The sequence below is a fragment of the Anas acuta genome, chromosome 24, assembly GCF_963932015.1.
Source record: "Anas acuta chromosome 24, bAnaAcu1.1, whole genome shotgun sequence".
Taxonomy (NCBI): Eukaryota; Metazoa; Chordata; class Aves; order Anseriformes; family Anatidae; genus Anas; species Anas acuta.
This window is the reverse complement of record NC_089002.1, coordinates 2,034,041-2,170,646: the sequence shown is the minus strand read 5'-3', so window position 1 is coordinate 2,170,646 and position 136,606 is coordinate 2,034,041. Positions and strand designations below refer to the sequence as shown.

The 136,606-nt window shown below is 53.7% G+C and overlaps 6 protein-coding genes and 1 long non-coding RNA gene across 12 annotated transcripts; 5 read left to right on the top strand and 2 right to left on the bottom strand.

The window, feature by feature from the left end:
• Positions 1-1,483: 1,483 nt before the first annotated feature.
• LOC137844080 (uncharacterized) lies at positions 1,484-14,440 on the top strand. 2 transcript variants are annotated; one of them, XR_011089801.1, is made up of 3 exons: positions 1,484-1,777; positions 1,989-2,083; positions 2,671-3,807. It is a non-coding gene; the product is annotated as an uncharacterized lncRNA (long non-coding RNA). The 2 variants fall into 2 exon arrangements; XR_011089800.1 differs by lacking the exons at positions 1,989-2,083; positions 2,671-3,807 and adding an exon at positions 12,546-14,440.
• Positions 11,258-16,791, bottom strand: LOC137844079 (green-sensitive opsin). Its single transcript, XM_068660044.1, has 5 exons — positions 16,431-16,791; positions 14,521-14,689; positions 13,229-13,394; positions 12,860-13,099; positions 11,258-12,669 (listed from the first exon to the last, which is right to left on the bottom strand). Exons 1-5 carry the CDS (start codon positions 16,789-16,791, stop codon positions 12,538-12,540), a joined length of 1,068 nt encoding a protein of 355 aa, XP_068516145.1. The 3' UTR covers positions 11,258-12,537.
• Positions 16,792-20,665: 3,874 nt separating this feature from the next.
• Positions 20,666-34,890, top strand: MLN (motilin). Of its 3 annotated transcripts, none has more exons than XM_068660067.1 (7): positions 20,666-20,818; positions 22,260-22,349; positions 26,926-26,996; positions 30,752-30,877; positions 32,368-32,472; positions 33,846-33,954; positions 34,663-34,890. In XM_068660067.1, the coding sequence occupies exons 3-7, from the start codon at positions 26,964-26,966 to the stop codon at positions 34,686-34,688; spliced, it is 399 nt and encodes a 132-aa protein (XP_068516168.1). In that variant the 5' UTR covers positions 20,666-20,818; positions 22,260-22,349; positions 26,926-26,963; the 3' UTR covers positions 34,689-34,890. The 3 variants fall into 3 exon arrangements, with proteins under 3 accessions (XP_068516168.1, XP_068516169.1, XP_068516170.1); XM_068660068.1 differs by having other exon boundaries at positions 20,669-20,818; positions 34,759-34,890; XM_068660069.1 differs by lacking the exons at positions 20,666-20,818; positions 22,260-22,349; positions 26,926-26,996 and adding an exon at positions 28,583-28,677.
• Positions 34,891-40,005: 5,115 nt separating this feature from the next.
• On the top strand, positions 40,006-52,920 carry LEMD2 (LEM domain nuclear envelope protein 2). The gene is made up of 9 exons (XM_068659779.1): positions 40,006-41,468; positions 42,753-42,793; positions 43,501-43,576; positions 44,846-44,922; positions 45,573-45,652; positions 48,032-48,177; positions 49,212-49,313; positions 49,405-49,507; positions 50,643-52,920. The coding sequence occupies exons 1-9, from the start codon at positions 40,055-40,057 to the stop codon at positions 50,791-50,793; spliced, it is 2,190 nt and encodes a 729-aa protein (XP_068515880.1). The 5' UTR covers positions 40,006-40,054; the 3' UTR covers positions 50,794-52,920.
• A 5,437-nt stretch (positions 52,921-58,357) lies between these two features.
• Positions 58,358-73,241, top strand: IP6K3 (inositol hexakisphosphate kinase 3). 2 transcript variants are annotated; one of them, XM_068659742.1, is made up of 6 exons: positions 58,358-58,502; positions 63,528-63,829; positions 68,480-68,702; positions 69,710-69,882; positions 70,549-70,724; positions 71,925-73,241. In XM_068659742.1, exons 2-6 carry the CDS (start codon positions 63,646-63,648, stop codon positions 72,399-72,401), a joined length of 1,233 nt encoding a protein of 410 aa, XP_068515843.1. In that variant the 5' UTR covers positions 58,358-58,502; positions 63,528-63,645; the 3' UTR covers positions 72,402-73,241. The 2 variants fall into 2 exon arrangements, with proteins under 2 accessions (XP_068515843.1, XP_068515844.1); XM_068659743.1 differs by lacking the exons at positions 58,358-58,502; positions 63,528-63,829 and adding an exon at positions 66,575-68,371.
• A 1,285-nt stretch (positions 73,242-74,526) lies between these two features.
• Positions 74,527-78,184, top strand: UQCC2 (ubiquinol-cytochrome c reductase complex assembly factor 2). Its single transcript, XM_068659744.1, has 4 exons — positions 74,527-74,701; positions 76,787-76,861; positions 77,224-77,293; positions 78,007-78,184. Exons 1-4 carry the CDS (start codon positions 74,564-74,566, stop codon positions 78,099-78,101), a joined length of 378 nt encoding a protein of 125 aa, XP_068515845.1. The 5' UTR covers positions 74,527-74,563; the 3' UTR covers positions 78,102-78,184.
• A 1,072-nt stretch (positions 78,185-79,256) lies between these two features.
• On the bottom strand, positions 79,257-119,787 carry ITPR3 (inositol 1,4,5-trisphosphate receptor type 3). Of its 2 annotated transcripts, none has more exons than XM_068659740.1 (58): positions 119,223-119,787; positions 111,710-111,780; positions 107,757-107,878; positions 105,413-105,499; positions 105,059-105,217; positions 104,835-104,933; positions 104,649-104,732; positions 103,678-103,824; positions 103,211-103,306; positions 102,157-102,207; positions 101,411-101,553; positions 101,146-101,245; positions 100,710-100,870; positions 99,832-99,973; positions 99,560-99,721; positions 99,242-99,414; positions 98,985-99,104; positions 98,655-98,837; positions 98,303-98,554; positions 97,970-98,114; positions 97,669-97,816; positions 97,175-97,371; positions 96,906-97,035; positions 96,577-96,634; positions 96,199-96,364; positions 95,885-96,049; positions 95,630-95,698; positions 95,281-95,406; positions 94,985-95,107; positions 94,599-94,799; positions 93,993-94,244; positions 93,773-93,898; positions 93,341-93,466; positions 93,100-93,220; positions 92,160-92,344; positions 91,864-92,012; positions 91,603-91,711; positions 91,355-91,445; positions 90,950-91,119; positions 90,116-90,290; positions 89,849-90,036; positions 89,285-89,485; positions 88,764-88,874; positions 88,454-88,549; positions 88,084-88,185; positions 87,718-87,804; positions 86,933-87,043; positions 86,274-86,466; positions 85,163-85,288; positions 84,467-84,639; positions 84,186-84,350; positions 83,514-83,706; positions 82,975-83,070; positions 82,429-82,553; positions 81,991-82,156; positions 81,100-81,260; positions 80,486-80,647; positions 79,257-80,142 (listed from the first exon to the last, which is right to left on the bottom strand). In XM_068659740.1, the coding sequence occupies exons 1-58, from the start codon at positions 119,309-119,311 to the stop codon at positions 80,074-80,076; spliced, it is 7,998 nt and encodes a 2,665-aa protein (XP_068515841.1). In that variant the 5' UTR covers positions 119,312-119,787; the 3' UTR covers positions 79,257-80,073. The 2 variants fall into 2 exon arrangements, with proteins under 2 accessions (XP_068515841.1, XP_068515842.1); XM_068659741.1 differs by having other exon boundaries at positions 89,849-90,033.
• Between the last annotated feature and the right edge of the window lie 16,819 nt (positions 119,788-136,606).

Here is a 136,606-nt window from a genome sequence, read left to right as displayed (position 1 = left end):
GCCCTGTGCCAGGTTTCAGGATGGGATGGATGAAAAAACACCACAATCTTCAATTCCAGCTCGTGGTGATACCCTTAGGGATATGGACCTGAATTTGGCGATGTACTGGAGGCAAAACTCAGGCTTCGAGGAAAGTCAGTCCTTAATCTTGTGGGAGCTCTGCTGCCGTGCCCAGTGGTGGTGATGGGCAACAGCTGGGGCCACAAAACTGTCCCTGCTCCAAGCCTGCTCCCCTCTCACCCCACAGCATTGTCCTTCATGGGATGTGGGTGATGAGGGCAGACAAACAGCAAAAACTAGTAAGCCAAAGAAACAGGGAGGGGGGACACCAAACCCAAGCCCCCCTCTTTCTCAGATTCAAATTAAAGTCCTAATGCTGTTAGGAACATGATTCAGAGCTTATGAACATGTTGTTTATATTGATTTATCCCCACAGCCTTCAAGACTTCTTGCAAATAATTAGGGTTGATGTTGCCAACGCTGGAGCTAAATGTTGAAACCACAAAATGAAAATTGCATGCTTTGGCCCTGCCTCATGAACACAGTGCGCTCAAGCAAATGCCAACCTCAGCAGCGTGCGCCCTGCACGGTGCCTCGATGAGATGCTGATTGTGGCAGCCAGGAGGATGTTGGCCATGGCACGGGGTGTCTGGAAACCCCAACCCGGGTCCCTATTGCCCCGCAGAGCTGAGCCACCCAGCCCTGCAAACCGCGGCTGCGCTGCCTCAATGGCCATCCCCACCGAGCACCGCTGCCTTTTCTTTCCAATACAGTAGGTTTTATTAAATTTTTTTTCCTTGTCCTTAACACGGTTTATAACAAGACAGAACACATGTACCGGGTCTAGGAAGGTATATTATGGCCTCGCCTGGGGCCAGGTTACACGGCTCCGGCTGGCGAGCGCGTGCTCTCCCTATTAGCAGCCGGGGTTGATGTGGAAGCGGCTCCCCGGGGACAGCCCGGCTGCTGCAGTGATGGAGAGGGTTCGAGCTGCTTTTCCCGGTGCAGAGGATGCCCTCCATTGAGCTGCTTGGTTACTTTTTTATAAAACCCCATCCATCAGCAGGGCAGACGGCATTTTTCCAGCTCAGGGGGATGGGTTTCTTTCACCACCACTCTTAGCAATGGGGCTTGCGCTGTTCTTCAGTGCCTGTGGAGGTGACACCAGCACGTGCCTTGTCCCTGTGTTTGGGAGCCCGGCAGACCACCCAGCAATGATGCCAGGTGCAAAAGCCAGCCTGGATACCACCTGGATGAGGCTGGGCCCCATGGAAGAATTGCATCACGAATTGCCCAGGCTTCACAGGGAGAAGTCAGCGGGATCTGGGGAGGAACTCAGCCAGGTGTCCAACAAAGCAAGCAAAAATGAGACGGGCTGGGGCTCCCCAATGGATGTGCAGAGAGGCAGAGATGCTTGTGATGGATCTGGCACAGCCCAGACCCTGGGGAGAGGCATCGGCAGTGGGGATGGCAAGCCCAGCAGCCCCACCTGCCCCTAAACATGCAAGGAAAAGCCAGCACGAAGTGGAGGAGGAAGGGAAATGAGCCCCAGCTGGGGACACCCGGGGGTGGGCAGCAGGCAGCTCATGCCCTGCACCCTCCCTCTGATACACAGCTGCTTGGGCCAGGGGGAGGCTTTGCAGGGAGAGGAGCTGGTGAAGCTGTGCAGAGGCCCCTGGGGCTGGCTGGATGCTCACTGTGCAGACCTTTGAGCCGGGCTTTGGCACCCGTCCCCTCTGATGAGCCCTGGGAGCACTGCAGCAGCAATGGGAACATGGTGAGTGCTCTCAGCTTAAAAAGCACCTTCAAAATTTGCCAGGTCAGCACCAGGACAGGCCGTGGGGCTGAGAGTTTTGGTGCAAGGTTTTGGGATGTTTTCCGGAGCAGAGCTTTGCTCCAGAAATCAGCTTTAATTACATGCTGTGCTCAGTGCCCCCCCCCCCCCAGCGCGCCGGGCTGTCGGCAGAGCCATCGCTCATCTCGCCCAGGTTTGCTGCGTCCCACTCGCGCCAGCTCTTATCTCCCTGTTTATTGCTGTGAAGTATTGAAGTCAGAAAGGCTGACTCAGCAACGGAGGCTGGAGGTAATTTTTGCACATCTATCACGGCGACGAGTCCCACTCCTGTCTGCGTTTATTGGCGGCTGTGTCACCTTGCGGCGGGCTCGATCCGGGGCTGGGACCAGTGGTGGCACGGGTGTCCCACGCCTGTCCCAGCCGCTCCAAGCAGGGCAGAGCTCAAAGCACAGCACAGGGCTTGCAGCAGACGTCAGAGCTTTCCATGCCTTGCTGGATGCGGGATGGGATGGAGCTGGAGCGGTGACAGCCTGCTGGTGTGCCACGGTCCCCCAGCGTTGATGGATGGAGCGATCAGCCAGCAGTGTTGTAGCAGGGAGGGGAGAGAGGGGTAAAACTTTGTGTTATCTGAATGAGAGAGCGTGAGAAAGAGTGGCTGAGCCTCTCGGAGAGGGAAAAGCTTTGTTTGTGTGTTTATTCCCCGTTAATTTATTTAAGTGGCACGGAGACCCGCTAATGAAGTGTTGAAGATGGATTGTGGCTGGGTTGTGTTACATGGGGCTCGTAGGATAGTTAATTACCCTGAGAAGCTTGAATGCAATGAATACTTCATAAAGCCAAAGCCAACGGTGAATTATTCATTATCCATTTACCAGGGGTGGCTATGATAAACCCTCCAGGGCCAGGGACTGCGCGTGGGCTCTCCTTCCTGGCTCTCAGCAGACACAGACACCTCACCAGGGAGAAATTACCATCCATCCCGAGCCCTGAATCATGCTCAAGGAGAGAACCCGAGGGGAAAAGAGCCACGAGATGGGAAAACTCAGCAGACCGTGGGCAGAGCGAAGGACCCGACCAGCTTTAAGTCCTGGTGCGGTGCCACGGCTGGATGGTGCCTGGGTGGGGGTTGTAGCAGGGCTGTTGCATCCTGGCTGCTGCTGCTGCAAAAAAAAATAGTCTTTGCTGCCATCTACCTCTCCTGGGCTTCCCTGCAGCTGGCCCGGCTCCGTGGGGAGGCTCTGCCGTGGGCTGTGGGCTCTGGGGGGCTGCCCTGGGAGCCCCAGCACCTCTGGGCCTTGGACTGAGATCCAGATGGAGCCTCGTGATGGCAGCGCTTGGGCTTCTTGGTGCTCCCCTCCGTCCTCACCTTCCTCCTCTGATTCAGTTCCTTCCTTGGTGGCTCTTGGTCCAGCACGGCCTTGGATGCTACTCGCTCCCCTCCAGCATGGGGGGTGCTGCCTTCCCGATCTCTGTGCCTGGGGGAAATAAAGACCAGGAGGGGAGAAAGCCAGCTGCCAGACATCCCGCTTCACCCAGCATCTGCCACCAAAATGTCCTGCTCCAGCTCCAAGGGCAGCTGTTCCCTCCATGCTCCCCATTTCATCATTTTTCTGGCACAGGCAGCACACCCCACACCTGGCTGGGATTTTTTCCTACACCCCCTGGCTGAGCCTGCCCCCCCCCACGCTGATCCCTGCTGGAAGCAGCAGCACTGGGAAGTCCTGGTCCTCTCCTTCCCGCAGCCTTGGCCCTGCTGTCCTGCTGCCCGTGCTGTATTTGCTCCTTTGGTGCCCAATTCAGGCTATCTCCCCCCACCTCTTCCACTCAATTTGTAGTTCGGTGTTATCCCCTGAAATCTCTGCTCCTGCCGATGTTCTCTGCACCTTAAAGAATATTTAACCACCTGTTAAATTATTTATCCCTCCGAGGTTTTGTGCACTCGGGGCAGCTTGCAGGCCTCCTGGAGAATTAACTAGAGCCATAAATCAAAGAGACATTTGAGAAATTTCCCATTGCTTGTGCTGATGGCGGCCTGGCCCCTGAAATGCCACTCGCAGTTTGGGAGCTGGGTGCTGCCACTTGCTGCTATTACTTGTTTAGGAGCTTGTTAAATGTAGGAGTTAAATAGACTCCAGGAAATAGATACGACATGCCAAGTGCTGGCTACGGGGGAAATTGGGTGGCTGCCACCCCTAATGCTCCTTTTCAGGGTGGGTTTTTTCAGGCTTTGCAAAGCACCAACATTGATCACGTCTGAGGGTGACGGCAGCCCAGGGCTGCTCGTGGGCGGCTGTGGGGCAAGGGAACAGCGATGCTCCTGGGGGCCGTGTGCTGGGGTCTGGAGGGATTTGGGGTTGGGAAAGGGGCTCAGAAGTGAAGCTGTGCTAGGGCAGGTGTGGTGCTTGCTGCTGGGGGTACCCTGATCCCAAACCACAGCTGGGGCTGGAGGTGGCGGTGAGCTCTCCTGCTCCTTTTTCAGGACGTGGGTGATGGAGACACTGGCAGGGAAGAGCAGAGTGGGTGCTGATGCTCTGCAGTGCCGGTAAGGAGGGTGCACATTGATCTCCAGGGTTGCAGCCTGCCCCTAGGATGCCCTGCTAAAAACCCCTATAGTCCCAAGCTTTCTGCTCCGACCACTTTGCCCGTTTCCTTGCAGACCACCAGGGCCAGGGATGGAGCAAGGTGTCTGTCCCACTGCGGTGCTCAAGCTGCATGTCCATGGGGTTTGGTGGCCAGCGTGCAGTGGCATTTCCTTGGTCTGACAAACTGAACCTTGTCCTGGGTGTCCCCAGCAGCTGCAGGAAAAAGTTGGGAGCAAAAGGAGGTACAGAGGAGAAACCCAGCAAGGCGGCAGCTGGTGGCTGGGTCAGTCTGCCAGCTCTGTGATTTCTTTTCACTTGTGCATCTCAGCTGAGGATGGAAACTTGGGTGATCTCAGCAGGACAATGAATGTAATTTTTGCACGGGGTGTTTTTGGATGCCTGCCACAGCAGCGGCGTGGCCAGGCTGGAGCAAGGCAGCAGCCCTGCTCAGGCATGCATGCAGGAGCTGCTCAGCAAGGCAAAGCAGGGGACAAATCCTGGCCCTGGGACGTCTCTTTGCAGCACCACGTGGCATGAAATGTGTTTAGGAGTTGCCTCTGGGCAGGGACTGTGGGTAAACAAGCTGTCACACATGCTGCCACGTCCTGGGCAGGGAGCTCTCCGTAGCAGAGATGCAAAAGCGCCCGCGGAGCCGTGCTGATGCCAAGTGACACCCGGGGGGGTCCCTGCTGCAAGGACATTCCTGTCTGGATGATACTCGTACAGATTGCCCTGTGCCCCGAGGTCTGCAGCTCGCTTCTTCACGCCGCTTCTGCGTTTGGGGCTTTTTGTTTGCTTTATGTTGCCTGAGCACAGCAAATCACACTGTGGTGGGAGGCGGGAGCTGCTCTCCTGTCCTGCTCTGTGCCCCCAGCAGAAGGGAGCTGCGTGGGCTGGGAGCTCGGCGCACCCTGGTTTTGGAGGAGGAGGCTGTGTGGGTGCAGTGTGACAAAGCCCTGTCCCCTGCCACCAGCCTCTGCATGACCTGGAGGCCCTGAGCTGGATGTGGCTGCTCCAGCGTAGTGTGGGCTCTCTGCTTATAGCCCCCGCTCAGTGAAGCCTTTCCCTTTGTGCTCCCCGGTTTCTCCCCATGCTCGAAGCTTTCTGCAGGGTGGCAGAGGTGTTTCATCTTTCCCGACACAAGGTGATTTTCTGCCATCAGCGCTTTTCCAGCAGCAGCCACCTGCAGCACAGCTGCTCCCGAGCAGAAAGGAGGCTGCACCCGGAGCCTGCTCTCGCTGCTGACCGAGGAGCAAATCACTCCCGTGATGGGCTTCCCACCGCGACCAAACCTTTCTGCTCTGCCTGCAACATCTTAATGAGATGTTAAGCACAGTTTATCCTTAGTGCCTTCCTGCATTAACTCTCATGCCCACTCTTAGATGCACAGGGGGACCTGGGACAAGCCCCACTGCACCCTGCAGCGCCAGGGTCCCCTCAGGACCGGGGCAGAGCAGCTGGAGAGGGGACAAGCCCCAATCCCACCAAGCCCCAATCCCACCTTCCCTGATGAATTAAATCATGGGGTTCCCTGTGCAAAGCTGCAGACACCCAAGGGAAAGGTTTTTTCCTGTCCTGAGCACTGTTGCAGCAAGGCTTTGGTGCTGCCCTGTGCCCTTTGCATCCCACCCGGTGCAGTCCCGCTGCTTATTCCCCATAGAAATGAGGATTTCAGTCCATCACGTCTGCCCGGTGGGCAGTGAGCTGCCAAGCAAGGGAGAGGGAGCCTGCAGCAGCCAGCCGGAGAGCTGGGAGAAAGTGCTAGGTAATAGAGGTATTTATTATAGGAGGGAGGAAATTTATATGCTATTCCTGCTTCTTCAGCTCTCAGTCATTGCCAAGGGGAGAGGAGGAGTGGGCAGCTTGTGCAGGAAATAGCCAGAAGTCTGTTTTCTGCCCATTTGTCAGTCTGATGAACAAGAAAAATATAGGTGGCCTTGATAAAGGAGAAAGAGAGAGTCTGGAGGAGGCTGGCGTGTGCCTCGGTGGCCGTTCAAAGCCACGAGCAGCCCTGGGTTCACGGGGCAGCTGCTCTGCACTGGGGCCAGACCCCAAGGCTGGAACCATCCCGGTGGGGTCCTCCCCCCATGCTGGGGGCAGAAAGCTGTGAGCATGGGGAGAGGGCAGGGGCAAAGAGGGCTGCAGGAGGTGGGAGATGGGCAGAAAGGGCTTCTGGAGGGAGCTCATGGGCTGCAGAGGGGACAGGCTGGAGGAGAGCTCTGGATAAGGATGGTGTTGGTGCCTGGAGCTGTCACCACAAGGCTGCACATCTCCCCTCGGCGAGGCTCTGCCTGTTAGTTTATCTGAAGTGCTTGGCATCTACCAGAGAAAAGCACTAGGGAGTGAAAAACCCACCAAGTATTAAGTGCTAATAATTCCCCGCTTTTATTTGCGGTTATCCACCTACATGAAAGAGGCTGGGTTTTTGCTGACACTTTCTTGCTGGGAATTGAATGCTGCCTGAATCATCCATCCAGGGCCATTTGCTCATAAAAGTAAGGAATTGCTGTTTGAATCTTTTTATTCCTGCTAACGTGACACATGCAGCAGTGACGGATCTGGAGGGCCTTTATGCAGGCTGGGATGCCCGTGCAGGCACGGAGCAGGAACGTGGGTGCTGGTGCACCCTCCTGGGGGTGCAGATGCTGCCCAGGTCTATTTGGGTTCAGCCTCGTGGAGGAGAAGCTTCTGGGGCTATTTCTGGGGAAATCTGGGCCCCACCAGGCTGTACCTGCAGCTTTTCCAAGAAGCTCCTTGAAGCAGCCTGAGGGGCATCTTCTCCCCCTGGGTACCGGGATCTGTGCATCTCCGAGCAGGGCTGGGGTGGGATTTGGACCCCCCCCAGCCCTGTGAATGTGACAGCACACAGGGGAGGATGGATTTTTATTATTATTTTTTTAAATCTTGATGCTTCCAGAGCTGCTGGCTTGGCTGGACAACGAGATGCTTTTCCTTTGGCAGAGATAAATAGGTAAAGCCATACCCTCCGGCATCCTGGCTGCTGCTTCTGTGCTCAGATGTGATAAATTCATCCCGGGAGAGACCTGAGACAGCCCGGCCCGAGGGGGCTCAGCCCGGGGCAGGATGAGTGCTGTGCGCTGTGGCATCGGGCCAGGTCCTGCTCTCCAGCCCTGCAGCCTCGTGCCTGTCCCTGCCAGAGCCGAAACCTCCCTCAGCCATGAGGATGTCTCCAAATTAGGGACGTTATTAACTACAAGCTGCTTTTCCCCCGACTGCTGCTTGCACAAACGATAACTGATTTAAAATGAATTGAGCCAATTACTGCAGTTTTTCCTAAAACAGATGATGGCAATCCTCTGGTAAGGAGGAGCAATCCCAGCTGCAGCGTGGATAAGAGTTAGACACTGAAATGCCCTTTGGGCCTGAATTTCCAGCTGTCTCGGTTTTCTGGTCTACGTCTAGCTGCTTTTCCTCAATCGCATGTGAATTTAGGCAGCAGCAGCCAGGGGCTGCTGACTGGGCTAAGCCACCGCAGGCTGCAGAAGGTGACAGTGTCTGCTCTCTGTGCAATTATTTGCTAGGAATGAGCGATGCTGCAATGATCCTTGCTGTTCGCATGCGAGCAGTGCCTGAAAATATTGATGTAGTTATGGAAAAGCAGAAAGAAATAACACCTGAATTATTTTTATTCAGCCTTGAGGATGGGTTGGGGGATTTGGCATGGCAGTTCCTTGGTGCTTGTGCATGGGGAAGTTCCTGTGTGGGAAAGGTGGGGTGTCCGTGGGCTCCAGAAGGGTACCTCCTGCCCCAGGTTGTTTAACCAAGTGCTTATTTCCTAGCTACAACCGCCTGGTGTGCTGGTTTCATATCCTATCTGCACACAAAGTTCATCAAACTTTAAAGAACAAAAACCTGCCACTGGATGTCTTGTCCTTGCCACGCAAGGTGCTTCGGTAAAAAGGAAACCTAATGAAGATGAATTCGAGCTTAACGGTGTGCAAATGAGTTAAGGAATCTTGAAATCAGCTTCCCATTTGTCTGCCTTTCCAAAGCCTGGGAAATACTGATTTGTGCCAGTGCATCGTGTTCCCAGCAGAAAGAGCAAGGAGGGACACGGCTGCCTCCAGGACAGGGACAGGTCGGATCCTGCATTGCCTCTGCACCAGCTGAGTTTGCCACAAGCTCCGAGCCGCTGGCAGTTTGGGCTGGGGCATGCAAACACAGCAGGTCCCCAGCTTGTTGCTGTAGCTGTTGTGCTCCCCGGTTTGGCTGCAGCCCCCCACCCCAGGATTCCCTCTCCTGGGGGCACCTCCTGGGTCCCAGCCCCCAGCATAGCCCCGTTCTTGCAGCCCACCTGGAAAGCTTTTGGCATAGAGGCTGGATGAGCTGCTGCAAAATCAGTGAGTGATTAAAACCCCTTTGGGCAATGCACACAACTGTACTGTTTTATTATATTGCCATCTGAGCAGTAAAAATACACAGATAAACACATCTAAACCAATCTGAAACATGGGGTCAGGAATCTGGGCTCCTGCTGCTCCTCCTTTTAATCTCCTCTTAAGTGATATATCTTCTGATTGCTTTTGTCAGCTCTTTAAATTTAATAACTGAAATAACCATCTTTTCCTATTGTTCACTTATTTATAAGTGTGGGATCAATAAAGAATATCTTTAAAAGCCCCTGGATTTGAAAAATGAGGGGTGCATGGCCTGGAAGGCAGCTGTGAGGAAATTATGACTTTGCACTTCCAACAGTGCTCAAAATAAGGTGGAAGAAGAAAAAAAGGAAAGCTCCCTTCAGTGAGATGCTTTCAGTAACCAAAAAACCAGAATCGATGAGGCTTTAATTTGTAGTCACAGATTGCCTGGTTGCTGCACTTCTGCCCTGTCCCTGCATGGGCCAAATTGTGTGGTTTTGGGGAAAGTGGGGCTGCTGCTTGGCTGCCTGGAGTTCTTGCAGGGGGGTGCTAAAGGGGAGGTGAGCATCATTAACCACTGCTGCGGGGCTGCTCTCCTGGGGTGGGTTTATCCATTTATTCCCATCTTCAGCCTCTTCCCTGAGGGAAGCAGCTCCTCCTTTGCCTCGTGGATGATCGCAGGCTGCCTGCACCTCTGAGCACGTCGCCAGCTCTGCTCGTGCAACCCGTGCAGGCGGCACCCACCTCGAGAAGGCTCCTTGCACTGGGATGGATGCAGCAAGGAGGTAAAACTGTTCTAAAACAGGAATTCCCTCTGAGAAGCATCCTTGAGACTGCAGGGGCAGGCCAGGTGCTTGTGACCTCTGCTGGCTTTACAGATTTTAAAAAAACAAAAAACAAAAAACAAAACTTTTTGCAAAGGTTTTGCACATCTGGCGAGGCAGCTGGCTGGGGGTGGCCAGAAGGGATTGCTGCAAGCATCTCCTGCTGCCTGGCCAGCTGCAGCATCACGAGCAGAGACAGCGCAGGGCTGGGGCACTCTGCTCATTCCCTCTCCTGAAAAGCCCCCAGCCCACCTCCGAGGGGGTCCCTGGCCCCGTGGGCTGCTGCTCTCCCCCTCCAGGGTCTGCTGCAATGCTGTTGGTTCTGCTGGCATCGCTGCATCGCAGCAAAAGCCAAGCAGCCTTTGTAACTGCAATATTGTACAAGAAGAAAAAAAGAGAGAGGGGTCTGCAGCTTAGCACAGTGCTGTGTTTCGGGGGAGAAAGGGGGGAGGAGGGTTATGGAGGGCTGCGTTCTCACAATATATTGCACTTAAAAGTCCATGGGGTGGGATAAGTGATGCCAATGGGGCTTCTTTGCTTCCTTTGTACACCGTGTGTTCAGTCACCTGCTGTAAAACAGCCCCGGTGCTTCCACTCCTCCGCTTCAAAGAACAGAAGGAAAAGGGCTCGGTGCTCCGGCAGTGCAGGGAAGGAGGCTCCTGAGACCCGGGGAGAGGGGAGGACGAGCCATGAATTATTCAGCGTGGCTGTCGGTGTGAGAGCGGAGCTGAGACCAGCTCCGGCAGTGACCCCAGCATCGGGCTCTGGCCAGGAGCCCTGAATTTGGGCGATGCAGGCTCAGTCCTGCTGGGAGCAGAGGCACAAGGGAGCCCGGAGAGCTGGGGCTGGGGGCTTCTGTCCCTGCATCCCTGCCCTGGGGGCAAGCCTGGGGGCAAAGCTTCCCATCGGCTTTGGTTGCTTTGGCCCAAAAGAGGAGGAAAAATGGCTGAGAAGGGGCACGTGTGTGCTGAAAGGAGGGGGGTGGCTGCAGGTGAGAGCCCCAGAAGTGAACGTGGCTGGGATCGCCCTCCAGCCGGCTCGGTAACAAATTCCCTGACACAGGGAACAATTTTTCCCTGACTCTGCCAGTTCCTTAACACTGCCGACTCTAAGGGCCCCGTGGGGAGGGGAACTTTCTGCAAAAAGCTCTCTGCTGCAGCTTTATTTAAGGCTGTGTGGTGGACGCCGAGATATTAAAGGCCAAAAAAAAGCCACTGTAATGGATGGTGCTAGGCTGGGCAGCGAGCACCTCTGCCCCTGTGGCCACGATACAACAGCCACAGCAGCTGCCCTGTGCCTTTTCCCTGTCTCTTTTTGCTCCTAACCCCTTTTGGTGCTTCAGCTCACTGGGGACAGTCACTGGTCTCACCTCTGTGATCTGTGCTTGATAATTCCCAGGTCCCCTTTTCCTGGCTTTTGAGGCAGCCCTGGGCTGGTCCCTACCAGCAGCGTGGTGTTTTCTCAGCTGGACATCAGCATCTTGTCGACACGGCCCAAGAGAAAGGAAAAGCACTGAGCATCTTTATTTTTCTCTGTGCTGCTTCTGTTTATTTCTTACTTTTTAATCCCTACTTCTCATCTGTAGAAGTCCTTGTGCTGACACGATGTTATTTATTTATAAAATATGTACAGGAAAGTGCTTGGGTACCGGTCCCACCCTCCAAGGCTGGCCGTGCTCGTCCAGCCAGCAGGAGCGAAGGTGAAAGACGATTTCTGTGCCTTGGAGCTGGGAGAAGGAGGAGAAGGAAAGGGCTGAGAAAGATAGAGACTTCAAAGTATGTGAGCAAATATTTACAGGTTCCAAGACACACACACAAAAAAAATATATCTACAGTGTTGTCTTGGGGATACAGGGAGTCAGGCTTGAAGTAGAGCCTGCTCACAGCTCCATTTGTTATATTGATTTATAAAGACTACGGGTATTGATTTCTGCTGGCTGTGCTGTCAGCAGGGTGCGCAGCCCCAGCGAGACCCAGGCTCGGGTGCTGGCAAGGGGCAGCCGAGACCGCTCCAGCCACGGATTCGTGCTGCTGGGGATTTTGCGGCGGTGCTGTCTTTGTTTATGCTTAGTTTTTTTTTGCAAATGAGGGCTGAATGCTTCTGAGGCACTCCCTTGAGCACCAGGGAGAGGAGGATGCTAGCAGGGAGCGTGTTTCTGAGCGGATGGGAGGCAAATATTCTACTTCAGGGTTTCCCACTGGCTGCTGCTGTTTTAACGTGATGTGAACCAAGCTGAGGTCTTTGCTGGCACTTGGGGCAAGTAGGGAGCATCCCCAAAACCTGACCAGCTCCCGGGAGCTGGGGATGGGATGTGGATTTTGGTGCCTGCAGAGGTGCTACAGAGGCTGCAGAGCATGGGATGGAAATGGTGCTGTGGATCTGCTTGTGAAGCCACAGCGAGAGAAGCATCCACCCTCCTTGCTGCCACCCTGCAGCTCTGCACGAGCACGTGGAGGCCACGAGGAAAGGTTTTGCATGCAAATCCTGGGGCAAGAGATGCTTTAAAGCAGATTTCCCTCCTGGACCAGTAGGTGCCATGAAAGGACACCCCCCTACCCCAAACAGCCTGGAGCTTGCTCTTTCCCCCGTGCTGTTGCACCCCAGCTCTGGTTGCAGACTGGCTGCCCAGTATGGGATTAGCACAGCATCGATGTGCAGGGAGCGAGGTGCCCCAGGGCTGGTGTTTGCAGGGGGCAGGATGCTGCTTGCACCTGGGGGTGCCCTGGTGCTGGACTGCAGCAGCGTGGAAGGGCTCAGAGTGCCAGGTTGGTACCCATGGGGACAAGGGGAAGCCGTGGCAGTGTGCACGAGGCTGCTTTGCCAGGCAGGAGCGCAGGATGGCAGGAGGGGGCTGCGGGTGTGCAAGGGAGTGACTGCATGGGGTCAGGTTGTGGGTGTGAGGGTGTCTGTCTTGGTCCCCGAGCTCGGTGGTCACCCCAGTTCAAACTGTCCATGGTCTATGCAGGTGAAACTTGGCTGGAGGAGACGGAGGAGACCTCGGTCTTGCTCTGCGATACAGCGGAGGACACATCTTCGTCCCCAAAGGGGTTCTTGCCGCAGCAGATCGTGGTGATCATGCAGTTACGGAACTGAAGGGGGGAGACAAAAGGAGAACAATGGCACCCGAGGGCAGCAGAGGTGAGCTCTGAGACCGAGAGCCCTGAGCTTGCTGCTCCCCTGGGCTGAGATGGAACAGGGGAGGACCAAGGTGCCCACGGTGACACTGGGTGTACTGGGAAGCCCCACGCAGGGGAGAAGCTGTGCCCTGGGACGTCTCACCTGCTTGTTCATGAGGACGTAGATGATGGGGTTGTAGAGGGAGGAGCTCTTGGAGAAGAAGGCAGGCACTGACATGAGCGTGGCGGTGAAGTCTGCTCCCTTGTTGGTGAAGATCCAGAATGCCACCACGGCGTAGGGCGTCCAGGCCAGCATGAAGCCCAGCACCATCAGGATCACCATCCGCGTCACCTCCTTCTCTGCCTTCTGCGTGGTGGCCGACTCCTGCTGCTGCGCGGCTGCCTGCGGGTGGGGGGCAGTGAGGGGCAGCCCTCAACCTTCCCCCTCCTCAGCATCACCTCCCTTCTCCTGCCCGTGCTGCCCCCCCCAGTGCCCATTCACCCCTCCGTGTGCCCCCACCCCGGCTGTTACCTCTCGGACTTTGCAAATGAGGCGCCCGTAGGAGAAGAAAATGACCACGACCGGGATGATGAAGTGGATGATGAACATGTAGAGGACGTAGGACTCGTTGTGGTAGTCGGGGTTGTGGGTGTAGTAGTCTGGGCCGCAGGAGCACTGCATCCCCTCGGGCATGTATCTGCCAGCGAGAAAGGTTAGGACCATCACCAGGACCCTCCCTGGGACAACAGGAGGGGTTCAACCTGGGGACTGGATTCCCCAAGGAAGGGGGGATGCTCCCAGAGTGGCACGTGTCTGAGGGGAGCTGCTCCCCAGCTTCTTCTCTGCACCCTGTGCCCCTGGCCTGGCTGGCTGTGCAGCACAGCTCCCGTGGGACCTGCAGCCTGCAGCACCGCTCACACCGTGCCGACACGTTGCGCTCGGGTGCAGAGCATCGTTTTGTTGTGACACTGCTTCCTCCCACGGGCAGCGGGCTATTTATCTCCTTCCTACGTGGCTGAGCACTTGCCTGCCAGGAGCCACCTGCTCTCTCCCTCTGCAGATGGAGGGAAGCTGAGCAGGAACGAGAGCTGCTGGCTCTGTGGGTCTGAGCTCTGGAGGGCTTGGTCCCTGCAGCTGTGTTGGGCAATGGGATGCACAGCTCACATCCTGGGTGCAAGACAGGTCAGGCTGGGTGGGAAGCCAAGGACCTGCCTGGCCCTGAATCTTTATCCAAAGCCAGAGAGGAGCTGTGTGCCCATGTTGTGTTTTAGGGGGATGATGGAGGGACTTTGTTGCTCCAAAGCCACCTCCTGCCTGTGCCCAAAGAGGTGATAGGGGCTTGTTATGACCCAAGGGTGGGCTTGTTATGACCTAGGGGTGGCAGCTAGGGTTGGAGCTGCAGCTCTAGGGAAATCACTTGTCTCACTCCTCCTTTTCACTCCTCGATGTTCTGGGTGGGCTTCGGCTGATGCATCAGCTCCTGGCAGGGGCTGTGGGTGCGTGCAAGAGCCAGGACTGAAATTCACTGCAGTGCTGGGAGCAGAACAGATGGGTTTGCAGGAGAGCATGGCAGGGATGCTGGTAAAGGTGCTGCAGGGCTCCCAGCAGCCACACTACAGCAGCAGCACATGAGCAAGGCCACGCTTGCTCCCCAGAGCAACCTTGTCTGGGGCGCTGGTTGCTCAAACACCCTTTATGATCTGTAGAGAGAAATGGGACCTTCACGGCACAGGTGGGACGAGCCATGCCTAGCAAAGCCATTCTTTCCCTGCAGGGTGTAAAGGGCAATTGCAGCTGGAGATGCCGAGCATCCCCCGACTCACCTGGACCAGCCGAAGAGGGGAGGTGCAGCACAGGAGAAGGCCATTATCCAGGTGAAAGCGATGCCCATCATGGCATGGGTCGCGGAGAAGCGGAAATTTCCCATGGGCTTGCAGACGACGATGTAGCGTTCGATGGCCAGGACCACCAGGGACCACAGGGCAACCTGGCCTGCGGGAGGGAGGGAGGAAGGGAAGGAGGGCGTGCGGTGGTGGTGAGAGCTCCTCTGGGCTAGTGCTTCCCTTCGTGGGCACAGCGAAGAGCAGCGGGGATGGAGGGGTGGGGGATCAGCAAGGGATAACCCGCATCCCATGCAGCAGCTGAGAAGCTCTCTCAGACATATAAAAGGTCTGGGAGCTGAGGAAGCATCTGCATTGTGCTGGGATGCTGGTGATGGAGGAGGGGATTGTTGTGTTTTTCATCATTTAAAAAACAAAACAAAACAAAACAAACAACAAACAGGGAGTAAGGGTGCAAGGAAGCATAGTTTCCGGCAACAATGCCAGATGCATTCAGACCTGTTTGATGCCTTTAAATGTGTGTTTCAGGAGTCTTCTGCCAGTGCTGGATCAGGGGGAGGCATGCGGGGGAGGCTGTGTGGGTGAGTGTGCATGCACATGTATTTATAAGGGATAATTAAACTTCAGGGGATTGGGAGCGTTTAGTCGGTGCTGTAAGCCTGCTAATGCCCCCAGCTGTGATAATCTGCTGATAACTACACCCTGTGCTAGGATTCACTGGAGACCTGCTGCTCAGTGACTGCTTCCCATCAAACTTTCTTCCCTGTGCTCAGGAGCCACCGCTTGCTTTAGCAGATAGGAAACCTGGAAGGGCGAATAATGTTGCTGGAAAACCCCTAGGCTCACTCAATTGGAAACGGTGCAGACCCACAGGGTCTTCCAATCCTAAGCCATTCCCTGGCCTGTGGCTTGGATCAGGATGCTTAGCTTTGTTTTTGCCTAGCAGAAGATCCTTCTTTTGTTGAGATCCACATCGTTGCAGGAAATACCCTGCTTAGGGGGAAAAAATTAAAGTCTTTGCAGTGGTTGTGAGTGTCTGCAGCAAGGATTAGCGGCTGCCAGATAAATCGCAAAATGTAGTGTGGGCCTGGCTGGCTGCGGGGGTTTGGGTGTAAAATGGATTTTCCCTGTTCTGCAGGGGGGCTTTCTGCAGGGTGAAGCATTAGCAGTGCTTGCATCCCTGAGAAATGGAATAAGGAAGCTCCCAAAGGCACCCAAACTGGGTGCAACTGGGGCAGAGCTGAGCAGTTGCTGCAAAGTCTGGAATCCTCCTTCCCCTCCGTGTTGCTGCTCTTCTCTTCTGGTTAAGGGCTGCCACATCTCCCTTTTGCTCCAGGATGAGCTGTGCCCCTCTCCTTATCTTGCTCTCCTCCTCTCCATGCCCATGCCCCTTCTGCAGGTTCCCTCTCCTTTCCTGGGATGTCTCTTCCATCTCTGAACCCTCCCAAATGCTTCACCTTGTTCCAAAAAGGGAAGCCTTTTGGTAAAGATGTTTGGCACTGACTCAAGGACACCACATCTACATCCCCAGCAGGTCTTTGCTAGTTGCATGACCTTGATGTGAGACCCCTGAATGAACCCTGGGCAGCTTGGCCAAATGACCCCAGGCCTGATCCTGCAAACCAGGATCCCTTCCCAGGCCTGCTCGTTTCCTTGCCCTGCGAGTGGTGAGGTGGCTGCATCTTGGCATCAAGATCAAACTTGCCTAAATCTCTTCATCCCCATCTTCAAGCCGCAGGGAAGAAGCATCTTGCATGAGGAGCCCCATGCCGGTGGGACCATCCCAACAGCACCACAAAGGCATGGAGCTGGGCTCCTAAAGCCCTGAAGAAGCAAAATCACCCGCTGCCAAGCCTGGCCTCAGACCCAGTCTCCCACCCCCCAGCCCTTACCTCCCAGCGTGGCGAAGAAGCCCTCCACGGCACAGCCAACGGGGCCGAAGACGAAGTATCCGTTCCAGGCCGTGTAGAAGGTGACCGTGAAGCCAAAACAGGCCATGAAGAGGTCAGCCACCGCCAGGTTGACCAGGATGTAGTTGAGCGGCTGCCGGAGCTTCTTGTGTTTGAAGGTGACCAGGAGGGTGAGGAGGTTGATGGGCAGGCCGGTGGAGATGAGGAAGAAGATGTAGCAGCACACAAGGCGGTATTTCCAGGGCTCGGCTAGGTAATACTGGGGGTACTCGAAGGGGCTCCGCACCACCCCTGTCTTGTTGGACATAGGCACGTAAAAATTGATACCTTCCGTCCCGTTCATCCTGCCAGTATTATGGCAGCTGCTGTGCTTTTAAGGGTACTTTTAAAGCAAATGTTCTTTTTTTTTCTTTTTTTAATTAATTTTGTTTCAACCCTGATTACAAAAAAAAAAAAAAAAAGGGGGGGGGGGTGTGGGGGGAGCCCCAACCCAGTGTTTAAAAAATAAAAAATAAATAAAATACCCCTCCCCTCACTCCAAAACTGAATTAAGTGCTAAGAACAACAGTAAATCCCAAGGGAAGGAGAGGTGGTGCGCTGGCCCCGCACCACATCGAGGGCTGGCGGTGCCGAGGGAGGTTTTATACCCTTGGTCTTCCTTGAGGGAGTGCGGGGGGAGGCCGGATTAGGGGCTAGGCTAAGTTTGTATGACAAGGGCAACGGGATTGAGAGGGGCTGATGGTTTAAGAACCCTCTAAGCAGCCAGTTGGCCCCAAAACCTGCATTAAAGCGTATTAATTTCCATTAAGTGTTTAATATTGTTTAAGGAGTTGGGGGGAGGAAGGGAAGGGCTTGGGGAGCCCTTTGGAAGAGGGGTGAAGGCAGGAGAAGAGATGGTGAGTTGGGGAGCAGTTTCTTTGGGTGACCAATGGGGGAAATGGGTCCGTGTTTGAGTCTATGGTGGACCATAGCCTTTGGGGGGGTCCCTGGGTGGTTGAAGGACTCCATCAGAGCCTTGGGGTCCATCAGAGCCAAGGGGTGCCCAGCCCTGCTCTGCCATCCTCAGGCAGGTCACTGGGAGAGCAGCAGACAGAGTTTGGCCGTGCTGTGCTTCCCGTGCCTGGTTCAACGTGGGCACTGCATGTTTTGGGCCCGTGTCCCTGTCACAGGGCAAAAAACAGGTTCTGCTGATGTGGGTCAGGGCCACCTGCACGGCATGGCACTGAGCAAAGGCAGGAGGGGAAGCTGCTTCCATCCCAAAGGCTGCAAGTTTGGTAAAAAGAGCATTTGGGGGGCAGGTTGGCTGTGTTGCATCCTGGCTGTGCTAGAGAGAAAAGAGCTAAATTTCCTCCTCTGTCTTGCCTCCTCTCCTGGATGGAGGATATATTTTGTTCGGCTGACCCTACAAGGACCTCCGGTAGGAGTACACCATCCAGTGTCTCCCATCCGTGCCTCCTCCCAGTCCCAGGAAGCTGGACACCACTCTGGGTTGGGGCTTTGCAAGGATTGGCAGGGCTTAGGGAGGATCCCTGGCCACAGCTCTGAAACCAGCCTGACGGTGCTGCTGTTTGCTGGAGAAGCAGAACCTCAGCTCCCTGGGGAGGGGGAAGGGAAACTTTGGTGATGCTGTCATCCCCAGTTCCCTCCAGAGATGGTGCAGAGAGACCAGCACCAGCCTGTAGCCACACTGGGATGGAAGTTCCTGGTCTCTTGGTGCTCATCTTAAGGTGTGGGACCTCTATCCCAGTGCACGCAAGATTGTGAAACCCTTCTCAGCAGCATCGGTGCTACCTTGGAGCACCAGAGCTCCATCCTGGCCAAGCTCTTCCTTCTGGGTCAGGGGTACTCCTTCTCCAAGAGACCTGCCTAAGGCGCCTTAGCGAAGCTCTTCCATTAATCTCTGACATCTGGTGGCGTTAATGGCCCTGATCTGTTAATGCCGTAAGCTGCTAGCCTCTTTCCCACAGCTGCCCTCCACCAAGGCAAGGTGGATGGAAAAACTCAATGCTGTCCTGCTGGAGGAATGAGGTCTCCTGCTATTCTGCAGCCTCTCGGAGCTAGAGGGCAGGAGCGGAAGGCTAAGGGGTGTGGGTGGGATGAATGATGTCCTAATCGCTGGCCCACTGATCCATCTGCACAGGTCTGAAAGGAGCAGAAGTAGGACATGGCAAGAGTAAGTGGGTCACAGCAGCCTCAGGTGCCCTGGGATGAGCAATCCCCATGGGACGTCCGTGCCTCTCAGAGCGATCTCCCTGCATGTCCTGCGGAACCACCAGCCGTGGAGTTCCCAGCCCGGATCTTTTCAAGACTTTCCACAAGGTTTTCCTTGAGGAGAAGACTTCTGTGGGCAGAACTCCCTTGGCCCTACATCTCAAAACTTTCCCCAGCGCTGTTTCATGCCTTTCCTGTCCATAGTCAGGCTTCTGGATGTACAAAAGCTAAGCGTGTTTTTGCAGAATTAGTTGAGTACTAAAAGAGAAAGTTAATACACAGAAAGAGGCATGTGCAGATGTGCTTCTCAATTCCATTGTGGAATCTTTCATGGTGCAAGACAACTCCTTTCACCTAAAAGATATCACTATGCCTGTCCACCTTCATAAGACTTGGACCTTGCTGCCAGTGCCAGCAGCATCTGAAAGCTCTGGTGTTTCTCCAGGGCTTTGCACAGAAACGTGGTTATCTCCATGGACTGCGACTTTTCACTTCCTGATATTTCTTTCCATGAGACTTTGTGGTGTCTCATCTTCTCCTAAAGAGTAAAAAAAGTTGTACAAATGAAGCATATTTGAGGGGGGAGGAGGCAAAATGGAAGCCTGTTTTGGATGGTGCACCAAGTTTGGGGGAAAAGGTCCAGAGGTGTTGGTTGTTTTTTTTTGGATCAGTGCAGATCCTCTCCTCTCCCTGTTCCAGCTAACACACGGCACAACTTGGGCTTCATGCTTGGCACCCAGCAGCCTTTCATACACAGGATTACCAACAGCTGGGCCAAGAGGACTCTCACATCATCTTGGACTAGGTCTGGACCTGCCCCTTTCCCATTTTGGGGACCTGAACACGGAGCAGGTAAGCCCGAGTCCCCTGTGTTACACTAATGGGGCTGAACACGGTGCTGTCCCTTCCCAGCTGTCCTCGTGGACTCAGCTTCCCCCCCTGGCAGGCTGAGGGCAGTGTTTTGGTCGATATCCCAAGGCTGCTGTTGGCATGGATTTAGAGCTCTCCGCAGGTCAGCCGCAGCCGGAGCAATGCCGAAGGCCTCGAATCAACTCTGCAGAAGAAAACGACACCAGGGAGGTTAGCTGGTTCCTCCAGGACGTGCCCTGAATGCAACCTCTCTTCCCTCTGTGTCCCTGTCACAGAAATGGAAAGTGATGGCTTTAATTTGGCGTCTCTTAGCGGGGAAACTTTATGGACTGTCTCCCAGAGAGCTCTCAATTGCTTTCTGTGCTGACTCCATGGCAAAGAAAGCAATAGCAAAATTCAGGCCCTGTTTAATGCAAGAAGAGAAGCTTGCTTCCTTTGTGTTTGTCCTTAGGAGAAGGAAGGTTTTTCTTCCCTCATACAGGCTTTTCTGCTTTGCTAAGCTCTTTGAGATGAGATTGTCTCTTATTCATTGTTTGTCAGCACATTGCGTGAAGGAGCCCTGAGCTTCTCCAGGCTTTCATGTCCTGTGTAAAGCAAGAAACGATAATTATAATCAAATAACCAAGCTGATACGGTTGGTTTCTGGGATTTCAGTGGCAAGCAGAGCGAGCCACGCAGCCGTGTTGGGGGTGGCTTTTCCGTGGGGGTGGCAGCCGGGAGCCCTTTGCTGTCCCCGTCCCTGTCCCCGTGCAAGGAGCACGGCCGCTTGGACAAATACGAAGGAGCGACTTGCCCAAGGGCACACAGGAAATAAGCTGCAGAGAAATGCAAAAGTAATAGAAATCACTCCTGAGGCAAATGTCTGAGCTTAAATTCTGGTGATGGCCTCATGTACAGGACCTTAAACCTCAGCCACGAGCACCAGGCACCAACACTGAATGCAAAGTGATGCTGAGCTTGCTTTTGTGCTCTTGGCAGGTTCTGCAACACGCTGCTTTGAATATACCTGCTGGAGGGGCTCATTCCTCCCACCTGGGCAGGAGGAGAGGGAAGCACAAATATCACGGTGCCTCCCGGTCCTCCAGCTGCCCTGGGAAGACCTCGCCTCCCCGTATCAGATAGCAGCCACGCGCGGCCACTGCGCTGAGCCGCTTATGCTGGGCTTGTGAGCTCCCTCGCCAGGAAAGGGGTTAAAGCAAGATAAAGCTGGAGCGTTATGGAGACCATATGGAGGGGAAGAAAACCCTTTATCCTGTAATTGGATTCGTTCCCAGCGGCTCCCGGCGGAGGTGAGGCTGAGTGGAGCTGACAGGACGTGATGGGTGAGGCGCTGCCAGCCGCCCCGTCCAAAGCAGGATGTGTGTGCACAAACTTGTGGATCAATCCGTTAGAGTGGATCAAATAGATTTAAATGCGTGGCAGGGAGAAGGAGGACACAGATGTATTTGCAGTTTGGTTTGGTTGGCTGCTCCTTGCTCAACGTGGATTAACTCAGCTGTGGCTGGTGGGGCTGGCTGCTCACGGCTCTGCCGGGCTCGCACGGCTGCGTCCACCCAGGACAAGGAGCTGGTGGTGCAGACAGGCTCTTTACGCCATGCCCCTGCTTCTTTCCCCAAAAATTAGAGTTCACACAAGTCTATCTCCTGCTTTGCTTACTGCATGCATGAACTTTGGGCAGGAGGACCCCCAGGTCCTGCTTTCCCTGCAGGTTCCCCTTCACTCCCTCCTGGGGCTCTCCCCACCAGTGCAGCTTTGCAGGGGGTGGATGCACCAGAGCCAGAAGGCAGCTGGGAAGTGGGAGAGCTTCACTGCTGCCAACCACATCTCATGTGCAAGCAAACAGGCCCCTGCCACCTCCCTGGCTTTTCCTCCTGCCACTGATCTAGGTAACATCTCTGCAAGCACCCTAGGATTTCCTTGGAGGGACGGAAAGTCCCTGGGACCTGTCATTTTCCTGCCGGCGAGCTGAGCAATCCCGGTTCAGCTGCAGACCTGCACCACTCAGCGTGGTGCTGTCAGCACCTTTAACTAAGTGATAAACCAGAGCTTTGCAGCGGTTTGCAAGACAGTCTCACCAGCCACGTAGCACCGGGACCAGCAGGCAGCACAGCCCAGCAAACCAAAGCATCACGACCACTTCTCCCTGTATGTTAGCAGCTGCGTAATGGCGCAAACCAACCTCTGACGAGGGAAAGCAGGAAGATGCTGCCTGCTCCTGTGAGTTCTTTGTCTTGCAAACTGGAAAAAAAAATAAAAATTAAAAAGATAATAATAAATTAATCCTGGTTGGATTTTGTTCTGTTTTAGCGGCTCTTTGAGGCAGGTGGGAGATAAGGGGTGTTTACAAGGAGAGCTGGGAGCTCGGGATCTCTGTCCAGCTCTTCTCTCCCAGCTCTGCTTTGCCCATCCAGGAGCAGACACGTAACTGCGATGCCTGAGAGGCAAAAGGAAAGATTTTTCATTGAATGCTGAAGGGATGCAAAAGAGCAGCCTTTGTTCTGCAGTGCTCGGTATCACTTGCCGTGGCCTGGCTTTGAGAATGGCTGAGCAGTCAGATAACGGGGTTTAGGCAAACAGAAATAATCTTTTATTTTTAATTTGTAAATCTCATTTGAAGTTGAACTGTTATTCCTCGGGGCCTTATTGTGGATGTTTGTAGCCCTCTGTAGTGATGCTTCATACATGCTGTTTCATTTTGTCATAACTGGGTCAGTTTTTTTTCATTTCCAGTGCATAGCCCTTGGTTTTCTCTGTGGAGACTGCTGCGAGTTGGCCAGCCGGGATGTAATCTTTTGGGAAAATCGTGGAGGAAATCTGGAGGTGGGTTGCTTGTTTTCTGCTTTCAGAGGAGCTGCTTCTGGTACCTGTAGGGAACGCCTCTGTGCTCCAGCATCCCTATGGGACTATGGACAGCCAAAACTGGTGCATCAGCTCCCAGCAGAGACGCTTTGGGTCTCCCACCAGAACAACCATATTCTGTACCTTATTGCCCTATTTTGAGGCTGCTGTTCCTCTTGACTGGAGTCGAGGCTGCGCATCCTTCACTGGAATTCATTTTGTCTTTTTCTTGTTGTCCCTGTTTTAAAGCCTTGCAGGGATTTGCTCCAGACCAAATGTGTCCCTTCTCTCCCTTTGCCCTTCATCCCATAATTGGATTCATTTACTCCGTCCAGCCCACCCTGGCGTTCCCCATCCCTTTACGTAACGGCACCTCTCTGGGCTGTGCCTGGCCGACCTAAGCCTGGCGCTTTGCTTGACCTCCAGCCACTGAAACCAGCAGAGGGTTTGCACCAATTCCTGTTGCAGGCTGAATCCCGTGTTGGTACAGCGACCCTTTTCTTTTGCACTTCCTTTTCCCTTCCCATTTACTTCATCTTTTTCCTTTCCATGTGCATTTTGTGGTCTCGTGCCACTGTTGCATCTCCGTGCTCTCACCAGGGCTGGGCTCTGCATGAACCCTGGGCACGTGCTCCTGCCCCACACGGCGTGAGCAAAGAGGGAAATGCAGCAGCCCAAGTAATGGCAGGATCACCTGGAAAAAATGATTAATTTCTCACTCCTTGCATTAATATTTATTCTCCTTAATTCTTGGTCTTTACTGCTTTAGCTCTCTAAAGCTTTTGTGGTTGAGAGGCTTTCACTGAGGTTGCTATTCATCACCTAAGCAAAACATCCCTGGATTAAGCAGGCATTTTATCAAATTTGTGTCCTGTGCTGGAACCAGATTTGCCTGGATGGACGCGCCTGTCTCTGCAGATCTTTCTGCTGTTGTCTGACACCTGCAGCTGGTGTTCCCATGTCCCGGCTGGGATATTTCCCTGATCACCCATTTGGTTGTTGGAGTCTCACCACCCATGCTCGGCATGCTCATTAATTTGCCACGTGCATGGTCTCTTTTTCACCCTGAAGACATCTGACCCCGTTTCCTTGCTGCCTCGCAGACTGAATTGGTGTCTTGAAAGTCTGAAAGGAGATAAAGCGGCAGCAAACTCTTCTCCCCTGCTGCAGATAAACTGCTATTAAATGCTGAGGGTTTCTGGAATGAAAAGGGTGACTCTCCATTGAAAGCGCTGATAAATCCTGGGCATCCAGCATAATCCGGCCCGCTGTATCAGGAGATCTCGTGGGAGCTGGCAGCATTGAGAACAGCGATGTCTTTTTGTGCTGCAGTTCTCCCATGGACAGATAATCCCCGTGGCCAACAGCAGCAAAGGCTGGGGGCTGGATCTCGAATACTCTCACTTCAGTTTTTATTCCCCTTCCCTTCTCAGGAAAACCGCTGCTGCCTTCTGCAGGAAGGCAGGCTGTACCTGCAAACCTCGCCTGCAAAGGGGACTGTGGGGCTGCATTTTGCATCCCGCCTGTGAGCAAGAATATCATACATCACCTTCCTGCTGATTTGGCAGCGCAAGCAGCCCTGCAAAGCAGCGATTTAATGCACTTCTTGGTGCCTTAGTGTTTCGTCTTGCTATGCTTAACCTGATATATTGTTGTTTGATGCAGGAACAGTAGGGGGTGTAAAGAGAGGTAATACGAAAATAAAAGGTCAATGGGTGCCTGGTGTGTGTAAAGGCTAAATTGCTCTTTCATCAAATCTAATAAATATTCCCTGTGAGGTGGGTAGGGAGCTCCTTTCCTGAAGGATTCCTAAGTGATTGCCCTGCCTCCAGTGCCTCAGCCCAGGGCTGGGGGTGCTGGAGGCACGCAGGGGCTCCCAGATCTTGCTGAGCCCTGGGGCAAAAGGGACAGCCCTGGTGCAAAGGGACAGCAGTGACTGATGAGGGACAAGGCAACCTCAGCCCCTCACAGCGCGTGAGACTGCATTTTTCACTATTCCTAAAAATATTCCTGAGCCTTCTAGTGCAAAACTAGTGGTTTGGATTTGAACACCAAAATGGAAACAGATGAGCTGTATCCCACCTTGTTTTCTCACCTCCTCTCTTTTCTCTCTTCACTTGTTCCAGACTGGGTGGAGAATGGCAAAGGAATGACCAAAAATGAAGAAAAACAAAGGAAGGAATCGATTATCTTTTTTTTTTTTTTTTTTTTTTAATTCAGTTGAGAAACCGTAACATTTTTATAAGCATAGAAACCAGTTTTTTTTGTTTGGTTGTTTTTTTTGTTTGTTTTTTTTTGAGGAAATGTAATGATTAGGAGATGGGGTCCTTTGACTAGTGACTGTCTCTTCTGCCTCTGGTAGAGAACCTAAATCTTTCTAGGCTGTAGCCAGGTGGATTGTGCTGTCCTCTTTCTTTCATTTGTATGTCCTTTGCAGACCTGAAGAAACTGAGGCAGCAGGCAGAATTTCCAGGTGTCCTCGCTTCTGGGGTATCTGCTCTAGGTGACCTTAAGCTTGGTTTCTAGAAAGACTTTGGAGTTACAAGGTGGAGCACTGACACATCAGCTTTTAATGTCTGCTGGAGGCTCTCAAAGGTGTGCTGAGTGCCCAGAGGAGCTCAGTGAGGTGCTGGGATGTAAATCGAGGCCATCCTGATGGAGATGGCTCTGCTGTGAAGGCATCTGGGCGTGTTGGTTTAGAGGAGCTACAGAGCTGTGTGCTTGCAGGTACAAATGAGTTTGTCACCTCTGGAAGGTGGTGGTGGGATGTTCCTTGTGCTCTGCTGCACATCCAGAGCCTCCTCCTCCTTCTCCATGTCCTGTACCTCATCCACAGCTCCCAGCTCCTCAGCACCAGGAACCAGGCAGTGGAGTGGGTGGAGAGAGGAACAACACAAGGCAAATTCCCCATTAATCCAAAAGATCATTATCAGCTGCCAGAACCAGGAGGGCGAGCTGTTTTGGGGAGTCAGCAGGAGTTAAATCCTTGCTATTGATTCTTTCCCGGCCTGGCTGCACGGCTGAGCATTACCATGAATTACACTGCCGAGCAGCGGGGAGAAATGGAAGTGGGTGCAAAGCAAGCGCGGGGATAGGAGGGGGATGCCTGCGTGATTAAAATATTTATGATGCAAATTAACATGTGTTTTAAGCCCGTGATTCTTCAAATATTTATCTAGCATTAATATTTTGAAAACTGCATTAAAATTTGCCACCGGTGCTTTATTCATTAGGAGAGTTCAGCAGCCACAGACAGCAGTGCCTGCTAAATCTGTAACGCGTCCATGCAGAGACAGCAGCTGGAGGATGGTGCCTGGGCTGTGAGAAAGAGCTTTCTGCTCCCACTTCCAGAGCAGGAGCCTAAAATGAATTCCTTACCCACGTTGACTTCAGCTGTGACTGCAGACATTAAATTCAGCAGTTCACGCGCCGGGCTTCTTGACCCATCTGACTCCAAGTAAAAACACTGTAATGTGAGGGAGGTGAGATTGATACTCCTGTAGGAATCAGGAAGGGGAATTAGGGGCTGAGGGTTGTGAACTTGCCTAAACCTGATGGCTACTGTGGGTCTGATGGAGCTGTGAGAGCAAACTGAACTCCTCCAAGCACAAAGGCAAGGTTTTCCATCTTGTATGTGCTGGCCCCATTCAAGGAGATTTTTGGACAAGGGGGAAAAAGAGGGTGACCTGCTGTGCTATGGCTCTGACAGCCCCAAATTACAGCCTTTGGGGCACACAAATTCCCAACCATGCACCAGGCAGAGCGGCAGCAGGGCTCCAGCCATTTGTTCTTTCCCCTTTGCTCTCTATGTGCTGCCTTAGCCTGGGGCCGAAGCTCAGCTTCAGACCAGCGCTGGCTTCTAGCTCCTGTTTTTGATGCCAGCCACTTGCCAAAATACCCCAGGCACGGAGTGACTTGGAGGGAAAAGTACAGGACATGGAGACAAATGCTTGGTGGTGCTGGCACAGGGAACTCATTTTCCCTCGATTCTTTGACACTGCGATTGATGCATGGCTTAACGGACTGCACTACCACTGCCAGTTGCCTGTTAAAATTACTCCCAATTATGGCAAACGTTTAACTTTAGGTACAAGCAGGACTGCGAGTGGCTTCATTTTGCACATCATTTTTTTTTGGTTAAGCTTCTAACCTCTGCTGTAATTTTGCTTCATAAAACCTGGAGGGTTTAAGGGAGCCTGCAGACTGCGAGTTGTTACAGGGACTGCAGCTGGGCAGAGTTTTTGCCTTGTGATGCTAGGGGTCAGACTTCCAGCTGTGACTTTTATTTTCCCATATCCTCGTTCTGCACTGGTGACAGGGCATGCCAAGCCTGCCTTTATGGACTGGGAAAAATAGGACAAAAGGGTGCCCGTTTATGCCCGTTTTTCCCACCTGCTTTGGTGCTTCCACTGTGGAGGTCCTGGAGTCAGGTCCCTTATTTCCAGTTTTGTTTCCTTTCCCTTTTTTGTACCTTTGCACAATTTTGAGGTGAAGCTGGCCGACAGCATCCAGCTAATACAAATATGATTAATTTTCATCTTTCCTTTTTATTTTAAAGGTCGTGCTCTCCAATGCAGAAAGCTTCACCACAGATGGATGGGAAAGCTGCCAGGCAGCCACATTTTTGAGGTAAAAGGGGACAAGACACGGGAAAGTTTAGTGCTTTGCAAAAGTGACCTTTCTTGGTAATTAATTTGTCACTTCCCAACACCATCTGCTGACTCGTCAGCTGCATCCATCATAACCATAAAAAAAGATACTGAAAAAGTCAATTAAAACAAGGACCAGTGTCAAATGGGCTTTGCACAAATTCTTTTGCAAAGGTGGGAGAGGAAAAAAAAAATAAAAAAATAAAAGCTAGCCCAACAACCTATTCTATAATATCCTTTTCATCAACACACATACCCATGGTCCCAGGGAGAAAAACTATGTTGAGCTCCCCAGAAGTTTTATAGCCAGGACCACTTCACTGCCCAGCGATAAACAGTAATAAATACACAGGGATCTGGGAAGCATCTCAGCGGCTGCCACAATTTTAAGCCAGGATTTGGCCCAAATCGAGCAGTATTGACTGCAGTGGCAGCAGCAATCGCCTTGCGAGGGGCGCCGTGCAGCACGGTGTGTACACATCGCATCGATCAGCTGCGCTGCGGATAGGTGAGAAAAGTCATTTTAGGGGTTTGGGCTGTAGCTCTTTTCCTCTTGTCTCCAGCAAATAGCGCCAGTGCTTAGTGCTCAACCAGCCGGGCAGGAACCCTGCTCTAACACCCCGTGAAGCCATTTGATGCAGGAGGCTTTCATTGCTTTCTCCACCTCATTTTTTCCTCCTGCATCTCACTCACTTGCGGCTGCTTGCTCTCGAGGTTCCTCGTGCGTAGCCGCTGCTCTGTGGGCAGCACCGGGACGTTTCTGGCCTGATCCCAAACCCTCCAGCCTCAGCGCCTGTCTGATGGCTTCCAGAGACAACCCTGGGAGATCTTAAGCAAATCGCTTTCTCTTTCTGCACCTCATTTATCTGGAGGGAGGTGTTAGTGCATGGTTCGGTCCCTGAGGGGTAGTGCTGTGCCCGGGATTGTGAGATGTGTGGTTATTATGGTAACAGGGGTCACACAGGTCTCAAAACGGGCAGATAAATAGCTCGGGCTGCCTTGGCATCTCCCCACTCATCTGCTCAGTTTTTAAAGCTTTTGGTGATAGGTTTAGCATATATCGTTTTATTTATTATACTAATATTTAGGTCTAGATCCTGCCAGGGGATTTGTTGCCTTGAACGGATGCTTCCGTAATGCCAGTGGGTCAAACTTCATTCTGCTGTGGTTTTGGCACCGTTTGGTATTGTTGTTACTGTGATTTGTTAACACGACAGTAGAAATACAATCGGTGCATGCATCATTTGACTGCTGATACACTTGCATCATAAAGAAAGACATTATCCTGGGGGCTCACAGCCTACGTAGACAAGCTGAGAGAAGAATTTATCCACCTTACAGGTGGGGAAACTGAGGCAGGCAGCGATCTGCATTAGGGGCCCTGTCCAGTTGTGGGATGCACAGAGAACAGCTGCCAGGGGATCATCCTGGAAACAAAAAACTCTTAAAAATCCGATGCAGATAACGGTGCTGCCCATCTGGCGTGCTCGTTTCCATGCATGCCAGGTAGCTGCTCCCTGGCCCTGCTGGGAGTGGGGGCACCGGTGTGTGCAGAGCTGTGTGCGTGGGTATATAAAGGGTTGGGAGCAGAGCAAGAGCATCCAGGTGTGAGAGGGAACGAGAAGAGGTCTGACCTCCAGCTCCCGGGCTGCGCTCACCAGGTAGGTGTGTGGTTTGTGCTTCCATTCCCCAGCTCGGTGGGGTGACCCGTGGGTGCTCGGGTGGGTGCTGGAGGCACCAGAACCCGTTGGCTTCAGCAGCAATTGCTAAACATGAGAGAGCTCCGACAAAGAAGGAGGAAATCAATGCTTAAATAAGGGGAAAGGTGCTTTCGGCTCTTAACACATGGTGGAAGCATTGATTCCATCACCTTCTGCCTTCTCGTTTGCCGTGAGCACCCAGCAGACACTGGAGAGTGCTGCAGAGGCACGGCAAGCCCTGGGTGCCCTCTGCACTTGGGAAACTGCTTTAAACAGACCAAGAGGAAAAATACATGTATTTGTACAGCTCCTATTGATGGTAACAACTTCATTTTTATTTATTTATTTATTTATTTATTTATTTATTGGAAGACAGAGCCTGGCTGCTAAACCTACTTCCTTGTCACTGTTCTCACACCAGTACCAGGTGGATGTTCACCCCTCCTGCCCTCAAATTGGCACTTCACTCCCGCTTTACTCAGGCATAAGCCGAGCTGGGCAATGCTGCTCCCAGCCTCGTGTGACCTCGGTGCTTTGTTGTGCTGATGCTGAACTTGGGATCCTCCTGCTTTGTGCTTTCTCTTTGTAGCTGGGAAGCAAATTCACAAACAACAAGGTACATATCTGCCTGGAGAGGCATTGAGCCGGAGATCTCGGGTCTGACAGACATGTCCTGCCTACAAAATAAGGAATAGACATTCAGAAAAGATATTTTTTGACTGGAGTAATGTGCGGGGGTGTTTCTCTGGAGGAAGAGGGAGAGAATCAATTCACAAAGGGCTAGTCAATACGAGATGAAGGAGGTGACTGAGTTTATTTCTTTGTATGTGGCAGTATTTCATTGCAGCGTTAGAATAAATGAAACCACACAAAAGATTGATGCTGCGGAGATAACACCGCATTATCAGCACATATGCATATTGACATGCTGTATTACAAGGGGAGAGCCTGAGAAATTCCCCTTCTGATCACTCCAGCAACAGCTCCATTTCGCGAGGTCTCCCAGGGTGATCTCTGAGCGTGCCTGATGGTTTTCTGTCCCGGTGTGAGTGGTAAGGGATGAGATGCCCTCTCCTGGGTGCAGAGCGGTGCCGAGGGAGAGGAGTGGGGCTGCAGCCACCTTCACTTGCCATGGGAGCTCCCCTGGCCTGGCACGAAGCTGGGGGATGTGACCGGCAAGTGCTGCAGGAAGGGAATATTTATTAACTTCCACTGGCCTCCAGCTCAATACTAGCTGATATTTATGGGAAATCTAATTTAGGGGTCAAATTTGACCTAACAATGTCTTTTTAATAATGTCCAAACCGAGAGGTTTCTGAAACTAATTAAGGATCAGGCTCCAGTCAGGTAGAGTAGTTAAGCCGTGAGAGCAGACTTCATTAAACGCGTCCAGAGAGAATATTTTAATATTTAAAGAGAGCATTTAATGTTTATATAAGTTCTCTTCCAATGCAAAGTCACTGTTAAATCACTTCAGAAGGTAGTTTTTAAAGCCCTTTATACCAGACTTTTATGCAGCAGGGCTGGCAAACACCCTTCCCAGCTCTCTTGAACCCAGTGAGGCTTATTAAAGGATTCAGTCTATCGGTGCAGATTTTCAAGGGTGAGGGATATAAAAACAAAATTTAACAAAACAGCTGTAGTAAGTTCTTTCTCTCCTGCAGCATCACCGTCTCCCTTGCTGTCAGTGGGATTGACGCGTGTGTTTTGCTCTGGATGTGTGGAGGTCTTAAACCACTACAGCTGGAGGGCTAAAGCTTGCAGAACAGAGGGAGTCTTTAACCGTACTGAAGGGCTGGGCTTTCAGTCTCCCGAGATATTGCTCAAGAACAAATCTGTTTACAAGAAATAGTTTGAGAGGAGAACTGTCAGTCAAGGCACTTCTATTCTCAGCTTAGGAGCAACTGGATGAGTAAATATACCTTTAGTTAGCTGGTGGCTAAATTAGATTGCAGCTGATGAAAAGCCGAAGGGATTTCTTGTCAAACAGCCCTCTCTGTTATCACCCCGGCACCCTCCTTCCTGTGTTGTTCAGGCTCTCACGATGGTTTCGAAGAAGGCGATGGCCAGTTTGCTGCTGGTGTACGTGGTGTCCATGTTGGCTGAACAGACTGAAGGCTTCGTGCCATTTTTCACCCAGAGCGACTTCCGAAAGATGCAGGTAACTCATGGGATGTCCTGCAGTGGCAGGAGCCCTGAAAAACACTAGGAAGGCTTCTTCCTCCCTCTGCTCCCAAGCCCTGTGTACACCATGCCACTGTTGATCCCATCATCTGCCCCCTCCGTTAGGACAGAACATCTAAGAGTGGCAGTCCCTCCTCATCCCAAAGTGGTAGGAGATGGCAGAGAACACTTCCAAGACTTGAGACTAAAGAAGAGCCTGGACTCCTTTACATAAAAACCAAAAAACCCGTGCAGGACATCATCTGCTGCTAGCAGCTCTCGCTTTTCTTTCCTCCATGCTAGTGGCTGTGATTCCTATAGAGAAGCTGCAGCCTCCCATCATCATACTGATGGGTCTTTTTGTTGTAACAAATAATTAACCATCCTCCAGATGGTTGTCACCTCTGGGATGTGCAGAGAGAATGTTTTTTCTTTTGATGTGAAACTAATACTGTTGAAAGGTGTCAGGCAGGCAGCCTCAGAGACTGCATCTTCTCCTTAAACACAGCCGAAGGGAGCTTCCCCCGCACGACACAATCCATTGATACCGGGGAGGAATCTTTTTTTTTCCCAACACCTACTTGCTCACTGGATAGTGATTTCTTCTTATGGGGAGCACAGACATCCTTCAGCCTCCTTGAAGGAGGAGATGGGGACCCACGCACAGTCCCCAGACGGTTCATACATCGTCACCCTTTTTGTTATGTGTCTGCTGGTGATTGAGGGGCTTCAGGAGGTACGTGGGTGAAATCAGTCTTAGCTTTCTTCTAGAGGCTGCCTCTTCTCCTCCGAGCACGTGTTCAAACCAAAGCGAGTGCACAGCAAGCAGTCAGCGTGGCGCTGAGCACAGCCTTCGCTGCATCTTTCATCCTGTTTTGTTGGTCATACCCCAAAGCAACTCTGGCTTTTCTGTTTGGGGTAGGAAGAAAGGAAGGGTCCTGAAGCCAAGATTAGCCCCGTAAGTGGGAAAGAACTGCTGTTACAGACTTCCAAGAAAGTCTGGCAATATGTGTTGTCTGCACAGAGCTCTCCATTTGCAATGAGCTTGTGCAGGTTTGTTAAACTTCGGTGCCACTGAGACAGAAAAGAACCAGGACTGAGCCTACGGAATGGCTGCATGAGGTCAGTGTGCTCGGCTGCCACGTCCTGCTGCCAGCGGTGTCTTGCACGGATCAAAGCAGTCATCCAGGAGTGTCAGGTTTGCTGCAGAGCTTTACCCGCAGTCCCATAACCCAGCCTTACACATTGTGGCCCCTCCTGCGTATCAGAGTTACAGTCCCCAAGGCCACGATGACCGCAGCTGATGGGTCTGTTCCCCATGAGCTGTGGCCCTAGGGTAGGATGCTGCAGACAGCGCTCAGACCTCCAGTCCCTCTGGTTTTCTGCCCTGCTCCGTGGCTGTCGATGTGATACAGAGAGGGTTGGGTACCTGTGCAAAGCTGCCACACGGCACCACTCCCCTGTTTGCTCTCTGCTGTGGGGTTGCAGGAAAAGGAGAGGAACAGAGAGCAGAAGAAATCCCTGACCCCGCTGCAGCAGCTGGATGAGGAAGGCCTCGCTGAGCAGGCTGGCGCAGATGTCGCAACAATCCAGGTACGTTGAACCCTGCGACTCTGAAAGCTCATAGGGACATGTGGGGGAGAACTGACAGCCCAAGGGCTGTCCCATGGGGCCTGGTGACCACCAGGTGCCACGTGAGAAGCCAGAGGGTGTTATTAGGGAGCTCACAACCTGTGTAAAGCAGCAACGCCCATTTCCTACCAGCTCTGCCAGGCAACCAGGCAAGGATGCATCAGAGAAAGGTTTTACCTCCAAGCCATAAATTATCTCAGAGGTTTAGCAGCCTGGTCACCCCTCAGACCTGCCTGGCCTCTCCCTTAGCATGGGAAGATGGAAACAACATGAGGTCTGTCTCCGCCGTTCAGTGAACGCCAGCCAACTGCAAGGCAGTAATTTGCAGCTCTGCTTCAGGTCTGGTTTTAACTTGTCACTCTTTCAGGCAGCTCCGGATCAGCTGTCTGGTGTCACTCACCTCCCATCTCAGTCCTCTGCACTGCCAGGATCTTATTTATAAAGTTGGGTCCGTACAGCTGCACCCCCCAAAGCCTGTATATAGAGCAGAAAATTGCCAATTTTAGGGATTTAAGTGCCAGTCTAAGCCCTCAAAGGCACGCTTACTTGGTTAGCTAAGTCTGAAAATTGCACTTTCCCACTTGAATATGGGGAGCCCTTTGCCCGGTCGATGCAGCCACTCCTGTGCTCAGCGCGGCTGCCTTCTGCCAGCCAAAGGAGCTTTTAGGTCTAGCCCAAGCAGTGGGACGGGCAGCGGGGCCAGCCTGGAGTTTGGCCAAGACACAGGTCGATGTGCAAGTGCTCTCATAACTGCGGTACACCGATGATCAATAATAGGATTTAAACAGCAAAGATTTGCAGTTCAAAGCATTAAACAGCTGGCACATCCCTTGTCCAATGCTCCCCAGACGCTGCAGCCCTCCCGTGCCTCCAGCCACGAGTGGAGCAGCTCTATTTACCTCCAGCACATCTGAGCCACGGCTCAAAGTCAGGCTGGAGGCAGGGCGATGTCTCCTCCTCAGCCCTTTCTAAGGCAGGATGCTTTGCCAGCATCAGTAAAGCTGCTGTCTTGAAGGGTCAAGGTATGAGATAGTGGGGGATTTTAAGGTGCAGAAATGATTTTTCTTTGCAGCCTCTGTTGCCGGTAGGTGCCTTTCTCTGTATTTCTGAGTCAGACCATAGATGCTCCAACACATGAAAACTTTGGCATTTTCACCAGCACAAGATTGCACTGCAGTACGTGGGGCTGACTTAATGTTGCTTTTCCCCATGCAAGGATCATCTCACATCAGCATTAGACCCTTTACTCACTTGAGCAAAGTGGGGTCGAAGCACTCAAACCTGCCTGCCTCTGCTCCCCTCAGCTTTTCCTGATTTTCTTGCTTCCTCCACAGCTAGCTGTTCCTGTTAAAGCTGGGATGTGGCTCATCTCGAGGCAGCTGGAAAAATACCAAGATGTCCTGGAGAAACTGCTCGCGGAGGTGTTACAGGACACCCCAGACGGTACTGTCAGAAGGTTGATTCCTGCCTTGGGAATTCTGCCTTTCCCTCCTCTCAGCAGCTCATCATCACCGAGATATTTATATTCCTCAGAAGGGCTTTTGTGTCATGTTTGCTCACTTTACAGAGTCCTCAGATACCCCACCCACCCGCATGCACACGGTTCCCTTCTGGGAAGGTTATACGCTCTCTTAGGGTGCTGTCCTGGCCCCAGAGCTGCTGTTGACTGTTAGCAGCATTGCAACACTTCCCAGCAGCTCTCCTCAGCCCTGCTTCCCACCTACCTAGTCCTCCCCAAAAGTCCTCAGCCTTTAGGGTGTAATTTCCAACAACACTTACAATGCTAGCTGCATTAGAATTGTAATGCAAGCTGTGAGGCACTTCGGCACCCACAGGCAGGTGTGAACACCTTGCTCCCTGCACTGGGCTTAACACCGGGTGAACTGGCTGCAGCTGAAGGTCTTGAGTGCTAACAAACCCAGCATCCAAAATCCAATCCAAAATTTTCTCTTAGTGCATAGGAATTGCGAAAAATGCAGGGGCAGGATGAATCTGTTCCAGCCTCAGGAGTGATGGAATGATTATCACTAGTGTTATCACTGAACCTTTGTCTGATTTGGGCTTAAATACCCCAGACAACAGAGTCCCTGTTACCCCTGGGGGAGTTATTTTACTTTGGCCTGTGCTGATTTCAGCCTCCTTGTTTTTCAGGTGAGGAGCTGAGGAGGAGAAAATGATATAGAAAGCCTGGGAAAGACTGAATGATAAATTTAAGGACACTTGTTCTTTCCTCTCTTTGCTTTTTAGCTGACTGATATCTGCAGCATCAGAAGAGAAAGCGATGCAGCTTGCTAAAGCTGAAAGACTCCACTTATGTAAACGAAATCTGTAAAAGAGATTAACAACAAAATCTGAGGTGAGATAATAAAATGCGCAGTATAATTAAATGGAGGATTTGTGCCTTTTTTTTCTGCATGCGTCTCAGCCAGATGGCAAGCAGCAAGTGTGGGAAAGACAAGAGGGAGGGTTTCCAGTTCTAGAGAAATCACGTCCTTCTGAGAAGTACAAAGCATGCTGCAGCACATGAGTAATTAATCTTCGTGGACTAATAGCTTTTAACCTTCCCTTTTGGCAAAGAGGGAAACTGAGGAACATTTACAGGGACAAACCAGGGACAGAAGCACAGGCTGAGGAGCTTGGGTGTGGGTTCCCACCCAGCTCAATGCTCCAGACACAGCAGGGCAATTCTCCTACACAGCTGGGAGAATACCGGAGTCCTGATGTGCAGTTTCTACCTGCAATCTTAACTCCCTGTTGCTCAGCCGGGCTACACACATCTAAACAGCATCGTAGGGAACACCTCACCCGTAGCTATGATGTGAACAGACACAGTGTGAAATGACACAGAGCTCTGGCCCGATTTCTGGCTCTCAAACAAACCTCGATGTGACATCGTAATTCCACTTGAACATATTGCTCTCCATTTACATACCTTTGGCTTATTTTAGAGCTGCTCCTCTCTACTGGCAGCAGGAAATCCAACATATGTAAAGTGAGGACTGATGAGATGAATGGTACGTATGTGAATATATCCGACTTCAATCCAATTTTATCCTCCCAACCTAACGCAAATTCTGTTCTTACTGAGGCTCATTTAAATAGCTGTGTTTGTGCTAGAACAACACATACACGCTTCTAGCTCCTTGGTGCACTGTCTGCTGCAAGCCATCCCTTAGGAGAAATGAAATCTCCCAATGTATAATGCAACATCCAGCACAGAGTGGATTCCGGTTTTAATATTTGATTCGAAGGTATACTCCTACTGAATAGACTGATCAGCTCGGTGTAACTGGAAGTTTGCAGGGATTATTGCTGAGGCAGGTTGAGCTATGGAATCGCTATAAAGGAGTCTGAGCAGGAGGAAAATAATACATTCCATTAGGCTGGAAATAAAAGCAACTACATGTCTTGCTGGGCTCGGAGCTCAGCCAGTGCAAATCAGTCTGCAGTGGAGTGATACCCATGGGAAATCTGTCATGGAAATCACCGGAGGAGCTGCACTGTGTTTACACCAGTGCCCAGCAAGGTCAGAGATGAGGCTGTTTGCTTTGAAGGGGCACTCATTACTTCTGAAAGACCTAAATCCTTACCCTAGGCTTAATTTTGCCCTGCCATGGGGGGTGGAAAAAAAAACATGGATAGTTTCCAGCTGAAGTGCAAGCTGCTTCTTAGATCCCTACAGAAGCTCTACTGCAGGTCGGAGCTGTCTCTCAGCATCCCTCTCGCTCTGCTCTTTCACTGAGGGGTTTCCTGGCTCCCCATGCTGTGTAGGAACGAATGTTGCCCAGTGGCAAGCAAAAGTGAATAAGTGGCAAAAGTAAATAAGAAAGTGAACGTGAGCCTCTGGGATTTGCTTCCTGGACCATTTCCATGCAGATTGGCGCTGCAGAGACTTCTATAAGGAGATCCACAAACGAGCCTTTACTGGGATGTCTCCCTCTGCTCTTCCATTTTGACCCACACAAGCCACTGCTGGGCTGCAGCAGCAAGCTCTGCTTTCACCCCAGTTCTTGTTTGTGCTCTATTCCCAGTTGAGCAAGGTATAAATGAGCTGCGGGATGCATGGCAGTTTGTGACAATAACCATATGAACTCTCTCTCTTGTTCTGCAGCAATAACTTTACACCAAAGTGCAAGGGGGCCTTCAGCTTTCGGAATAAAATTCCCTCCAACTTGCAGGCTTGAGTAGTGGGAACAAAGCAGATATTCATCCCAACCACCCTCCCAAACATGACTCCTGCAGTCAGGGATGTATCTGGTTAAGAAGAAAAAGGGGTTCCAAATCTCGGGACACATCTGTATGCACAGTGCCCCCAGCAGGCTGCTTTGGCATGGCTCAGCCAGCAGCGCTGAAGTCCATGCCTGCAAGCAGGTAGGAAGATGTTGCTGCTCCAGAAACCAAACAAGTCCCATGGCAGGATGAACAGCTGGGGGAAGGGAGGCTGGAAAGGAGGAGAACGAGAGAAAAGGATGAAAGTGGCAGGCCCTTTCTAACCTAAGCTTGTCAGGCTGAGGACACGACATATGAGGAGGACAAGAAGTGGTGTTCTTGGGTCACACCTGTGCCGCGGCTGTGAGTGACAGGGTGTTAAATCGGCACAGTCGGCTCCCAAGTAAGATTTGACACTTCCCCTAGTGGCATATGCAGGACTGTCACCCAAATACCATGGGATAAGAGGTGGGGGTGGGATGGCAGTTTCTCTGGCAGCCCCTCTGTCAGGGGTGGGCAGTCATCTGCTGACGTGCTTTTTGGGATGCAGCACGCTCCCCTCTTCAGGCACCGTGTAAAGATGGTGCAGATCTATTTCTACCCCTCTGCTTTTACCGTTCCTGTCTTGGTGCTTCAGGAGGAGAAACAGACAGCATGGCACTCCTGCTCTTCCCATTCGATAGCTGAGTCACTGCCAGCTGGCCTAAGACAGCTTCTGGGCTAGCAGGACAGGTGGAGGGTGTCCCGTCCTCACTGTCCCATCTTCCCACAGCCAGCTCAGGATATTTAGAGCTAAGATATTCCCACTGTGGGCTGGGAACTGGCTTTCCTTAGCCAAGGATCTCTGAGCATCACAGCCCATCTGCAGCACTGGCAGGGCTGTGCTCGCCCCGGCAGCCTTTGCTGCTGCCCAGGGCTGTGTGGCTGATGGAGGGGCTGCACGAAACAGAGGGTCCACTGTCAACCTCACCAGCAGCACTGCTGGCAAGATAATGGGAACAAATAGGTGTTTGTCCCCTCTGTCATCTCTGAGAGGCTGTCTTCTCCTGCCACCATGGTGTTCAGGTACCTCCAGGGAAGGCAGTGATGTTCCCAGGAGCTGGCTTGCTAGGGAAGAAGGAAGAGGGGCAGTGGATTTCTCTCCACGAGGAGACATCTGTTTCTGCTGAGCATTGGTCCCGCCAACCTCCCTTCTGCAAAAGAATCACAACTTTTCCCCAGTCCTCCAACTCCCAAACACCACTTCCGTGTTCTCCACTCTGAAGGTCACACAATGCTGGGCCAACTGCTGCAACTTCCCTGACTTCCAGAAGCAAATGAAGATGAAGAGTGGTGCTCTTCTCTGCTCTGCTCCGCTCTCCTCAAGCAAGAGAAATTCACTTAATTCATGAGCTTGTGTGAGCTCATGCTTAGATACCGGCATGCATCTGCAAGTCTAGGCAGAGCTTCTCCAAACTGTCTGCAAGCTGTGAGCTTTCAGAAACTGTGTACTAAGAGCATATTCTAATTCTGTATTTACATTAGACACTACTCCAAATTATTAGCTGTCAGTTGTGCTTTCCACTTAGTGAGCAGGGGAGGCTCGGCTTCGCACATTCACACTTCCCATCGGAATGGAGTATGCTCTTTTAATGGGCTCCCTGGCCTCTACTAAGTGTATATTTGTTGTTGCTAACCAGATTAACAAATCTCAGTATCTTGTTGCTGCTTTCTCACATAAATCAAGAAGAGCAAGGCAAGCCTTGTCTGATGCCCTGAATTAGACGAAGGGCACGACAGCAAAGTGAGCATGAAAGGAGGGCGAGAGGAAGCTGAGAGCCTCGCTGACTTGCCTTGTATTTAAGGCATTCATTAAAATCAAAGATGCCCTCACTTGCTGGAATTGTACAAGATGCAACATCTAAGCTGAGGACACAGTGGAGGTTTCTGTGTCCTGCTGTACTCCATCCTCACAGAGGTGAGTGGCAGGCAGCCTTGCCAGGGCTCTTCCACAGCCCCTTCCCCGCAGGTCCCACTCCTGTGGCACTGTGATTCCACGGCTCCGGTATCATCCGTCGATCACAGAAACGACGATGCACAGACAGTCTGCAAGCATTCATCACCACTTTTTCATTATCTTTAATTAAATTCTGATATTAAGCCACAGTATTTCAGCCACTTTCATTACTTTCTTTACAGGCGGCAGCAGGAAAAAGCAATTACTGTACATCACTGCTGTGCCAAAATAAATTTTTGAGTTGACATTTGGTTTTGCCTTTTTAGGCTTCAAGTACGTAAGGAACCTCCTTCCCCGGCAAAAATCCCCAGGACCCAGATCCTGATCCTGCCCAAAGCGGTGGCAAAGTGCCAGCCCGCCTGGCAGGTGCCAGTTCAACGACTGTAACTTGGCAGAGAGGAAAGGGATGAGGAAAACATGTGTAGGGGGGTGGCAGGTGGCAGGGAAAGACACTTCTTACTCCATAAATGTCCCTAAAAGTGTCAAAAATTGGTATAGCTTGGTTGGAGCGAGGCGAGAGGAGCTCACCACCCCTACTCGCTCCAGTGCAGTGTGGCTCCCAGGGTGACGGGGCAGTGGCACTGGTCGGCTGGGAATGATAAGGCTGCTCTCATCTTGCTTTGTCCGTTCCTCCCCCTGTCCTCTCTCCTGGGGTGGGCAGCACCATTCCCGCCCTGAGAAGCACCTTCACTCGACCTGCACAATCTTCTACAAGAAGCACATCAAGGCCCTGGAGTGTGTCCAGAGCAGGGCTATGAGGCTGGTGAAGGGCCTGGGACACAAGTCCTGTGAGGAGTGGCTGAGGGCACTGGGGGTGTTTGGGCTGGGGAAGGGGAGGCTCAGGGCAGAGCTCATTGCTCTCTGCAGCTCCCTGAGAGGTGTGGGGAGCTGGGGGTCGGCCTCTGCCCGCAGATAACCAGGGCCAGGAGCAGAGGGAACGGCCTGGAGCTGTGCCAGGGGAGGTTGAGGTGGGCAATGAGGAGCCATTTCTGCTCAGCCAGAGCGGGCAGGCGTTGGGACGGGTTGCCCAGGGAGGTGGGGGAGTCCCCGTCCCTGGGGGGGCTCCAGGAGAGGTTGGGGCTGGTGCTTGGGGACACGGCTCAGTGGGGACAGTGGTGGCAGGGGATGGTTGGAGCAGATGATCTTGGAGGTCTCTTCCAACCCCAATAACTCTATTCATACGGCGCCGCCCCCGGGGCCGAGGGCCGCCGCCAGAGGCCCCCTCCCGCCCTTCCCAACATGGCCGCCCGGAGGGGGCCGCGAGCCCTCCCCAAGATGGCGGCTGCGCTTCCTCATCGGCCGAGTCCTTCCGGCGAGGCCCCGAGCCCGGCCGCGGCCATGGCGGAGCTGACGGACGCGGAGCTCCGCAAGGAGCTGGTGGCGCTCGGCTACCGGCCGGGGCCCATCACCGACACCACCCGCAAGGTCTACGTGAAGAAGCTGGGCTGCCTGAGAGCCGAGGTGGCGGCGGCGAAGCGCAGGGGCCGCGGAGCCCCGCCTAGCCCGGCCCGCAGCGCCGGCAGGCCGCAGCAGGCCTCGCCCTCCCGGCCTCGCCTCGGCTTCGGCCCCAGCGGCAGGGAGAAGGAGGAGGAGGAGGATGAGGAGGAGATGGAGGACGAGGAGATGGAGGAGGACGAGGAGGAGGAGAGGGGGCAGCCGCCAGTGTCCCGCTGGGAGGCCTCAGGGGAGGGCGGCAGGCTGGCCTGGGGGGGGGCCCGGTACAGCGGCAGGGCTGAGGGGGGCTCGGCCCGGGGGCTCGGCTCCGCTTCCCAGTGGTACGTGGACGAGGACAGGAGTGGGGGGCGCACGGCTCGGCCAGAGCCAGCCCTGGATGGGTTTGGGGGGCTGAGCCCCGCGTCGCCATGGGGCACGTCTGCAGAGAGAGGGGGGAGGCTGAGCGCGGGGTCATCGCTGGGCACCGATGGGTTTCGGGTTTCGGACTCCTCAGTGTTTGAGGGGAGCTCAGCAGAGAGAAGCAGGGGGCTCAGCGATGTGTCTAGGCCATCCCTGGATGGGTTTCGGGAGTCGAGCTCCTCATCCCAGTGGAGCACATCTGTGGAGAGGGGCGGGGGGCTCAGCGCCAGGGCTGGGCTGAGGACGGCCCTGGATGGGGCTGGGGGGCTGAGCTCCGAATCCTCCTGGGGCACATCCACAGGCAGAAGGGGGGGGGTGAGCTCCAAACCCCTTTCCAGCGATGGGAGCGGGTACCTGCCGTCTAGGAGCAGTTGGGGCTCGTCGCTAGGACGAAGTACAGGGCAGAGCTCCCCGTCTCTGTCAGAGACAGCAGGAGATAGGAAGGGTCTGTCCTCCTACAGCTGGTGGAAGCAGGAGAGCGAGGTAGCGCCCAGCACCCACTGGGGATCTGCAGCGGCACGTTCTGGCTTGAGCCACCAGTTTGGGAGAGGGGAAGAGGATTTGCTGTCCAGTGTTCGGAGGAAGGAGGACAGGGAGCCGAAGTCTGGCGGCTGGGCAGGAGGCCTGGCCCGGCGGCTCCCCTGGAGCTCTGCGAGCAACGCAGGGCTGGCCTCGGGCAGCCGCTGGGATGCATCAGCAGCAGGACAGGGAATAACGCCCCGCACGAAGCTGCTGCGGACAAACCCCAGGCAGCGGACGGAAGGAAAGGGCAAAGGCCTCGAGTACTACCTCTCCAAGTTCCTTTTCCTTGCCAGCTTCGTGCTGCTGATGATTTTTCTGGGCATCCTCATGGTGAAGATGATTGGGTCAGGCTGGCTTGACAAGGGAGAGGAGAACTGTACGTGCACTGTTTTAATCCAGTTTTTAAACTTTACCTTTCCTGATTTCCCTTTATTACTTCTATCACCGTCAGATTTATCATTATCAGTGCCATAACTTGACACCTCTATTTCTGTCCCTATTTCCCTTTCCCCTTGTCCTTGGGAAACCTTGTTAGTGTCATTGGAAGTCAGTCAAGTGTGTGCTTATTTTTCCCCGCTCAAATGAGTTTGGCCTTCAGTTTTTCAAAACCCCAGGTTTTATGGAGAGCAACGTTCCTGCTAGGAAGTATTTTATGACTGTCCATTGTGTCACATAATGCCCGTGTAACTGCCTGTGGCGTGTTTTAATGTTAGGCTCTGCAAAGCACTGACCACAGAGAAGTACGGAGTTGGAATTGGTACTTCTGCACCTCGAGTGTGGCAGAGCTTCAGTGGCATGTGACAACGGGCTTCCCCATTGCCTTGCTTACAGAGCAGAGTTCCCCAGCTAAAGCAAATTGAAATACTGACACTTTATGGCTTTGAACTGAACGAGGAGTTTTGGTTAGGAACTGAAACTTGGCGTACTGCTTGTAGATGTTTGTGCGCTTTGTGTGTGCTAGGATGTGTCCTGGTTCCTCAAAGCCAGAATAAAGCTAGCCAATGGCACTGAATTTCTGATGGGCCCTTTATGACATTGTTAGGTAATTTCTAAACCAGTGATACTTTAAAGCAAGAAGTCATACAGCACAGCTGAGCACTCTTTTAAGTACACAGGTAGTTAACAGTGCTAGAAGGGAGTGCACGACCAACCCATAGCCAGTCCATGTCCAATTGTCAGGGCAGGAGGCAGCTGTTAAACCAGAGGCCATAAGCTGCAGAACTAACAGCTCCGAGTGAAATACACCTGCTGCTTCTGCCTCGCAAAGTCTCAGTTTAAATCCTTGTTACTACCGTGATATTTCAGGTGACCATGGCATACAGCGGGTGGCATTACTAGATTGCAAAAGATCAGTGCAAGTTCTCATCTACTCGCATCTACTTAAACAGGAGCTGTTAAAACACCTGGGCCACAATTTTTACTTTGCAGATGAATGGGCTTCATCGTTTTCACCCTGATACAAAACCACTTCTATTTGTTTGCTTTCAGCACTGCCTACCAAAGCAGTGCTTTGAATGTGCAAGGTACTGTGCAAAGTAAATTAAGAACAGCAGAATCAGACTTGAAAGTAGAGCCTTTTTTAAAAGACATAATTGCTTTCTTGATCAAAGCTATTGTTTTGCAGCCAGCTAACTTTTCTTCCCCTTCTTCTCTCCCGTAGTTAATCTTTTGCATGTGGATTGTGACAAAAGAACAGATGATGTAAGCATATACTTATTTATCTTCAAGTATTGGGGATTGGGGATTCTCACAGAAGAGTAATTATTCTGGGAAGCTTCCACCGCTATCAGTATCACTATAAAATTATTAGTTCTATCTTTTGATTTCATGAGTTGGAATTAATGGGCCAGATTAAATTGGGATTGTGTATGAGACTCTGAAAGATAAAAAATTAAATTCCCGATTATGTGAATCAATTTCTTTAATAGTTGTAACAGAAGTGATATTGGTTTACAGACAAAGCCCTACCTGTGTTCAGCTTCAACAATGCAAGACTTAATCCAATTCCCTGAACTTCATTTCAATTTGTTTGTACAGCCTTATTTTTTTTTTTTAATCATAATGCGTTATTTTGAGAGAAAAAAAAATGTGTTGGATTCAGCATTATGGTTGGTCTCCTGTGGTGTTTGGGGCATGCAGAGTTGATCTGCGGTCTGTCTGAGGGGGTGTCTGTGGTGCAGCCTGGGCAACGAGCTGGGGGAGTCGGTGGCACTTGTACAGGATGTGCAAGCTCACTTTTGACTCAGAAACTGCAGCTCTTTGCTGTGGTCGTGCTTAATTTGAACTAGTGATGCAGAACTGAGCCAAACCCCACTGCTGGTATTTCATTTTGACGTTTTTTAGCTAGTCTGACTGCTGCCCTGTTGCTGCCAGTTTATTCATGTTTGTTACCTGTTTCTGACTTTCAGTTCTGTCAAGCCAAGCACAAGGACGTAATAATGAACATACTGCATGAGTTGTATAACTACTTGTCCATACAAGCCGGTGAGTTCCAATTGTCATTATAAAGCACTTGTGAACGTTCAACAAACTGCCTCTCCCAGCTGTCTGGACATTTTTAACCTTAGTTTGAAGAGAGGGGTTTGCAGAACAGTCAGTTCCACTTGAAGAGCTCTGAGAAAGTCAGGTAATAGAAAAATAGAAAAAGATGTGTTTATTTTTAATCTGAACAGTGCTTAGCTAATGCGCTTATATCACTGTGCTCTTGTGGAGCAAGTGTTCCTTGCACTTGATGTATTGGGAACTTGAGGTACAAATATTCAGCTTTATGGTTCTTTTCTACAAGTATCTTGAAATTGTCTTCAAGACACTCAGAGCCAATAAGTGTAAACTTACAGCGTGTTCCTACAAATGGAGTTGAAGCGACTTAAGAAATTTGCCAGTTCTCTGCTGAAGTGTGGTAGCTGACTATGGGAATGCTTCTGTGTTTTCTCGGCCTTGAGTAAGGCAGGTTCACTTGGCTGAGGAGCTAACCCCACGCAGTAGTTAGCCAGTCTCTACCATATATGCGCCAGTCCAATCCATTACTAGTATTTTGTGATGGAGAAGGCTGCTAGAAGTTCAGTGGACAAATAAAACCTTTTTGTTGGTGGTGGTTTTTAGATAATAGCGTTAATCAGCGATGGTGCATAAGTTCCATTTTCCAGATTTCAGACCTCAGCAGGGCTGAATCCTGTAAATAACTGGAGTTTCATAGAATTGCTAAAGCTTTTCAAACCAGACTTTGTATTGTGAAATGCCCACCAGTTTTACATAGTCTCTTAGCACATTTGTTTAGTCAGCTTTGTGAAGCACGATGTAGAAACCCAAGTTCCTGGCCAATATTCCTTTGCCTGTGTAGAAGGCAGAGCTGGGCTATAGGCTTCTTAGAAGCATTTTGTTGTTAATCTGGAACTTCAGCTTTGCAGTCTTTGGTGCTTGATGGAAAGAGCCCCTCTGCAGGGCTTTAGGTCAGAGAGGCAGTTACATGCTCCTCAAAGGGAAGAAATAGCATTTTTTCCCCTCGTTCTGTGCAGAGTAGTTCACACACTGAAACATGAGGTTTGATTGCCCCTTTCCAATGTATATGCAGTGGTTGAGGGTTTTATTAATAGTCATAATCTTATCTGCCTACCATATAAATCCCACCTTGTAATCATTTTGCCCAGAGCTATAGTTGAGTTTAAAGGGTAGCATTTATAGACAGTTCAGTGTGCTTCTGAAGTGTTCGAAGGCTTTTTAAAAAAAACATGATTTCTCTGACTTTTTTACCAGGTAATTTTGAATGCGGAAACCCTGAGAATCTAAAAAGCAAATGCATTTGGGTTAGTGAAGCAAGGGATCACGTGGTGGTGAGTAGGCTGTGAACAGCTATTGTTATAACGTAGTGCTTAGTCTCTTACAAGGCAATAAATAATAGATACTAAAGCAATTCACCATCTGTTTTACTTCCTCATCCTGTTTTGATTCTTTCCCATATCTCTAGTCTCCCCTTTGGCCAGTCCTGTTCTCAGCAGTTCGTTTGAAAATAATCTTCTCCTACATCTCTGATTCAGCCCCTGTAAATCTAACTTAATGGTTTGTTGTTTCGCCATAGTCATCAGTCTTGTGAAACCAGAAATTTCCCTGGATTGAGGGCTGGGCAGAAGAAAGATTTTTCTATACCCAAAAGTGTCAGAAGACAGACTGCTTTGATCTAGCATTCCATTTCTTTCATGGTAAACTGTCAGTAAGATTATGTTGTATTTAGTGGTTAGTCTTAACAGTCCGGGATAGTGTTATTTTACAGAGTGCTTCATGCATCATCTACCAGAGTCAGAAGATTTTAGTCCAGACCAAGCTTCAGATGTAGTTTTCTTTCCTTCGGTTTGCAGAATTATGATAAGAATTAACCTAGGGACAGACTGTATAGAATAAATTCTCCCCCTGCTGTAATAAAATAATGTTATTTGGTATTTTAAATGAATAAAAAACCAATCTTCTTATGGATTCTTCTGTGCAGAATATAACTGGTAGTTCCCCACAGAAGTTTGAGGCTGCCCTGCACTGGATACTGAACAGTAACAAGGATTTAGGAATATGGTAAGTGGAAGCCCACTGTTTCAAAATCATGTTTCTTGGTGTTGGCTGCTACGTAATTTGACATCCTGTGCGGTGTGCACAAAACGCTTTCATTCCTCATTAGATTTCCAAAGATAATCTGAGATTGGCTTTGTCAGTGTTTGGTAGGCAAGATTCCAAATAAAACGTACGGTCCTGCTGCAGAGATTGGCAACTGCAGACATTCCTTCTGAGCGTGTTTCCCAGCCTGTGCACTGGGGGACATTGCGTTCATGAACACACTGTTTCACAGATGAAGTAGAAATCTGAGGTCATGGCTGCTTGTGGCTCTCAACTGCTACGTTGTGCTTACTGCAGGGTTTAGAAGTAATGGTCCTGGTGTCTTGCTCACAGCCTTTTGACTACAGTACTCATGTTAAACATGCCCATGTACCCACTTTTTGCCCAAATAATGCATTCCTTCAGTATTCTTACTGTAGTCAGAGCTTCAGTATTGTGTGGAACTGCATCCTTTGACCAGAGGGATCGGGTTATATAGGTCAGTGAAACGTTCTCTTCAGTAGGTAACAGCCCACATGCTTTGGGATCCTTTGGAGCAAGTTCTTGTGAGGAAGAGAGGAAATAGATTGTTGAATGGTTGGTATCTTTTCTTTAGTGTCAGTTGTCTTTCTGGCAGAACACACAGTACATGTTAAAAGGAACAAACTGGGACTATGTAGGGGTTGGTCAGTCACCAGTGGGGCTTTATTCTTTTGGGTTTCTTGGCTACCACCCACTTCAGTACATGAGAAATGGCAGAAATACTAGTTTCTTCAGGTAAAAAACCACAATGTTCAGGCCCTAATTTAATGAAAGACTGTTATCCAGAGTCCACAGACATTATTATCTGCCTCTGGGAAGTGTGGGCTGCCTCCACTGTATGTTACCTCTGAGGTTGAACATTTGTTTGCATTTTAATATTGCTGAATGTATCTCTGATTAAATGAATTGTAGTATTACAGTAGTAATGCTAGAGCTTATGGGCATAGCTTGTATGAATTGCCACTGCTTTATTTTTTTCCCTAAAAAAATTTCGGTGGCTGCTGCTGTGATTTAATGATCAGACAGTGTCTACTACTTTGATTCCTGGTGCGTGGCAAATTCCCAGGACAGGATATTGCTTTCCTGGTGGCAGGCTCGGATTTGTGGGCGGGCTGGGATCCAGAGTTTTCAAATTTATATTTTCGTACGGGAGCAGTGCTCGTGTCAGGAGCCTTGTGGTACAATATATTTCCATTTTTTTATTTTCATAATTAGCAATTTTGCAGGCTGTTCGCCAAATGGATCCACTTTCATGAAGTCTGCGTAGCGTGCAGAACGAGTGTTCAGCATGCTTAAAAACCTGCGGGTGGCATTTTTAGCAAACGCTACGTGAGGTTATTTTTCTAGGTGCTAGTCTGAGAGGCAGAACTGAAAATGAGCTCTGCACTCGGTGATTCTCCTGCATATTTTAAATATTTTCATGGAATTTGGATTGTAAATAAGACAAGGGGTGGGAAACAACTGTGCGTCTCCAGCTACTGTAGAATCCAGTAACCAAATACAAGCTGTCAGCAGTTTGTGAGCTGTGCGCTAGTAAATTGAGAAAATGTCTTTGTCTAATAGGTTATTCATTGCAAACCTAGAATGAATTAGTAGCTTAAAAAAATGAAATCCCCTTTAGTCTAATTCCTCTGAATCTGATGGCTCTCACTTGGTTTGCTTGATGCCTGTTGGCTTAGAGTATCTAATAAGGAAACCACATCAGTGTAGATCTATATATAAAGAAGGGAGTTAAAAGCATATCGGCTAGCGCAGCAGGTGTGGACGAGTGATTTTGCAGGAGGATGTGTTATCGATTTTGCCGTGAATGCTTTCTGAGGGTGTGTCTGTTTCTCACTGCAGATACAGTTGATGTGTTGTCACTTTTCTAGCTAAACTGTTTATGCTCATCTGTACTGAGGAAAACAGCGCAACCTCCATGGACATTTGCAGTCTCCCTCAACTGCTCTCTCTGCAATTGCTGATGAGTGACTCAGTAAACATTTCCATTTCTCTGTGCTGGGAGGTGGGAATCCAATTTAAAGTTTAATCTTCTACACGCTGAGAGGTGCTGTCAAAGAGTCTGCAGAGGGAGACTTCAGTTTACCAGTGGGAGTTCCAGCCCTGCTGCCTTTTCTAAAGCCATATCCATTCCTTGCTAAGCAGCCAGTCCCAAAATGTTCTGGAAAAGAGAAGTTGCAAGGATGTTGGTGTATTTTCTTTGTGGTGTATAGAACGAGTTACTGCATCTGCAGTCTGTTTGTTCTCCCTCTCTTGATTAAAGACTGCAGTTGGAGTGTGTTCTCTCTTCACTGAAGATTTTCTGCCTCTTCCCATCAGGTTGAGAGGCACAGACCTTTCTGAACCAGTTACCAAGGCGGAGCAAGTGGTCTGTCTCGAATCTGCCCATCCTCAGATGGGTCTCGGCTGCCGTTTCCGTCGGGCAGTGGTCACTGCCATCATGAACCTTTTCCTGTTTTTCTGGAGTAAGTTGTCAGTGTTTCTAATCAGCTTTTCCCCTTGCTGGCTGTAGAGATGAACACGCATGTGCTCACACATTTTTCCAGCTGTATGAAATTACTAACAGAGGTGAAATAAATCTGCTGATGAGTTAATTTCTAATTAACCTTTGTTCTGGCAATAGAGAGAGACCTGTAGACCTGCTCTTGTGCTGTGAGTACTTAACACTTACTTTAAATCAGCAAGCTGATTAGCTCTCTGAGTATTCCTCAAGTACCCATTACTGTGGTCTGCAAAATAAGGACGTTAACCTACCTGAAAGGTTCATTTTTTCTTTTTCTTTGTGCACAAGGCTACAAAGTCTTCTGGACTCTTTAGTAATGACTTGTAGCATTCCAGTGTTACAGGTTTTATTGGAATAGTCTGTCATGCCCCAGCCGAGACAGAAGTCTTTCTGAGCAAGGTGATAACGAGAGATGAGTGTTGAATAGTTGATAATCTAGCCAGACAAGGTGGGGGTGAAAGGGGATAGTTATGTTTATTGTAGAGACTGAGATTCTAAAGTTAGCTCATGTTGTAACAGGGACATTTGTCAATGCTAAACCTTCACTATAGATCTGAATTTCAGGCTGGCGCTGGAGCCCCAGGCTTTATCTCCTTATCAAGGAGCTATCTTCAGAGCAGTGGAGCTTGACAGTCTTCCTAAGTGATTATTGTGGGGGAGGCCTCTAGCAAGGAGAGAGCTCTGGGATTTAGACAATTACAGCCCTGTGGTCCTGCTGAGGTTTCTAGTAGGGGAGAAAAAGTCTGTGATGAGGCCTTCTGACCACCTCCCACATGCACGCATGTTCTGCTGCTGCAGATGTTGTCAGTACCAACAGTTTTGTGGGGTGCAGCTGCCGTGGTGAACAGAATGAAATGCTTGGATTCAGTTCCAAGCAGGCCTGAGTAGCTGGCAGGAAGAATGCTGCTTCCAGGGAGGTGTCAAAAATAAAACTGCTAGCATTGGGCAAGTACACAGATGTCAGTATTGAATTCTATTTCTTTTCTATTTTTCTAGGTCTGGTAACTCTTTGGGGGATCCTGATCTTCCTTAGGTACCGCTGGCGGAAGATGGAGGAAGAGGAGCAAGCCATGTATGAGATGGTGAAGAAGATCATAGGTAGAATCCAGTAGCTTTCTAAACCCAGGTAGCACTGTTCTCCTCTCTGCAGCGTTGAGGTCTCTCACTGTTTTGTCCTCCTGCCTTCTAGCTGTTGTCCAGGACCATTACAAGGAATGGGAACGTAACTTGGAGCGTTACCCCTATGTCGGCATCCTCCACGTTCGGGACAGCCTCATCCCTCCTCAGAGCAGGTGAGCTGAACTTTGTTCTTTAAGGAGCGTTGTCAGCACTATGTTATTCACCTCAGCTCAAAACTACAGTTACTGGCTAAGAGACAGTGAGCAGACAATTGCTGGGAAGCTGGACTGCAAGAAATCTGTCTGGCCTTTCACTTCATAAAGGATTTTGACATAACTCAGGCTATGTCTCAACCTGCTGCAGATTAATATGACAGTCCAGAGGCTGATATTTTGTGCAGTCACACAGTTTTATTGTTGTTCTGTTACACAGTAAGTGGATTTTGCTTTTTCTGGGCAGGGTGCATCTTATTTTCTCTCCTTCATCCGATCTGTGCTAGGGTGCTCTCCTTTTTCTGAGCTGTTGTATCTTGTTCTCCAGAAGGTGCTGCACTTCTTAGGGCAAACCTTTACATGAATTGAATAGGGTATTGGGAGGCTCTTCTGAAGTGGTTGGTTTTGATGGTGGTTTTGATAGGTGGTTTTGATGCCTTTTTGAAAAGGAAGCGTGGTCAAGGTGGTGGTGAGGCCAAAGGGCTGCAGCCTGGGTCTTGGTGGTTTACATGCCACTTATTTCATCTTTGCAGGATTTTTTTTTTTTTTCCTTCTGGTTAAATGGTGCTGCTTTGTTTGCCTGGCAGCACAGAATGCTGTGCGCTGCAGTCTTAAATGCTCTCCCTCTGTATTAGTCACAATACAACCAGTAGGAAAAGGAGTTATTTCAGCTGGTTTTAATTGATCTCTGTGTATGTGGTGCCCAGAATTACTAGAAAACTGATTCGAAACTGAGGTGAACTCCAATTTGCTCTCCTTGGTCTGAGAGATCTCTGCAGGGGAGAGATCAAGGGGGTGGCGGCAGCTTGCAGATCGAGTGCCTCTGCAACGTGAAGCGGGCTGGAAATCCAGGGCAGTCATCAATTGCTTGTGCTGCCAGAGGGTCTCATCTTCCCCACTGGCAGGACTCGTGTGTTCATGTCCTGAGCTGAAATCACCTCTAAACTAGAATTCTGGTTTAATCTCCTTTGCTGTCCGCAAAGGGAACAGGAGGAAGCCAGCCCTAGCTTGATCAGCAGCCACAATGGCTGTGAGCAGGAAAGCACAATAAGGATACAATTCTTATTTATTTTCTTTTTGTCGCTGTTTCTTGCAGAAAAAAAATGAAGCGGGTCTGGAACAGAGCTGTGGAGTTTCTGGCTTCAAATGAGTCACGGATTCAGACAGAGTCACACAGGGTAGCAGGAGAGGATATGCTAGTATGGAGATGGACTCAGCCTTCGTACGTCTCAGATTCAGAACACTAAAGAGGAGCAGAAGTTGAGCAACTGTTGATATGTTCCTCTGCAAGGGGGCAGTCCCTTCTCTGGTGGTGGGAAAGAGCAGGTCACGGTCCTACTCTCCTTGGGTTGGGGATTGCACGTATCTGTTTGCTCTTCTTTCTGAAAATCTTCACACACAAAAATTCAGGGCAATAATGTTGGCTCGGAAAGAATATGGGCTTGAGCTGGTGGGAAGCTAGAATCACACCAAAGCCTTCCAGCAGATATCTGGCTTCTGTAGGCAAGCATGCCTAAAACAACTTTTTAAAAAGAACAAATTTTTATACTTGATATCAAGAGACTTAGGATCTCTCTGACAATGGTTAGGTTTTTAAAATTTGACCTCAATTCTGCAAAAGCCAATTGGTGGCAACATCCATCAAGGAATGTGTTTAAAGGAGATTAACATTTCCCATGGAAACATTAGGGTGGCAGTAAAGATACATTTTGTTAGAATTTGATTTTATCAGTACAAAGGTAGTGATGAAAGCACTTGCTGCTTCCTTAAAGGGAGAATGTTTGTGTCCGCTTCACCCTTCAAAAATGGGGAAAATGAGTAATAAAAAAAATCAGGTGGAGGTCGTCGTAGAGGGAGGGCAGTTTGATGTGCCTTGATGGTTTGGGCTGGGCTGGGGAGGGAGGGATGGAGGAGCATTTGTGATCCTGCTTCACTTTTTAAGTCTGCAATCTCTGTGCTTTATGTTTTCTGGGGGGTGGGGGGAATTTGGGTGGAAAGCAAAGAATATAGGAAGTATCAGAAAGCGCTTTCTTGTGGCTACAGCCAAAGGGACTGCTTTGTGGGCTATTGAAGAGCAGCTTTGGAAAGTTTATTAGGGCTGAATGTACATGTTTATCCTGGGCAGCTGCAATGTGTGTGCTGTGTGTCAGAGCAGAGCTATTACAATGCTTGGAGTGTCAGTGCAGGGGTTGCCAAGTCAATGTTCCTGCAGCCTCGCGACCGGTACAAGGAGCAGCGATCAATCCTCTGTGCATGCTGCAGGCATTGTCTTTTGTATCTGCCATAATTTAATTACTTAAGTTTGGTTTTATATCCAGCAAAGGACTGTTTTTTGTTTTTGTTTTTGTTTTTTGTTTTTTTTTTTTTTTTTGTGTGTGTGTGTGTGTTTATATTTTTTTTTCTTCCAAAGAAAACAGCTCCAGTGCGTGGCAGCTTAGACTGGGCAGAGATACTGTTAATCTACTTTTCCCAGTGCTATAAAACTGCTGTCCAGGTCACCACTGAGACAGCAGGGACCAAATTCATTTCTGGCATAAGCTGGTAAAACCTGCAGAGAGAAGCCAGCAGATATTTGAACCCATGTAACCAGCAGATGTTTTTAATCTTACCATTCTGGGTACCATGTGAATGTTTGCGTTCATCTCTGATGCTGGATGGGTGGAGAGCTTCCTCTCCATGCTCTGGGCTGGCAGGTAAGCTTAGGATGGCTGTCAGAGCTCTCCTGCCTGGTTTACAGGTTGGGGATGCCACGTGGAAGGTTGGTTCCTCGTGCCAGTCCCTGCTCACCTCCCTGTATGAAGTCTGCACCTCTTCCCCCCGCTGCTGGTTTTGGTGGGGTGTTGCACTGTGCATCCTGCAGGCTGCAGCGGAAGGAAGGCAGAGACTCCTTGCATGCCTCCTGCTAGACATCAGCCAAAATGGGTGGAGAGAGGAACAAAACACAGGAGGTCTTGTGCATTACATGGGAGGTGTCCTGAACGGAGTTGGTTCTTATCCCTGTATTTCGGTTTCGGTTGCAAAGGTAGGGTGTTTGACCAAAAGAGGAGAATCAACAGCTGTCTTCAAGGCATTAACCACTAAACAGGGAATAAAGCGAAGGCAGCCTTGATTCTTCTGAAATGTTGTAACGAGATCTTCACTGCTGTCGTCTTTGCAAACACCAGTGCCTACATTCTTAAGCCTTTTTTAATGTTTGCAGGTTTTGGGTTAACTTTTTTTAACCGTCCAAACCCAGAGTGAAAGGTCAAGCATTGCAGTCATGTTTTTGTATTACAATTGTTTTTGTAGAATAAATTTAACTGGCTTGGTGCTGTTTATTACACGTTCAATTTAGCTTTGTAAGCCAATATATAAAATAAATTTATTACAAATGATTTGTTACCTTTATTTTTTTTTCTGAGGAGTCACAGGTTGTTCCAAATGCTTCTGCTCATGTAGATCAAGTAGTTCCTGCTCTGGAGAGCTGACAGTTTCTAAGTATAACACTGAAGATGGTATGGGGATTGCGTGACAGCCTAATGAGACAATGTGGATCCTTGTGACGCTCGGTGATCTCAGCGCAATAGCCCAGGAGTATCAAATGTTTGGTTGCAAATTAAATCCGTGTTTTGGGAATAGTTGGCATTAAGTAGAGGTGAGGATGAAAGGCAGTTGTCTTGTTTAGTTGCGTTTTGAAGGGAGTGACAGCTTTGGGTGTTGTGGAATCGTAAATATTAATTCAGCTTAATCACTATTCCTGCGGCCCGCTGTAAAGCATTTACTCAAAACGGGGAATGGGACGGAACAGCAAGTCTGCGGTGGCTGAGGGTGCCTCGAGTTTCTTACATTTTGCCATTATTCTCTCAAAGGCAGATCCCTCGAGTAGTGGGTGTGACAACAGCTTCTGCACCACGTCTTGATTCTTCTCCAAGCTGCTGCCGATTCCATGTGCTGGGACCTCCTTAGGCCGTGGTTAGCTTGCCTTTTTTGGGGGACATGGTGTGAAATGCCAGGTGACGACGGTGCAGGAAGACTTGGGAGGTGGTGAGGGCGTGGGGTACAGCACTGGAGTGGGACAACGTCCCTGCCCTTGCTCCTGGGCTGTTGTCTGTCACCAGGCACCACTCTTCCTCCTGGTGTCCCATGGGTTAATGCTCTCTGAGCAAGTCTATTGCAAGGCACTATAAAAAGGAGGCTATTTATATCAAGAATGAAGGCAAAAAGTCATTTTAGACTATTTACCAGATACCCGAGGTTTCCAAGGTTGCAAAGTGAGTAGAAGACACCCAGGCAAATCTTGTATGAATGCTGGCAAGTCCTTGGGAAGTTGTCCTTGGGATCTGTTTGCCTGAGCGTTTTCAATTCCCGTCTCACCTGAGTGTCAGTGACTCAGAGCGTGTACACCACGAGCTTTAACTTCTCCGGAGTCTACTCGTGAGACGGCGACAGTAGTCCGTGAGTCATCGTTGTGTAACTTCAGTGGACGGGGTTGACTCACTGGTGTTTGGTTAGAGCAATATTTAATTGCTCTCATAATGTAGGTCTGGATTATAAAGGGGCAGATTTCCACCAGCAGGAGAGGTGACCGGATCTGTGGCTGCTGTGGAAGTCGATGGGAGCCTCCTCTCTGGAGCTGGGTTGTTGCTAAGGTATGGGAACAAAAGGGAATGTGAGGCTAAATCTCTCCTCTGAACCTGCATTCCTGTTTAGATGCTTTCACCCAGTCTACGTTGCTAAGTTACAGCTGCAATGTATTCAAGGTTAGGAAAGAGTCCTCAGTTTGGTGTAATTACATGTGCCAGAGGATGTTTGCTTTGAACCAAGTTGCCAGGATGTTTTCCGTGATAGTCTTCCCCCTTTCGTTTGCAATTTTGAGAGCACAGAAGACCGGTTTGATGCTCTTGCTGCCATGCTCCTGCGTGTTCTGTACAGGCTGCATTGATGGTTTCTACGGTACTAGCAGCTTTCCCAGAATCCCAGCTCCATTCAGAGAAGAGGGAGCTCATCTCCCTTCCCTGCTCATTGCTCTGCTAACGCCGTGCATTCACCCAACCTGCGCTGCTCACATCCCCCTCCCACTTTCTTGCAAAGTATTAAGTTTCTATAAATAAACTCTCAAACAGTGGGCTGATAAAGCCATCGCATCCCCTCACTGTCAGAAAGGAAAATATGTACCAACAAGGAATCTAAAATAAAATTTGCCCTTTATCTTTTCATTTCCTGCTTCCATTTAAAGCCTTTCACATTAAATGTTTTGTCTCCTGCTGACATGACAGCTGATGCTGTGCCTTATTTATGGGACGCGGAGTCGGGGCACCATGCCAGTTCTCCTGGAAAGATCAACGTGAACCAGAGAAGAAAAAAGCACAGACAGGGAGCCCTGCCCAAGGTGCCTCCTGCCAGCACTGCCCTGTCTCCCCACTGCCTTCTCCAGGATTTCCAATGTGATTTTGTTCAACCTTTAAAGCAAGGGCCCTTGAACTTGGGACAGGTGCCTCCAGGTAGGTGTTTCCAAAGGCTTCTGGATACGTTAACCCACCGAATCTCCCTGTAAGGTGCAGTCAGACAGAGCCAGGTCTCTGCCCTGCCTGGCCACCGCCGTCAGTTGGCAAGGACAGGAGTTATTTTTGTGTGAGCACTTCTGCACTAGGGGAGGCTGGTAAGGTCTGACCCAAAGCCCACGGGTGTCTTTGAGTTGGGTCTCCAAGGTGAGACCCCAAAACGTTGTGGAAGCCTTGTTTGACTCCCAGCCAGTCCACGGGGCTGGATTTTTGCACCCTGGTAGCCCCTGGGCTCCTCCATCCCTTACTCCGGGCAGAACAGCAGCTCCTGAGGGCAGGAGCCTCCAAGCCCTGCCCTCTGATGGAGGAAAGCACCTGCCCTGTTTTTGTTGACAGAGACTTCCCTTAGGGCTGGGTTCAGGCTGTTTACTTCTCCACTCCAAAACATCTCCCTGTGTCCAAACAGCAACAGCAGAGGAAAACACGCTGAGGGTGGCCAGGAGCTGCTGGCCACCAGTTGCGAGCAAGGCTCGCAGGGTTCAGCCGAGCAGCTTGCACGTAAAACAGCTCAAAAACGGTTCAGGGGGGTTTCCCACACCCTGTGCTCCCCCTGGAGCTCCTGGTTTGCTCAAAGAGGTGGCGCCAGCAGCCAGGGCACCACGAGGAGGGTTCCTGCATTTGCCAGCCAGCAGCTGAGGCTCCAGCAAAGTCCTGGCCAAGCCGTGTCAGGATGAGGCCTGGCTTTGGTGCCGAGGGTACCAAGAACCCAGGGATCCTGAGCCTCCCGTGCTGGTTTGCTTGAGGTTTGGCCTCCCCTAATAACGGCATTCCCTCCCTGTCCCAGTCCCTGCCCGAGCTGGCAGTGGGTTGGATTCGGGACCAACGTCTCCATCAGACGGAGGCTGCAGCCTTCAAGCTGGCCAAGGGTAATAATATCTCCGTGCCCGTAATTAGTTCCTAATTAGCATAGTTTTAATATGAGACGGGCTCGCTCTCCCCTTAGAGCGCTCTGCTTTTTACAAGAGGCTGAGTAATTGCCTCTGCGGCTCTGCGGCCGCCTGGCAGCGGCAATCAGCCTGGCTGCTGGCGGGGGCAGCGCGCGGGGGGCCGCGGCCCCGAGCCGCTCGCGGGCTCCAGCTCGGCATCCTCCGTGCGCTTGTTTTTACCAGAGCAAGAGCTGCCGAGGTCTTGTCTCCCGGCCCAGCGGTGCGCCTGACATAAAAATGAGATTGAAGCAATTAACGCAGGCATTAAAAATGCATATGATAGCAGGGCGGGCTTCTGCGAGGGGGAAAGGGGCTGCTGGAGACGTGCTGGGTGCTGCAGGGCAATTTGGGGTGCTCGGTCCTGCCTCTCGCTGAGCTGGGGAGCGTTGCCCAGGGGTCTCCCCTCCTCCTGCTGGCTTAATAATGATCAGATTTAAAACCGCACGCGAGGTCGCATCCTTCAACAGGGCTGCGGCTGGAGGGATGCTCCAGAGCCGAGCCCATGGGCAGCGTGTCCCCAAATTTGTGTAGGGACCATGGGGCTCCTTGGGAGCCTCCTGGCGCTGATGCTGCTGGATGATCGTCGTGTTTCAGTCCCTACTCCCTGATTTATCGGGTGCTGCTGAGATGCCTCCTGGTTTCCTTACAGATGGTGTCTTGTGAAGGTCTCTCAGAGGCTGTGGCCCCCCCATCCAGCGAGCTGGGGGGGAGCTGCTTTCTCCCAGCGTGGTGGGCCTCTATTAATATAGAGTGTAGGGGAGGGGGAGACCAACCTCTATCTCTCCGTGGGCACAAGGGCTGTCACGGTGCAGGTGAAGCTGAGCAGAGCTGAAGCACGGCTGGGGGAAGCCTCAGAGACCCCTGGGCAGTAGGGGCATAGGCAGCCAGGTACGGGGCTGCACAAGCACCTGGCAAAAAGTTCTTGAACCTTTTGTGGTGAGAGCACAGAGGGGGTAAAAAAAAAAAAAAAAGCCTGTTGGCAGGGATGCACCACTGGCTGGATTCACAGAGTGCCTGCACAGGTTTTTTTCCTGCCGAAATCAAGCTTTTTTTTATTTTCTTTGGATTTTTTCTCTTTGTTTTAAGGCACTTTCCCGAGCTAATACAGCAGCATAAAGCAGAGTGAAGTCAGGACTCAGGCAGCAGGGAATCAGGGGCTGTGTTTTATCCTCGCCTTTAATCTCAGCCTCTGCCCCCAACTGTCAGTTCGATCCCTCTGGCCTCCGTGATCCTGTTTTCTCCCCCCCAGTTAGCGAGCGTTACCGCATCCATCGATCATTAGCTCAGCAGCAAGATTTCCTTCCCCACCTCCCATCACCTTGCTGCACCCCCCCCCCTCCCCCCCCCCCAGCTGCCCTCCCCACCGCAGCCCCGCTTGTTGGCAGGGATTTGCTGGTGCCCCCCCTTTATTTTATCCCTGGGACAGGAGGGGGACGAGCATGGGCACCTCCTCGTCCTGCGGGATGCCCGACCTGCCTGTGCTGTGCGTCCCCCAAAAATACCAAAGGGGTCTCGCTGGGACACGCCGGGCTGGCAGCAGCAGGCGTAGGAGGCAGGGTGCCCGCAGGGGGGTGTTTGTGTTCCCAGGGGTGCTGGGGAGCCGGGGGGCACGCGCTGTCCTTGCGGCGCTGGCAGGAAACTCTCCGGGACTTTTCCACTCCCCCGCCGGTCCCAGCGTGCCGGGTGTCGATTTTCCCTGCACGAGGCCGTTGGCAGGATCAGGGCCGGGCGTCAGCGGGCTCCGCACCCCCATTCCTGCTTCAGCCCTCACCTGCTGCACGGATTCGGGCACAGCCTGGTCTCACCCCCCCCTCCTCCCCTTTCCAAAAATACCTTTCCTTTTCCCAGGCCTGTTAGCTCATCGGTTCAGTCTATCCCAAGCATCCCAGCTCCTTCCGTTGCCTCCCTACCGTAATACCAGCCCCTTTGCCCCATCTTTCCCCGCGCCGTCCCGATGTATTTCCCATAGCAAACAGCCGGAGAATTTGCTTGCTGAAGCCCCCGGCTCAGCGCCAGCCCCTGCCCTCTCCCTGCAGGGTGCAGCTGGGCCCCAGCCTGCTGCTGAAGGGCGAGAAGCAGCAGCACCACAAGGCTGGGGGAGCTTTGCACGCACTGAAATAAAGCAACAATCGTTTGGTTTCCTGCAGAGCTGGTTGCAGGACAGCTGGAGCATGGCCACGGTTTCTGGAAAACCTCGCACGTGGTGGGGGTGCTGCACCCACCAGCCCCCTTTCCCCCAAGCCTTAACCCTCGCGCACACAGCTTTGTTTTCCTGTAACACCCCAGGCTGTTTTCTTCCCCTTTAAACCTCAGCTGTCAGCTGGACATACCAGGAACTTGCCAGAAATGTCGGCAGTGTCAGGTGATGGCCCAAATGTCTGCGGGCTCCCCCCCCAGCTCCCTCATTTCTCGTCCTCGAGCAACACCGAGCAGCAGCAAGAGCCCAGCCCAGGCAGCGCTGACACCAACCAAGAAGCCAGTGGCCATCAGGTGAGAGCCAGGGCAACCTCAGCGTCAGCTCATGGCAGCCAAGGGCAAGGTGGCCGAGCGCTTGATTTTGGAGAGCACACAGGGGGCTGTTGGAAGTCACGGCTGTGGCTTGCAGCAAGGGACGGGAGCACGGGGAGAGCAGCACCCGGGTGGGTGGGAAGCTCTGGAGCAACCCAGGGTGGGTGAAAAATGAGCATTGTGGCTTTGGGTTCTCCATCAAGCTCGTGGCACTGCTGGGAAGCAAGGGGCGGGTTGGTGCCGGGGCAGAGGGGTTTGGTGCTGAGGGCCTGGTGGTGCTGGTGCTGGTCCAAGGCCAGCGGGGGCCGTGCCGGAGCGGGGCTCGGCAGCACTGCGAGGGGAAGTGAAGGTCGGTTTTGATCCAGAAACAGCCCCTGTTTGTGGGAGAGCTGCTCCCTTCCCAGGCTCGGGAGCTGATGAAGGACACACACTCGGTGTGTGTCCCCAGGCAGCGTGGCCGTCCCCACCCAGCCTGCCCTTTAGTTGTACCTGCTGGCCAGGATGGGCTTGCAGGAGCTTGGGTTTAAGCACGCACAAGGGGAAGCAGCCCCGAGCAGCTCAGGCTGTGCCCGTGCATCCTTTCTGTGGTCACAAGGCTGCTGTGAACCCTGTGTCACGGCATGGGGTGGCAGGGCTAGGACGGGCTGAGGGAGCTGTGCCTGCTCCCTCGGGACCCAGTGCCATGTCCCACAGCACTGGCAGCCCTTTAGGTGCCATCTCAGGGCAGCGAGCGCTGGGAGTGATTAAAATGTGGGGATTTATGGCCAATAAACCCCAATATTGCTGCTATGGATGCTGGGGTACCCGACCTGTGCCTATCCCTGTGCTCACCCCATCCCAGCAGTGGGACCGGGTGTTTTTGGGGCCGCTCCATCCAGGATAACGCGGTTCCTTTCCCTCCCTCCTGATGCTTCACAGAGCTGCCAAATAAATCCTTCAGTGCAGCAAACTGTATCTTTGCATCTTATTCACGAGGGATGCGGGGACTGGTCGTAAAGTTTATGAACGTCATTTTCTTTCAAGAAAGGAAATGCAAGATAAAAGAGCTCAGGGTTTCTGCACGTCAGGATTTATGGCTCGAGCTGGGCTCCTGCCCCGAGAGCTGAGCTGTTCACTCCCGGCACGATGCTGGCTGTGGCTGCGGTTGAGGGAAGAGCAGAAAAGGTGGAGTGGAAATTCATCGAGGACCGATGCTGTGTCTGCTCACAGCCCGTGTTGGGATCGCCCCTGTCCTGGGTGACCCAACCCCAGCGCGAAGGCTGAGCTGAACCAGGCACTAAGGCAGCCCTACCACAGAGGAGAAAGAGGAGCTGTATTTATAAATAACTCCAGAGCTGTAATGGGAAACCCATCTGTGTGACAGGGGGGATTTGGGGATTTTAGCTGCATTTGCACCAGGGAGCAGGAGGCCGGCAGGGGAGGCCGTGCGGGATGGGGTCTGCGCTGGGGGCAGTTTTTGGTGTTTTGCAGCAGCTGAGGAAAGCTGAGTTTGCTTTGACCCTGGCAGGATGTGTGCTGGGCTGGAAGCAGTCGGATGTTCCTTACGGCCAAGGCTTCGAGGTGTTCGGAGGCACAAGGCCAGAAACTGAACAGAAATGGGGCAATTAGATTTGCAAAACACCGCCGCGTGTTGCTCCAGGGCTGGGCTGGCGCTCGGCGCAGGAGCTGGCTTTGAATCTAGGTCAGCCGTGCTAGAGAGAGCTACGGACACGCAGGTCTCTTCAGATCAACAGCCAAGTTACTTTTTTGCCTTTTAATTAAGGAAAACAAATAATAAAATAAAATAAATAATAATAATAATAAATGCAGCACCCTGCAGCACTTGAAACAAGGCTTTGCAGCCCCGCTCCTTGAGGTGCCAGTGACACTGAGAGCCCGGTCTATTGACAGGGCACTTGTTTTTATGGCATTTCTCCTTTTTTGATATTCCGAAGTGTTTCTGCGAGCAGCACTGGGTGAGCAGGGCTGTCTGGAGGTGCGTGCATCCTCCCGGAGCCGGGCTCTGTTTGCCCCTGGCTGTTGGACCCAGAGCTGTGCGGGATGGGATGGAGCAGGCGCTAATTAAAGCTCGGAGATTTTCATCCGCTTGATTTCTTTTGGCTGTGCTCTTCGTAGCCTCTTCTGACATTTGGCCCTAAATGAGAGCAGCGCAGAGGGGAGCAGCACCCGGCCATGTCCCCAAAAGCCCTGGTCAAGCGCGTCCTGGCCAAGCCCATCCACGAATTGCAGAAGGCAGAGCCGTGGTTTGGCTGGGGTGGAACAGCCTGGCAGGTCCTCGGGCCACACACACACGAGTGTCAGAAATGCAAACCGTCCTCAGGCCAGCGGTGTGGTGCTGGGAGCACTGTGAGGGAAGCTGCCGTGTGCTGACAGCGGCTGGGGGAGAGCCGGGGAGATGCTTCCCTGCAGGTGTCATCGTGTCTCGGGTGGTTTTTCTGGGGAGGGGAGTTCCCTGTAAAGAGAAATGTTTTCCTTCCCCCAAATTTTCTGCCTCTTCTTCATCTGCAGTGCCTGGGTTACTTTTTCATTTTAGCTGGAGGAAAAAATATTCAAGGTTTCCTTGGTTTTATTTCTGAGGATACAGATTTATCTGTAATTCCATGTATTTTTAGTGACGTAAATATCTTTTGGCATTCACGATAACTTGAGCTGGCAGAAGTGAATTATTTCAAGTGTCTTGTTTCAGAGGAGCTCAGCCTGGCTCAGTGAGTGTCTGCAGGAACATTTATCTGCGCGGAATGAACGAGCTGCTTCAGAACAAAAAGTAAATGAAAAGAAGCCCTCTCTCCCTTGTGCAAATCTTGCTCGGAGTTTTGCTTAAGAGCAAACAATAAGAGCCTTATCAAATTGTGTTTTTTTCTCCCTGACTCCCTTAGCGATGCCAAGGCTCCCAGCACTGTGTGTTGTGTCAGCCGCGTTTCAGCCTTGGACTGTCTCTAAAGCAATAAATACAGATTGAAGTCAGGTTGCACTCTCTGCTCCAAAGAGGTGTTTTGACAAATGCGCTTGCTTTTTGCTTTTCTCCTTTTTTCAACTAAGGGAGTGGATTAAAAAAAAAAAAAGGAAAAAGAAAAAAAAAAAAAAAAGAGAGAAACACAACAGCAAACCTACAGCTTTCAAGGGAGAAATCCTCTTTAAAAGTTGTTGCAACTTAACAAAATGCTAAATGCTTTTATTAACTTCTAGAAAGGCTCTGAAGAGCTGCTTTCTTCCTGGGCTGAAAAGCACTCATCTAAGTGGCCTGGCTTTGTTCGCTCAAGCTGGTGCAGGCTGGTAATTGTAGAGTAGAAATTCCTTTCTGAAGTGTGCAGTGACGAAAGAATAGAGAAGAGGGAGGAAAAAAAAAATAAAACAAACCACCTTGGGGGATGCTGAAGGAGCGAGCGTTGCAGGTAGGAGGGTTTCTTCTCCTCCTGTGCCTCCAACCCACTTCATCTCACTCCTCCAGGCGAAAAACAAAGCGGGCACCTGCGTGGAGAGCCTGCTTGCTCAGGGGTTTAATTACAGCAGGAGGAGGGAGAAGGAGAAATGCAAGCGTCGGAGCTTCAGCTCTTTGTGGCGGGGCGAGGAACGCGCTGCAACTCGGAGCTCGGAGCTGGCAGGTGCAGGAGGGAAGAGACCCAGCGGGAGCGGGTGCCCTGCCATGGGGCACCTGCAGGTTTATGCCGCCCCCCCTTGGCCACCAGCATCTGAGAGCAGTGGCTCCGTGTGCCACCCTCGTGTCCCTTGGCTACAGAGAGGGTGACGGCACTGGCCGCGGGGTGGCAGAGGCGGTGTCGCGCCCACCCGGCTGTGCAAGCTTTGGTGTAGGGAAATGGACCTTCCAAAGATGTTATCCTCTACTGCGCTGAGCTTCTTCTAGCAGAACTGGGATGCCAGAGGTCCAAGCTGGAGAAATAAGGGGAAAGTCACCCACATCAGCAGGGGCAGGCCAGCCAGGGCTTTGCACGCTGCTTTTGGAGGGTTTTAGGAACGCAAACTGGCCCCCAAAATAACTATATATGTTTTTTGTTTTTTTTTTTCCGTCACTTGTAGTTTGGGGTCTGGAGTATCTTCCTCTGATTTTACTGCCTTGATGGCATGGAGCCTGATGCTTCCTCAGTGTAAATATTTCATCTTCCTTTTTATCTTCCTCAATGGCTGCAGGATTCCCCTGCCCGATGTCCACCAGAGCAGGAGCATCCTTGCAAAGAATTAAAGTGAAAAAGGGAGAGGGTTTGCTGGGCGCTTGCAGGAGAAGCCAGGGTGCTGCTGCTGGGATGTGTTGGTGCTCTTCCTACCTTATTTACACCAGCAACTCGTTCCTGCCTCAGCCACGGATGGATTTCTGTCTGGGGCTGGAACTAGGAAGCAAATCCTGGCAGCGTGGAGGGGCCGAGGGAGCTGCAGCTTGGGTGGGTGCTGCTTTGACACATCCTCACACCGTGTGCATGAGCACAGCACAGGAAACGCTCCCGGTGGCCCTCAGGTGTTACGTGGCAGGGAATGTCCCAGCCTCACATTTCTCTAGAAGGTGTAGAAAATGTCGCTAACCCCACCGGCAGTGCTGAGAGGCAGGGAGCTGCCCAAGGACAGCAGCTCACAGAGGCTTTATTAATAAACCTCATTCGCGAGCAATGTCCTAGCCTGGGGAAAGACTACGACCAGCATTTACACTGTCTCATACGGCAAACTGAGATTGTTTCACAGCAGGGGTGGTATTATACAGCGTATTAATAACCCGGCATTCCTGGTCCAAGGAATGCCCTGATCCAGCTGGTTCGATGAGGCCACCGCATTAATTTGATAGCTCCTCTCCTTCGTCCCCCTCTGCATCTTTTACCCGCAACAGGTCTAAATCGGGTCTTTCCTGGACTCCACGTGTCACACCGGGGCTCCCGGCCAGTACCCGGGGCTGTGCGAGGCCAGGCAGCGCTCCCAGCCCTGCCGATGCCACTGCAGGCGGAGGCTTCGTGGTGGCTCGTCCCCCCCCCTTCTCATGCTGTCCCTTTCATCCTCTGTTTGCAGACACAGCCAGCGCCACACTGAGAAGCCACACGGGGTGAGAGCCCAGCGCAGCATGTCCCAAAACCCGTCACCCCTCCGCTGCCACTGACCGGGAGCAAGCCCTGCGCCGAGCAGCAGCATGGTGGGGCAGAGCGAGGGCAGGAAGGTGGTCCTCCTGGAGCCTTTTGTCCACCAGGTGGGCGGCCACATGAGCATGATGAAGTACGACGAGCACACGGTCTGCAAGCCCCTGGTCTCGCAGGAGCTGAGCTTCTACGAGTCGCTGCCCCTGGCCATGCGGCAGTTCACGCCCCAGTACAAAGGTGCGACCCCGCGCATGGTAAATGGGTGATGGGGGTGCCACCAGGATGAGCCCTGAGCGTGGGTTCAAGGCTGGAGGGGTGGCAGCATGGGAGGGATGGCTCGGTTGGGGATGGGAAGCCCCTTTGCTCATGCAGATCAGGTTTTGCTCAGTGAGGATGTGTGCACAGAAGCAGGTCTGTGAGGCTGGCTTTTCCCAGCCTGGCTTTGAGGACCTTGCTGGCCATGGCCCTGGATGGGTTGGTGTGACACCGTGTGAGTGGTGGTAGGAGAGACTTCTCCAAACCAGGATCTGACAAGTCACACACACTGTATGAACACTGCTGGGTTATTTAGCAGCTGGGGATCTCCAAACCCCCCCGTGCTGCTGTGCCGCCCAGATGCAGAGGAGCTGTGGCCAGGCAGAAGCACCACATATTTCTGAAGTGGCTTTGACCTGCAAGACAAGTCGAAGCGGCCCGCCTGCCCAGGCTACCTTTCATTCCTTGTGGGTGCTAGCCCTCAAATAGACTGCTTTTTCCATGCAGTTAACATTTCATTAACCCCAATTAGGAAGCTGGCCCGCTCCTGCTCGGTGCTGCCCTGACCTTTTGCTATCGTGATGCTGCGGGAGCTGCCCGTGCCCTTGGGATCACACAACAGCTGGCCCCATACAATAACCCTGGGAGCTGAGATGCCGCTCTGAAATAGAGTGAGAAGAAAGGGTTTTGTGCCAGGAGCAGGGTTCAGGCGTTTTGCCTTTGCCCCACGCCCCTTGGTTTTGAGGAGGTGAAATTTTGGGCCAGAGGCAGAGAATTGGTGAGGGTAAGGAAAGGGTCAGGGCTGGCACCAGCATGAGCTGGGGGAGAGGTGGTCCTTGGGGCCAGCATGAAATACCAAGCCTGGAAAAAAACAGCACAGGGCTGTATTAAACATCTGTTTGGATGGCTGCTCCACCTGAGCCAAGCCCTGCTACAGTGCTCTGTGAGCACGGATCCCTAGAAAACCAGAGGCAAGAACCTCTTAGCTTCTAAAAATCAAACCCCGCTCTCTCAGCTTTAGCTATAGAAACCCAGCACTGGGTGTCCGTGAGGGTCCTAGCATGTTTTCATTTTATTTTATTATTTTTTTAAAGATAGCTTTCCTCCCTCCCTTCCTTATTCCCTCACTATTTTTGCCTTTACTGCCAGACTTGTGCTGCTCGTAAAGCTCCTGACCCTGGATTTTTGTGAGAGGCGAGAAGCTCAGCTGTCACCTAAAAACTTAAAATATCTTTTGGTCCTTCAGCGTTACGGAAAGGAGCTCAAAGTGTCAGCTGAGGTCTTGATGCACTTCCAATCCAATTTCCCCCTTCTCCAGAAAGTCAGGAGCCTCTGTAGATTTATGGGACAATATTAAAAAGATGCTTAAGAAAGAAAACAAGTCCTCCTCTAAGCAATTTCCTTTAGCAGGAGCCAGGGTTTAGTGCTGGAGAGCTGAGCCCTGCTCTGTCTCTCTAATAAAGACATTAAGCAGTCCCAGCTTATCAGTTCAGGGGTGGCCCGGTTATTAATCCCTTTTTGTCATCTTTTTCTTTTCTATTGCAAGTCCCAGTGAGTTTTGCAATGAGGGGTAATTAAATAGCAATTCTCCTCCAATTTGGCATTGGGCAGACTCATTTTTTTTCCTGCTTGTAACCATCCCAGCCCTGAAAGCTGGGTAAATTAAAGAGGTGGGACGTTTTCCCACGAGGCAGATCAGCACCAGCGGGAATAATCCTGAGGTCTTCATCACCCGCTCACACGTGTCCACGCTCCTCATCTCTATTCTTAGGTGGGGGGGGGGGGGGGCTCAGGGATCATTATGTAATGATGACATTATGTGCAGCGCTGCTCAAATGTCATCATTCAAATCCTACACCCAGTTGGCTGCTTCAAAAACATCCACTGCTCACTTAACCCTTTCGGGCAGGTCGGTGACCTTGAGGCTGGCTTTCCCACACCAGCCCCTTCCAAACCTCCTCCTGCCCCATCCAGAGCTTGCAGGGGGGTTTGGATACGAGGTTGGAGCTCCTGAGGGTCCCTGGGGTGCCACCAGCATGGTGATGGCACCAGAAATACCCGCTGCTGGGCTCCCAGTGAGTGGGATTGTGTTGGTGGTGGCACTGAAAGGCAAGCAAAGGCAAGCACCTGAGTACGTCTTTGCTCCCAAGCCCATCTTTGCTCCCAGACAGATGTTTTCTCGTAGCAATAAAGGAGATGGTTGGCAGCATTGTATTTGTTTTGCACACAGAGGTCACTTGCAGGACATATGCAAAAACCAGCCATCCCATAAGGAAATACATCGGGAAACAAAAGTAATTGTAAGGCTGGGATGCAGGTTTATGAAGCGGTGTTCAGGGGGAAGGAGGTGAGATGATCACGTTCCCTTGCAGTTTAACTGCTTGTTCTTGCCTTTGAAAATCTCCCCATTAATTTTCATATTAATGTAAGATATTTAAGAACTCTTAGTTTCATGCTATATATAACATTTTTAGGGCCAGATTGTCAGCACTATGTAAATCAGCACAGCTCCATTGACTTGCAGATATGTAATTGGGACAGTTTTTAAGGTTACAGGCTGCTGTAGTGCCAGAACTGAGGCGTAGTGCTAGATTTGAGAATTAGATTTTTAGAATCGAGGACTCCGTTCACCCCCCCCCCCCCCCCCCCCACTGACTTCTTAAAGATAAAAGGGTTTTGATTCCAGAAAAAAAAAAAAAAATGTTGGCTTTTTTCATGTCCACCTACCCTGAAAATTCAAAGCAAACACCTGAGCTGACAGGAATTTCACTTGCTCTCGGTAATCTGTAATATGGATTTTACAAACGGGACACTGCTAGAGATCATGCGGGTGATGTTGGAGCCTGAGGAAGACGTAGCTCCCAAGCTCCTACTGCTCATGAGCATCATGAGCAAAGGATTGAGATAGCTAAAAATATCACTCACCCCCTAATTAAGGTTTCTAGCCCCACGGAAAGAACCCCACAGGGGTTTCCAGCCCCTGTCTCCCCTGGGCAGAGCAGCCTGCGTATGTTCCTCACTCATTTCAACACAAAGTTAGCAGATTTAGCCCAGCCTGCTGTGGCACAGAGTTAGGATTAATGCAGATTTTTTTACAGCAAAAGGGAACAGAAGCGGTTGTGGGCTGCACCTGGGGCAAAGTACCTAAACGGGGGCCATACAGGAGACACGAGGGCACAGTGGGACCCGCAGAGATGTGAGGCTCGGGACCACCCCAAGTCGCACGGAGGTGGCTGGTGGCTGCAGACCTGCAAATATTCCCTGGGTTGGCAAAACCCAAAGCACAGGCAGGGAGGGCAAACCCCTGCGTCTGTGTTTACTCTCCGTAATCTCACTTTAAACGGAGAGGAGGCAGTTTGCATATTTATTTGGCAAATTTGTTTGGGAGAAGAGAGCTGCCTCGTTGGTAAGCTGCAGAAATGCATCTCCCCGCAACGAGGAGCAGACCAAGCGAGGACACCCGGGAGACGGCTGGCACAGCCCCAGCCCCGTGTGTTGCTAACGGGGGCTCTTTCCAGCGATGAGTTTTGTTGGTCCAACAGCCCAGACCGTCCTCTTTTGGATCTGCCTTGCTGCTGCCAGACTTGAAAGCAGCGGGGTGCTGCCGCTGATGATTCACGCGGCTGGCATCCCCTCTGAGACCGAAAGGGCGATGCTCTAAAAAATGCCTGCGCTGCCTCGAGAGGCTCGGACAGCCCTGACAGAGGGCTGCAGGAGCAGCGCTGCCCTGAGCGAAGGACTGCTGTTATCAGCCTTTCCCAGAAAGGTCAGAGCCGTCTGGAACGCCAGCCACGGCCATTCCTGCTCTGTTATTTGACACGCGGAGGCAGCAGTCCCAATGCCAGGGATGGGCAGAGACTGGGCTAAATACGTGTGATGGGCTGAATGGCATTTGAGCCCTGTGCTTCCCATTAGAGTCAGGGAAAATTACAATCCGAAAACATACGATGGTGTTTTAAGCACTTAGAGCGGAAAGAAATAATCGGTGCTCACAGCTGCATTCCTCTTCAGGAGCACGTGAGGGTCCAGTCCCTCCCATCATCCTGCCACCAGGGTCCTGGTGCTGGGGGAAGGACACGTCCACGACAATGTGTGGCCATCACGTACGCAGGCAGCGTTGCCAGCCCCTATGTGTGCCTCTGCCCTTGTTCCTGGGGGCTCTCCAGTTAAAAGAAGCAGTTGGCACGCTGGTCATCTTTGGAAAATTCCCGTTCCCCAACCCTCCCTTTGCTTTCTACCAATGAAGAGCATTGCCACCTTGCCCTGCGCTCAGAAGTGAGACCTTAATCCCTCGTCATAAATAAGGCAGGAGCTCCTGGGCCAACGCAGGGGTCTTTGCTGGGTCACTTGCTGCGTAACAGAGCCTGGAGGAATGGAGAAGGAGGGAACATGGTGTTCGGAGGAGACAGCTTTCAAGCAGAGCCCACAGAAGGAGGGGAAGGAACGCTAGAAAAGCCTGTGGCTGTTTTCCAAGGGTCTCAGACTAATGGTGCTTAATGGGCCTCAAACCAGGCCGGGATCAGTGTGAGGGACCACTAAGACACGAGGGGGCAGCTGTGCTGCTGGTGCTGAGCCTGTACGTTAACCCAGGGGTTAACCTCACTCTGCTTTGCTTTTCCTCCTTTCCTGCAGGTGTCATTTCTGTGCACCTCAAAAAGGACAGCCTCGGCAACCTGACCCTGCTCGCCAGCCCCGGCCTGCAGGCGGAGAGCTGCGGCCGGCTGGACCACGCCATCGGCGACTCGGCGGTGACGATATGGCACAAGTGCAAGTGGACTGCCAGCACCGGCACCGGCAGCGAGCACACGCTTGTCAAGAGGTGTCACACGCAGATCACCAAGACCTTCAAAGACAGGTGAGGGTTTGCTACGGGCAGGAGGCTCCCTGCAGATTTCTCCTGGTCCGGGCCTGCTGTTTGGCAGCTGGAGCCGTCCCGGTCTCGGTGGGGTTTAACCGGGATGGTTTTGGTGGCACAGCTCCTGGTTTAAGGCAAGGTCCAGGCTTAGAGAACAAAAGCAAGGTCCAGGCTGCTGGCTTCACTGTTTACCCACAGAGGGAGCAGGGCAGATTTGGCTACGGCTGAGGTGCTCGATTTCATGCCTCATACTCTGCTTTAAGCCAGCTCTAAAAGGAGGAGAGGCCCCATGAGAAAAGCCACCGAGCACACCGAGCACGTAGTGCCCTTCTCTGGTAGCCAGCCAGGTCGGTAGCCACACTCGAGGTTGGTTCAATCCTGTCCTCATCCCCAGGGAGAGCTGTCTCTGAAAGGCATCACGGTGCTCGCAAGCACGCCCCGACCTCAGGACCTGCAGAGGCTTTCCACAAGACATCTTTCATGTCAAATTGCTTCAGAAAAGACCTCGGTCAGCTATGACTGAAGGGTGCAATATTGCTACTGTGAAACCGCTGCCCTCGGTGTGAATGGAGTTAGGGCTTTGGGGCCAGCAAATGTCCGTACAAGGAGAACAAATATCCTTTTTGCTCCCTCACTTCCCTCCTCGAAGCCAGCCTGTGGAAACTGAGAATCATTCCTATTGTTGGACAATTTGCCTGTGTTGTGCCTGTTAGGTAGATAGAGATTCCTGGTCATTGACACCATGAATGGTGCTTTTCACAGAAGCCAAGCACACTTTGAAATTATAATGAAAGAAAATATTGGCATCCAGCAATAGCTGGCTTTCTGAAAATTACTTTTACAGAGTAACAAAAGATCTCTGCAGTTTGGACATGATGAATATGTTTCCTTTGAGAGTCCCTGAAAATTTCCCTTATCAAGTTTGAGGCTCTACAAAAGAGGAGGGGAGGGAATATTCTCTTCTGGAGCTTATAAACCGAGCGTGTTCTTTTGTGTGCTTTGACTAGCTGCCCAGGGAAGATGCTATTGAGGACAGACCTTCAGTACCACACAGATCCACTTTTGGAAGATGCAAACGGAAACCAGCCAGAAAGAAAGAGCTACAACCCCTGGGGACTGCACTGTCACAGGCAGCACCTGAACCGCATGTCCTCCAAGTATAATGAGAACAAACTTCACCGTATCCTTTCTCTTCTCTCTCCTCCATCGCAGCCTTTGCTACAAATATCAGCTCATGAGCAATGTATGTTTTACTGCAGTGGTATGCATCCCTTCTCTGTCCAGCTGCTGTGCAAAAACAAACAAACAAACAAAAAACAAAAGAATATAGCTGCTCTCTTCTCCCACTATCTGAAAAAAAAAAAAAGAGAGAGAAAAGAAGAAAAGAAAAAAAAATATTTCCCATAAGGGGGTATTCAAGCTTAAGTCAAAGATCCCCTTGGCATACATTTAAAAACACAACTATAAAGGAATTAGCAGCCGCCTCGCCTTTTATTTTCCTATTACACTCCATTACCCACCAGTCATGTGAGTAATACAGTTTAACAACTTCCCCCACACCCACTGGGGTGAGGACAGCACTGAGGCAAGGTGTTGGATTGACAGCCCAGGGCTACGGTGTCACTAGAGAATGGAGCTGTTGGTGCTTTAATTGGTAGGACTGTACTACAGTAAATTAACTGCAATTGGCAGCAAGGGGCCCATAGCAATGACATGTTGGTAAAATTGGCTCAGAAAGACTCATTACAGTTGTGAGCTATTATGGAAAGCGTCAGCAGTTGCTCTGATTTAAGACCTCTTTCAATTAGAATTTAAAAGTATTGGGTTTCCCTTAATTCATGCCCAGAATTTCTATTGCTTGAGAATGTGGTATCAAAATACAGCTACCCCTGCATCCTGGACTTAAAGATGGGCACCCGGCAGCACGGAGATGACGCCTCAGAGGAGAAGAAAGCGCGTCACATCAAGAAGTGTGAACAGAGCACCTCTGCCTCTCTGGGTGTTCGCATCTGTGGGATGCAGGTAAGACCCCGGTCCTTCTGATGCCTGCCTGACACGCAGCTTGAAACCAAGCTGGAAATCCAAAGGGATTCTTTCCCTTGGTGTAAACTGAAGTAAATTCCTTCTTGTCTCCCACCGAACAGAGGCTGTAAGAGCAAGCCACTTGATTTGTGCATCCTATCCTCAGACAGGGCAGATGCTTAGGGAAGAGTACAGAATACAGCACGCAGAGGGGAACCTTTTTCCCATACCTGTTTGACTTCTGGAGATTTTTATTACCTTCAAGCTGAGAATCTGCCTGTACATGAGCACAGATTCTCCTCTTGTGCTCAGCTCCTGGCTGCTGCACAAAACAAAACAAAAAAAAAAAACAGAAAGCATCACTTGCTCCATCCACTCATGCCTTTGCTGAGCTGTCTCGTCTGATTGCTGCAAGAGCGAGGGGTTGCTTTTGTGCTAAATATTATGGTTCCTCTTGATTAAAATCACTGCCCTCCCTGCTAGAAATGGAAGCTACACATTTGATTCACTCACAGTTCTCCAGCAGGTTTCAAAATGTTGTTCTGCTCTGCCTGAAGGATAATTATGACAATGATGATTATAAAGCACATACACTGCAGTGTAAACAGTGTCAAAAACTATGTCTCTTTCTGGTCTCTGACATCCTTCTGCTGAGCAGATTAGCCTTTAAGTTACAGCTGGTATGTGAGCTAATTCTGAATTCACGCTTCCAGTTCTTATTCTGTATTACCACTGCCTCACATACATAAAGATTTCTGTCTGTACCTTGTCCCTCTGTTTAAGAAAACAAGATTATTGCTACCTGTACTAAGAGAAGGAACAAAGCTGGGGTGTTCCTGTACTACTGCAAACTCCTGACATAGCCAGAGGGAAAATGCTATAAATCAGTAATGATGTGGCTATGACTTAGAGCTATACAGGATTTACAAAGGGGTGATTTATAGAAGCACAAGAAGAATCTGCACCAGTGGCTTAAATTGAAGAGTTTAAATCTCCAGAAAAGACAGGAGGTGGGATTCAGTCAGAAGCCTGCAGTACACTGCCAGTACTGTTCAACTGCAGAGGATCTGAGTCTCAGCTTGGGACTGAAATTTTTAGATAAGGGCAAAAAACAGAACACTGGTGGGGACACACACACACACACACGCACGCGACAATAAGACATCCACTGAATCTGGATTGTTGCTCTCTTTCCTCAAGGTCTACCAAGTGGACACTGGCCATTTTCTCTGCAAGGATAAATATTACGGGAGGAAACTCTCACCTGAAGGATTCAGGCAAGCCTTGCGCCAGTTCCTGTGCAACGGTAACCACCTCAGAACAGACGTCCTGGAGCCCATCATCCTGCAGCTAAAAGCTCTGCTGTCTGTCATCAGGAAGCAAAGCTCTTACAGGTTCTACTCCAGCTCACTTCTCATCATTTATGATGGACTGGAGCACAAGGAGAACACAGCACCCTTGGATAATCACCTCCAGGGGCACTTCCAAAAAACAAACTGCACCACAACACATGGCACCAATCACGCCAGAGTCGACGTCCGCATGATAGACTTTGCCCACACCACTTTTAAAGGCTCCAAATGCAACCACACCACTTATGACGGGCCAGACCATGGCTATATTTTTGGCTTGGAGAACCTCATCAAAATTCTTCAGAACATCTCGGAAGGAAAATGATGAATTCTGTGAAATAGCCTGAATTTACTAGTGACCGATATCCCTGAGAAGTATTGCATTGGGTCAGTTGTATGGGACCCTCACAGCTGCTGAATGTCACGTGCACGGTTTGGAATGAGAGCATGGACAGCTTGCTAGGAAAAACTGCTACGTGCCATTACTGAACTGAAGCGTAAAAAGCAAAGAGCTGAAAGAATCTGTTCTGTCTGCAATCAATCAGAAGATTTATTTTCCTTTCTTGTTTTACTGCTGTCCTTGATTTATTTGCGAGTCAAAAGAAAGCATTACTTGAAAGAGTCTTAATGATAAAATAGGACCTGCTCACCTCCACCACACTCACAAAGCCAAGCAGGCTAAGAAGATGTTGTGCATTTGAGTGAGACTATTAAAATGAGCTGGCAGGTCTTAACAGATTGCAGCATTACTCTCATCTCATGCTCAGTGCTACGGGCCGAACACACTCACAGACACAAGTGGAAGAAAAATGCACACCCTGACATTCACACTCCACGTGCCCAGCGCTGCAGGACTGTTCTTGCAAGTCATTTTCCATACAGCGCGGGTATTTGGTGCTTTGTTGAAACACAAAGGTACCAGACGCAGAGCTCCTGGTTCTGTACTGCTTCAGGTGTAAAAGCAGGTGTTCCTCAGACCAAGAACTGGACCTTGCAAAGGTTTAATATCCCTGCAGGACATAACAGGGCATGTTTCCTAAACTTTCTAGGCAAGAAGCTCCTTGGGGGCTGACGTATGGGAATGTGATGATCCTGTCAGATACTAGTCACAAAAAACATTCACATCAAGGTACTTACGCTCCTAATTAAAAAAAAATAAAATAAAATCAGGGACTGGACATTAAAGTTCACCTAGAAATTCTTTGATACAAATATTGTGTATGTGTTTGGAGGAGACAATAACAAAAACTTGATACAATGTTTACAGCTTTTGTTGACAGATTTTATTATGGAACAAATATAATTCCTTCCTGCATGGTGTAGGAAACTTGTATGAAAAGTCCTTACACAAGGAATAGAGGTACAGAACCCAGTTATTGGGGACTGGGGATACAAATAAAGTTGTCTAAGTAACGCTCACTTGTTGTCCGTCTTTTTTGCACTTCCAGAGCATCCTGACGTTATGTTATCTTTTGTTTAGGGCTGTGTGTTTTCAAAAGAGCCATTATTTCCACAGGTTTAAATATCAGATCTCAAGGGAGACCCCTTCACTTGTATTTTACTGCATACAGCTGGTAAATTGCAGCAATTTATCGCCGGAAAATTTAAGTCATCTGGCCCAATTGCATATTTTACTTGGCCTGAAGTGGATTTGGGAAGACCCGATTATTTACTGAATGTTGTTCACAGCCTTGCATATTTCTTGCCCACAAACTGCAATGACTATAAAAAAAATAAAACACAAACACTCTGCTTCAGCGGTGAAAGGATTGAGTCATCAGTTGTCTTGGCTCATTCTTGTGCAGTGAGGTTGGTGCTGAATGTGGCCGACACAACGCACCTGAAGGGCTTTATCCAGACCTCCCTCAGCCTTTGCAGCACAGCCCAGCCTCTCGCTGGATGCTGCCACCAGGCCCTCGGGGCTGGATGGGGAAAGGACAAAGAGGGGGCTGAAGGGAAACTCCAGAGCTGGCTACCCGAAAGGAAGCTGTGGGGAGCTGGGGGTCGGCCTCTGCTCGCAGATAACCAGGGCCAGGAGCAGAGGGAACGGCCTGGAGCTGTGCCAGGGGAGGTTGAGGTGGGCAATGAGGAGCCATTTCTGCTCAGACAGAGCGGGCAGGCGTTGGGACGGGTTGCCCAGGGAGGTGGGGGAGTCCCCGTCCCTGGGGGGGCTCCAGGAGAGGTTGGGGCTGGTGCTTGGGGACACGGCTCGGTGGGGCCAGTGGGGGGGGGTGCTTGGAGCAGGTGACCCTGGGGGGCTCCTCCACCCCTAATCATTATCCGAGCACACGCCCGGGTGTCTGATTAAGGCACTCGATGATCTTGAGGCACCACAGGGGAACCACCCCAACCTGCCCCCCCCCCCTTTGCCCCCCCCACCCGCGTTGTCACTGCGCATGCGCACACCCCCCTCCCCCCCCCCCCCCCCCGGCCCCTCTCGCTCGCCGTAGTTGCGGCCGCCGTCACGTGCCCGCTGCCCCGGCCGCCATGGCGGCCACCAGGTACCGGCGGTTCCTGAAGCTGTGCGAGGAGTGGCCGGTGGAGGAGACGAAGCGGCAGCGGGACCTGGGCATCTTCCTGCGGCAGCGGGTGGCGCAGGCCTTCCGCGAGGGGGAGAACACGCAGGTGAGGGCGGAAGCGGCCCGCGGGGCGCTGAGGGCTGGGCAAGGGATGGGGGAAAAGGGCCGCGCATGCGCGCTGCGCCGCTGTGCCTCAGGGGCCGGCGCCATCTTAGGGCCTGAGGGGCGGGGTGCGCATGCGCAATGCGCCGCGGCTGCTCCTCCTCAGGGTCCGGCGCCATTTTGGAGCCTGAGGGAGACGGGGGGGAGGGCGCGCATGCGCGGTGCGCCACGGCTGCCTCACCTCAGGGCCCGGCGCCATTTTGGAGCCTTGGGGGTCCGGTCAGGGGCTGGGGGTGCGGCGGGGCCGGGATGCGCTCCCACCCTCTCTCCTTCCTTCTTTCCCTCCCGGCACCTTCGCTGTACGCGCAGATCTCGCACGGGTTGCGATCTGTGCTGTGAGGTGCCCCCTTCCAGTGGGTTTCGAACCCCCCTGTTGCAGCGCTCAAGGAAGGGGGATGCAGAAAATTTGTCAGGGCCGTCGTGGAGTTCAGGGTGGTTTGCGTGCTGTGAGGATGGGCTGATAACACGATACGGGGTGGGGTATGCTGCAAAATCCATCACTGCTGGGATGCCGTGGTTTTAAAGCTGGTTTCCAGCTGTAACTGTGTTGGAGTTCAGGTTTCAATACTGAAATAAAAGAAGCAAGCACTTGACTTGGGCTGCAGTCATTTACAGGCTTGGAGGTGGTGCTGTGGAATGTAAATGTGCCCTTTCTTTGCATAAAAACATTGTTCCAGGTGTGCATTTTCTCCTACAATGTGCCATTATAGGCACCTAATTCTATATTGGTCACCAGAATAAGCTGCAGCAGACATTTCAGAAAGTGCTTATTGCTTTTTCATATGCCCAGGAAAGCTGAATGTGCTGCACCAATTGGTTACGAGATCCCAAAGCTGCCACTCATCTTGAAAATCTAAATTGATGCCTGCAGCACTGATGTCAATTTGTACGTATAAAGACTTAATACAGTAAAGGGAAATGTACTGGCAGACAGCAGGAGGAATGTATGAGAAAAGCGCTAGAACCTTAAAAGACATTTTGTCAGTGTAATGCCCGTTTAATTCACGTGGAGTAAGATTTGCTGATTTTTTACAGGCAGTACTATTTCAGCTACCTATTTAATAGGTAGCTGCGTGATGGTGCTTATTTTTAACAGTTTGCTTGTCCCTGTATCCTCTCTCCCAGAGCAGCCATTACCTGCTGTATCAGGAGGGCCTTTCCTTCATTCTCCTGGCTTGCACAGGGGAGGGAGGCATCACCTGCCTTGTGCTGAACCTGCGCCAGTGCCCGAGGACAGATGAGCTGTTTTCACTTTATTCTGTCTTGCTGCTCTTCATACTATACTTACTCATGTATCCGTTTTAATCATTTATGTTTGATGTCATCGAGCAGCAATGCAGAGTTCTGGTCAAGTCGGCCCCGCTGTAGGATAGAAAAAGAAGTTGACATGCCATTCGTGCTGCTAAATAGCTGGCTCTGCAAGGCAGATGCACCTGTTGGAGGCACCTCAGAGAGTTTTAGGTATTAGCAAAATCTTTCCAACTTACTAGACCAAAATAGAAATCCATTTACCCTTCACAAGCTGTACGGTGCCTTACACGCTGCTTTTCCCTAATCAATTATAAACTATTTTTAGCCTTGCCAGGATTTTATATCTTCCATCTTAGTATCTTATCCTGTTTGATCCTTTAGAATAAAACAGGCGGCCAAACCAGCCTTTGATCAAAGAAATCTCACAGATTTCACAGCGCTGGCCAGTAAGCGTGAGAAAACCGTACAGCTATGTTCGCGTTACTGAACGCTGTGTGTTCAGTTGATCTGTCGTATCTTTTTGAGCAGAATTCAAGGTTCATTCTGGAACTTAGGTGCCTCATTATTCTTGTAGGCCAAGCTGGTGAGAGAAGGAGGGGAAAGAAAATTTGCTGCGTTCTGGAGCAGCATAATAGGGGTCGCCGGCATCCTGCATTGCTCTGAAAAAGTAACAAAGATACTCCTTTAGTGTTCTTTTCATGAGCTGTTAGCTAAAATGAAATGGTTTTGCTCTGCAGGTTTAAAATAGGACTTGTGCGATACTTTTATCCTTTTCCAGATTGCTGACCCTGAGACCTGTGACCAAATGTATGAGAGCTTACTCAGAATCCACACCAACTACTACAAAAACAAGGTAAACATTTTGGTATTAGCCATCATCAGCCTTTTTTGGGGGACCTGCAGCTGTCGGTGCAGCAGGCCACATCCCAGCAGGGTTTCTGGGAATGGAGCAGGCAAATGAGCAGTCAGGTGGATGCTGCACTGCCGGGTGCCTTCAGTCTCTTGGCTTTCAGTCTGAAAGCTGCAGACGTTTTAGCCTCTGTGACATGTATGAACAATGTAGATGATAGTTCCTGGTATGCATGAACAGAATTCTTAGAGCTTGATGGAAAATAAGTTAGGATTCTATTATTTGGTGACATAATTACCTGTGTTAGTGCACTACAAGTAACATCTTGTTCTCTTTCTCCTTCTCTCACCTGCCTGTTTGTGAAGTATCCACGCCTGAAAGAAACAAGCTTCACTGGAGTGACGGTGCAAGATTGCAAGATGATTCTAGCAACAGGTATTAATACTGTGATTGATTTGGGAATAAATCAGTGCAAGAGATAAAGTGCGTTCTAGTCTTTGTTGTGTTGGCTTTATACTTCTACCAGTTACTAAAGGACTGAATTGGACTGCTGTGCAAGTTTATTAGGGTGTTTAACAAGGAGTAAGTACAGGCTTAATTGAGGAGATTTTCAGTAATCTAGCAGGACAAAAAGTCGATTGTGTTTTGCAGGGGGCAGGAATAGCAGAGGGTTTGCAAAGGCTCTTTGAGACAGTGGCAGGAGCTGTGTGAAAAAAATGCACATTTGCTACATCGCTGGAAAATTCTCAGCTTCTGTTTCACTGCGTTCATATTCCCTTCAGTATTTCTTCTCTTGTATTAGACTTTGAGAGAAAACAGGGTACCACGATGCAGAAGTACTCTCAGCCGAATCATTTATTAAATGCCGTATAGGAAGCTAGTGCAGTTTTGTTCTGCTCCAGTTCCTAACTTCGATTGCAGTGCGTGGAAACTGAATATTAGTTGTTAGTGATAAGGGACTCCCTGCACAATTGATTGGAAGGGAAAACAAACTTGCCTCAGGTCCTGAAATAGAAATTCATTAAGATGAGAAGTGAAAAAAGGCAAATATATGTAAGGCAAAGGGCTTAAAAAAAGGGCTTTTTATGCTTTTGCTTTTCTGCTTTTCTTCCTCTTTCCCCATCTCCCTCTCCCTTCTCCTTTTGCAGACATTCTCAAACAGATGGAAGACATGAAAAAAGGAACATGGAAAAAATTGCGAGAAAGGTTTTCCGCCAAGAAATCTGAAGAGGACTTGAAGTGATAGGCTAACTCCCAGATTCTCCTCTGTATATATTCCTAAGCTCTGTATGTTGCCATGATGAATAAAACCATTCATTCCTCTTAGCAACAGCATTTTTTGTTCAGACCTACACCTTATACTCTTTATTTTTAACACCCACTCTTTTCTTTCTGGAAATCTAGGCCATACCTGAACACATCTGTGATGAAAGTTCTTGGATCAATGTAAAGGAAGGCGCTTTGTGTTGTTAGATCTGATCATTTGTATTATGAGAAACAGACCATCAGGAAATGCCAGAGCACATAGGTGCATCCACGCTAGCTTTAAATCTGCTTGGGAAGCCAGCAGTGGTGATAACACAGAAATACAGCTGTAATGCTGGTTCTCTGTGTTAGCACGGGTAACAGGGAAATTGAGCTGGGATAACTTTAATTATCACAAGTTATTTTCCTTTGGAGAACTCCTGTTTGGGAAGACAGGAGATGACTGAGCGTGAACGTTTGCCATGGTGATGAGAGAGGAGTTCAAGAAGAGTGTAACGGGATTTAGTCCCATACAGGGTCTAGAGCGGTGTGTTGCTGGACAGGCTTTCCTCAGCACGGAAGGAAAGTTCTGTAGGGGTTACTGCATTGTGAGGGATGAAGATCAGTTTTTGTGATGTGTTGCTCTACAGGGCTATAACCAAAGTTCAAGTGTGCTTAGTCCTTTGTTGTGGCTCAGTTTTATTCCCTTTTAAAGCTCTAGTGCTTGCATCAGCCGCTGTTTTTGGAGGCAGAGGCACAGGCATGTAGCTGGGATGGCCGCAGCACTGCTTGGCTTGGGAAGGATGTGTCTAGAACACAGCTATGCCAGGACTCTGCTTGGCTCCGCGCAGCACCAACAGCTGCTCCTTTTTATGTTTGAACTGTGTTTTCCTGGCAAGTAGTGAAAGAATTTGAAACTTTGCAGCAGGCTCTGATCCAAAGCTTCAGAAAACAAGGCTGGTGTTCAAGGTAGTTGATCATGGTAGCATTCTTCATCTTCTCTATGGCTACATTGTAATGTTTAACAGCTGGAACCAAGAGCATTGGGTGGTGGAGCACTTAGGGTAAGACCTTCTGGCTTCAGGTCTTTGGATTGCTCTGTATTTCTATTTCTAACAGCCCTGTTGCATCCCTGAGTGTACAGGAAGGGAGGTTTCTTTACCATGTTTAAGTTTTTATTATAACTTGATTTTTGTTTTTAATTTACTTAAGGCAATTTACACTTTAGTTCTTAAGTAACAACAACAACAAACAAACAAAAAAGTAAAACATTACACCAGAGATGAAACTAAACCACAGGACACCCCTTCACAGTGAACTCCTGGAAACCTGCAGTCTCCTACTACTGCCCAGATATTCTTTGTCCACACAAGACAAAAGACCAGTCCACGTAGTACTAGCGCAGGTACTCATCCTCATCTGGTGAGTTAAATGCTCAAATCCATATCCTTGAGTTTAGCGCCTCTTTACTGCACCACCGTGATGAACAGAACTCTAAATGGAGAGGAATCGGCATGGAACAGGTACAGCAGAGATGATGGCTGGTTTGCAAAGTTCCACGTTTTACTAGTGACGCTCCTGGAATGCGTTAAATATTGCAGCCCTACCGCTAGTTACACTACACCTGAGGTGGAGGCCACCCACACGTAGCACATGGAGATAAAGATACAACCCCCCACGTTTGCAAAATAAAAGAGTTATTGCAATGAGGAATAAAAGTCTTGTATAATTTATCTTCCTATAAGGGCATTGGAGTAACATGTGGGTCCAGGTATTGAGGAATCCTCGCCAGTCATTGCTTCCTGAATTGCTTACAAGCGATCTAAGGAAAATGTTGACTTGGAAGCCCCTCCGCATGGCCCGGCTTTCTCTGACAGCGATGTCCGTGCGCAGGACCCAGGAATAAGCAGCCTCGGCAGCTGATAGATACGTTCAGTCCCTCAGTGGGTGAAGCTGATGCTTTTTCTGTCTTAGTGGTTCATGGTATTCTGGACATCCACAAACCCCATCCTTTGTCTGCGCTTCCTTTGCTCTGTCATCTAGAGTTCAAACAAGGACAAAAATGAGGTAGGAAACCAGATTTTTTTTTCTGTTCGTTAGCATGCTTCTCAGGTCTGTGACTGACTAGGCTGCTTTAAGCATCTGTCAGAACACCCTGTGAGTTTGGTGAGGAAGTATCAAAAAGCACATGACCCAAGCGTAGCTCTGTTTTGGGGGTCAGGAACACGAGCCCTTTGCTTTGTATCCAGAGTTGTACTGGATGGGGCTGGTTCTGCCTTCTGTTCTTGCCTATGCTGCCTCCTGTTCTGCCTCGCTGTCTATTTTGGTAAGGACAGGGGGGTTTTACACTCAGGTGTTCCTGTTTTTATAAGCGTTTAGTACCTGTTCCTTCAGCTCGTTCAGCTGGGAGGTGAGATGGGACACCAGCTTCATCGTGGAATTGAGTTTGTCTTGAAGGTTGCGGATCTCGTTCTGTTCTCCTTCCCCTTCGTTGCTGACCAGCGACATGGCTCGCATCCGAGGGAACCAGTCAAGGTTCTTGTTCTGGAAAGAGACCAGGTGGAACTTAACAGGAAGCCTGCCTGTGCTCGGGGACTAAAAAAAATCCCCAAGGCTCATTTTGTATGTATCCTTGCAAATTTTCCAGCACTGGTCCATTTGCACCTTTTTTCATACAGCCATCTGGATTCAAGTTCAGAGGTTTTTCTTTTCTAAGTTTCCTCACCCTCCCTTTTTGCCTTGAAATAACCTTGAAGTCACACTCTGTACTGCCTGGTTCTGCCCTTGGTTCAATCCTTAAATACACAGTACAAAACATCAAATAGACAATGCGCTGTTGGCTGAGATTGCCAAGTGGAATTAACCACCTAAGAAACCCAAGGAGCAACAACATTCTTAAATATTTTGCAAAAGTTCCTTCTCAAAACTGTTTTTCTTTGGCGAGCCCACTGTTCCCAAATATTTCCCTGGGGTAGCTGCTCTGAGAGGACGCGTACCTTTATCATCTGCGCCACGTAGCTCTCAGGCCCGGTGTAGTCTGTCTTGTTCTTCACTCGCACCAGCACTATGAAGTACAAGTAGTTCCACATGTTGTGCTCATATTTAATATGCTCCTCAAAGGACACTGTCTTGTTGTCGAACTTGTCCCGTTCGAGTCCTGGGAAAGGCAGTCAAGCACAGAGAAGGTGGAGGGGAGACGAGAAGGTAAGAAGTGAGCAAGCAAACAAATGCGAAAGGAAGTACAGATAATTGCCTCCTGTCCCAGGTGTGACTTTCAAGAAGTGCTTTTAATAATTAGTTGGCATTTAGCACATAACAAGCATCGAAAGCAGGGGGAAAATAACCCAGTCGTGTATTCAGGAGGCTTCTATTTAAAGTACTACTAGCTATGCTTCCTGCCTGTATATCTGAAAGAACAAAATGCACCCAGTGGATCCAATAGGAAAAAAAAAAAAAAAAAAGAAAAAGTTATATTTAAGCTTGGATTGGCTTTTATGGATGCTTTCCTATGACTGAAAGCATTCTGGAACATTTTCCTGTACTTCATTTCCTTAGTAATATGGTGCATTTTTTTTCCCCCACTTGATAAGTGTTGGTCCCAGGAGGGATCACAGCGACGAGAACACCGCAACGTGGCATTTAGTTTAACACCTCATTAACAGGAGGCGAGGAGGAATAATTTCCCCTCTCGGTTTGTGTCCTTGTTTAAGCCTCCTCACTCTGCAGCCACCATCAGTGAAGAGATTTAAGTTTTGCTGTGAACCAAATGAAAACCCAAAGCAGCGGAAACTCCTTTCCTTCCCTCATGCCACAGGTCAGCCTTAAAAGAGAGGAACCACACGGGGGCAGTTCCTGCAGGCACGCTGAGCCAGGGTCCCAGCACTCACCACATATGAAACAAGTGGTCTTCAGTATCTCTTCCTTCTTTTGCTTCTCGCTCCTCAGGTCAGCAAAGGTGTCAATAATGACCCCAAAGATGAGGTTGAGGACAATGATAATGACAATGAAGAAGAAGAGGAGGTCGTAGACAACGCGAGCAGGAAACAAGGATTCCTGTAATGGACAAATGGGAAAAAAAACATGCGTCTCACACACCTCTCCTCTAGCCACTCCAACCGTGCTTTGCTGCAACGGCCGTAGGCTGAGGGTGCAAGGTGAGGAGCAATAACTGGGGTGTGGTGGGGAAGAGAGGAGGAAAGCACTGAAGGACGGCTGTAGGGGAAAAAGCTGGCAGTGCCACAGTTTCCAGGGAGGAAGGGCAGCTCCACAGTGGGATCTGCAGCAGGACTTGGCAGAGAGGGGCCCGACGTGCTGCCAAAACTCACATCCTTCGATGGCTTGCGCAGAATGTCACCCACACCCCCTCCGTTCCTCAGGCCGTGGTTCAGGACAGTGACAATGCACATGAGCAGCGTGTCGCAGGCTCGTTCCCACTGGTCAGCGTCTGCTTCTAGAATACCAGAGGGAGGGCAGGGGGGGAATAAAAGCAAAAAGAGCACACACAGGGCAGAAGTACCACTGCAAAGATTCCCATGCTACAGGATGAGGTGCAGTGTCCCATCTGGGAGCAGGTGCTCGGTGTGGATCTCCCAACCAGCAGCTCCTCCAGCTTGCTTCTTGCGGTGGAGGTGTTTGGCTGAGCGCTCCCAAAGCTCCCACTTTCTTTATGACTAAATTGAATCTATTTCAACATTTTTATGCCAGGGTCAGTACAGAGCTTGCGGGCCTCTTGCTTAATATGTGCCAAACAGTGGGCTGTTTGTCAGCGAGCTCAGAAAAATCTCACAGCATCTTTTCAAAGATGGAAACAAACAAAGCAGCCAGCCTACTCTGCTGCTAACAGAGCTCAGCTTTCTAATGAGCTTGCTTACCTTCCAAGGCAGTGGGCACAGCAGAGCAGCTAATTTTGTCTCCACTGCATGACTCCATGAAGGTCTCCATGTTCCTTTGCATCCCCAAGGGGTCATCTGCAAGTAAAAGAGAGCACAGCCTTGTCAGGGCATCAGCTTGCCTTAGCAAAGCTCTTTGCTTGTGTCCAGGTGCTCTTCAACTGCATCTCGTTGTAACATTCAAGCAACGTAAAAAATGAAGAAGCTTCATTCGTATTCTCCTAGCCTCTTCTAGGTTTTGAATCTTTTGCTTAGGTTTCAGTAAGACCTCTACTATAAACTTCATTTTCAGCTGCCAACCCCTTTCTCTGCTGTCACTCCTAGCCCCCAAAACCCCATTCTCTGCAGCAGGAGGTCCCTAAATCAGTGCAGGCAGACGCCTTCTCCCCCAGCCCCAAACCAGTGCTCCCAGGAGCTTGGCCCCGTGCTCCCAGGGTCTCCTGCAATGATCCAGCTGCAGAAGGGGCCCACACTCTGCCTGGCCCAAGCCCTGCAGCCAGCAAGGGAATGGCCTGAAGCACCTTTGGCTTTGCTGTCCGGCAGCCGGTCCACCTCCAGGATGAAGTCATCCTTCAGGAACAGGAAGCCCACGATGGAGAAGAGGTAGACGAGGATGAGCGCCAGGAGGGCTGTCAGCAGGATGGAGCGCCCGTTCCGCGTCACGCTTTTGATGACATTAAACAAGGTCTCCTCACGGTAGATCAAGTCAAACAGCTGAAAGGACCAGGAGCAAAGAAATGCCATAGGGTGCTTTTCTGTGACAATGCCTGGCCTACCTATACCCCTTTTATCCCGAGAGCTTGGATCACCCAGGAGACATCGACTAACTTTCACATAAAGCATTTAAGTTTTCCATCTTACTGTAGAAGAACGAAGTGACTTATGCACAGCAGGAGAGCCGAGAATAGGACACACGTCCCCTGCCTCTGCCCTCACCAGCTCACGTTGTCTCCCAGCTGACCCAGATAAAGTACACAGTAGAGATTAGAAAGAGTCTGATAGCAAAAGACTGGGAAAGACAGTAATAGATACTGTCGGAAGGCAGAAAGATCAGCCTACGCAAAGATTAGAGCACAGTGCATTGTTCTCACTGCTGTTATCGATCAGCTCCTGGAAGATGTCACAGGAAACTTCTAGCTTCTAACCGGGCGTTCTGGCTATGTCTGAGCCCCAAAAATCTGCATTTACTGTACCAGGATGCTGTAGAAGAGCTCGTGCACAAAGAGTCCCAGGACACTCGTCAGGATGTAGCCAACATGGTAGAGAAACTCCACATCCATGATCATGGCCTTGTAGCCTCGGATGAAGGTGCCACGATTGCCCACAAAGCTCACGACGAACACAATCTTGTTGGTCAGCTGGAGAACAACCAGAAATGGGAAGGAGTGAGGTTTGCTGCACTTCAGGAATGCAGAACAGTCTCCTGTGCTATGAGATGTTGTGCTCCCTTTCTAGCAGCGTGATGAGAACTTACATTGAGAGCTCCCAGGATGTTCAGAGTGAGTCCAATTCCTAAGTAATAAATTGATCGCAAGATCAGGGCCACGAGGAGCGGTCTGACACCATAACGCTTGGTGAACAGGGCCATGATGGAGAAGCAGATCAGAATCCAGAAGAGCAGCGAGATCAGTGGGGAATCCAGCACTCCTGGGAAGAGAAGACCCACAACAATTCAATGGCATGAAGTTAAATGCACGTTGTCAATCCGACACTGTGCTGCTGTCCTAAGTGTCCGAAAAAAACTATCGTGCTGATTAACAGAGGGAAAAAAGACAGAAATGATGCTTGACTGCAGAGACTAGTGTTGGCTAAGATGGTCCTTACTGATACACTTCTCTAACATCCTTTATCTGAGATCTCACAACCACTGTAAATGATTAAGACTTCCAGACAGCTGGTACATATTCTGTCATTACTTCCTCCATTTTACAAACACAGAAAGTACAGCCTGGGGAGAAGAGACTGTTCCCTAAGAAGGAAGTCGTGGGAGGGCTGGCAACTGAAATCTTGATTCAGTCCCTTGCCAGGACCAGCAGAAAAGGCTTGGGGCTTTAGGAGTCAAGAGGAGAGAAAGGGTGGGGAGAACACAAGTACGGGGCCCAGCGCTCCCTGCACACGAGGGTCTCCTTTGTCCACCACCCCGAGGAGCAGCGAACGCAGGGGCACTCACCCATGGAGGTGGCTTCAACATAGGGGTAGAAGAAAGCAATGATTATGTTGATGAAGACAGCCAGGTTGAAGGAAATGCTTCCCCAGAGCGTCATTCTGCGGGAGAACCAGTACATCAGCGGCATGCCTGGAGGGAGAGGAGGCAGACACACATCTCAGCCAACCTCGTGTCAGCTGGGGAAGGCTCTGACCTCCCCGACATCCAAAGGGCTCGGCTCAGTGCAGCGAGCGGGCCTGGAGGGACCCTTGCCTCCCGCTTCCTTCGTGCCATTGACAAAAGCTCCCTCCTCATCTCCTGAAACACAACTGCACGTTCAAATCGTTACCGCTCACACCTCTCGGCTCCTGGGGCCTTTGACCTGCTCTGGCACCTTGGAATCAGATTGGCTTCGTTCTTTGCTTCCCCCTCCTCCCCATCTCCCACCTCCTACATCCTCGCATCCTTCAAAACAACAGCGCCTTTGTGTTTTCAGCCTGATTCTCCGTCCCAAAGGAGACCCAGCCAGCAACTTCCCAGCCATACTGGAAACTTGTTTCCTGCCGAATTCCTAAGATAGTTTAGACTGGATCTGCAAGTGTTTTCAGTGCTGCTACACCACCTCTTAGCTGGATCGCTGTATTTATAGTGCAACCCCTGCTGACGGAGCTCCTGTTATTTTAAGCCAGGAAGTCCGTACTGGTGCAGCCCTGAAAGCACCTAGGGTCTGGATGGTGCAGAGGAACAAGTTTATGTCCCAAATACAGCTGCTAGATGCTGGCTTAGGAAAAGGCAGCTGAAAACAAATAAAGAGCGGGCTTTGTAGGGGAACACAGCTGTCGGTGTTGTCCCAGAGAATGTGCTGTGAGAGGCATTTCAGAGGAACTGCACTAACAGGCATGGAGCAAACACCCCTGGGCTGGAAGGTCTCGATTAACCTCCACTCCCTGCAAACTTCTGAGCACGCTGTGCCCTGCAGAGAGCAAGGGGCACAAGGGGCAGAGATACGATCTGCAGGCTGCTGCCAGGATTCACAGCCCCCTCAAAGCACAGCTGGCCCCCCAGGTTCAAAACAGGAGCTATTCAAAGAGCCCAAGCTTGGCCAGTGCTGAAGGAAGGTCTGGTTTGCTCTTACTGCGCAGTTTCTTCTGCCACTCCATCTCGTTGTGGAGGAAGGAGGACTGGTCGAAGAAATCACTGACTTTGCTGCCCTGCTCGTCCTGCTCCGTCGTGGTAAAGAGCCGGTACTTGGTCTCCTTGGTGAGGAACTCACAGATGCCAGGCACCGGGAAGATTATCTGCTCCATGCTTCGGTCCAGGCGCACAATCTGCAGGAAGCAGGGCGAAGGGGAGGGTGCCGTCAGATCCTGCCCGTACCACGCTTTGGTTTCCGCTTTCCTAGCCCCAGCTGTGCCTCCCCAAATCCAAATATCACCAGCCACACATCTAACGCTACAGTTCCACCCAGCAAAGGCATCCTTGAGTGGCTGTGCTGGGACAAACACTGACAGCACGTGGACCACACCAACAAGCAAGGATGGGGCTGCTCCCACTGCATCCCAGCTGCTGTGGGGAGAGAAAGGAAGGGTCTGGGGGGACCCTGTGCTCCCCCAGCACCCAACGGGCTCTGCTACTACCTCCAGCTCTGTGCAGCACAAAGGACCCGTCTGCTTTTAGCAGGCACAGGGATGGGAAGGCTCCCGGTGCAGAATAACCGGGCACGAGACAGCCGGAGCACACGTGGGATTCATCAGCCGTGTGTGTACTAGCAACCCAGCAGCAAACAGGTCTTGCCTCAATCTGGGACGTGTGCTTCTCGTAATACGCCAGCGGGTCCTCCTCCTCCTCCTGGATGGGAGCCGTCGACTTCAGCATCTGCGTCAGCTGCTTGTTATTTAGGCTGAGCTGGGATGTGGGGAGAGGAGAGAGGATGAGAGCGGGAACAGCCGGGGGGGATTCGGGTCTAACTGCACTGACAACGCCGTTCCTCAAAACGTACTGAACCCGATTAGGTTTCAAGGAAAAGCAAATGAATTAAAGCTTCCTAGAGGAGTACGAGCGCTCCCTGAGGTGACAGACATTCGATTCCCTGCAATAATTACATCCAAAAGCTGCTAATCCACAAATTACAAATCAATGCCCCTAAAACCCTAGGGAAATCACATTACTGCTGAATCTTGTACGGGATCTAAGGCAGAGGCAAGAAATGACAGCAAAGGACTCAGTCCTTGCTTTTCTGAAGGGAAGGGAGGAAGCAGGTAGCAGGAGCAGGAGCCCAGCAGGGCAGCACCCTGCAGCAAGCTGGATGTCACCCGTGGCTGAGCCCTCCCCAGGGAGCCCCGCACACGCAGCTCTCTGCAGCTGGGTTATAACGGGTGCACGTGCCATTGGGCTGTAGATTTGGCTACACTGGCTCTTATCAATCTTTCTTCAGTCCCCCCACCCCCAGGAACACTAAACCCCATCAAATCTTGAACGACAAGCAGCAGGGCAGCTTAGTGAGGCTGGGAGAAGCGGCTTTTCACAGCCTTCACTCGGGGTCGGGGAGCTCTGCCTCTGTTCCCGAGGGCTTTCCGTACCATGGACGAGATGCCCTCCTCCTCCTCCTCCTGGATGCGCTTCACCGGCTTCAGGAGCTGCTGCAGGGACTTGTTGTGACGGGACAGCTGGAAGGGGGACAGCGAGAGTGGGTTAGCACAGGATGGAGCAGCCTCTGCACACCAGAGTGGAACACGGGGTGCGCACTAGGGGGATTAGGGGGATGGCCACTAAGCCAGGGTGCTGGGTTTTCGTGGGAGGCAAAAAGCACATTTCCCAGCCCGTCTGGAGGAAATGTAAATAAACACAGAGAAAAATGTGCAAATCGGTGAGTGGGAGCCCAGCACAGCATGGGGAGCCCAGCCTGGTGGGGGCCCTGCTGTCACAGCAGATTGCAGCGTCAGTACCTGCAGCGCCAGGATATAAATGTTGTGGCCGACTTCCCGGGGGGAAACCTCAGCGTTTTCGCACTCTTCCTCCTGCAGATAGGCTTTCTTAATCACGTCAACCTGGAAGGCAGCAGAGGGCAGGTGAGCTTGTCCTGGTCTCCTCACCTCATTTTCCTCCTCTGGCCACAAAGCTCCGGGAACCCCACTCAGGACGGATGCTCGTGGTGTGTGAGCAGGGTCAGGGCAGCACACGAGGTGGTTTTGGGGTTGCAAGCCAGAAACTGCACCAGGAGCCAGAGGTGCAGGAGCTCCAGCAGGAGCCACAAGCCCAGGGGCTTACAGGGGCTCGTGGGGGCTCTTTCACCCTCCCACCCCGCTCGGCCCTTACCAGTTCCTGCGGGCGGAGGCTGATGAGGATCCGCTCGGCGTTCTCGCTGTCATGTCTGCTCTCCATGAGGGCCAAGAGGAGCTTGGAGGCATTGTCCTGGCGGGGAGAAGCCCGTGCTGAGAGGAGCTATGCCCTGCCTATGCCCAGGACCTTGCAGTGGGCAGAACCCCCCTGCACCGCGGGCTGCCATAAATCCAAGCCACGCACACAGGAGATGAACCAGCCCCACGCAGCCCCTGCTTCAGACCCCCCTCGCCCCACAGCTCAGCCCACGGAAGTGCCCCCCATCCCAGCCCCAGGCCCTGCCTACCTTCAGCTGCAGGACCAGGTCCATCCGGTACTTGCAGAGGGGGCTGATGTCGTTGAGGATGAGGGCTGTGATGATGTCGATCCCGTTGGACTCGTGGGTCACGATGCAGCTCTAGGGCAGCAATGCAGTGAGGTTATCCCACGGGTGATGCCATCCCTCCCGGCTTCACCTCCAACACAGCTCAGGACCAAAGCTGTGCCCTGCCTTCATGCAGAACCATCACTTTTGCTCCAGGAGCCCCAGATCCCTCCTCTCCCTGCCAGTGGCAACGTTTCCATCACCATATTATTTTTTGCATCACCCTATTATCTAGCCAAGCAGGAGCTCGTAACCCACACATTGTCCCTGTGCACCACAGGGAACCCCTGCAGCCCACGTTGTGCTCTCCTTCACACCCTGAAGTCCAGAGCTGCCCCTATCCCTTCTGCTGTCCCATGCATCCCCCAAAATCCTTCCTTGGGCATCCCTGATGGGAAGGGACACGCAAGGACGAACCCAGACCTGCAGCGACGTGCACAGACCTGGTTCTCGTGGCAGGGCCCCTGGCAGTACTCGGTCAGGGTCTCCAGGGTCTGGGTGATGAGGGCCACGTTGTACTCGTTGATGTAGAGCCCCAGCAGCCCCAGCCCCCCCGTGGTGCTGCCGCACATGATGTCGAGGAACTGCAGCGTCTCGCACACCAGGTTGTAGTTGGTCTTGTTGTTCTGGCACCGGAGGAAGTTCTGTCGAGCAAAGCCTGCGGTTACAAGCCTGAGCAGCATCACTCCGACAGGGACACCAGGTTCTGGCCCCACTCCCAGCACAACCTCCAGCTAATTTTGATGCAAAATTAGGCTCAGGGCCTCCCCTATAGTGTACAGACCCCCCCAAGAGCAGCACCCAGTCACATGAAAACAGCTGTGCCATGATCGGCTCCTTCCAGGACACCAAGTTAATCCTAAAGGATGGTGCATTTGCAGATGGGGAAACTGAGGCACAGGGAAGCCAGCACAATGTCCTTTTGGACCCAGCTGGGGCAGAATCCATCTTCCTGCACCCCGGTCCTACAGCCTCTGCCCCCGTCCCTAGCAGCCCCCAGAACCAACCTGGAGGTCCCGGTTGTGGTTCTCGCACAGCAGCTGCAGAAATCGCAGGATAGGCTCCATAATCAGAACCGTCACCCCCATTTCGTTGTTCTGGCCCTGCTCTCCACCGTCATGGCCCTTCCGAAACCCTAACGCCAGCGGGTATCGGGAGGGGGTGCCTGGCATCACGAAGGCCTCTCCTCGTCCTGCTGGGCAACCCAACCTCGTTAGCATCAGGCTGTCCAACGAGGCAGGCATTGGCCCTGCTGGGAGGACACGGCCCCATACCTTTGGTGCCAGGGTCAGGTTCGTCTTTGTCCTCACGAGGCTTGTTCCCAATGTCACTCATGTTCACCGACACCGTAGACTTGGTCTCCTGCTGCGCCTTCTTCATCCGGTCATGCAAAACTTTGAAGAACTTCTCGGACTTCTTGTCGCTCGTCATGAGGTTGTAAAAGGATTTCTGGGGGGAGGGAGGACAGCACTTCCAGCCTCTGCTGCAGTATCCAAGCCACCCCAGCCTGCCCCTCTGATCCAGTAGCCTCCAGCACTCCAGCCCTTGCCTGGGATAACGTGGCGAGCAGGATTATTTCCAATAGCCCTGGAGATCACAGTCCTCTTGGACTCATAGGGGTGCATCATGCCCTGTGCCTGTGCCCCCCTTCACCCTGGGCAGGGCTGGGGACATAGCAAGCAGCAACTACAGCAGCTCCAGGCTTGGAAGCCCATGATTTTTGTGTGTAAAGTTCGTCGGCTTCCCCATGATGAGGAATTCAAGATAACCTACAAGTGATCACCTGAGAGCTGCAAATCTGAGTCATTTCCGCGATACCCGGCAGAGGGCATCAGCATTACTCCAGAAACCCTCGGCAACAACCTGCCCCTTTCACAGCATCCAGCCACCAAGCTGGAAAACCCGAAAGCAGAGAGATTTCTGCAGTTCCTCCCCCAGATGGCGAGCAAATGCATGCACCTAAAATTTTGGTAAAGTCTGCTGCTCGGGGACCGGCCAGGGGCTGAGGACTGCCCTGCGCCCCTGTCTTCTGCACGCTGGGACCCTCGCACCGCACACATCAAACCACGGCTGCCCAGTCCCCGGGGGCTGGTGCCCACCACAAGCACCTGGATCTCAGTGTTGCCTCCGTCCAGCAGCCGAATGGCCAGCAGGATGCTCTCCTGGAAGATCTTCTCGTTCTTGGTGTTCATGATGAGGTCAGCCACCAGCTTGGTGGCCCCTTCTCGGTCCAGCCGGCACTGGACAGCAGCGATAGCGGACCAGTCCTGGTCCTGACCTGCAGGAGAGGACATGGATGGATGTGATGGTGGTGTAAGAGAAGGAGCACGGCCAAGTCACTCCCAGGGACATCTCAGACCCATCCCTTCTTCTCCCTAAATCCTTTACTCCCATGGAGGTGCGAGCATGGAGACCAGCTACAGACCTTATACCACCATGGTTTGGGAACCAGGCCTTCAACATGAGCGACAGCTGCACAGAAAGATGAGGAAAGGCAGGAGAGGGGCACTCACCTCCCCCAGCAGCATCCATGATTTCGCCTTTGGAGCTGGACTTCTTGTTCTGCAGGTAATTGTTCAGGAGCATTTTCCGCAGCAGGTTGCCCTGCCAAGACAAATAAACGTCACGAGGCTCCCAGTGCCAGCGCCAGAGCAGAACAAGGCTGAGCGCCCACGGGCTGTGACGGGGAGGGTGCTGCCAGCCCGGGCAGCCAGAGCCGAGGAGTGGGGCAGGGGATGTGCCATGGGGCCACGGTGCTCACCCTCTCACCGTACTTGTTCCTCTTCACCAGCATCTGCTGCAGCGTCCTCAGCACCTTGATGCACAGCTTCTCCTCCGTCTCCATGAGGTCCTTGGTGTGCTGCACCAGCCTGGCCACGCACAGCAGAGCCATCGTCACGCAGCCGAGAGGGACACGGGGTCCCCAAGGGCACCCCTCCACTCCGCAGGCGCAAAACCCACAGAGGGAGAAGGTCAGCAGCCCTTCCCCAGCAACCCCACGGCAATTGCAAAGCATCCTCACTTGGACAGGAAACCTCCGCTCTCGCATCGCTGGTACGCCTCCGTCCCCTCCATGAAGAGCAGCTCTGGCCGGTGGAGGACATCCACCAGGACGGACAGCTCAGCCTCCACCAGCGGTTTCAAGCGGTCCTCCAGGGCATTAATGATGTCCTACAAGTCACAGCGCACACCTTTAGCTCAAAACATACCAAGGAGACACAAATACAAATACGGGACAGGCTTGCAGAGCCCATGTCTTCTCGCTGCCTCGCAGTGGAGACACGCTGCGCCGCCGACCACCACCTGCTGGCCCCGTACCTGCAGCTTCTCTATGATGTTCTTGTAGTCCCACTGGTTTGGGGTGGTGGAGACGCGGGGGAAGGTCCGCGTGGCCGTCTTGTAGCTGGACGTGTTCCTCTGCACAGTGCTGGTGGAGCTGCTGTTGAGCAGGGAGCTGACGTGGGCATCCAGGTCCATGGGCAGCGCGATGGAGCGGCTCTTGGCTGCGGGAGAGGGGACCGGGGTTGGGGACAGCCACAGCCCAGCCCATGCCATCGGCTGGGTCCTGCCACGCTGCCTCGGGCTGGGCACCCCTTCTCCTGCTCGTCATTTGCAGCATGGAGGAGAGGAGTTAAATACAAGAGAAAAAGCCCCTGGGTAGGTTGGGGTGCAGGATTTCCACCCGTCCCTCCCCAGAGCAGCACCACATTGCCTGCAGCCCCCCCTAGACTGAAAGAGGACTGAGAGAGGCACTGCCTCTGCTTGGCAGTTGGGAAAGCCCAGCACGAGGAGCTTGTAAGTGCCCTGCCTATAATTACAAAGGGGAATCCTAAGGCTCTGGCCGCTGTCCCCACCCGCTGTCTCACCACCACGCAATGCTTTCCACACGGTGACTCAGTGCTGACAACCCTCGCGCTGAGCCAGGCAGCCACAGGCAGGCCGAGGGCAAAGTCCTGGCGAGGGAAATCTGCCATAAATGCTGGCTTTGTTTCTGGGCCCAGCCCCAGGAGGGACACACCAGGAATCTCCCAACCAAACCCAGCTTTCAGCTCGCCTCTGGCCACCCCGGTCACTAAAATTACAGCCCAAAAAGCACATCCCAGAGCCAAACCTCCCGGTTCCCAGCCAGCAGCCTCTCCAGGGCACCCTGCCATGGCTGCGGGAGGGGCGAGGGCTCTGCCGGAGCAGAAATAGCCCTGGGCAGCTGCATCCTCATGGCTGGGGGGGAGCAGAGCATCCCCACGGCACAGCTCCTTACCGACCATGGCCAGCGTGCGGATGCAAGCCTCCACCGAGCTCTTGTGCTGCTGCTGCAGCCAGGGGCACTCCAGCAGCCTCATGGTGGACTGGAGAAGCTGCACCACAATGGTCTGGTGGGTCTGAAGGAGAGAGCAGGCAGGTCTGGATTAGAGCAAGGTGCTTCCAGACCTCGCTACTCAGGGCTTGGTGAGCCCCTTTCCCCTCTCCGTGCGTGGCCTGGCCGTGCAGAGCCTCACTACCTGCAGGGAGGTGCTGTTCTCCGAGAAGGGGGAGCTGAAGAACGCGTTGATGGTGTCCAGCACCACCGTCAGCACGTACTTCTCCAGCGTGGGGTCCGGCAGGCGCTTCTCTCGCTTTTTGCACATCTGTGAGGAGAAGGGAGGACTCTGATGGCACCAGGGCAAGGTGACCAAGCGTTCTGGGTGGATGCTGCTGCCATGCAGAGCTGCCGAGACCTTGCTGAGCCAAGGGACATGGATGGTGACACAGCTCCTGGGTCCGTGCCAGAGCTCTGACTGCTCCCCAGCATGGCAGCTACACAAGTGCCCATGGTGCCCATGCCCCCTGTCTGACTCCCCAGGCTTCAAGGAGCCTCAGTGGCACTGAGCTGTCCCCACCCAATGCAGCAGCCGTTGCTGCCGTGTCACCCCTGCCTGGCCCTCCTCACGCACCTGGGCCATATCCAGGGTGAAGTTCTCAAAAAGAGTCCAGATGTGGTTGCTGGTGTAGATCTCCTTCATCTCCACCTCTGTGTCCACGTAGCAGTGGTTGACAAAGTTCACGTAGGCCATCTTCACCTGCCGGGGAGGGAGAGGACAGGGTGAGGGCACCATCAGAGGAACAGAAAACAGAGCAAAGCCACCAGTGCCCTCCTCGAGAGGCACCCCATACCTCCGTGATGCAGTCCTCGTGCGTCACCACCCGCACCACGTCCTCCAAGGGCAGCAGGGACGTGCATTTGATCTCCGTGTAGACGTTCTTGCCTTCGGCGCAGGCGGCCAGCAGGTCCACCAGGGAGATGTGGTACATCAGCGGGCTGTTCTCCTCCACCCCGTCCCTGGCTGCCGTCATCATCTCCAGGAGGGTGGCCAGCGACGCCTTGTCGTTGTAGAAAACCACCACGTCGTCCCCAGCGTTGGTGAGCTGTGTGGGGAAGGGTCACTGGTCACCGCTCCGCAGAAGGAGGGTGAGAAACCTCGAGAGGCAGAAAAATGCATCCTCTGCACCGGGGAGGGCTGAGAGGGAGCAGCCGGGTGAATGGGCCGTGCGTTTATGGGGAAAAGTGGACATTTGCGATGCAATCGTAAATCACAACTTGTGGCACTGCAGAATGGTTATTGGCTCTCAGATTTTTGCATCTCTCTTGGAGATTTTTCCAACTCCAGGGAGAAACCAGCATGCTTGGGAAGGCTCTTGCCCGAGGGAGAAGCCAAGCACACTCCTCCTGGGAGCCGTGCCCCGCTGCACCCCGTAGGGGAGAGGGGTAGAGGCGCTTACCTCGGTCATGATCATGTCCTGGCACTTCTTGACGTACTTGCCCTCGGCCTTGATGATGGTGTGCAGGAAGTCCAGGTACTGCACGTGGCGGCCGTGGGTGGCCACGCAGTGGATGAAGTGCTGCGGCACCGTCTCGTTGATCTCTGAGCAGAGCTGGTAGTTGTTGAGGAAGATGTGCTGCATCGTCTCGGCCTCCAGGAGCTGCAGAACCAGGGGGACGGAGTGAGGCTGGGGGCTGCGAGGCACAGCCCCCCTCCTGCCCCGGCCCTGCCTCTTCCAGGGGTCTCCTCCTGGCCTTTCCATCTCCTGCTCTCAGCCCCAGGAGTGGTGCTGAAGCCTCTCCCCATGCTGCTGCCTGTGACCACCCGCTGCTCCCCTCTCCTTACCCCTGGGGTCAGGAAGAGGTTGAGGTGTTTGTGCAGCAGGGCCTGGTTTTCCTGATTGCCAGCGCAAAACTTCTGCAGGAACTGGTGGGTGAACTTCAGGATCTCCAGCATCTTGGCATCACCCTGAGGAAGGGCAGAGAGGGGACAAACACCCGGGATTGGAGAGGGATGGAGCAGGCTGCTGCCCCTCCTGCCTTGCCCAGCCGCAGGACCCAGCCATGCCCAACCCAGGGTGTCCCCATGTCCCCCACCCCTTGCCCAGACGTTTTGGGACCAGCCGGCTTCTGCCCACCCACCTTCTCATAGGGGATCTGCAGCAGATCCAGCATCACTTTGTGGGCGTCCATGTTCTTCAGCAGGCGCTGCTGCTTCTTGCGCACTTGCTCGCCAACACCACACATCTTATTGAGCCGCTCCAGGATCTGGAGAGAGAAGGAGGAAGGCCAGAGGGGAGTTGAGCCTGGGAGCCACCAGGATGGCCACCAGCACCAGGGGTCTGCTTGATATCCAGATGTGCCCCAGAAGAAACTGAACTCAGTGGATGCTTGAACCCCAGAAAAGATTGGAAGTACCCCCCCAGTTTCTCCCTGTCCCTTCCTGCAGGTGCCCCAGCTAGCCCTGGGGACAGTTTTCGGTCCCACTCACCCCCTTGACTATCTGGTAGTTCTCGCTGCTCTTCTCTCCTGGAGCAATGACCTCTTCATCAGCAGTGTGCTGCGAGGGGACAGAAGCAGCGTCAGGGTCCCGCCACACCTCTCCAAAGCCTGGGCCACAACTGCACCCCACAGGACCCTTCCCCAAGAGGTGTGCGTGGCCCAACGAGAGCTGCCAGGTGTTGGACTGAAGTGAGCTGCTCCTCTGCCACCATCCTCTCCCCAGCACCTTGCTCAGGGCTCTCACCTCTTTCTTCTCCTTCTTGTTCCCATCCCCCGTGCTGTCCCCTTTGACGCTGCCTTTCTTGTCCACCCACAGCTCAGATTTCTCCACCATGGTGCGGAGTTTGTCCAGCTCTGACTTGATCACCTTGTAGTTCTCGACATCCTGGGCTGAGATCAGGAGCTGAACCTGCAGTGACATTCCCGGGGGCTCCCCTGTGCAGCCGGTTTGGGGCACAGACCCCACTCCCATCCGCACCCGGACCCCCCTCCCAAGCAAAGGGGCCATCGGGTGCAGCCACCCCAGCCAGGACCAGCACCGAGGTGCTCGGGGGTTACCTGCTTGAAGGTGTGCAGGACCTCCTGCCTCTGGCTGAAGTGCTTGAAGAGGAGCTGCAGGGAGCCGGAGATGAGCGGCGGGTAGTCGTGCATCGTCAGGTGGATCAGCACCCGCAGGAACATCCTCCCTCCTTCGTCATCCACCTCCAGCATGCTGCTCGTCTTCCTGAAGCCGGGATGAAAGAGCTTGGTGTTAGCAGCCACGTGGGAGCTTGCGTGCACTCAGTCAGCCCTCAGGGCTGATGGGGACAGCTGCATTAGCCTGTAGAGCCTCATCTTCCTCATCACCTGCAGCTCTCAGCCTCAGAGTGAGTACAGGCAGGAGAAGGAAGGGCCCTACGGCCAGGCTACCTACGCACTAGAGGGGCAGGGACTCACCCCACACCGAACATGGCCTCTGCGTGCTCGCCGATCCGGTCCAGGTTCATGGCTGCAGCTGCAGGGAGAGGAAAGGGAGATGAATGGGGTGGCCAACATGATCCCCGTGCATCAGCAGAAACCCTGCAGGATCCAGCCCAGCTCCCCAGCCCATGTCCAAGCGTCCACGATGGACACGGGACACCTCGTCCCTCCTGCACAAACTCTGATCCCCCAGGCTCCCTGCCAGCAGAGGTGGAGGATGGAGAGCTGCTGGAGCTGGGGTTGTACCAGGAGCTGGGGTTGTACCAGGAGCTGGGGTTGTACCAGGAGCAAAGGGGAAGAGTTACTTGTGGAGTCGAAGGCTGGAGCTGTCCCGTCGGCCGCGCTGTCCTGCATGGGGTAGACTTCCACAAACTCCTTCTTGAAGACGGAAAGCAGGTAGGAGATCCTGTAGTCCAGCCGCACGTTCAGGATGAACTGGCAGTAGCGGGGAGGGAAGAAAGCAAAAGTGAGACCTCTAATCACACCGTCTGCCTCCTTGCATCAGAAAACTACATCTTCCCACCCCATCCCACAGGTCCCACCCGCAGCTCCACGATGCTCCTCCAGCTCCCACCTGCAAGATCTCCAGGATCTTCAGCTTGGTCTCCATCACCACGATGTTCTCGTTCTCAATGCTCCTCCCTCTGTCCACTGGCTCTGGGGTAGAGCCAGCACTGAGGCTCGGGGGGCTGAAGATGGACTGTTTCCTGCTCAGCACCATGGTGGACATCATCTGCCCAACGCCCTGGATTGACCTCCGCACATTCTTCCCTGCAGGGGCAGCCACAGAGTTAATGCGGAGGGAAGAGAGGGGGGAGAAGACTGATGGAAGGACCCACTTTGAGTGCAAATGTAGCTGTTAACCAGAGAACCAGCAGGAAGGACTGGCTACTTCTCTGCTGTGGCCAAGGACTCAGCATCTCCTGCCTCCTGTTGCATACCCAGCCCAAATTTCCACACAACCAAACCTGCAGCTTGCTCTCTTGCAGCCCAAACTGGAAAGCACTGGGCAGACCACAGGAACTACCTTCCCCTGGGACCGTGCCTGGTTTTGGAGCAGGGACTCACCCGTCACCTCGTCGTTGTAGACCGCCTGCATCATCAGCTGTGGGTTTTGGACGCAGTCGATGATGCCCAGCAGCGTCCGCGTCAGGCGCAGCAGCTCACTGAAGCTGTAGAAGCCGAAGTAGATGAGGTTGTGGGCAAGGCTGACCACCTGGGGAAGGACAAAGCAAGCTCCAGACCTTGCTGTGCTCGGGGCTGTAAACATGGGATGCCGGCACAGCCAGCCTTGCCCCAGAGGCAGCTGCAAGGCGTGGAGGTGGCCGATGGCTGCGCGAGGTGCCAGTGACACCAGCGGGTCTCGCACCTCGAAGGTGAGCTTGTTCTTCTCCTCGTTGGCGAAGGGCACCGCCTCGCTCACCACGTTGTTCAGGTAATCCTCCACAAACTCCATGGTGCTGGCAAACTTGTTTTTCTTGTCATCTCGCGAGGCGTTGAGGTTGGAGTCGTAGCTGCGAGGGGAGACAGCAGGATGAGCTGGATGGCAGTGGGTCTCCTTGCCCAGCCGGGCAGGAGCACTGCCCAGGGGCCTGCTGAGAGCCATCACGGCCAGGAGCGATGCTTGTGACTGTGATGGAGACCACAGGAGGACATCTGCCACCCCACCTCCCACGTCCCCCAAAGCCCCAGCGCCTCTCACTCTTTGATGGTGATGGCCGTGGGGATCTCGGTCCAGAGCCGTGCAAACTTGACAGGCATCACCAGCTCCTGGGGGTCCCTGTCCACGTGCACGTGCAACATGAGGTGGCAGAAGGACGCCCGGAGATCGAAGGGCAGCATTTCATCCGCCATGCAGAGGAAGATCAGGTCCACCCCCAGCTGCTGGGAGATCTCCTTGATGGCCAAGTACTGGCGGTCCAGACACATGCGGGCAAAGAGCTTCAGCTGGTACCTGTGTGGGGACAAGGTGGAGAAGGAGCGAGGCCATGCAACCCTTACGTCCTCACCCCATCTCCCCAGAGCCTGGGGAGAGGGTGCCACAGGATTGTCACCTGTAGTAGCTGAGAACGTTCTCGTCGTGGGCATTGCCAGCCCGGGCCTCCTGTGCCAGCTGCCGGATGCTTTTCTCGTGGTGGTCATTGTTCTTGTCGGTCCAGGTGAGCCAAACCTCCTCCTCCGAGTACTCGATGCTCAGGTACTCGTGGGTCTGGGACATCTCCTTCACTGGCCGCAGCCTGGGGTGGGGTAGGAGTAAACTTGGAGATGCTGCTGAGGACGGAGCACCTCGGGGCGTGATGGGGGTTTTACAGGGGTACCATGGCAGCAGGCAGGGCCAGGCACTGAACCCTGGCCATGGAAAATCTCTCCCCATGACTACTCACTCAGTTTTGATGAGGATGTCACTATTTTTTGGGTCCAGCACGCACTTGCAGATCAGCTCCTGGGTGACGGGGATGGCGATGTGGTTGGACACGCACAGGTCCGAGAGGTAGTCCAAAAACCTGTGGAGCGAGGGCAGGGCAGAGACAGCTCGCTGTGAAAGGGGGTCCATGGGGGGGCTCTTTTTGCCTCTGCTCAAGGCACATCCCACCCGTCAAGCTGCTCAAAGCCCCTCGGGACGGGGGTGCTGGGCACGCACCGTGGCTCGCGGTTCTTGCGCACCAGGCTGACGAAGGTCTCCACCTCGGTCTTCGTGATGTGCTTCTCCAGCAGCTTGCGGTTGTTGTGCAGCAGGGCCGTGATGGTGTCCTCGGCCAGGATGTCGTAGCCGATCTGGGACTGCATCATCCCGAACTGCTTGGCTATGTGCTCCTGGAGCAGGCAGAGAGATGGTGAGTGTGAGGCTGCACAGCAGGGTCTGCTGATGCTCCCCTACCCCACCACAACCTCTGCAGCCCCCCAGGGCTGTGCAACATGAGGTGGGATGGGGGCTCCCCACTTCTACCCCCCAACCCACCTGGTTTTTGCGATAATCCTCCTGGGAGTGCCGCAGCACACGGTAGCACAGCCGAAACATGTACTGGTAGGGAGCGTTCTTCTGGTCCGACAGCTCCTCCAGCCGCACCAGGGGCCCTTCGCCACCTTTGTCCTTGAAGGGGGCTTTCAGGATCCCAAAGATCTGCCCCCAAAGCAGGGATGTAAGTGCTGTGTCACCCTCCACACCGCCTCCCATGCATGGCTGGGCATCAGACCTCAGCCTTGCCCAGGTGCACGGTCGTGGCCGCTTACCTGCTTCAGGATGTTCTGCTCCCGCATGAGCTTCTGCCGCTCCCGGTTGGGCTTGGTCACCACGATGTCCAGCACGTTCTGGCCGTTGTTGGGGACATCGCTGACGAAGAACACCAAGTCCTCCAGCAGTTGGATCACGAACCTGCAAGGGGCACGGTGCCAGTGGGGCGGTGGGACCCTCCTTCCAGGGAGGCCACTCACCCACCGCACGCAGCCCACCCATGATCAGGTGCCTGCAATGCTGCTGGCACATTTTGTAGGACCAAAAAGCCCACGTTCAGGGCTCAAAACACTGCCGGGGAAGCTGCTGGCCGATTCTTCCTACTGCTAGAGGCCAGTGGCTGCCCTGAAGCGTGAGGCTTTGCAGCCCCTGCAGTTCCTACGGAAATTATTGTCTCAAGTCAGGTGCCATGGTAAATGTCATGGGTTTGTGCTCGTGATTCATGCCGGGGATTTTGCGTTCAGTGCCTCTGCCCCTTGAGTCACATTCAGAGCGGTGCAAGCGCCATGGGACCAGCGTGGGGCGGGCTGGCAGGGCGGCAGCGGCTCGCTCTGTCCCACCGGGTATCTGTGTTTGCTCAGGAAACGCCAAGAACCCACCCACCTAAAAATAACACCGTGACTAACCAGGCTGCCCCTATCATGGGGCCATCTCCCAGCCCCTCAGTTATTTTTCTAGCAGCAAAGGAGGGGCCAGAGCGGGTCTGTGCTGTTATCTGATTTCCTCGCCAGATCCCTGGGAGAAGCAGGCGTGGATTTGGGTCACGGGCAGGAAAGCAAGGCAGAGCCGGCACCATGACCCAGGCAGGGGCCCCATTCTGCAGAGATGCTGGAGGGCTCCAGCACAGCCCCATCTCCACGGGGAAATGACTTTTTACCTCCGGTCGTTCTGGCTGAGAAAACCTTCGTTCATCTTCTCCACCACATTGGCCAGCATCGAGCTGGCGTCGTTGGCAAAGTCCAGGTCCCGGATCTCAGACACGGGCACGGAGACGATGGCGAACGCTTCTTTGTCTTCTTTGGTGGGACACGTGCCCAGCTGGGAAGGAACAGGGAAGCGGTGTCACAGAGGCAGGGCAGCACCAAGTGTCCCCACATCCACCCAGCTGGCACCAGGGGCCCAGTTTGTCCCCACTGGAAGGACTGGGATGGGCTCGAGGTGACTGGGGGAGGCTGCGGGCTGGCGTCCCACTGCCCCCTTGGGTCATCACGGTCCCTGGGTGAAGGTTGGGGTGCCCCTGGGCACAGCAGGGTGGGAAGGAGGAAGGAGCCAGGGGGTAAATCCGTGGACGGGAGGAGGGCGTGGGGCCGCACCATGAGGCGGATGGGTCTCTCCTCATCAATGTCGATGGGCACGTAGGTGCTCTGGATCCACGTGTTGGTGCAGAGGTGGCGCAGCCGCACGTACGAGTTCCTGCAGACAGCACGGTGCCTTGGTCAGCAGCCCCCGCGCAGACATGCTGGCACCCACCACTTCCCCCAGCACCCAGCAAAGCTCCCCTTGTGACAAAACCTCCCACCGTGGATGAATCCTCCCTTCTTTATTTCCACCCCTCCGTGTTGGCGCACGCTCACGTACCGCGGGACGAAGGAGTCCGTCTTCTGCAGCGTGGTGGGGTCCAGCTCGAAGAGGGAGGCGATGTCGTTGCCGTGGGGCACGGCCACCAGCCGGTACTTGATCTTCTCCCCCGTGTTCCTGCGGCTGGAGCGGCTGCTGCCCCCCTGCACCAGGGAAAATGGCTTTGAGCCCCGAGCGGGGAGGTCGCCCCGCCGAGCCCAGCCTCTCTGTGCACGCAGCATCGGAGGACACGCAGCGGCTACGCTCAGTGCAGAAGCTTTGGCTCGGGTGCCGGGCTGAGCCTCGCAGTGCGGAGGCAAACGAGGGGCTGCAAGAGCACAAGCATGGCACAATGCCCCTGAGCTACGGGGACACCCCTTCTCCAAACCTCACCGGAGAGGAAAAAAAAAATAAGTCCAAATCTCTCTTCTACCAGCACTTCATCTGCACACCCCCGTGGCCTGGGGATCCAACATGCACTGGGACCCCTCTCCGACAGATTTCGGCGGGGTCCTCTTGCAAGCGGGACATGGGGATGCTACTCTAGAGTGCGGGATGCAGGATGCTCTGCTCGGCAGCCCTGTGCCAGGACAGCCTCCAGCCACAACCTCAGCACCAAGCGGGACCCGGTGGCACAGCGCGGGCACTGTCCCCGTGGCGGGCTCTTTTTTTGGGGCATTTCCCTGCTTTCAGGCAGAGTCTAAGAGGCAGCGTGGTTTCAGGCAGCGGCAGCAGCATTTCTGCTAGCAAGGCTGCACACAGCTCACCGTGGGCGCTGCTTTGGGCTCAGCCACGTCTCCTTTATAACTTGGGTTTTCCTGAAAAGTTAAAGAGGGAGATGAAAGACAGCTCCCAGCCCTCCCCCTCAGTCCCTCCAAAGCCCTAAGCGTGGGGCGTTGGTTCTGTTCCTTCCTTGCTCATGCACACTGCAGAGAGACAAAACCTGCCCGGATGGGGCTGGAGGACGCGACCCACGCCCAGGGCACAGCGCTGCAGCCCCACGGAGGAGGACAGAGCCCCGGGGCTCTGCATGGCAGCAAGACAAGGTCTCGCTGCAAATCCCTCGAGGCCCCAGGTTAGGGTCTCGCTGAGCACCACAAGCCAGGCAGCACCAGCCCAGGATGGGGATCTTCTTTCCTCTGCAGAGGTCAGCTGAATGTCTTTTGGTTTAAAGCACCCAAATCTCAGAGGCTCAGCATCGGATCCAGTAAGTGCTATTTCCATCCTGCCCATGGCAGAAGGGGCCCCCTTGGGTCATCTTCCACAGTGATGGCACGCCTTCAGCACGGGGTGCACCCAGCTCCCCCAGCACATCCCTGCTCCCCCGGCAGCAGGTCTAACACTTTTCCCTTGGGCATTAGTGTCACATAAACCACATTACCTAAGAGCAGAAGCCTCTTTGTGCCTCTGTCAGGAGGCCTTACGCTGGCCTTAAATGGGAGCAAAACCTATTTGGTGGTTTCCAGGCTCAGGTTTTGCCCACACCTCCCCCAGCCCTTCCCAGCCCTGGATGCTTCCACTGACCAGAGGATGAGGAAGGACAAAACCCGGACAGGAAGAGTTAAACGCAGCCGGATGAGCTATCTGCTGCTTCCATCCCACAAGGAGGTTGTGCCAGTACAGTCGCTTGGCCCAGAGTGAGCAAACAGAGGAAAATCCCAGCCACCCCCTCCTGCCCCCCAGTTACGCGTGCCAGGGCCAGAGGGGAGGCAGCCAGGAGCATTTTGGATATCGCTGCTCTATCTAAGGGTGGGTTCTACTTCTGTTGACAGCCTCTCGAGGGCAGGGCAGCTTTCTGCACCCCTGTGCTCGCCCCCTTACCTCGGCTGCCAGGTAGTTGCCCGTGGCAAGGTGCTTGAAGCGGTACAAGCCGTTCCAGTGCCCGGCGCCCCCTCGGCATGGGTCGTGGTGGACCACCTGGAAGGAGCAGAGGAGCACTCAGCTGTGATACCAGTCCTGGTCCTGGCCCCCAGCAAAGCCACCAGTGACAAGATCCCCATCCTGTCCCAAAGGAGCCTACAAGCAAAGAAGCTTGGGGCGCTGAGCCACCAAGGGGCTGAGGGACACCCATCTCCTCCAGGGCAGCCCGAGCTATAAAATCGCCCGTCCGTCAGCACACGTGGCTTCCAGCTCCCTCTCAGAGCTCAAGCCTTCTGCTGGCTTTCACCAGGGCACTCAGGCCACCAGAAAGTGGAAATTCAAGGCCAGAAACACACTGAAACAAGCACTGTTTCCAACAGCCTCCCCAGGCACGGGGAGGCACCCCGGATGCCCACGGCCCCGCTTACCTCCACCTCCCACAGGGCGTTGGAGCTGGTGGCCGAGGTGGCCGACTGCCTCAGGGTGGTGCGGAGGAAGACGTGCAGCTTGCCTTTGTACTCGTCGCAGGTGAGGAACTTCTCCTGCTCGGCGTGGAAGAGCCTCACCACGTCCCCCTGGCACCGGGACATGGCAGTGAGGACACGGAGGCAGCATCCCCCCCCCAGACTCATGAAGGAGGGTGGCCGTGGCTCTGCTAAAAGCCACTTCTAGCAGCACAAATGCTCCTCCAAGCTCAGGGGAGGGCACCTTGCCTGTGCATGGGGTGGTGGGGACACGGGGGCACCCTGTGCTTTGCGATGCCATCGCTCTGTTTACTTGCACCAGCTGCTTCTCTCTGCCTCTACTCCCCAGGCTGTGAAATGGGTACAAACCCCCTGTTTGCACCCCCAGAGCGGGCAGAGGCTCTGCTCACCAACACATTTATGGCATTAACACCCCTAGAGGAGGATGCAGAGGAAGCTGGGGATAAGCAGGCGCCTGGGGATGAAGATCTGTGAGGTCCTAACAATCAATATCCAGCCAGCTGCTTCCTGGAGGACCTCCGACCCGAACAATAGCTCTGCAGGGAAAGTTCCTTTCCCAGGCAGCAGCCAGCCCTGCTGCATGGCTGAACAGCCAGAGATTGTCCCCGTAGCTGGAACCAGAGCTGGCACCATGTGTGCCTCATATTGTCCTTGGGAGCCGATTGAATACAATAAGGCAGGGGGTAACCTGATGCCCCCTGGGCACCTCCTGCCCATAGATACCGAAAATCCCAGCTCCAGCTCCCTGTTAAGTGCTCCGAGTGATGAATTCCCCTAGAAACCAAGCCCCTTGAGGCATCCTGCTCTTGTCACACAGCCAAACATCTACAGTGTCCTGCCCGAGCAGGGGATGGGGATGGATCCCCTGAGCCCGTCACGTCCCGAGTGGCCGGCGGCCGAACCTCCTTCCTTACCCCCTTCAGCACTTCCTCCATGTGGTCGCGGAACTGCATGAAAAGGTTGATTTTCCAGCTGGTGTTACAATTGACTGAGTTCACCTAGGCAGCAAGAGAGCAAGGTCACAATCCCAGAAGGGAAATGGGACAAGAAAAGAACAAAAAAAAAAGAAAACCAGTCGAGCCCCCAGCCAGCCCCAGCACCTCCTTGCAGCCGGCGTTGTCTGCAAGCTCGTAGTTGCTGGCGTGCAGCGGCTGCCCGGCGTTCACGGGGTTCAGGATCACTTTGTCTCCCACGACTACCTGGGGAGCAAAAGGAGAACAGGGGAGAGCGCATGAGAAGGGTGCTCGGTGGGGATGTGAGCCCTGGCGTGCCTGAGCACTGCTCAGCCCAGCTTCTTCTGGGGGCTTTGCAGCCCTGTGCTCACATTATCTCCATTGCTCCTCAGCTTCCAGAAGGGCTGGATGAAGAGCCAGGACCCCTCGTTGCCGGTGGCATCCAGCGTCACCCGCATGGCGTTCTTCTCCAGCAGGGCCGGCAGCCGCTTGTTCACCGTCAGGTATTTGTTGCTCTTCATGTGCAGGAGCTGAGGAGCAAACATTGGGGTGAGCTGGGGCGACCTGGCACAGCCCCAGGTCCCCGGTGCTGGTCCTACCCAGGAGGGACACCGCGAGCCCCTGCCCACCAGGTGCCCAGCTCACATTCACTGGATCTGTGCGTTTTTTCCCCAAAACCCAGCAGCCCGAGCAGCCTGGGGGCAGAGGAGCTGTGAGTGCTGTACCTGTATGACGCTGCCGTACTTCACCACGTCCCCATGCACTTTCTTGTTCTCAGTCTCGTTCTGCTTCTGCTCCATCTGGGCCGCGTGCTGGATGCCAAAAGGAGAAGAGCTCAGGGTGAAGCAGCCCCATCCCACCCAGAGCAAGCCCCAGGGGCACCACCGGCACCCTGAGCTACGGGGAGGGCAGGGGACAGGCTGTGACATGGCCTCAGCATCCCTCTGTCCCCCAGGTACCATGGTCCATAAGATGGTCCTCAGCATCGGAGAGCTGAGCCCAGGACCCTGCTGTGGCCCTACGCAACCACATGAAGCACATGGGAGCTTTAAGCCAAGGATTTAAAAATTTGCACAGGCTTCTCCAAAATTCCCCAATACGGGGTGGCACCACAAACAGACCAAGGGCTGGGGCGATGCTCCTGCCCAGTGGACCAGTGGCACTGGGGGCTCCTGGCAGCACCGACACCGACATTCAGAAGGCTGCACATCAGCAGTGCCGTGCCCAGAGCTGTCAGCATTTTCAGATCTGCCACGGGCTGCTCCTGCCAGCCCCTCTCTCCTAAACCACAGACGTTTTCAACGTGGCAGCTCTGGCAGCCAGAGGGGTGCTGTCAACAGACGTGGTGCAAGGCAGGAATCTGCTCCGGCAGCGGATCCGTCTGGGAACGGCGAGGGTGCGGCACCGGCCCCAGCATGGGCACAGCCCGGGCAGCACCAGCCCTGCGCTCCCATGGAGCTGGGATGGGAAAACCACAGCGAGGGATGGGGCTGGGAGAGCATCCGCCCCTGCCCATCCTGCTTCCTCCCCCTCTTGCATGAGGAATTGGGAAAGAAAGCTGGAATCACAGCCTGTACTCTGCGGGAGGATGGGGCAGGCGGTCTGTGATGCGAATCAGGGCTTCGAATCTGCCCAGCGCACCACACTGGGCTCCAGCCCCTTCTCTCTTTTGGGCATCGCCACCGCTTTGGTTAATTCTCCATCCCCACGCAGTGCTGGGTGCCACCCATGGGATGTGCTCCCACCTGGCCAGGGACCACAGCAGTGTCTGATGCCATCGGGAAAACAAACTGAGAGCCTGGGGAAACTCGCTCTGCTGCCGAGCTGGGAGTTTAACAATCACCCCGTGCAGCAACACGGCCCCGGTGAGACATCAGGCACCGCGGTGGCTCCTAAATCTGCACCCAGATCTCAACTCCTCCCTTGCTGAAAGACACGGGGCTAGGAGTGGGGACAGGCTGCCCCGAGCCAACAGGGGCTGGCGTTGGCAGCCTGTCCCTCATAGGGAACGGTGTCTGTCCCCTATAGGGATGGGGCACCAGGGATGTGCACGGGGCAGCCCCAGAGGCTGCGGGGTGGCTCTGAAGATGTCAGGGGTGGGAGGAAAACCTCTGTGGTGCATCTGGCTGCACTTGCAATTAGTCGGCCGAGAAAACACTGAGCCTTAAACCCCCTTAAAAGCAAAGGGGCAGGAGCAAAAGCACAGAAAGGCACCAGTGGGTACGGGGCAGGGTTTCTCCTGCCGGGACCTGGGCTGCTGCTGCTTCAGGAAGCTCTCTGGGGGTTGCTGCTGCCTTCAGCCCACTCCCGGTGCCGGAGGCGTGTGCCAAAAGAGCAACACCGGGAGCAGCAGGACAGAGCGAGGATACTACAGGATCTCTTGAAGACAAAACTGAAGCAAGGTTCAATCAATCAGGCTCAGAAATGAGCCTCTCCGTCCAGTCGTGGCCAGTACGGCTGTCAACGTTACAAATTACTGCCTAAGCAGAGCAGGAAAATGCATGTTTCTGAGCGCGGTCAAGGAGGCGCTGACCCTGTCTCGGCATCTCCAACCCAAGCCAGGACGCCCTGGCCGGACACTGCCTCGGACTTCGCTCACCAAAAGCAAAGCTGGGGGAGCTGCGGGGACCAGCTTGAAGCCTGGCGAGATGATTTAATGAATCCTGCCTGAGCTTCGGTGCTATGAATCATCCTCAGGGCCTCGCCAGCTGTCTGAGGTGATTATGCAATGTTTAACATGGGCCTTTTCCAAACCTCGTGGAAGTCAACAGGAGCCTTTCACTTCCCCAGCCCGTTGGAGCAGGTCCTGCTCACAACGGCTCCGTGCCGGGCACCCCTGGGTGCCGGGGCTGTGCCGGGGGGAAGGCAGCGGGACAGGAGGCAGCAGAGCCAAGCAGGGGGACACCCAAAAACAGAAAAACCCAGGGCAGGTCCTGGCTTCCCAGGCATGTTTTCCAGGAAGCAGAATGTCTCTGGGTTTGCACAGCGAGGGGTTTCGTGGCTGCCACCCTACCCGCCCACGGGGACCGTCCCCACTGGCCAGTGCCTCGCGCTGGGAGCTCCGCTCACCTGCAGCTTCTGCAGCAGCACCACATCAGCGATCTTCTCCTTGTCCTGCTTGGTCTGCTTGGCCTTCCAGTACTGCTTCTGGGCAGAGTAGCGGTTCATGGGACATACTTTGAAGAGGCAATCTGGGAGCAGAGGGAGCCACACGTGAAGCCGCAGCGGCTTGGGACCAGCGTCACCCAGTGCCCCTGTGGGTCCCTGCTCCCAACCCAGCAGCATCCTCCCAGCCCACAGCCACCCCATCTGCTGCTAGGGGTCCAAAGCGGACAGGTAGAAGGTCGAGCCACTCGCTGGTAGCTGATGGACTAGTTTTGGGTAATAAATAAAGAGGCCAGGAGTGACTCCACTGCTTGGACTCGCGATACAAGCATTCCCATCGGAAACGGCCACGCAATTTGGGAAGGAAAGCTTCAGGGGGAGAAAACGTATTGATGAAGCACAGCTGGGCTGAACCGGGAGCGGATCCTGCTGGAGGAAGGGAGCAGAGGCAGTGGGATAGGGACAGGAGCAGGCGTCCCCACACTGCCCTTGCTGCTCTGCAGCCCCTGAACCGAGGCAGCAAGGCCACGGGATGCTGTCCCCTCGGTGGCCGTGCCACCAGGACTCTGCAAACACACTGCTGCTCTCCCGTGCCTGCTCACAACGAGACTTAATTAACAGTGCTGGAAGCTACGAGCCAGCGCTCCTAAAATCTGTATTGCAAACAGCTGCACTTCCAGTCCTAAAAGAAACGCTCTGGGGATGCAAAGGGTTTGGATCCTGGCTCCCGCAGACACTGGCAGCGTGGATGTGCTCTGCTCCCCAGTTTGCTGCTATTCCCCACGCTGCTGTGGCCAAATGGGGGGGTGCAGACCCCCAGGGCTGAGATTTGTGAATCCAGGCACAAGAGCAGCCCTCTAGAAGCCAGGAGGCAGCTCCATCATGCATCTGATTCAGCTCTCAGTATGAAGCTGCGTTGGGACAGGGGGCGACGGCAGGAAGGGACCTGCAGCCTGGGTCACCCGAATTACGCCTGAAATAGCAGCCCAGAACCTTCAGACACAAAAAGAAAAATCACTTCCATCTCTGGCCCCGGTCCCAGCTCGCTGGCAAGCACGTATTTATTTACCTGGGAGTGACGAACAAACAAGCACAGAGCACAGTTCTCACCGGCTTGGGCTGCTGGTTAGGGGCCAAGTTTCACATTTCATTTTACAGGTCTATTTGCTAATGGCATGTCCCGTGCCAAGGAGGCTTTGTGACGCTGGGCTTTTAATCAGGGACTCGAGTGTAGCTGCTGTAATGCCTGGCTGCATTCTCCCACTGCCTCCAAGCAGGGCCACAGAAACACTCTGGGCCACCTGCAGCACCTTGAATTGTTTTCATTAAATTGTTAATTAGGTTGCAAAAGGACCTGGTGGAAAGGAGAAACTGAGGAATGCGGGAGGGGAAAAAAAAATCCAGCGTAGCTATTAAGACAGAGGTGCAAATCAACCCCCTGCCTCCAAGCACGCCCTGTCCGCAGGGGCTGCTCACATCCCCATCGCTGCACGCCAAGCCCGGTTTTGCAAGGAAGGAAACTGAGGCACGGAGTCAGTTGCACACGGAAAGGCTTCAGCAAGGCTCGTGCTGGAAGCCGGAGGTTTTGGCACCCAGGTGTACGTGCCGAGGAGATTTTGCAAGACGGATGGTGGGCGGAAAGCAGGGAAGCCGAGGAAAGCTCCCATGTCAGCACTGCCCGGCGAGCACCAAGCCGGAGCAGCGCCCAGATGTGGATCAGGGATGGGGCTGAGCAGCTCCTGATGGGCACAGCCATGGAGATGAAACCTCCCGCGTGTCCACCGGGGAGGATCCAGGGTATTTGGGGCACCAGCACCCAGGCTCCAGCTGCCCCCTTGGCCTGCAATCATCGCAGTCTCTGCTCCAAGCCCCAGCTCAGGCACCTGCCCCACTGAGCGCAGGACTTGGTGTTTTATTTGCTTCTTCCCAGTGTGCCCAAAGGCAGGGCTGAGAAGAGGTTTGGGGGGAAGAAAACACAATGAAAAGCAAATATCCGAGAAGCACCAGGTGCCTTTTAGAGGCTCGGAGGGCACGATGCAGGCAGCCCAGCCGGAGCCCCTCACTGCAGAGCCAGGCTCCTGGCTGGCTTTGGGCACTTCCAAAACCCACCTGGGTCTGACTGCATGGGGAAGGGCCCTGCTCCCCGCTCCGTGCCCCCAAACCCCCCGGCAGCGAGGCAACGAGCACCAGGGAGCTGAGCCGGGAAGGGCAGGGTCCAGCCACAGGATACGGGGACGGCAACAACCCATTAAAATCCTCTTAAGCCTCTTGCTGCTGCAGCAGGGAAACAGCACCAGCCCGTTGTTTTTACCTCCCTCGCGGTGATAGCTATCGACAAGGCAGACTGCTACTTTTCCGGCCATTAAAACAAGCGGCTGGATATCCTGATACGGTTTGCCGGGAGCAGGGCTACGTCTAGAGCAGACCTTAGTCTGGAAAAGAGATTCAACACCCGCCCATGTCCAGGAAGGGAGACGCTGCGGCTGCTGGGACCAGCAAGCCCGCGGAACTGGTGCCGGTTTGCGCCCAGCTCCCAGCTGTTCCCAGGCAGCCCCAGGTGAAAGTCCACTGGGAGAGGGATGGCTGCCGGGTGTGCCAGGGCTGCTGGGCTCTGCGGGGCTGTCAGATGTCCCCAAAGTCAGCCCCAAACCCAAACAAGTGGCAGCGGCTTCCACGGAGAGCCAGGTCGCTGCTTGGCAGTGGGGAAGGCACAGCACCCCGCTGCAGGCAGTTAAAAAAAAATCATTAAAAAAAATGAACGGGCCTGGGGCACGAAGCAGAGTGGGAAACCAGTATTTAAACAGATTTTTTTTTCAAAAAGCCTTGAAATTATGGTAGCTGGTATATAAAGAACGGCTGCCGTAAACTAACCCCCAAATCCAACAACGCAATCACTGCTTTGGGGAAGTTTTCCCAGAGCACAGCCATGCCTCGGTCCCTACCTGCCACAGCACCCGCAGGACCCGCGGGGTGCTCCAGGCACCCAGACCCACCAGGATGCCCTCAGGGACCCCTCCCTGCAGCGTGCCAGGCACAAAAACACCATTTCCCAGCGTTGGGCACAAAAAGGAGATGCCCCAGGTGCAGCGCTTTGCTCCCGCAGAGCCCAAAGGTCTCTCCCCAGGGGCTAACACAGCCTGGGAGCAGGAGGCTCTCCCCAGCAGCCTGGCCGGGCTTCTCCCGAGCATTCCCACACGCCGGGATCCATCCCAGCCCTCGGGTGACTCATCCATCCCCTTTTCCGCCCGGCCCGGCCGTCGCAGCTCTCTCCCGCTCAGCGCTGCCAGCACGGGGAACAACGAGCACGGCCCCGAGCGCTCGACGAGATGGCGCGGCCCAAAACGTGACCGCCGAGGCTGGGTAGGGATTTACCTAAACCCTGCCCGCCTCGTAAAAGGGTGGCTTAATCCCCCGGCTCCCTCTGAGGTGCAGCCAAGCAGGGCAGATGTAATTAGCGCTGAGTGCTAACAGACTTGCCTTGAAGTAGTTTGCCTGTTGCAACTGCCCCTCTCTCTGTCCCCTCCTGTTTTTTTTTTTCTCCCCCCTGCTCCCAGCCCGCAGATACCCAGCTGCCAGCATCCCTAGGGATGTGTTTGGGTACGGACCCACCTTTGCAGAGGGCAGCTCCCCGCTCCGTAGGGCTGGGTTATGGGGTCCCAAGGACCATCCCAGCACGGAGGCAGTTCCAGTAAATGTATAAACGCACCCAGAGGTGAACTGAGGAGGGTGGCTTTGGCCAAGCCATGGTGACAAACTACAGCAGCTAAAATCCCTCCGGGCTCCACTGGAAAGGGCTCACCCCGGTCCTGGGCGAGCTGGGACCCCGGTCCCCATCCCTGGCACAGATGCTCAGGGCTGTGGTGCCCCCACGGTGTCACTGCAGTGACCGAGCTGCCCCAACACGGCCCCAACCTCACCTCGAAACTTCTTGGGAGGGTTGTCCAGGTCTCCAGCCGCCGGCTCCACCACGCACCGGTCGTCCACCAGCCTGCAGGACCAAGCAGGGACAGAGCTTCAGATACAACAAAGCAGCAGCAGGGCCTGAGCAAGCCAAGTGCCTTCCCCAGAACCCACAGCACCAAGAGGGCATTGGCACCGGCCTCAAAAGCACAGCATCAAAACCTGCGCCTCCTGCCCCCTACCCCTTTGCATTTATATTTATATAAATATTTGCCTCGATGACACTCAGCTCCTGCAGCCTCTCATGGGTGCCTGCCCCAAAGGCATCGCCCCCTGCTCGCCGCCACCCTCCAGATTTTGCTGCTTTTTTTTTCCTACAGCCCTTTAGGGCACACCGCGGGGACGAATGGCAGCGACATTCGAAGCACGGTGATGCTGGGTGCCGGGGCCTTTGCTCAGTGACCCGTGCGGGAGGCTCTGATGCCCACACCCTGCAGGAGCGGATCCTGCCTTGCTCAGCACTCAGCTGAGCCAAATCCGCCCCGGGGCGATGGGCACCGTGTGGAGCCAGGCTTTCTGCCCAAGCTGGAGGCTGAGGTTACTGCTCACAGCCCCCGGCCCCAGGTCTCCGTTAATCTTGTAAAAACGTGAGGGGTTCAGCTTTCTCTGAACGGTTCTTCTCCTCCAGCCAGGAGCTACCCCACCAGGACACAGGGGGTGTAACTGTTGTAGATGGAGGTGGCAGGGCCCCCTGGAACCAGTTGTTAATCATAAATAAATTAATTATTATCAGGGATGCTCTGCCCATCAGACACAAAGGGCTCTGCATCTCCTGCCTGCCCCCTCCTCATTTCCCAGCGTTAAGCAAACTCCTGCGGGCTTGGCCTTGGGTGCTGAAGCCCTTCCCCATGCTTTCAGGCCAGGACATTGCTCCAAAATTTCCGAGGCCAGTGAAGCACAGCCGGGGACGAGGCACCCCTGTGCTCAGCCCCAAAATCGTGGAGGGGTGAGCATTGCCTGAGGGCTGCCGGGCGCCGGGTGCTGCAGCGAGACAGGCTGGGCCCGCTCGCCTGCTTTCTGCCAGCCCCCAGGAGGCGACGCAGGGAGAGAAACCACGCTCCTGCCCCGGGCGAGGAAGCGAGGAGCATGTCCCCACCTGAAGCCGGGCAGCTGGGAAGCGAGGGGCTGGGTGCAGGAGAGGGAGCATCCTCGGGGGGAGCGCCGCAATGGGGACAGGAGAAGCGCGGCGGGCACGTGGCACGGCAGCGAAGGGCACAGCGGTTGGGGGGCTCTTGATGCAGCCAACAAACCCAACGGGCAAAGTGCTGCTGGGTTTTCAATGGAAAGAAAAATCCCACGTGCCGCTCTGCCGATCCAGCCTCCCTCCCCTACCCCAGCCGCTCTCCAGAGGAGGGGAAAATTCCTCTCTGTAGCTCGGCAGAGAGGAATTTGGCCTCGGCGCTGATGGATTGGGGCCCCAGGGACCCCAAGGCTGCTGCGTCCTTGGCAGCAGAGGTGCTGGAGCAGGAGCAGCGTCCCACCACGCAGCCAGCGGCACCGCGGGGCCTTTGCTTCTCGCCCTCGCTGCTCGAGCCAGAGCTTGTTTCTCCTGGCTGTCGTGCGCAGCCTCTCCCAGCTGCTTCAGGGGGGTTTGGAGGAGCTCCCCTCTGCCCGCTGGGAGGACCCATCCCTCGTACAGCTCAGGGAACCAGCAGGCCACGAAAGTGCAGCCAAACCTCGCACTGTGGCACCCAGGGGTCACGGTGCTGGCAGGAGAAAAGTTTGCCGAAGCCCCAGCTCCTGGGGCTCGGAGCAGATTAACCTTAGATTTCAAGTAACAAGAAAAAAAAACAACAACAACCATTTCTCTAACGTTTTGGTGGCAGCAACAGCTTAAGAACAACTAGCAAAGCCCCAGAAGACTGGAAAAGGCAAACAAATAAACCCAGCCCTGAGGTTTTGGTAATCAAACGTTGAGCTTTTCGCTAGGCAGCGCTGCCTCGGCTGTGCCCACACTCGTGGTTGGCAGCAGGGGGGTGCTGGGCTCCAGACCCACTCCTGCCCAGCCCGGGCTGGCTGGGGAAGGACCCGGGACTATCCCCGAGCTCCTGCAGGGCACAGGCTCTCGGGAGGGCAGGGAGAGAGGTAAGGAAGGATGGGACAAAGCAGTGCCAGGAGGAGAAGAGGCAGCTGCGGACAGGGGCTTTACCGCACGTATCTCACCGCACAGGAGATATGCAAAGCCTCAGCCCAGCCCAATGCCAGCCGTACGCTCATTTGGTTTCTATTGCTCTGAAACGCTGCTTTGCACCCCCAGCACCACTCGAATGAGAGCAACGGAGCAAAGCACCAGCTCTCAGCAAGCGCCTACCAGCACCTACAGCAGCAGAAGGCTTGGTCCATTTATTAAAAAAAGTAAAATTGAAGTTCTCCATTGCAGCTAAGGGTCCACGCAGCCCATTTCCAGCACCAGAGCAAATGGTGCAGGCGTCTCCTACCCATGCCAGCTCCATCTCAAGCCACTGCCTCGAACTTCTGTGCCTGGCACTATCGCTCTGCGACGCCAGGCTGCAGATAGCGACCTGCCAGGCTGGAAACCTTAATTAGTTAATGAGCTCAGAGCAGTCGCAGTGTCTTTAATCCCGGAATTACACGCTCTGCAGGAATGCAAAGCACTGTTTTTATTAAACTGATACTCGGGACGAGCCTTGTTGGGTTAAAAATCACTGAAAACAGAAAGGATCCTGACGCGGTGGACATGAGTCACCTGGGTTACTGCTGGCGCCGGGCTGTGTTTGCTCTAAAAACCCGCATCAGCGCGGGGGGATGGCACGAAGCGGGGCTCCCTCCACTCTCAGAGCAGTGGTGCTGCTCAGCATGGGGCACGGCCACCGCGGCTTTCATCTCCCAGGTGTTAATGAGAAAACCTCATCAGCGTCCGAGCACCTGGAGGATGATGCAGGGAGAAGCAGCAGGCTGGAGGCACTGCTGAAAACCCCACACTTCGCCTTTCCAAGGCGCCCCTTGGGAGCACCGGGGGCCTGATCCTGCGCCTCGCTGAGCCTGCTGCATCTGGTTAGCTTTAAGCCCTGCGAATCGTCACGGCGGGTCCAGTGGGGTTTGTGCTGCGTGCCTAAAAACCGAGCACAAAGTGATTCCCTGGCCCCTGGCCAGTGCACTTGGCCTCGTGCGAGGCTGAGCCTTCGCCGGAGGTCAGGGGACGCAGCTCCTCCAGCGCCTCCAGGCCAGGCAGCCCTGAACCCAAGCAGGGACGGCGGCCAGCTGGGGCTGTCCTGGTGGCGAGGAGGAGAAGAAGGAGAAGGAGAAGGAGAAGGAGAAGGAGAAGGAGAAGGAGAAGGAGAAGGAGAAGGAGAAGGAGAAGGAGAAGGAGAAGGAGAAGGAGAAGGAGAAGGAGAAGGAGAAGGAGAAGGAGAAGGAGAAGGAGAAGGAGAAGGAGAAGGAGAAGGAGAAGGAGAAGGAGAAGGAGAAGGAGAAGGAAGAGCAGAGCTTGCCATCAGGCACGGGGCTGGGTCAGCCCCTCCGGCACAGAGCCCATGGGTTGGTCAGCCTGGCAGAGCAACGGGAGTAAAAATAAAGCAAGTGAACGTGGCACGGCCACAAAAACACAGCCTTGTCCCCACGCCATGGGGAGGACACCGCTCTGCGCCTCGCGTGCTTCTCCTCCCCGCAGGAGCGAGTTCATCCTGACCCAGCAGGCCTGAAGTTACCCTTTAACCAGCTGTGTTTCCCTGAACTGCTCCACCCTGTAAATCCACCTGCAATCACAATTACAGCCATCAAAGGTGGTATTTCATGTTCAACAGCCAACTGCCATCCAGGAGGGCTTACCACTGGCCCAGCCCCTCCACCAGCCCACAGTGCTGGTCCCCAAGACCCCCGGGATGGTGGGGATGGGGTCCCCACCCACGTCCTTCTGCTACTTGCTGGCTCCAGCCATTGGGTGCTGGCTCACTGGGGACACAAGGTGAGATGGGGACACTCCAGGCAGCAGTTTCACACAGAGCTCACAGCATCACCGCATCCAGCAGGACCCAAACTGAGGTCTCCCAGCTCCTCTCCCAGCTTGGTTTTGGCGCTGGTTTGGTTTGCACGGATGATGCCCACAGAGCATCCCATGGCAGCAGACGTTTCCCCACTGAAGACCCAGCTCTGGAAATTCCAGCTCCATGAGCACAAAGCCGCCAGGAGTTACTGGTGATTGGTTCCTGGTCGTTTTCCCTGAGCATAAAAAGCATCGTTCCCTCGGACACCTCGAATTTTCAGCAGCAGAGCCCCGCAGAGCCCTTCCCCACCTCCCTCCCAGGAACAGCCTTAAATGGAGCCAAGGGGGAAGAGGAGCCCAGCCCTGGGTCCTGCACCTCTCTGCACCCCCTGGGCAGCTTCCCACATCCCAGACCCCTTCTGGCAGCTCCGATACACCCGTCCCACTCTCCCATTGCCACAAAGGGAATGCGTTGAGCACTGAACAGCCCAGCCCAGGGATGCCTCCAGCAACGCGGCTGCCCTGACCCATCAGTGTTGCTTCAGTGCTCAGCTCCTGCCCTGCCCTTCTTAAATAACCTCCTCCTTTTGGTTTATCTTTAGCATTTTAGTGACTTGGGGAGTTTTGGCCAACGTTCCCCCACTTAGCCGAGCACTGGAGCGCACATGAGTCCTCCCCACCCTTCAGCGGGTGGTTTTTCCTCCTGCAGAGCAAACGCCCACTGCAGGCAGCATCTGCAGGAGGAAGGGTTTGTGCCCTGGGGCTTTGATGGGGCCATGAACAGAACAGCCTCAGCCGGGGGGGCTGCAGGGCTCCCCGTGCCACCAACCCCCATTGCAAGTCCATTGGATGAACAGGGAAAAGAGACCACTTTAAAAAAAGAAAAAAAAGAAAAAGAAAAGAAATAAAAGTTAAGGCTTAGTGTTAATGAGGGACCTGGTCCTGCTTCCCTGCTGCTTTTTAGGGCATCCTGCTCCCTGATGCACTGCAGGGCTGCTGGACCCCCACACCCAGGACTCATGGGGGCTGCTAAGAGCCCCGCAAGATCTCCCAAATGATGGGGCTGAGTTCTTCAAAGCGAGGACAGCGAGAACGGCCAGCACCCCGTGTGTCATCTGGGTCCGTTCCCCTGCAGGGCTTCACCCTGGGCTGGAGGTGAAGGACTCCCCCGCTCACGGCTCCTGGTCCAGAACCACCAGCACAAACGCACCGGGCTCACTGGGTTTAATTCAGTGGCTGCAGAGCCATGCACCCTGCTGCAGCCTGTCCGGGTGTCCTGCAGCCGTGGCCTCGGGGGCTGCCAGCACCGCTGCGCCTCCCACCTGGGGAGCATCCAAGCACAGAGCCCTGCGCATCCTGCGGCATCACCTGCAGGCACTCCTGGCTTTGTATTTCGGTGGCGTTCAAACCCACATCAGCCAGGACTCCCCAAAGGCCCCAGAAGTTCCCCTGGGAAGAGCTCACTGCCCTGCCAGGATGGGGAACCACAGCACCAGGACATTGGGGTGCATTCTTTAACTTTTGGGACCAGCACCTGGAAACTCTCCGTGTCATCCCATATAAACTGGGGATCCCACTGCGGATGACACCAGTCCGAACCCTCCTGCCTTCATCGAGGAAGGATGGAGGGAGCACTTCCGTGGGGTGCTCAGCTGGGCACGCAGCGCCCAGCTTGGGGCTGGCAGAGCTATTTGCCTTGCAAATGAGCCAAATAAGGTCCCAAACAGGCAGCAGTAGGGCTGGGGAGAAGCACTCTCAGTGAGTCACCCACTCCCTTATCGCAGGAGTGATTTAAGGTGCGGTTGGGTCTCCCAGGTCGCGGGGCACAAGGGAAAACAGTTTCAGAGGGTGGGAAACAACCCAGAGGAAACAGAGCCCTGGGAAAGCGAGGCTGCCCAGCAAAAGCTACGCTGGGGCCTGGGAGAACGGTCTCTCCAAGCAAGCCCTGCTTTTGAGATGTTTATAAAACTAGAAAAGCATTCTGCAAAAAAAAAATTAAAAAAAAATAGAGGGATCTGGGGACAAGAGCTACAAAGAGATTGGAGCTCCAAAGTGTCTAAACACCTCTTAATTTGGCTCCTGGCGAGCCCCTGGGACACGCTGCGTGGGCTAATAACCAGCACCGGCTCCCACCGGGATGGAGGCGCGCTCAGTGCCGCGCTGCCGAGCTCGCAGCCCCTGCCCTGGGACATCCCCGTGCTGGGAAAGCGAGCGAGCCGCCAGGAGACCCCTCCGAAAGGGACCTGGGGGGCATCCTCCCACCCGGCCCAGCAGGGAGGGCTGGGCGCAGAGCGGCCGCATCCTGCACGTGCAGGACCCGAGGTTGGCACCACGCAGGTGGGCACACGGAGATCTTGTGCCCGTGCCCTCGCCCACTCCCGCCCAGCAGCAGGGCTTTGGGCACCAGGGCATTAAGCGGGAGGCTGCGTGTGCCCAGCAGTGGGTGCGCGTACACGTGTGGGCGCCGGTATGCACGGCTCCGGTTATACACAGGCATGTGGGAGCAAGTGCATTCATCGCAGATTATAGGGCCAGGCAGCTCCTGCCCCAGGAATCCCATCCAAGGCAACATTCCTGGCTGATCTCAGCCTCTCCTACATGCGCGATGGGGCAGGTGCTGGCACAGACCCACGTCCTGGAAGCAGCGCTGGCACCGCTCGGAGCTGCGGGCAAGATTTGGGTCCCTGCTTTGGGCAGCTCAGGGGCAGCGGCGTTTCCAGTGATCCCCATTGTATCGAGGCACCCCACGGTGAGGTACAAACCCTTCTGTGCCCAAGGGCACCCACCAGCCCTGTCCTCAACAGGGACGGAGCATCTCCCTGGGCAAATGCTCCCACTTAGGCACAGAAACTGCAGGGACAAGGGACAGGTCCCTGAGGTTCCTGTGTGTCCCCAGGTGGGGCTGCGAGATCCCCTCCTGCTTGGCTGTGGGAAGGGGCTGTAAAGAGATGGCTCAGCCTGGACCTGGCAGTGCCCACACTGCCCCCAGCCCCTGGCAGGGCTTGGTGCCCATGGGCACCCACGGGTGGTGACCCCACAGCGATGCCCACTGCGAGCTCAGCCCCATGGGACCACAAAGCGGGCAGTAAGAGCCGGAGATCTACCAGTGCCCAGCCCAGGGGACAGCCACCAGCAGCCACACGGGGCAGGGCTGGCAGCTCTCCTCCCGCTGTGCCCCACGGAGGGACTGTGGCTGCCCAAGCCCCATGCACAACCCCAAGGACCCTCATGCTGCTTGAGCCCACCTCGTCCCCTCCAGTCCCCAAACTTCTGGCCACGGCTGCCAGAGCGTGGGCAGCAGGTCCCCCCCCTCAACCCCAGGGCCACATCCTGCCCCAGCAGTGACCATCCAGGGTGGAAGGGGCTCCCTCGGCACAGCCTGCACTCCCCATGGCCCCGCACCTGCAGGAAGAGGTCCCCAGCCCCTGTTCCCACCGGGGTCAGCCCCGGCACCACCTCCCCTTCCCCTTCTGCCCGGAGAAACAAACCCACGGTGCCGAGCAGGCTCCGGGACAGGGCTCACTCACCCCAAAGTGCTGATGAAGCCATTGACCGAGCCCTCGGCGTACAGGGAGACGATGTCCCCGATGTGCAGGAAACTTGACATCTCATTCATGGTTGCCTTCGACCCGGCGCAGCGCCGCTTCTTCCCCAAGTCACCTTCCCTCGCAGAAATCCACCATGGGGCAAGCGGGGCTCACGGGAACCAGCCCAGGGGGGCTTCTTCCAGCCCAGGGGGGCTTCTTCCAGCCCGGCTCTCGCCCCCTTCTCCTCGCCGGCTCCCTGCGAGCAGCGGAGGGGAGCGGGACGCGGGCACGGGCTCTCGCACAACTTTTACATGTGCTGGGCAGGACGCGAGCCAAGGGAGCCAGGCAGCCGCGGGCGCGCTGCGAGGAGGAGGAGGAGGAGGAGGAGGAGAAGAAGGAGGAGAAGAGTGGGGAAGAGGCTCAACTAGAGGTTTGCATGAGATCTGTCCGGCTGTCCGTGTCTCCGTCTCCGCACAGCTTTCTACCTGCAGCCAATAGAGAGCAATCAGGAAGTCCTGCTCGAAAAAGCATGCAAATAATTTTGGCCTGGGAGGAGAACCGGAGCTGCCTGGGTGTGTGTGTGTGTGTGAGGGGGGGGATGCCCAAAAAGAGGCCCCACCCTCTGCTCCCCGCCTCCCTGCTTGGGGGAGCGTGGGCTGGGGTGGGGGGGGGCAGCACCCCAAAGCCACCGAGCGGCCCCCAGTCCCCGCATCGCTGACGCTGGGCACGCCACACTCGCAGCAGCCCGGCAGAAGCGAGCACTTCCACCGCACGCCAGCTGCCCTGGGTTCACCCCACGATGCAGCTCCCCAGGGCGCTTGGCCCCCCAGCCCCACAGCAGAGCCCCCAGCCCCACCACCAGCCCCTCCGGGGTCTCCTTCTCGCCCCCCTGGCCCTGGACTCCTCTCCTCGGAAAAGCACCGGGTGCTTCCTTGCCAGCCGTGGGGGCTCTCGGGGTGCTGCCCGTACACAAACACAGGAGAAAGGGAGGTGCTGGGAGCTGGCAGCTGCACTTTGCGTCCCTCACCAAACCAAATTCCCCGTGCAGGTGGGATGTGACATCGCCCCCAGCACCTGCCAGGGGGAAACTGAGGCTGCTGCGACCACCCCGTCCCACCCAGCCCCTCTGCGGCTGCCCCAGCAGTGAGGGCGCTGCTCTCACCACCCCTCCATCTGCTCCATCCTCCCCAGGAGCAGACCCAGGGCCCCCAGCCCTCCGTCCCCACTCCTAAGCCCCCCTTCAGTCAGCGCTCCCCCAGCCTGGCTATCCCGCACCACCTGGGAGCAGGGGAAAGCCCCGGGCTGAGGGCAAGGCAGCTCTCGCTGGATTTTTCTGCCCCAGGCAAGTGTTTGTGGTCAGACGGGCTTCCTGAAGTGCGGGTGCCAGCAGGCAGCTCCCCTGCTGAAGCAGATCCTGCTTCACCTCCTGCCACCTCTCTGTGCCCCTCACACCCCTATGCCATCACCCAAACCCCCCCCCAGCTGCCAGCCCCATCCAGCACCCAGCCCACCCATAACCGCCAGCAGCAGGAGGGCTCACACACACCCCAAAGTCCCCCCCGTCCCGGTGCCTAAATCCCATCAGGAGCCTTTTTGTGGTGAACCTGGGGCTGGACAAGCAGCTCCGAGCTCCCGGTGTAAAAGGAAAAGGACCAGCGGAAAAGGATCGAGTCCTCAGAGCATCTTCTGGACAGCACAACTGCCCTAGTTCCGCAATTTAATTAAAACTTGTCTGCTGTAAAAACAATATTGGAAGGGGAAAAAAAAAAAAAAAAAAAAAAGCATGATGCTTTTCTCATTTATTTCCCTCCTGTCCTCCTTCCTTGCAAACAAACACACAGGTTTCAGGAATCTAAACCTTGCCCTAAATAGTGATTTTTTTTTCCACGAGGAAACGGACAGGTCCCCTGGCAGAACAAAGGGGAAAAAAAAATTAGTGCAATTCCTTCGGGGAAGATGCGAATTCAGGTCCATCAGGATTAGCTGCGTTTTCAGCACAGGACAAATTTAGAAGCCTTTATCTCAGGGCAACAGAGGGGGGAAAGAGAAGATCATAAGAAAAAAAAAAACTCGCTGCTGTTAAAAGCAAATGAAGGTTTCACAACAGGAGCTCAAAGAAAGCCCCCAAGGAATCAGAGACCAAAACTTTGTGCACAAATCAGCCTCTCTGATCAAAGGCACGAGTGGCATCTCAGCCAGCATGCGGTGTGCCCACCGGCATCATTGGGCACTGCCGGGCACCACTGGCCCAAGCTGGGCTCCCAACACACCCGTCCTCCTGCACCCCTGGGACTGCTCATGTTTGTAGAGCACCGGGTGGTAAAAATCCCTTGGAAGTGCAAAAAAAAATAACCCACTGCACTAAGCAAACATACATCTGACCAGGTTTCTGCCATCCAGAAGGACAAATAGGTGAAGCCCCTCGCGGGCTCCTTTGCACCCCCAGAACAGGAGGCAGCCCCGTCCCCATGCTGGGGGTGGTAGGCACCGCATCCAGCCCGCACTCTGGGCCTTGTGTCCCCGCTCCAGTCCTTGTGTCCCCGCTCAGCTCCATCAGGGACGGGGAGCTGAATGTGTTTTGGGGACGCACCCCTGCCTGTTCTGCACCCACCTCAATGCGGGCACAACCGCACGGAGCCATCACGCTGTCAACCCCATGTGTGCCCCCAGGGTGGTCTCTGGGCTGCTCCCAACCCATAGGGATATTTTGGCATGGGTGCAGACCCCGAGGTGCTGGGGGAGCTGCAGAGAGGCTGCAGCCCCAGGTGAGCGGAGCGGCCCTGGCCGTGAGGATGCTCCCAGGCGCACGCAGCCGAGTGGCTGCCTTGCTCCCCCCACACCCCGGGGAGATAGAGGAGTTAAAAATAAGAGCGTTTCCTTCCTTACCCCCTACTTTAGGCCACGCGATAAATAAAAACTGGGAGTTTCTGCCTCCCGGAGAGGAAGCGGCTGCGGAGAGGCGGCCGGTGAGTCAGGCCAGCAGCGGCCATCCCCGCTCCCAGGCACAGGGCTTCATCCCTGGCGGGGCCGGGGCCACATTCCTTTCACATGCTGAAATTGCTCCTTTGCGGGCAGCCTCTCAAACTGCGGGGCCGCCTCCCTCCCCCGGGCCCCCCAGCCTCGTCCGCAGGATGCTCCTTTGGCAACAGATCCCCTCCACCCACACCTCCCGCACACCCTTCCCACGACGGCCCTCGGCTGCCGGGCTTCGCGGTGAGAGTTCCCTGAGTCTGCAGCTGCACCGTGTTGGCTTCCCGACCCTCCAAAAAGCTGGACAGCCTCAAGAGCCCCCCCCCCAGGTTGGGCAGGAGCCCAGCTGGAGCTTGAGTTTGGCCAGAGACTGTGGGAGCAGGAACACTGCCGGCCATGCAGTGGGGATGCTGGGCAGGTCGTGGTATTCAAGCAGAATCCCAGAGCCCTGCTGGATCTCCTTGGGCATCCCAAATCCAGGCTGGGAACTCAAGGGTGAAGCCGCATGCAAGAGGAAAGCAAAAAATAACTGTAGGCTCCTTTGTTAGGGGAGGAAAGAGGGAGACACTCAGGCCCTTGTGTGCAGAGCGGGAAGGCTGTCAGCAGATGCACATAACAGGGGGATTCTTGGCCAGGAGGCGAGTTTGCCCCCCTTGTCCTGTGGGCGCCGGGCACGCTGACCCCGCTGCTGCCCACAGATGCAATGCAGAGGCCACCCTGGGGTCTGCACGGTGCCCTTCACACCACTGCACCCTCCTCCTGCCCCAGCCACCCCACAGAATCAGGCCAGGACTGACTGCAGGCTACAGCTACCAGCAAACAGGAGATGCTTTTCCTCCTTGGTGAGGATTTCAGAGACTAGTTTAACCAACACCAAAAAACAAAAAAACAAAAACAAACAAACAAAAAAAAAACCACGTCCTTTTGGTGCAGAAGATGCTACGTGCATCCGCGTGACGTGGTGACCCCAAATCTCCTTGGTTTGAGCTGCAAACCCAAACCCCAAACCTCCCCACCAGCAGCCAGCTGAAAGGGGACCCAAGGTCTGTCAGGGCAGGGCTGAAACCCCTGCAGACAACTTCATTAACGGCAGGGACGAGGGCCAGCTCCCTCCTGCCTGTCCCATCTGTGCCTCCTCTCTCACCCAGCTGGCCCCGACGGTGGCAGTGTGCAGCCTCGCGGGAGCAGCTCCCCAAAATAGCTACAGACTGAATGACTTTGGCCCACATCCTCAAAGGTGTCGTGGCTCCAGGTTACGTGTGCTAACCCGAGCCCCTCTGACCCCTCAAGGGTGGCTGGAACCCGCCGGTGCACAAAAAGCATCCCTGACACCAGCAAGACAGAAATGATGAAGACATAGGAAAATAGGGAAAAAGGGTAATTCCTCCAGTCCTACCTTTACCCCTTGCCCATCCTCCTGTCCCCCAGGCCCACCCTGCCCCAAGGACGGGCAGGAAAAGCAGCCGGAGCCCAGCAGAGGGGAAAAAGCCCCCCAATCCCACCCAGCCTCCCCAAAAAGGGTTAAGCAAAGCCAGCTTGAAGACACTTTGTACTTGGGTTTAAAAATACAGCCAATCCCCCCGTGGTGTAGCTCCGTGCAAGTTGCAGGTATATTTCCACAGCCGAGCCAATAACCTTCCCCGAGGGAAATTTAGGCTTTTTATGATTAAAAGGGGAAAAAATAATAGTGGGGAATTAAATATAGTACAGAGCAAGAGAACAATTAGCAGTTGCCGTTAGCGACGCCGGGCCCACTTCGGGACAAACGCCGCGGCTGTCTGGGGAGCAGCGGGGCCAGGGCAGTGCCCAGGTGACAGTGGGGACCGGGGACACCTCTGGTCCTCGGCCGGGCTGACCCCACAGGGCCCTCGCACCCGGTGTGCAGCCCGCCGGGACTGGCTGCACCTCACAGGCACAATTTTTTCTCCCTTGACTTTATCAAGAGCAAATGGAAGTGTTTGCACAGGCCTGTAACTTCCCTAATAAGCAAACACAGGTTAATTGTGGGGTGGAGCAGGGTCTGGGGCTGCCAGCTGTACCCTCACTGCGGGCCACAAGGGCAGACAGTGTCAGGGACAGGGAGGGCGAGGGGTGAGCTCCGCTCCCCATCCGTCCCCACGCATTGCCCAAGAGCTAGGGCATTGCACAGCCGCCCTCGCTGGGCTGCCCAGCCACAGCCCCGCACTCGTTGCCTCTTTGTGGCTTCCACACAAGCTCCTGAGCAGTTGCACAAGGGGGCTTTGCCCCACATCGGCCACTCCATCGCCCACTACAGTCACCCCTGTGTGACACCATCACTCGCAGCTCCGCTGGCTCATCTCCGAGGGCACACTCTGATTCACGCCCTGGGCAAAAAACCCTGTTACTTCCCCAAGCTCTCCTCGACAGCCTCATGCAGTCCCCATTGATGGGCAGGTTTTCAAGAGCAGCCCTGAGACCTTCTGGAAGCAGATCAGCTCTGACTGCACGAGCTTGGCTGCGTTTCTGCCCCTCCACACTCGCTCATCTCAGCCCCTGATGTAACCCAGAGGGCCCTGCCGCAAACCCTGCTCCAGCCCGGAGCCTCCCACGGCACAGCCTCTGCTTTCAATAGCTCTTTGGGAGATTGATTACCACACCAAGCAGCATTTCCTCTGCCTCCAAGTGGGCCACGCAGGCCCTCTGGCCTGGCTTGCGGTCAGCGCACCGCGATGAATGAACAGCGCGGCTTATCGCAGCGCGGCCGGGAAGTGCGCTCCTGCTGCGGCTCGGAGCGGGCACGGTGCCCACCTCCGCGCACGGCCAGCGGTGGGACAGGCTCCAGCTCTGAGCTGGGGACTGGGATGCTTTGCTGGGCTGAACTGGGGTGTACTGGGAGGGTCTGGTCCAACAGGCACCGGGTATCGTGGAGAGAAAGTACAGAGCGCAGAGGAACCACTTTCCCACAGCAGGCTTGTCCTGCCCTGGCCTCCATTTCCCCCCTGTAAAGTTTTGTCTAAAATGGCTGATGTGAGGTTCTCCCCTCCTCCCCGGCTTTTTTGAGGCAAGTTAGTGCCAAGCAGCCTAATTACAGCCTTCGCTGAGGTAACCACACGCTCTGCTGCTGAATGAGAGGCTGGGTTACCGTGTGGCTTGTGGCCAGGGCCAGCTGCCTCCCCGGCTAGGCCCGGCCACCGCCTCTCCTCCGTCACACCGGTCACGTCCCCGAGGGACAGGGGGGGACAATCAGACGCCGTTTCCCTCCGGCAAGGGCGTGCTGAGCACGGGAGCTGAGCACCGGAGCGTGCAGGCAGCCCTGCCCGCAGCAGGCCGTGCTCACGGTGGGTTTTATGGGCTCCCTTAATGAGAGGAAACGTGGCACAGCGCCCAGATCAAAGGAGATGCTCAGGGCAAGCTCAGCAATGCCATGGTGCAGGTGGCTCGGGGAGGGGGATCCCATCCGTGCCCTTCCACCTTGTGCCCCTGTGCCAGGGCTGGGGGGACATGGGTATTCTCTAGGGCAGGGTCAGCGTTGGGATCCCAGCTATGGGAACTGGTGGGGAGGTGAGCACAGCAGGGCTCTGTTGTGTTCTGAGCACTGTGATCTGTCAGAGCGAACCTCATCCCGGGGCAGCAGAAATCCCTCAGCAGGAGCACGGGGTGTGACCGGCTGCCGGGGCTGGGAACGGAGGCACCCCCAGAGGCAGGCAGCACAGCAGTTACCAGCCCAGGCTGCAAAACACGTTTTTGCTTTCGCTCCAGCAGAAACCTGTCCCCAGGTGCACCGGGGAAAGGTCTGGATGCAAATGTGGGAGCAGAGAGCAACAGCAGCAAGGAGTGCTGCTGCTCCCAGAGGATGCAGACCATCAGCCCCTTACACACAGGCTCAGGGGCCCGGCTGCTCCCATGGGTGTAGCTGAGGCTCCTCTCAGATGAGCCCCAAAAGCCCTACACAGGGCAAGGGGAAGCCTTCCAAAGTCACAACCCCCTGCATGTGTCCCAACACAGCAGAACCCAAACACACCAGCTGCTTAGGAAAGAGTGGTGTCAGACCCCACAGGGTGGGTACTCACAGTTCAGGACCCACCGTGTCCTTGCTTAGGGTCAGGCACCACAAACCATATCTGCCCCAGAGCTGCAACCCCTCCAGCCCCATATGAAATACCCCTCCCCTCCAGCTCCCTCCCTTTAAAGGCACGCCTGCAGTTAAAGCTTCAGGGCTGGGTTCGCTGCCCCACTCCTGGGTGTTGCTGGACCAAAGTTTTTGGCTTTTTCCTGCTTAAAACCTGCTCAGCGCAGAGAGAAGAGGAACATCAGAGATTGGACTGTGCACTTAGTCACATGGTCTGAACCTGGGTAGACCTGTGCGGTGTCAAGAGTTGGACTTGATGATCCTTAAGGGTCCCTTCCAACTCAGGATATTCTATGATTCTATGATTCTATGATCAGGTGTGCGGTAACAGTGTCTCGTTGGGCATGTCTCCACGGGTGTCTTGGGTGAGGGATGAGGTCCTCGCTCCCAAACCACCTCATCATGCTGGGGGGGGTGAAGAGAAGCCAGACACAAACCTCAGCAGCAGTCACCCTGCTCAGTTTCATGGCAGGCAAACCCTCCCAGCAGGTCCAAAAGCCACTTGGAGGAAGCCGCCCAAATGGCACCAGGAGGATTACCGGCAAACCAGGCTGGCAGCCTGAGATGTTATTTCAAGGGACAGGCCACCAAAAAAAGAACATCCATTCACGAGAATAAGAGTAAATGGGTGTGCTTGAGGAGCACCAGGGAGGGATTTTGCTTCTCTGCCTGCTTGCAGCCCAGCTTGCAGCGAAGGGCAGCCCCGGCACAGCCACAGCCCGGTGTCCTCACACCCCAGCCGTCAGAGTGCTCCTCCTCGGGCTGAGTCACGGTGCTGGGCCGGGGTGTTTCCTAGGCAGCTTCCACCAGCACAGAGGAATGCATTGAACAAAGACCCGAAATCCCTGTTTGCTGTGGAGGGAAGAGTTAGTCATGCCCGTGCTCCGCACTGCTGAGTCACCCCGTGGCCGCTGAGCTGTGGGATACGGGACTGGAGAGGGTGGGAGCGACTGTTTGCTGCCTGTACGTGTAAATCGATCCGGAGGCTGTGCCGATACTACAAACCAAGCTGAGAGGGGAGAGGAATAGTTGGCAACAGTTTATAGCCATTAAAGAACAGAGAAACGGACCTTGGAGGTATTTTATTTGCAGGACTGGAGCTGGCTTTAAAAATTATAGGTAATGTTATATTGGGTTTTATACACCACCAACAGACCCCAAAGCTCTCTTACATGCTGCAGCAGATGCTGCTCCTTCCAGCCTGATTCGGAGCAGCAGCTGGGCCCCGATTTCTGAAGGCATCAGCCCCTCAGCTGGGGCTCGGCTCATGGCATGGGGCACAACTGGGGTGTGGATGGATTAAAAATCTGCCTGGGCTGTCCCAGGAGCAATGCTGGTTTTGTGCAGCTAATGAAAAACCCGCACAGAGGCAGGACACGATTGCCTTGTTGCATTTTTAAACTGGGACACAATGCACGTCCCTGCTGGTAAAGCGGAGTTTTCTTTATCGTGGATGCCAGTTTACCATCTAGCATTTAATTTTAACACCAAAGGCTCAGCTCTCCAATGACTAACGTTTCCTTTGATCAAAATCATGGCTCTGGTGAGCAAAATACTCCGATGCTGCTGGGAGGGAGTGTGCCCAGCCTGGCTGAGCAGCACGCAGCCACTTCCAGCACCCGGCCCCATGAAGGATGTGCGTGCTGGAAAACCTGGGGATTTATCTGATGGGGTCAGTCGCTGCTCCTTATCCCAGCCAGGAGCATCTCTGGGGCTCAGCTTTGTGTGTCAGGGTTACCCCAGTGTGTGTGCCCCATTGCACAAGCCCAGGGAGTTCCCTTGGGAGGGGTGTGGACAGAAATAGGTACATCTACGCTCTGTGTCTGCAAAGGGACTCAAACCTCTGAGTGGAAAGCAGGAATTACATCTGCGTGTAAATGCAGCCCTGGGTCCCGTTCTGGTTTCTGGAGGAGGCAGGGGAACCGGTCAGCCCGTGGCCTGAGAAATTCCTGCCCACAGGCTGCCTCAGCTGCTCGCCTCCAGAGCTTGAATCATTTCTCTCATTTGCTGCACAAGACAGATGATTTCCTTGAAAATGGACTCTTTGTTTCACAAATATTTCTCCCGTCTTGTCCGGGACTCTGAGCCTTCTTTGTTGATGAAATGACAATCTCTTTCACAGCCCCGTGATACCATCAGCAGAGAGAGGACTTTTGAGGCTGGGCTGAATTGCAAGGGAAGAGCCTAAGTGTATGCAGACGCCCTGCACAGAGGAAATGCTGTGTGTGCTAGAGCAGTTTTGTTTTTGAAAAATACCAGGCTACGTCCTTGGTGGTTTCAAATTTGGGGCACAGATTGTCTAGTTGTTCTGTGATTTTGGAACACCTGCAATAATGGGATCTCTGGCTGGAGGCGATCTCCTAGAACCTCCTCACCGCCACCACAATACAAATGGGTCGTAATAAAAAATAAATTAGTGTGAGTCCACAGAAGCCAGCAGAGCTCTATCCCTTTCAGAGGCCAAGGATCCAGATGAATATTTCATTGAAAATATCCTATTACGCTGGCTCATATCATTGGAATATCTGAGTGTCTCACATTTGTAATGCAACTTTACGACAGCTCTGTGAGACCTGGAAATCTCAGACTGAAAGTTATTCCAGGCACAGGCCATCTATTTCGCTCCGTCTTGGTGCAGCATCTCATGCGAAGGAGACCACAGCAGGGACTTTGTGGTGCTGTCGCAGACCCAGAATAAGCAGAGTGAGACCTCGCGTCTCGGAGCATGGCTGCACCGAAGGAAATTGGGTTGAGGCTCCTGGTGCTAGGGCAGTCCCATCGGCACATCCATCTCTGCAGCCGGACAAGCTGCAGCAGTTCCAGCCCCCTGGCATTGCATCAACCTCTGCTCTCGGTGCCTGGGAAAGTGACAAGGTTTGCAGCAGCTTCTCTACCTTGCACAGGTTGCGAGCAGCCTCGCTTGCCCTAGCACCTCATCGGTGTTTGTAAATAGTGTTCTTAAAATACCTTGAGCAGGATGTGGGAGCATCACATGAACATGCAGCTTCTTGTCAAGGCGATGGGCCCAGTTCTGCCCTCGAAAAGGAGAGCAGAATAACCCAGCCAGCTCGCTTCTGCCTCCCTGCCCTGAGCAGCACCAAGGACGGCTCAGTGAGGACGGCTCCACGTCCCACCCGTGCGCAGGGACGAGGGTTGTGCTGACTGGGGATGCTCGGATGCTGTGGAAATGACTCTGACATCTCTGCCAGACCCATTTTGGCAGATGACACCAGCTGCTTCCCGGGGAGGTGCGCGTAACCCTGAAAAGAGCTGCTCTGAAGTGAGTCAGCCAAGGCAAACCCTTCCTCCTAACACCTCCGAGCTGGGCGCTGGTGTCTGACACATGACCTGGCAGAGGGAGACTGCTAATAATACCAGCAATTTATATAGCGCTTTTCTCTGGGAAATCTCGGGCTGCTTTATGCAGAAGTCAAGTTTATTTGGAGCTCAAGGCTTCTAGGATGTGTCAAGGACAGAGTTTTGGTACCCAGAAAGGCAATGTAGGAATGACCTATTGCCACAATAGCTCTGCCACACAAATTTAGTAAGAAATTAATGATGGCTCTGGTTAATTTGCCACTGTTAGGATCCAGAGTAAAAACCCCAGAGACAAGCAGGGAAGGAAATCATCTCTCATGGGATGTTCCAGGATAGCCAGGAGAGTTTAGGTGCCACAGCCCCGTTTTGTGATGTGCTCCAGGGACCAGCAGGAGTGCGAGATGGCTGCGAGAGCATCTTGAGCCCTGCCAGAAGCCCTGGCTGCTCGCAGGAGGGCCGAGCTCTGGGGCTGCACCCAAAGCAGGTGCCCAACCCTCGGGAGAAGTCCAGGGAGGGAGCCAGCACGGCCTCCCGCTGGGGACCGCTCAGAAATAGTCCCAAGCAGCGCAGAGGAACACCGGGGGAGAGCGGGCGCGTACACGGCGGGCTTTGTCTGGGGCAGGTCGGCTGGGTGTGTGCTTCCTGGCATACAATTCCCAGATTAGCAGGAGCCGGGCTGCCAGCAGCTCCTCCAGCCCCGCTCGCGCAGCCCGGTCATCACTGAGCCGCTGGGAATCACTGCTGAGGTCAGGTCCAAGCGCACGGCGCTGCCAAATGTCTCCGGATGGCCACAGAGGATGGGACAAAGCGAGGACATGGTGTGCACCAGCACGGTGCACGGGTGGGCACGGAGCAAGCGGGGCTGGAGATGGACGGGGTGGGATGCTTATCCCAGGCGCCCAAAGGGTAAATGAAGGAGCAGGGTGGCATTTCTCCACCGCACGGGGACAGGGAGCCCCTCACCAGCACCCCTGTATGAGGTCAGTGTTACCTCTCAGCCCCACAGAGGGGGACAACCACAGGCCGAAGGATCTCACCCCTCTTTTTGCAGCGGGTCAGGTAGAGAGACCTGCCTCTTCTTACTCCCAGATTTAAAAATTAATAAATAAAAGCATTAAAAGCCACAGAATAATGTGGAAGACACACAAAAAAAAAAATTAAAAAAAAAATACTGGAAGGAGGGAGGAAAAGAAGAAAGTAGGAAAAGTAATTTGACAAAGAATTGTTTAATAAGGGAAAGTAAATAATCAGAGAGAGAAGCGAGAACAATTTATTCACACTAAATGCTGAATCTAAAAAAATTCAAACCAAACCTGGCTGTGACGGTCTGTGCAGTGAGACCTAGGGTCATTCTCCAAGGAACGGGCATGGGAGAAAGCAGGAAGGAAACGGGGCATGTGCATGAACAACAAACAGGGGGAAGAAGAGGAGGAAACTGGAGTGAGGGGCTCGTCGGGGGGCAGAGGGGAAGCGCCAGGTCTCCTCCAGGAGGGCTGCTGGTGTGGGAGGCTCTGCTGGGGACTGCTCCCCATCCCTGCCCGGCGCTGGATCTGGGGAAGGAGAGATGGGTGCACCTCAAGATGGTGATGTTGGGCAGCTCTGCACCTCCAGCATCTTCTCTCCAGGCAATAGCTGGACCCATACCAGCACGCTACAACCAACAGCGGGCAGCCAGGATGCTCCGACACCCCACTGGCACCCGGCTGCTTGCACCCCCAGCCACCAGCCCCATCGAGCTGGGTGCCAGCAGCGCCCCACCGACTTCAGGCATGTCCCTGAACCGTGGAACATGCTTGTGAATGGGCATCTGTTGGCAGACACCCCTTGGAAGCTGAAAGGAGCTGCTGTGGGCTCAAGGATTGGCCCCAGGCCCTCACAAGGGAGGACAGAGACAGCCCAGCATCCCCGTTAAGCTCTGGGAGCCTTCCTAAAAGCTAGAAACCCGCACCTGCCCACGCACTGCAGAGCGAGGTGGCTGCAAAAAAGCCAAACAAGAAGGAGAAAAAAAAAAAAAAACAACTGAGCAAACAACCCGCTAAAACTCCTGGCCCGCACGGTGCGAGACAAAAAAAACACGCCTCCACACATTTTTCCAGCAATATTTAGGAGTTCCCCATCCCCCTGTTGCAGCTGCTGAAGGCAAGGCGGCACAACGGGGCTTGGCACAAGGGCGGGGAGGGGAGGCTGCGCAGGGACCCCACGCACACTGACTCGCAGCACCCCACTTCCCCGCCTCGCAGACACACTCTTCCTGCGGGCAGAGCAGAGGAAGCCGCTCTTTCCTCTCTCTGAGGCTGTCCCAGCCTTGGGGAGGAGCGCGCTGGTCTTCAGAGGCATTCGGGAACGTGGCACTGAGCCCTGCAGGACCGGGCAGGAGCTGGTGTGGTATGGTAGGAAAGGCAAAACGGAGGCAGGGAGGTGCAGAGCCACACTGCCCAAAGGCAGAGCCTTAAAACTAGGCTCAGCTGATGACTGACCTCACTGAAAGGTTCTGCTTTTTCTTCAGAAACCCCCAGCTTTACCAGCACAGGGTTGTGGGGCCAACACTACGCACTTTTAAACGCATTGGCCCAAGTGGTCCCCCAAGGATTTGGGGCAGGAGGCCGAAGCACAGCCCCGACCCCTCACCCCGCTCCAGCCACGAGGTGCTGAGAGCTCTCTGGTGATAACCAGCAGTGACCACGGGTCACCATGGGGGCTCTTGGCTTATGGAGAGATGCCCCATGACGGCGCCCTGAGGGTATATTTCCCTTGACCAACCTCACCTTTATCCAAGGGCTCCTGTGCCACTTGCTCCCAGCTCCACCTGGCTTCTCCCAAAGCAGCCAACGGTTTCTCCCACTTTGTCTTCAGAAAACCTTGGATGAAGAAAAAAATACGTCAAAGAAACAGTCAGCCTGCGTACGGCAGCAAACTAGACCAATTCTCTGAACGTGTCCTCGCAGCAGGAATCGGCCGCAGGCACCAACTGCTGGGTCACATCAGCACAGACCTGCAGGACCCTATAATCAGGTTGTCCCAAGCTTTTTGCCTGCTGCGAGGTCTGCCAGCATGCTTGACCACTCTCCTTGGCTGACGTGCCAAGGATTGGAGAGTTTTCTTTCTGCTTGCAGGAGCCCTCGCAGCCAGGAGGCGATGGGTTTTCTTCCCTGGGTGCCAAAAAAAGACCCAGGAGACCACTGCAAGGGCAGGGATGGGAGCTCTGCTGATTGAAATGCTTCAGATCCAGTGGGCAAAGTTGAGGAATGGTCTGGCTGGAATAGGGCCATGCTGAGGACAGGGGTGGAGGAGCAGGTACCAGGGATTTCTTTGCTCCCCGCTTGCGGGCAGCCCAGACGATGACACTCAGAGCACACACAGAATCATCAGAGGTAGCTCCATGCCGAATGTTCCCCCTTCCCGTGGTTATACAACAGACTATCGGGAGATGTGTTTGTAAGTTATTTTGTCCTAAGCAGATCCCAGCTCTTCCAGTGCCTGGAACAGACAAGCTGGCTCACGCCGGGTTCTGGGGACACAGCAAGCAGGCTGCTCGATTAACTTCCATCACGCACCAGTAGCTGCTGCAGGAACAAGCCTGGATGTTGGACTTTCTTTAATCAATTTGATAAATCTGATGTGCCTGAGAAGTGCCTTGCCTCGAGCCTCATATTTTCCTTGTCCAGAGCCCAGAGACAGCACAGCTGTGACAGACTTGGCACGGAGACACCCACAGGGTCCAAGTGGCAGCTGTGTGCCGTGGGGAGCCGGAGCATCGCACCTCCGGCCTCAGCATCCTCCTGCCTCCTCACCCTGCTGGGAAAGGCTCGCCCCGAGCACGGTGACTTGCCCTTAGTCACATCCTGGCCAGTTAAACCAGGCTGTGCCGAGCCGGATGGAGGCGTGGGTGCTCTGTGCTGCGCAGCGGGCTGACCGCAGCGGGGTGCGAGTCCCATTTCGGCCAAGAATTTGTGGGAGACAAGCCCGCCTCCACGGCCACGGCCACACAAGGCGTGCCAAAAAGCCTGTGTGGCCCAGGTGCATCCATCAGTGCCCCTCGATGCGCCCCCTCCCTGCTGCCCCCTGCTCCCCGCAGCCCGAAGCGGACAACCCGGCGTGGCCCCACGCGTGTCCGCGGCAGCCCGGCTGCCTTAGCCCGGCTCGGCACGGTTTGAAGGCTGACAGTGCCACCTGGTGCCGCGAGGGGATGCCGCTGCCCTGCTCTGCAGGCTGACAGCGGGGGGACAGGCTGTTGGGGTGCCCCCCAGCAGGACGGGGCTGGCAGCGCACCTGTAGGCAGGGAGCGCATCGCGGGGCTCTGCGCGCAGCTCCAGCGTCGTGGGGCTCCTGTCAGCCGCCTCCAAAAGCGGCTCCTCTTCGCTCTCCAGTCCCAGCGAACTGCCCGAGGCATGAGGCTGCAGGGAAAAATTAAGATAAAGGCCATCAGAGTTGATAAAATGCCTCTGCGCAAGCTTGACTCCGATGTAACGCCATTTCCAGCAGCTGTTCGTGGTGAAAAATGCTAGATTTCCCCACCACTGAGCCAATTTACCAACCATCCATCTCAGGAGCGCTTTGTGCAGGTGAGGGGATCTCTCCTGGTACAGATGGGAAACTGAGGCAAGCGGGGAAAGAGGCTGCCCCTGGGCCACACAGGGAGCAAGAGACAAAACCCATCAGGCTCTGGGCTCCCACACCCTAACCCGTAACTTAGCTCTCATCCCCCGTATTTCTCCAGGCAGTAGCAGGATCTGCAGCTGGCTGGAAATCTATTAAAAATAAATAACAATAAAATAAACTTTCTAAAGCGTTCAGGAAGTTCCCCAAGACTGCTGTTAAAACACTGTCCTGGAGTCCCCCTCTCCTGCCTGGAACAAACCATCGACCGCTTCTGAGCTGATTTAGTGCGCAGCACCAGCCAGCAGGGAGGGGGGCCTGATTTGTCTGGTGTCTCCGTGCTGCACCGTTCACACCCACAGCCATGCTCTGAGAGAGCAGGTTCATTAAAGCTTTATTAAAGCATGAGCCCTCCAACACCCCAGCTTCTTCCTGCTGCTCCCCCAGGTCCCATGTCAGCTCCTCTCCAAGCCCTGGCCCCGCAGCTGGAGGCTCGGCTGTGCTCCAGGTTTGTGCCTCTGCCACAAACCTGCCCTGGTTTTGTTGTCTGGGTTGGAGACACCCACGCTCATCCACCCGTGGCCTCACTTTGTCCCGCAGATACTAGGGGAAAACACCAGCATCGCCAGCCAGACCCCTATCTCAGATGAAGACCAAGTCTGTAGGTTTGTCTCTTGTTTTGGGATCAATGTGTTAGGTAAATTATTGCAACAGGATTGTCAGACAGCAAGATAATTCTGTATATGCAGCTCATTCTAGGGCTGCTGGGTGACAATTTTCCCCAATTAAAAAACCACGGTCACAGTGGGGGCTGTAAGACAAGAAATAAGGGAATCCTAAAAGCCTGGCTCTTGCTGCTAGCCCCTTTTCCCACCCACCCACCCCTTTTCAGCAAATATCCCAACACCCATCATAGCCCTACAGCATCCTGAGACTATTTCCTTGCTCAGCTGGAAAGTACGTGGGGGTGCAGAAGTGCTTCAGAGACACCCCTGAGACGTCAGGCCCATAGCCCCAGTGCATTGGTGCCTGGGTAGTGCCAGCATCATCCACGCTGCTCCCTCCCTACACCTCTTCTCAGGTCTGAGGGCATTTAGACTTGCCCAAAAATCCTTCTCACCACGCTCCGTGTCCTCTCACCAACCTTACGCGAAGCCCACTGCTGTCTGTTCATGCCGATGAGCCTGTTCCACAGGGAGAGCTCTGCCTTGGAGGATCCTGCACCCTGATCTGCTGTTTAAGACAAGCCCAGAGAAAGCAGTGACTCCCCAGAGCTGCCACCTCCCTTCCATGCTGCCCCTGGCACGGCAATTAAACATTTCAAAGGGGACACTGTGCCAGGTCCGGATCCTCCAGTACCAGGAAAGCAAACGGACCTGCTGCCAGGCATGCCTGGCACTGGATTCAGTGGAAAACAGGCAGAGGTGCGCCTTCTCATCCTGTCCCGTCCCATCTTGTCCCACCCCATCTCGTCCCATCCCCATCCCATCCCATCCCATCCCCGGGTGATTTTCAGTGCTCTCTGCTCTAGCCCTCGGGTACTCCCCTGGTGGTCTGGCTCCCTGGGTGTATCCCCCTGCTGGGCAGCCTCCAACACACGGTTTTGATGCCAGCATTTAGCCAGCAGACAGCCCTCAGCACTAGCCCCTGGGCTTGTACCCCAAAAAGCAGCATACAAACCCGGAGAAGGATTACCGGTGCCTAGGGCCAGCCAGCTGCCCCAGGCAGCCTTCACACCCTCAGGTTTAGGGGGAAGGAGGAGGCTTCTTGCCCTCAAACCCACCCTCTCACCTTTCAGGAGCTGCCCTTTGTCCCATTCAGCATCAAAACCCACAGAAAACTTCATCTTGGAGCTTGCAGAGCCCGTAACATCTTCAGCAGCAGCACTCGGACCATGGAGGAGCCCATCCCTGGGGGGAAAAGCAGAATTGGGCATGACTGGACAGAGGCAGGAGCAGCATGGCCATTTCAGAGCCCCTAGCAGCACAGCTGGACCCGGCTGCACCCCGCCAGCAGCCAGGAGAGGCCCAGCAGTGCAGAGACTCCTGATGGGTGCCACCGTCTGTAGGGAGAAACCAGAGAATGGAGCCTGCCTGGGGGTACAGGACACCCTGAAACACCACACAGGTTCAGGAAGCCAACTGGGGCCTTACTGGGGGTGCTGGGCTCATTTCAGTGTTCTCAGGAACAAATAATAATAATAATAATAATAATAATAATAATAATAATAATAATAATAATAATAAAAAGGCTACTGTCTGTTTATAATATCCAACCGTGCAGCTTTCTGCAAAGCTTCGCCTGCTTGGGATCTGACGAGGCTGATGCAGCCAAGGGAGCTTCACTGTATCCCTTCGGACATCTGTATCCACAAAGACACGGCACTGAAGCAACTGTGGCCCCATGCCAC

Bases quoted from the DNA above. Each gene is read 5' to 3' on its own strand.
- LOC137844079 (XM_068660044.1), bottom strand. From the start codon at position 16,791: ATGAACGGGACGGAAGGTATCAATTTTTACGTGCCTATGTCCAACAAG. The intron at 14,690-16,430 runs GTAAGGGCTGGG...TCCCTCCCGCAG, and splicing joins CTTCTTCGCCACGCTGGGAG to GCCAGGTTGCCCTGTGGTCC. The intron at 13,395-14,520 runs GTGAGTCGGGGG...TCTCGCTGGCAG, and splicing joins CCCCTCTTCGGCTGGTCCAG to ATACATGCCCGAGGGGATGC.
- LEMD2 (XM_068659779.1), top strand. From the start codon at position 40,055: ATGGCGGAGCTGACGGACGCGGAGCTCCGCAAGGAGCTGGTGGCGCTC. The intron at 41,469-42,752 runs GTACGTGCACTG...TCTCTCCCGTAG, and splicing joins TGACAAGGGAGAGGAGAACT to TTAATCTTTTGCATGTGGAT. The intron at 42,794-43,500 runs GTAAGCATATAC...TCTGACTTTCAG, and splicing joins GTGACAAAAGAACAGATGAT to TTCTGTCAAGCCAAGCACAA.
- IP6K3 (XM_068659742.1), top strand. From the start codon at position 63,646: ATGGTGGGGCAGAGCGAGGGCAGGAAGGTGGTCCTCCTGGAGCCTTTT. The intron at 63,830-68,479 runs GTGCGACCCCGC...CCTTTCCTGCAG, and splicing joins GTTCACGCCCCAGTACAAAG to GTGTCATTTCTGTGCACCTC. The intron at 69,883-70,548 runs GTATCCTTTCTC...ATTCATGCCCAG, and splicing joins TAATGAGAACAAACTTCACC to AATTTCTATTGCTTGAGAAT.
- UQCC2 (XM_068659744.1), top strand. From the start codon at position 74,564: ATGGCGGCCACCAGGTACCGGCGGTTCCTGAAGCTGTGCGAGGAGTGG. The intron at 74,702-76,786 runs GTGAGGGCGGAA...ATCCTTTTCCAG, and splicing joins GCGAGGGGGAGAACACGCAG to ATTGCTGACCCTGAGACCTG. The intron at 76,862-77,223 runs GTAAACATTTTG...CTGTTTGTGAAG, and splicing joins CCAACTACTACAAAAACAAG to TATCCACGCCTGAAAGAAAC.
- ITPR3 (XM_068659740.1), bottom strand. From the start codon at position 119,311: ATGAATGAGATGTCAAGTTTCCTGCACATCGGGGACATCGTCTCCCTG. The intron at 95,407-95,629 runs GTGAGTGGGACC...TTCTCTCTCCAG, and splicing joins ACTACCAGATAGTCAAGGGG to ATCCTGGAGCGGCTCAATAA. The intron at 85,289-86,273 runs GTAAGAGCAAAC...CTCTCCCTCCAG, and splicing joins GTGGCAGAAGAAACTGCGCA to GCATGCCGCTGATGTACTGG.
- MLN (XM_068660067.1), top strand. From the start codon at position 26,964: ATGGGAAAGCTGCCAGGCAGCCACATTTTTGAG. The intron at 30,878-32,367 runs GTAACTCATGGG...GTGGGGTTGCAG, and splicing joins GCGACTTCCGAAAGATGCAG to GAAAAGGAGAGGAACAGAGA. The intron at 32,473-33,845 runs GTACGTTGAACC...CTTCCTCCACAG, and splicing joins CAGATGTCGCAACAATCCAG to CTAGCTGTTCCTGTTAAAGC.